At 40.8% G+C, this 144,179-nt stretch overlaps 5 protein-coding genes and 1 long non-coding RNA gene across 17 annotated transcripts; 2 read left to right on the plus strand and 4 right to left on the minus strand.

The window, feature by feature from the left end:
- Nucleotides 1-22,015: 22,015 nt before the first annotated feature.
- On the minus strand, nt 22,016-34,444 carry LOC134859715 (progesterone receptor-like). 4 transcript variants are annotated; one of them, XM_063876376.1, is made up of 9 exons: nt 33,884-34,444; nt 32,370-32,506; nt 32,022-32,138; nt 31,551-31,667; nt 31,254-31,457; nt 30,644-30,788; nt 29,514-29,644; nt 29,211-29,362; nt 22,016-23,325 (listed from the first exon to the last, which is right to left on the minus strand). In XM_063876376.1, exons 1-9 carry the CDS (start codon nt 34,264-34,266, stop codon nt 23,161-23,163), a joined length of 1,551 nt encoding a protein of 516 aa, XP_063732446.1. In that variant the 5' UTR covers nt 34,267-34,444; the 3' UTR covers nt 22,016-23,160. The 4 variants fall into 4 exon arrangements, with proteins under 4 accessions (XP_063732446.1, XP_063732443.1, XP_063732442.1 ...); XM_063876373.1 differs by having other exon boundaries at nt 31,254-31,454; nt 33,458-34,444; XM_063876372.1 differs by having other exon boundaries at nt 33,458-34,444.
- A 398-nt stretch (nt 34,445-34,842) lies between these two features.
- Nucleotides 34,843-45,341, minus strand: LOC134859916 (moesin-like). Of its 4 annotated transcripts, none has more exons than XM_063876704.1 (15): nt 44,772-45,341; nt 44,041-44,088; nt 43,741-43,824; nt 43,573-43,668; nt 43,276-43,398; nt 42,610-42,761; nt 42,434-42,517; nt 42,208-42,354; nt 40,682-40,778; nt 39,894-40,057; nt 39,630-39,760; nt 39,303-39,463; nt 38,756-38,848; nt 37,443-37,601; nt 34,843-36,116 (listed from the first exon to the last, which is right to left on the minus strand). In XM_063876704.1, exons 1-15 carry the CDS (start codon nt 44,778-44,780, stop codon nt 35,952-35,954), a joined length of 1,713 nt encoding a protein of 570 aa, XP_063732774.1. In that variant the 5' UTR covers nt 44,781-45,341; the 3' UTR covers nt 34,843-35,951. The 4 variants fall into 4 exon arrangements, with proteins under 4 accessions (XP_063732774.1, XP_063732772.1, XP_063732773.1 ...); XM_063876702.1 differs by having other exon boundaries at nt 34,845-36,116; nt 37,443-37,676; nt 44,772-45,336; XM_063876703.1 differs by lacking the exon at nt 44,041-44,088 and having other exon boundaries at nt 34,845-36,116; nt 37,443-37,676; nt 44,772-44,838; nt 45,121-45,156.
- Nucleotides 45,342-45,555: 214 nt separating this feature from the next.
- On the plus strand, nt 45,556-54,464 carry zc4h2 (zinc finger, C4H2 domain containing). Its single transcript, XM_063876709.1, has 5 exons — nt 45,556-45,811; nt 46,526-46,697; nt 46,928-47,100; nt 52,798-52,960; nt 53,720-54,464. The coding sequence occupies exons 1-5, from the start codon at nt 45,759-45,761 to the stop codon at nt 53,831-53,833; spliced, it is 675 nt and encodes a 224-aa protein (XP_063732779.1). The 5' UTR covers nt 45,556-45,758; the 3' UTR covers nt 53,834-54,464.
- LOC134859919 (uncharacterized) lies at nt 54,303-55,857 on the minus strand. The gene is made up of 3 exons (XR_010165168.1): nt 55,300-55,857; nt 55,044-55,196; nt 54,303-54,937 (listed from the first exon to the last, which is right to left on the minus strand). It is a non-coding gene; the product is annotated as an uncharacterized LOC134859919 (long non-coding RNA).
- Nucleotides 55,858-57,584: 1,727 nt separating this feature from the next.
- LOC134859917 (ankyrin repeat and SOCS box protein 12-like) lies at nt 57,585-61,832 on the plus strand. 2 transcript variants are annotated; one of them, XM_063876707.1, is made up of 4 exons: nt 57,585-57,771; nt 58,104-58,433; nt 60,458-60,986; nt 61,069-61,832. In XM_063876707.1, exons 2-4 carry the CDS (start codon nt 58,149-58,151, stop codon nt 61,212-61,214), a joined length of 960 nt encoding a protein of 319 aa, XP_063732777.1. In that variant the 5' UTR covers nt 57,585-57,771; nt 58,104-58,148; the 3' UTR covers nt 61,215-61,832. The 2 variants fall into 2 exon arrangements, with proteins under 2 accessions (XP_063732777.1, XP_063732778.1); XM_063876708.1 differs by having other exon boundaries at nt 57,620-57,771; nt 58,109-58,433.
- A 144-nt stretch (nt 61,833-61,976) lies between these two features.
- LOC134859914 (rho guanine nucleotide exchange factor 9) lies at nt 61,977-119,427 on the minus strand. Of its 5 annotated transcripts, none has more exons than XM_063876697.1 (14): nt 119,154-119,427; nt 116,241-117,904; nt 112,953-113,079; nt 112,758-112,864; nt 88,025-88,204; nt 86,650-86,739; nt 85,381-85,581; nt 77,364-77,543; nt 75,890-76,122; nt 73,682-73,811; nt 72,296-72,427; nt 70,192-70,435; nt 69,214-69,282; nt 61,977-66,208 (listed from the first exon to the last, which is right to left on the minus strand). In XM_063876697.1, the coding sequence occupies exons 2-14, from the start codon at nt 117,825-117,827 to the stop codon at nt 66,033-66,035; spliced, it is 3,456 nt and encodes a 1,151-aa protein (XP_063732767.1). In that variant the 5' UTR covers nt 117,828-117,904; nt 119,154-119,427; the 3' UTR covers nt 61,977-66,032. The 5 variants fall into 5 exon arrangements, with proteins under 5 accessions (XP_063732767.1, XP_063732769.1, XP_063732768.1 ...); XM_063876699.1 differs by having other exon boundaries at nt 69,191-69,282; XM_063876698.1 differs by lacking the exon at nt 86,650-86,739.
- Between the last annotated feature and the right edge of the window lie 24,752 nt (nt 119,428-144,179).

Raw genomic sequence — 144,179 nt, forward strand, 5'->3', positions numbered from 1 at the left:
AAAAACCCACCAGTCTAATCTGTCATGGGATAACTGACTAATGATAACACTTCAGAAAGCAATTGCACCCCGCTACCTACACAGATGCTCTTTCCCGAGGTGATCTATAGATATTTTTTTTTATATGAATACAACCAACACAATACCTGTGCAGCTTTTGGAGAGCTTTTGGACTAATCAGCTCTGACAAGTGGAACAAAACAATTTAATACAGGGCTGATTTCACATCTGAGCGGCTCGTCATTTACATAAGCTTTTCACAGTCTGCTCAGTGAGCTGCGACAGGCATGTGGTGTGCCCAGAGAGACCGGAAGGCTGCTCCAAATATTCTGCCCCCTCTCTGTCTGACCTCACTAAGGAGAAGGCTACACATGCACCAGTACATGCAAGGACTCATTAGGATACACATGTGTGTGGATCTTAACCCACAGTCACCCTGTTTCCATCGCACACACACATGCGTGCACACACACACACTTTCAGTGTCCTGTGGTTAGCAGTGAGAGGAGGCAGTGGCGCGTCTCTGTGCTGACTTAATGTCTTTTAACAGTTTGGCTCCAGGACCAGGGGTTGGTCAGAGCTGAGCTAAAGCCAAAACTGGGCCTGATCATCTGTGACGACAAGAAAAACCCGAGGCAAAGTGTGTGTGTGTGTGTGTGTGTGTGTGTGTGTGTGTGTGTGTGTGTGTGTGTGTGTGTGTGTGTGTGTGTGTGTGTGTGTGTGTGTGTGTGTGTGTGTGTGTGTGTGTGTTTGTGTGTGAGTCCTAGCCATCTTCCTCTCCACTCTTCTCTCATTTTCTCTGTTTCAGTCACCCTGTGTCTGTGTGTGTGCTCATGAAGTGTGTGCAGATGTGTGTGGGACTCTTCACTGGTAGAAGCTACGGGGGACAGGAACACCAGCGGACTGAATTACCCTGGCCTGGACAAAGCCATTGACAGAGGCATTAAAGTGACAATAGAATATTTACTGCACACAGAGCTGATTCACTCTGCTGCCTAATATGCAGCACATCAATATCCTGGAGAACGCTCATAGCACACTGCAGTGCATCGCGTGGAAATTAGCCTGGCATACAGTCTTACAGACACACAGTCATACGCACACACACACACACACACACAGAAGAAACTAACTGGTGCAGATTTGAAGGCAAACCGGGTTGCGGGGTTGCAGGGTTGGGTAGATGCGGGGTTGGGGGGTAGCAGTGTGGAGCAGAGCCGAGTGGGGAAATAACTGCGGCTCTGCTTGAATAAGTTTATCTCAGCACTGAGGAGAATAGATTGCTGTGTCCCTTTGCGGAGGTCTACCTCTCAGGTGGCCTACAGGACACCAAGTCACCTTGTTACTAAATATCAGACACACTGGAACAGCCTACAGTAAAAAAAACTTTGACTTTAATTAAATATATTATGTCAACAAATTTCACAAAACTGTTTTAGGTTAGTTACAATCAATAATATTAAGTTGAATCTAATATAACCCCTAACCCTATTTTAATTCGATAGTATGCTTTCAACTAACCTAATATAGTGATGTGAAATCTGGTGACATAAAACATTTAATTAAAGTCAAAATTTCAGTTTTGACAGTGTACCAATGTATATACTGGTGCGGGTTGGTGCCATGATTACCTTTGGTTCTGTGTGTGTGTGTGTGTGTGTGTGTGTGTGTGTGTGTGTGTGTGTGTGTGTGTGTGTGTGTGTGTGTGTGTGTGTGTGTGTGTGTGTGTGTGTGTGTGTGTGTGTGTGTGTGCTCAAGCATGTTTGGAAATGATTTCAAGTTCATAGATCAATGGCCTCGGGTTATTTCTTCAGAGCGGCTCAGAGAAATCTGCATCAGATCACACAAACATGTCATCCAGTTTGCTGACTTTTCCTCCCCAACCACTAACCGCTGGTCCTCACTCCGTATTCACAGCCAGTTAGATCATGCTCACATGCTCAACAGACCCCTCTCCTCCTGTCTCAGTTTCACAGTCCAGAGCTGCTGAAATAGCCAACATATGTTTGGAAAATGAATGTCCCACGTTGAGGTCAAACAGTTACCCAGTATACGGAGCACCACGTACTTATCCTGATTATGAAACCCTCTCTGCTGTTGCTCCATGCCGCTTTTTAAATATTTTATATCATTCATAATTCACCAGCTCTGGAAAATTAAGAGCACTTACAATGGTTGTAATTTGAGAAAAGGAAGTTGTCGGTGGTGTGCTGCACGTCGACAGTGATGTATTTAAGTAGTACTGATTAGAAATGTACAGATTGCTGTTGTACAGGCATTAGAGGAGAAATAGAGACAGATATATTGCAGGTTGGCATGCAGCGCAGAGTAGCGGGGTGTTGAAATACATTGAAATGTGATTCGGGAGTGTGGCCTCCATCAAGTAAGCCAGTTTCTGCAGTGTTTGGCACTAAACACACTGGATAAGAAGATCTGCAGTCCTGCAAAGGTGGGTACATTACTATTATGTTTTAAATATTGATTTCCAATACACAATCTCTTTCTGTAAGACCCCTGGTCTAAAATGTCTTACAAACATACTTAGAACGAATTTAATTTGCTTATAGCCCCTTAAAAATACAGTTGTAGACATTCATAAATATTCACAAGGTTTTATTACAATTATCGTTACACATTAAAATGATTTTATTGTAACTAAAAGTACAAATATCATAATGCTTCATGATGGCAACTCATTGACTGACCAATGATCACACTACATTATAATTACCATAGTTGTAATATATTGAAATGCATTTTTTTTTTCAAATGTAATAATTCATTTTGATAATTTTGTTTTGTTGTGAAGTACTTTGGTACTTACATGTCCTTCATTATAAGTCACTGTAAGAAGCAATAATTCTTTATCATGCATTACAAATATTGTTACGATGTGTGGGCCTATACAGCCCTCAGGCAGATAATAATTTAATCATAGGTGTGTTTGTGTTGCATTATACACATTAGAGTCAAAGAAAGTGCTACTGAATCACCTTCTTCAAACACGCTAGACATTGCATAATCTGGAGCACGGCTAACATAAAAAACAGATTTGCTTTGGGGCATAAAATGTGACTCAGTTTCTTGAAGTTACTTGCATATTACATAAAGATTGACCCAATTAGAGACTTTCTAACAACTCTTTCTGACTTCCTGCTGGACTTTCCAATTGTTGAACAAAAACTCAGAAAAACCACCATGTTGGCATTTACAACACATTTACATTTTCCTGACATGTTTCCCTTGCACATGAATACTGATTCTCACCCAAAGAAAACTGCAGAAATAAAGTGATTCCGCAAAATCTTCCTTGCCCTAGAGGATGCAATCTCCTGTGCAGTACGAGCAGTAAATGTTGGGGTATTTTGACGATAAACACGACCTCTCAAACATAATCTTTTCATTTTATGCCGAAACCTAATTAAATTCTAACCGTGGAGGTGACAAATCAGAAAAAACTCGTTTCGGTAATGGCCATTTGTAACGGTTTGAAGCCACTGACAGACAATGTCAATGAGGTTTAATAATCAAAAACAATCAAGACAAGCACATGAAAAGTCAAAACCCCACAAAATCTGCACAATCCATACCAACAACAAACCATGTAAACAAATAACAAAAACTTAGGTTATAGAACATAATGATAACGTATGCTTTGTAATCACAGTGAATATGTTGAGTTTTAAAAAATTACCAAAAATAATACCTCAAATGTAAAAAACACTTTTCTAAATACTGAAAAATGCATTAAAACAATTAATAAAACCAACAAAACACAACTAGAAGAGAAAGTATTATCTATATATATGTGTGTGTGTTTATAAAAACTCTGTCTTATGTTGCTTTGTTGGGATACCGACCCGACAAAAAATTATACCTAACTTACTTTTCCATTCATCTTTTCTTTAAATGAGACACATATTCCTGCATGAGACTGCCTAGGGAATATAATTAATGGGGGCACATATCGTTAAAAAAATGTGGATTTAATAGGCTAAATGAGGCAAAGCCATGTAGTTTTTCTTACAGTAACAGATGTGTGCAATATATTCGTTTTTTCAGACTCATTTCTTGACAGCTCTAGCCCAAAAAATAGATTGAAGATCTTACCAAGACAAATTAAGACCGGTTGTGTTACAGCATGTTAATAATTCATTGCAAATGGTGCCTGACAAGATTATTCATCTTGGGATAGGGAAGAAAAATAAAGGTTTAATCATGCTAAAACACTGTAACTTTCTAGCAGAGGGAAAGTTTTTCATTCGGATTCATACCGTCCTGAGGCAAAGTTGTTCCCACAAATTAAACGGTGGGAGTAGAAAGTGGGATTGCTCTCGCCACATAAGGAATAACACCACAACGTGTGAAATACTTCCAGCCAGTTTGGAGCAGAAGCAGAACCATAGCAGCCGTCCGGAGGTGTGGATATTGACCAACAACAGACGACAGATGAAAGAGTCCAGCCTGTCTTCTGTCCTTCATTAGGACTTGTCCCGGGATGCAGCTGGATGTACTTACCTTTAATAGTGCTGATAATTAGCCCTGCCATTCTACATTCACCCGACGTAAACACACCGCCACTCACTCACACACACACACACACACACACACACACACACACACACACACACACACACACACACACACACACACACACACACACACACACACACACCGCAGAGTTTATTACTTGGAAGGGAATCATTATCAGGGATAATTTGAAAGCAATTTTGAGGCTCACCTATTACCTCTGTTTTGGTTCCTCCTGGTCATTAGCGGAGCTGTCAGGAAGATTGAATATTACACATTTAGAGGGGGGTCCCTGACTCCAGGTGTCAGGAAAGGTTAGGTAGAGCAAACGCAATGACAGACAATCACACAAAAAGCCACGGCCTGTCCCCCTGAACTGCACCTACATTTGTGTTTCTTGTTGAGAAATGAGTTTGTTTAGTAATTGTGCGTATTTATCACCAGGGGGGATGATTCTGTCTGAGTTGGGCCAGAGGTACAGGAGGGAGTTAAGCACCCTTTTCCTTCTTATTCTTCTTCTTTTTTTACTGTGATAGATTAATCGCTGTTTCAGGAGATGCGCTGGAGAGGCTGTGGAATATCAATAAAGGGTCCAATTATGATCTTGAGGTGTGGCCATTGTCTGAGGAAGCCTTTCCTCTTTGCAGGATTAATTATGAGGCTGCCTTTTACCTGCTGATTTTATTAAACCTTTTCATGTCTCAACTTCCATCTATTCTTTGGCTATTAATATGCAGATCAAAAAGGAGACAGATTTTCCCTGGCAAACAGCGAGGTCACGCTTCAAATTAGCATATTACTAATCTGCATAAAATTGTTTCAAAGACAGTCTTGTTAGAGTCTCAGCTCTGGGTGCAGTTCTACGTCAGCTAAACCGTGACAAGGTTGAGCTGGCTTGTTATTCTAAATGTAACGCTATTAACTTTACACTGGTACATTCCATGGTATATGCTTGCATATATTTCGTTTAAATGAGGCTGCGTTCACGGTCTGCGTGTTACGACTCTTTGTATTGGATATCAGTCCTTTTTAAACTTCACTCACTCGACTGTTTCCGCTCAAAGTATGAAGTGAAATTGGAAGAGAGGTGTCCCTGGCAGTGTCTAACGGTTTTTTGAGAGACAGTAGAAGCATGGGCAAGCCAAGACCTATGAATAATCTGCCTGAGTGTTGTTGATATTTACAAGCTGAATGCAAATGTCATCCTCTCGTAGATCATCTTTTTCCTCCCCCGTGACTCATGGTGCTTGGGATCTGTTTTGTATTCGTTCAGCACTTTAAGGTAAAGCCGGAGAAAATTAAATCATGAAATCATTACTGCGAAAGGTCAGAACATAAATATTTAATAATCTGATATTTTCAGTGTAAGATTGAGTTTATGCACGCTGGCATTAGGGCTAAGAGAGTATGGAAATACCAGGCTGCTGTGTCTTTATCTTACCTAAGCAAGATCACTCTCTGATGGCAAAAAAGGGAAAATCGGTGGCACATTTTTTGCTGAATGTCTGACCTCGGACCAGAGTTTGGACAATGTGGGATTAAAAATGGGAACCGCTGCACTTCTTTGTACTTTTTTCTCCAGCTGTCTTGCATAAGTTAACCCTTTTTACCACTTCAGGCAGATCAATAAGGTTCTCTACCTACTGGTCCAACTAATAAAACGGTCTGGTAACCCAAGTCTCTGCAGCGTGTCCCGGGGTGCTGAGGCCCACAAGTCTGTCCCCACACCCTTCCCTTTCTTAATGATCAGGATTAGAGGGGCTGGGGCCCTCTACTGTAGGAGGAAGCAGCTGCTTCCATGCTCATTATAACCTCACAACTCCATAGAGTGGTAACAGCTGGAACACACGTTTCTGGAGGAGAGAGCTGGGATCCTACGAAGATCTCATGTGGCAATAAGCATTCCACGTTGAGCGGTGAGCTGCGGCGCCGTGGCATCGCATGACAAGCAGATGACAGGCAGAACAGGAGTGAGCTGAATGATGCATTAGCGCAATCGTTTGTTTTGCTGTTTTTGTAATTTGATGTTATAAACTTGTGTCCGTGAATGAATAATCTGCTCAACTTTCATGTCGTTTCATCAAACTTCTGTGAGGCGATGGAGTCACAACAGGGTGTCATTTAATAGAGCACTTTAATCAAGGGGGCTGCCGTGGTGTAGTAAAATGACAACTGTTATCTGCACCAGACTATATCTGCAGCAGATGATGATAACAAGACGAGGTGGGCTAATGAAAGGGACGGTGGAGTACGATGATAAGGCTGCACCGTCAAGACTCAAATATTGCTTTAATGACTTCATCATCCCTTGCATGTATAATGGGACGGGGGCTGTCTGCGGTGGGTTGATAAACCGGTTACACTGTGCGGCGGTGACAAGCTATTTGACGAACCCGAGATCTCATGGCTGTACCTGCATCAAAAACGAAGACGTGCTACAAATAGATCGGCGACAGAGGCAGACGTCAGACTGACACGAAGACACTCAGCAATAACATTTATAAATTGAATGGCCTGAGCCGCCTCACTCGACATCCCCCCCTAAATACCTGAAGAAATTGAGTTTGCTCCCATTTAAGTTCCCTTAGAGCATCCATTTTCTTTCCCCTTGCCAGCGGCATCAAACCCCCCCTGCTGTGAGAATGTGAAATATCCCTTCTCGCTGGCAAGGCCAAGGCTATGGGGCTGAAGGGAGAAGGACTCTGGAAATTACCCAAACGCCTCGCCTTCTATAATTCTCCACTAATTGTCTGGAAGGCTCTGCATTCAGGTGTGGAATAATACTGACCCGGGTGGCGTATTGAAATTCCACTGCCTAGCTCCCTGGGGTCACATTCACAATATCCTGCTTCCACAGAGCTGTGAATTTAGAGTTTAGCCTTCTGCATGAGGTAATGAAGAGCCGTACGCATTGAGAAAAGCTCCTCCTCTGCCGTGATGAGCCAGTGGCACCTTTGGGCCTATTATCCCAGCACTGCTATGACAGGTACAGACGCTTCACACCATGAAGACCGTGAACTTTCATCACAGAGCACCTTTGCGGAGGTGAGGGAATCATAACAAGGATTTTTATGTTCCCACATCTATCCTATCAAGCCTAGGATACAGCTCTCATAATGAAGTGAAGAGAGAAGAAAAAAGAAGTAGGAGAACAAATGAAACTCAAACACAACAAGAGATGATAATGGGAAATAAGCAAGACAATCAGAAAGGGGAGGAAAAAAAGAAAGCGGATTTTGCATGAGAAAGTGGTGCATTACAAAAGCTCCACAGCAGGCCAAAAGCAACTGCATAGCAAGGCTCCTTTCCATTGTAACCTCCCTATTGAGCGTATGTGCACCATGTGGGTATGCATACATCCTGAACCACAAAACACTCCCATGATGACTAATGAAGTTGACATAGGGCTTTCAACTATTCATGAGTTGAGGCCTGAATTATTGGTTGGGTTGATGTAAGCAGGCAAACTCTATTTCCAGTGATCAGACCCATACAAAAAAAAAGCTGTCCCCCTCTGTGGGAATCTTCTGACTAGGCGTGCCTTTGATTTCAGAAACACTGTCTCTGGTTCCTACATCAGCTCCTCGCAGTTTACAGCAACTCCTTGGGGTGGACGCTCCGTGCAGCTGTGGGCATGTGAGAGATGAAGAGATGGAGGAAAAGGAAGAAGCTGAAGCTCATTATGCGTCTTGCTTACAGGCATTGTGTGGATATTCTATTAGCCATATCTAAAGTGTAATTGTACCATTGGGGTGTGTGTGATAGGTTGGGGGGGGGGCAGTGTTGTCGGGGTGCCAAGCTTTCTCTCAGCGACTAGCGAAGTGTGGTAATCTCACACACCATCTCATTACAGTTTAAACCCCCAGCAGCTGCTCACATTAGACTTTTATTACACGCTGCCGCTCACAGCTGTGCTGGCATAGGCCCGGACAGGATGGTGAGAGACGGGAACAAAGACAGACAGACACGGGGATTCCAGCACAACATTTGGCTCCCATCAAAAAAGTGGAAATTTTGGAGCAGAGGGTTGTAATGACCCTAACAGCCTCTCAGTGTGATAACTCGGCGGCCCCCTCTACCCCAGACCCTAAAGCGGGGCCAAGGACAGTCGCACAGATGGACTGAGTCATACCCAGTCAGATTGGGATTCAATCAAAAGTGCCAGAGCAGTGGTCATGCAAAAGCTTCACGCAGGGACAGCTTTCATGAGCATTTGTCTCGTCCCAAAAAAAGCAGTATGGGATCGTGATGCTCTATTATTTCAACCGTCACATCTGTTTTAGGCGGCTGTAAATGTGTGTGTGTGTGTGGCGCATGTGTGTATCCCCATGCATGATGTATACAGGCGATGAGCACACATGCACAACATATGGTCTATATTTCTGCCTCATATCTCGTCTCTCGTTTAAGTATAGTAACTACAGTAAACAAACCAGTAAGTACTTAACCTCAAGATTTCCCTAATGGACGCACTGATGTTGGTACAACTGGTTTCAGGTGCAGCGTTTAAGTGGAACGAGCTGCAAACTGCCTTTAAATATAGCTCTGCGTTCCACTGGGACATTTTAGTGTTTTATTATGTGATGTTTTTTTTATTGTTTTTGTAACTGTTTTTGAATTATGTGTGTTTTGCTGTTTGCGTTCCGGTCAGTTTTCCAAAGTCTCAGGTCTCTTTAAAGATATTGGAAAGTAAAAAAGTATATAAAATATCTAGAAATATATTTATATTTTTTAAGTAAATAAATAAATAAAATGAAAAATAAAATGAAAAAATAATAAATACAAACATAGAAGTAAATAAATAAATGACAAAAACAAAATAATCTCTTCTGGTATGTTGATTTAAAAAATATATTTTGAGTATTTATTCAAAATGTCAACCGTCTAGAATATCATTTCAAATTAATTTTATATTTTGAGCTCAGTTAGTCAATCCTATATCTTTGAGCTTAATTATTCAGAGAGTTTGTTTTCCTCTATTTTTAGATGCAATCTTTCACCAGATTACTTAAACCTGCAGAGAATATATCAGCATTGGATCAGTGCCCTTAAGAGTTCAGGTTTATAGTCTTTAATGTAATGCAAGAAATTAATGAACATTGTTTTTAAACAAGACAATTTATTTTTTAGGAATGGGAATAGATTTCTTTAAAGTCATTTTCTTAGAAACATGTCTGTGTGGACAGATCTAAATCAAAGGTTTCAGCAAAGAAAACCCTCTGATTAAGCTTGTATGAATATACATTCACGAGGAAACACAATTTTATTACAATCCAATAAAACAATGCTGAAATTGAAAGCATAAAAACACACATTTGAATTAACAGCTCTGTGACAGTCAGCTCAAAAAAATGCTGAATAAGCTTCAAAATGCTAATACTGTTTTGCAGGGTGATTAAATGAAACTGCTGTATAGTACAGGTGTTCTTATTATTGTTTCCATCGCCTTTCTTTATCTATACCTGCACATTCTCTGTGTGTTTGAAGCTGCAAGTCAGTGTGTGCAGCCTCAGTGTGTGTCTCACCTTGACTTCAGTGTTAATGCGGTGTACTTGCAGAGGACACTGGGACACGGAGCCCAGCTGGGGAGGGAGATGAAGCACAGCTGGGGATAATTAAACCCAGCACTGTCCCTGTGAATGTGGCCGGGCAGCCAGGCTGGTCTCGGTGTCCCCCAGACAGAGCAGCTTGGATCGGGACTGCCTGCACCACGGTCTCCCTTCACTGTGATCCCGGATCAGAGGGAAAGCTTGACAGCGACTCAGCAGAGGAAATGTGGGAAACCAAAGACACAGCTTGAATTTGTTGTAATTTCCCTCGCACATGCACAATACTTTGGGAACCCTCTTTTCCTGTGTGATAGACAATGCGTCCATCAACTGAAAATATATTTGGCAGAGCACACAGGTGAGCCGGTACTCTTTATCAGCTCTAAATTTGCCTTGGCTTGGTATGAGACATGGAAGCCGGCCATATCACAGCCAGGGCTCGCCTGCACCAAGCTGGGGCTGGGGTTTGTCTAATTCGAGGAATGCTATTTTCCTGTTTCTCCTCCACAAGGCTGATTAATTTACAATGGCACTGCTTTCTGTCTCTGCCGACCTGCTAATGTATCATTGGAATTGAAACGGTTTTCTTTGGATGTTGTGATAGAAAGTGAAACCCTCTCCAGATCGACCCCAAAATATCTTTTTAAAAAACCCACGCGGCCTGCCAACTCAAACAGCTTTAGATTGAATGAAGTGACCTGTCCTGCGTTTTAAATGCCTGTACTCGGTGCAATGATAAAACACCTCTTTCCAAGAACCATCAAACTCTTTGCAGTTTCCAAAAGCTGCCGAGGTGGATGACCTAGCGTGCAAAAATTGCGGTGTGATTAATCAGGAGAGGCTCGAGAGGAGTGTACTGCCGGCTGTGCTTTCACCACTGTTTTCACTTCACACTGTTTTTAGAATAAGTAACACTGCTGAAAGGAGCCATTTGATCACAAAGGCATCGCAATGGCTCATTAATGATGCCTTTAATGGTGCCCTCCATCATTCTGGAATCACTATGTTGTTGCACAAGCAGTCAATACAGTGGGCCTTCCTCGCCTTTATTAAGTTACACTTTACTGGTGTGTAAAATTCTACTGCAGACATTTTATTTGCCACTTCTCGATAGCTATGCTTGAAATAGGGGCCGAATAGGTGCAGTTATCTTCCTGGTCTACGTTATCTTAGTTGTAAATAACGCTTCTCTCTCTGTTTTACCCAGTGTTTGGTTACTTCATTGCAGCCTTCACCCTGAGTAACTTTGTTGTCCACTAATCGAACAAGGCCAGTGGGAAATCATTAGCTGCGGTTAGGTCAGTTATCCTTCTGATCACAGCCTGGATGCTTAGTCTTAGTATGTGCAATATGTCTTCATTACAGAAATCATTATAATGTATTCCTCAGTAGTAGGGAGCCGGATTGCACCAGTTGTAAGTGAACAGCTACAGGATTTCTTGATTAAATCCCAAGGTGCGGACTTAGATGAAATGAGCTCCATTGGCGGTGATATTACCATTTATTGCCTGAGCTTTCACAAGAAATGTTCGTCGAACAAAGCAAAGCTCGTTATGCCGTCGCTGTCAATTTCCGTGACAGTTAGTAGCTGTACTGTAAACACACCTAAAGACACACAAACATGATCAGTCAGGCATTGGTTGCAAAACAGACTCCGGGTGCATTATCAAGCGGATTAGGAGCATAACTGATAAACGCTGTGAGGAGAGCAGCTCACAAACAACTTGTCTGTTTGTTCATTTGGCCTTCGTATTTGCTCCCGTCTCTGTAACCCACAGAGAACAAGAATGACACTCATTTCATATCAGGTAACTATAGAGATTAGCAAACATACCCTCCCGCTTCGGTTGCCATCACGGCACTGATAACGATGCTCCCCAGCCGCACTCCTACGCAAACACGGTACCAACCAAACATTTCAATTTTAGTACATCTTCATGTCTGTGCGGGGATCATTAAACAGAGGCCTAATGAATGCAGCTAAACATAATGGACGGCTGAACAACTTCATAGCCCTCTTCTTACCTCGTTGGAGATTTGCTGTTGCTGCGGTGCTTCATGCATTGTGACGTCTCCGCCGGGTTCCTGCAGCGGGGTGGAACTTACTCCACCCCTCAAATCCATCAGGCTTTATAAGGGGGCTCTGTGCTGCTTGTTAGAGTAACACGTATGACCATGTTGGAGCCCTAATGAGCGGGGGAGCTAGCCGGGAGAACCGTGTCTGGACGACAGAGAACATAAATCTCCTGTCCTGCTCTGAGCCCCGGGGACTGCACAAACACCGAAATTGTGCGAGTCTGAGTGAATCTACAGGAAATGTGTGCGTGTGTGCGTGCGTGCATGAACACACACTTAATGCAGACTATAGCAGCATCCTCCTGGGAAGACTCATCTACCATAGTTGAAAGAAGCAGGTTGTTTGAATTATGATCTAACAATAGAGTTCCACTCCCACTCTATAAATGAATCCAATACCGGCATATCTATCATTACCACAGGACTTGCTCTCAGCATGTTTCTTTTTTTAAATTTGGAGTTTGAAAATCCATCCAGGCATATTTTGCTCTGCACAAACCACCCTGCAGGTTATGATAATTTCTCTGTTTTCAGATTCCCTTTGCATAAACTGCAGTCTGTGGCATTGATCACGTCTAGTGTGTCTCACTTGCATCCTTCCTGCTTCCTGTCTGCTTATCTGCTGTACCTGGATGAGATAGAGTAACATAGACGGCGGAAGTCATTTAACTCACCTTGCAGTGCAACTGACTGCGGCGTGAGGGGTGTAATGAAGGTTTGAAACTCCATTAAAGTATTGATTTGTGAGTGAAATTTACTGTGGGATATGAGCTTTAAATAAAACTGTATGTTCGTGTCTGGGCGTCTGAATTAAAGAGGCACAGAGAGAGAGAGAGAGACAGAGAGAGAGAGAGAGAGGAGTGGACAGTGTGCATGCATGTGTGCCACAGGAATGTGCGCCAGAGTGTGTGTGCGTGAGAGGGAGAGACAGTGTATGTGTGAGTTATATAGCCCCAGGGAGCTGCTATGGTCATATTTTAATAACTCACAGTATGTTGGATTATGTACTGTGGGCTTGTAATATCACACCATCAGGGCAAAGCCCTAACAGATCCTCCCTTAGCTGGCCCTTACCAAAAAAAAAAACACATATCAGGGGACTCGCCAAAACATTGTTTTCAGTTCTGCAGCACTTGTGAAAATGTGAGCTCCCACATGATTCCAGTTCAAAGGTATGCCTTCGCCGTTTTGTCTGCCTCAGCACGCAGCGATCTCTCTCCCGGCCACAATGAACAGAGCTCCAGGTTTAATAGGCCTTAAGTAGCGCACCCCCTTTTGCTGCCTTTGAAGAGCAAACACTCTCTCTCACACACACACACACACACACACACACACACACACACACACACACACACACACACGCACACACACACGCACACACACACACACACATACATACACACACACACACACACACACACACACACACACACACACACACACACACACACACACACACACACACACACACACACCGATATACTTGCACATTGCTGTGTGAGCAATAAAAAACAGAGTGGAACAGTGGCTAGTTCTCTCTCTGACACATCAAAAGGAGAGCTAAGGGGAGTAATGTGTGGAATGATGTGTGTGTAGACCAAGGCCGGGATGCCATTCATGGTTGTAGTGTTGTGGTTTTAACTGCCGGAGGAGGCTTTAAGGCTGCGGCTGGCAAGTTCTAGGCCAGCGGTGTTAACACACTGCAAACCTTAAGTGTTGTTTGTTCATTTAAAAAAAAGATTTGCTTTAGTGTTTCTTACCTGAACAAAGTACAGAGGAGATTACTATATGGCAGTCACGAGCTTGAGAGAATAGCAGCAATAACCATTCACGTATCTCTATAAAGCAATAAAGAGCATTCAGAAACACTCTATTTTTAAGAGAAAAGAAAGCAAAAGTGATTTCACACACACACACACACACACACACACACACACACACACACACACACACACACACACACACACACACACACACACACACACACACACACACACAGTATGAGTGCATATGCGTGGGTGTGTGCTTGCATGTAGGCACATATGCATGTTCACGTGTCTGACTGTGAGCTATCGTATAACTCAGGCACTGAAGGAGAAGGGGAGAGTTACAATTAGCCTTCCGCCTTGAGCGTAGCCCCGTCCTATAAGGCATGTTTACGCTTTAGTCATGCAGTAATTACACATGTCGTCTTTTGTTTTCTATGTCCCATAAATCATGGAGCATAACGAGGGAAAAGGCAAATTAGAAGGAAAAAAAGGAATACTACACTGCTCTTTTTGTCTTCAAGCTCATTTAGGCCTGGTGGAACGTCCATGGGGTTTGAAATGGGAGGAGAAGAGGGGAAGCGTGGAGCGTTAAGAAGGACTCTGCTTCTCCAGATGGGAAACTTCTGTTAAGCTGTAATGAGAATGCACAATGACGCAAACAAGCTTGATGAAGCTAGACATGGCAGCGTTTAGAAATACGAAACCTAAAAAAAACCTCACTTTACAACACTTTTTTTGTGCCTTTCTTGTTTTATTCTCTATGATATCCATCCCAAGCTATAAGTGGAAGAGAAACGTCTTCATTAAATGTTCAAGAGAACATGTTTCGTTTTTCTGTTTTTTTTCCCAGCATGCCCAACAGGGAGGGACGATGAAAAGGCAAGTACAAATGATAGGAAAACAAAGGATAGGATTGACTGCTCCTAATGGGATGGTTTTCAGCAGCTGCATTAACAAGCCTGTTTGATATCCTTCTCCTAAGTGAAGTTGTCAGCCCCATGTGTGCAGCATGCTATGTTTAGGATGTCTAAAAGAGTTGGGTTTTCTGGCACCGGCCGATAATAAAATGCTGAAAGCGGTGACCTACCGTGTCTTTCCCCCCGCCGTGTTGCTCCACGGTCATTCTCAAAACAGACCGAGAAATTCTCAGGTCAAGAATCCATCACCGGGGTTCTACAATAACACGCATTTCCATACTGGCTGTGAGAAACAGGTCCAGAGGGAACAAAGTGCCTCTGGTTAGTGGTGAACTCCTCTTAAAACATCATAAAGCAACGTATTACTTTCAACTGAATCTCTTATGTGCTAAATAAGGTTAAAATACTTGTGCCTCTCTGAGTGTGGCTCTTTACATATGCAAATGTGAGCTTACAGTAGCGGCTGCATTCATTTCCATAACGTGAATCATGATGGCGCTTCAGATTTGCTCGGTCGATTTCCAGTTATGCTTGCAAACAAAATCCATATTTGGCAGGGTAAAAAAGGAACTAAGATTAGAGGTTTGTCGGGAAGAAACACCCACTCTTTTCATAGACCAGTGTATTGCGAAACAGTCTATGATTGTGAGTTACTTTACCATGACTGTTTTGATGAAAATGCATCGCCTTGTCCTTGGAAATGTGGCACGTCAATCAATACGGTTGTACAGATTGGGTAATACTCTCCAGTGTGAAGGCTACAGACTAAAGACGCTGTTCGACTGATGAAACAATAGTAGGGGAAGAGGGGGAGAAGGCATAGTTTTTGCAGAGTCTGCATTATTGGATTTGGATTGTAACATGGTAGTATCAAGTTAGGTGGAGAAGGGCCTGTGAATATCGCGTTGGAATCACAATAGACAAGGGAAGATTGTTATTGCGCCGCACTTCCATTAATAATTCAATCATTTGACCCGTGACATGATTTCCCGTAAAACAATCTCTGAAGGCCGATAGACATATTTGAAATCTATGTGAATGTGGGTGTGTGTGATGTATCTGTGTGTGTGTTTTGACCTTCCCAGTATGACACAGAACCGATGCCTGAGGCTACAACTGCAAGTATAATATTTAGAGGAGACAAGATATCAGGAAGTGTGTGTGTGTAGCGTAGCCAAAGTGTGCTGCATCACTTCCCTGAACCTTAACATGCCCCCCCTCCACACCCCCGAAGGGTTGCTCCAATATGTAGAAATGGAAGGCCTTACACGATCACTTAAAAACCGAGACGCAGCACTCTAACAGAGCAAAGAATGCCTCAAATTCAAAACATAGTATGTGAGAGAGTGGAAACAAAGTCAGTATAATATCATAACACATTGTTTGGAGAATCACTACTGACAGGTTCCAACATTGGCCTGCTCCAACACACAGACAAATGCATGCAGACCAAAACCAAGGGAATGAACAGAGTTGCTCACACAAAATAACAACCCGCTCACGTGCACGAGAAAAATACAGGGGTGACATCTATCAGGCTGCAGACGGGTGCCTTGGAAGGGGAAATCTGTCCTGTGATGGCTGTAAATGAGGGCTGTGGCGGCGCTGTCACATTGCGTTTGGCTGGGAACAGGAGCTGCGAGGGGCTGCGAGGGGCTGCGAGGGGCGGAGGGCATGCACACTGTGTACTGATATAATGAACTTGGGGGATGGCGGGAGCATGGGCAGACACTGTCACAGCTAGTGGTGCTGCAAAAAAAAAAGGATGGAGGCAGAGGAAGTAAATTGAGTGCACAGAAGAGAGGAAGAGGCAAATAATGAAGGCAAACACACGAGAGACAGAGAAGGGGGCTGGCAATACCTGCGTTATGCCAGAAGAATATTTACTCTAATTAGAACCGGCTAATGTGTCTCCAGGTATAAAGGCTGTCGACATTTTCCTGAGAATAATTAGAAGCATGTATTGTCCAGGAGAGCAGCGCGGAGCCCCCTTTGTACATCATTAACAGTTCACTGACAACAAAAGAGGAGTTAATAGAATGTAATGTGGTCTCCTCACCCATCCGTTTGCTCAAATGGTCATTAGGGTAATGCAGAATAATTCCTTCCTTCTGTGCTTCACCCCCGAAATGTCTCCTCCCACCTCCCATGTGCCCCCTTTTTTTTGTTGCTCGCGTTGACTTCCCTCTATTTCCAACTCCTCGACCGACTGAAATTTTTTCTCTCCAGTCTCTATCCTTCTAGATGATAAATATGATTTCATGGCGCGTTGCAATCATCAGTCTTCGTAAAATACACGGAATCCTCCATAAAGGAATTAATTCTGCATCGAAGAGACACAGCCAAATGTATAGATTTACAATTCCACACTCGAGTTCCCCACCATGTTTTAATGCACCATAAACACTTGGTGTTTTTTGGTCTCTGTTCCAATAAAAACAGGGAGCGCGGGGGTGTAATATCTGGAGCTGGGGGAAATTAAAGCTGAAGTTCCTCTCCTCCTCGGTGCACTCCCTGCTCTCTCTCTCTCTCGCGCGCGCGCACACACACACACACACACACACACACACACACACACACACACACACACACACACACACACACACACACACACACACACACGTACACACACACGCACAGTTAATCAGCAGCCCGGAGAGAAATCTAAGACCACATCTACACCCAGTGGAGGGAACCTGATGCAACCACATCTTTCTCCCCCCACCACCCCTTCCCACATTCCCCTCTTTCACTTAATCATCAACACACACACTCACACACACACACACACACACACACACACACACACACACACACACACACACACACACACACACACACACACACACACACACACACACACACACACACACATTCTCCTTCTGATAAATTAGAGGGAAGGTTCAGTATGATTAACTAAAGTTAATAAGGAGTGAAAGTGATCTAAAACAAGGTAACCATAGAAGGGAAGTCTTTGAAACGAGTGCATTAGACGTTTTCCTTTCTTTCTTTCTTTCCATTTCTGCTTCTGCTGCTATTTCCAAAAGTCCTTTCAGTGTGCGGTGACAAACATAACCCTTCTGACTGGTGGAAAAATAAATCATACTTTCAAGTGAAGACAAATGCCTTATCCGTTGGGAGTAGCCTCAGGCTATAGTCATAATGGCCTCTCTCTCTCTTACTTTCTGCCTCCCCCTACCTCCCTCTCTCCCTCTCGCGCTTTCTTTTTGTCTCGAGGCAGGGAGTTTCCCTGAACTCGTTTAAAATGTCCACCCAAACCAGCCTTACACAGCACAAAACTCAGGGCAGAGCAGGAGCAAGGTGGATATTCCTGTTTTAACACTTACTTTATGTTGAAGCCCCAAGGCAACACTGCTGTTCTGTGGCAATCTGGAAGAGAACAAAAAACGCTCATCAGGCACACATTGGACTTTAAAAAACAAAGTTACACTCAAAGCTTGGATAGGGCTGCAAGTACAGGTTTTTCTGTAACGATTAATCCGGTGAAACATTTCTCAATTTGTTGATTTATTGTTAGGTTCATGATTTCAAAGGTTCTTGTCATATAAGTTAGTTCAGTTGTTGGCAATGGATAATGTTTAGTTTCAGGGCCTGTTAACAGTGCAATAAACTAATATATGAGTAATAAAGTGATACGGAAGTAAAACAGTGCCATCAAAGATTGTTTCCAGAAATAAGTAAACTATGTCCATAGATTAGACAGAAAGTAAAGATGAATTGATGCAATATTCACATCATGACAGATACAGACAAGGATTAAGGTTAGGGTCATGGCCCTTTATATACCACTGATATATTACACAGATATATATCAGGGCCTGGTATAAGTGCAATATATTTGAGTAATAAAGTAATAGGGAAGTAAATCAGTGCCATAAAAAATAGTGATACAATTATGCAACTAAAAACCAGATGTAAGTAAACTATGTACATAGAATTAGATAAAGGAAGTCAAATTGAATGATGTACAGTAGAATAATTACTGTATACTGTCATGATATGTATGACAGATACTGAATATGATTAGGGTTAGGGTTACATGGGAAGATGGCCGTACATAGTGTATATACGACAGATATTTATTTTTCAATGTCAATGTATTAATTTTTTGACTGATGATGCAAAGTGATTGATGTAAATATATTTGACTATTATTGTTTTATTTTCTAATTCTGTGATGTTTGTATTAGCTGTTTATCTTTGTTTTAAATTTTACATTTTGTGCAATGATTTGTTGACATGTTGCTGCGAAAATTCCCTAATTCTCTTATCTTAAATGTCCAAAAATAGTCCAAGATGTTGTCATTAGGTGTCTTGTCACTCCAACACCCAAGGATTACTCTTCACAAACCCAGAAAAGCAGGAAATGTCCTTGATAATGACTGGAATCAGCATTTTTAGCCAATTAGCCATCAAAAAACGTATCAACACTCAAAGTAGTTGGTGATATTTGTTCTGTTGATACAATAATCAATTGGTCCTGGCTCTACAAAATGTAATCACTCATTGCTGATGTCGTGTCATGGCCTTATAATTCTACATTTCTTATCCCTGCTGTGTGTGTTCGGATCCTGGCTCGGCTCGGGACCCGGCCTGGTGGCAAGCCAGCTGCAGAAGTCTGTCTCCTCTCCTCTCTCCCCTCTCTCCCCTTCTCTCCCTTCCTCATGCTCTCAGTGCTATCAGGTTGCCTGTCCTCCTCCTTCAGCCCATTACACAGGCCTCTTTATGCTGCGCTAAAAGCTGCTCATGTTCAAACACTCCTGGGAAAAGCTCCTTAAAACACGTCAAGAAGAGGGGCCCTGTCTGGTAAAATATTAATAGGAAGTTAATTGGTTGTTAATGGACTAGTGCTTGAGTAGGAATCGCCCTCCATTAGACAGGCCACAGAAACAACCCATTCAGGGGTGTCATCTTACCACCTCCACAATCTAATTGTTTTCCGGTCACTGTAGCCATGAGTAACCTGGTGTTAAAGACATTATTGCTGGACTTTTAGGTGAGGTTGCAAGTAGTATTGTTCACACTTCAATTCCATTTCAGCTTGGATAATGTGGGTTTCTGAAGTCTTCATTCCTCTTTTAGTTGTTTTCTGTTGTCATACTCTCACATTCAAAGGCACATTGCGATTTCTTCCATTTCCTTAACTTCCACATCAGGAAATCATTTCAACTTTTTGTTGTTTGTGGCCAGTTTGTTTGTGCTATCTGCGGTTTGCCATTACCCAGCAGGAGAAAAAACCCTTGTTCTGCAAGAGATGGCATGTAATATTGATGCAGAGCAGACCGGGAGAAAACACCGAAATCAAATGGAATCTGAACTGAGTTCAAATGTCGACATCAACACATACATTTTTGATCATTGCAAAAAAAACTACAAGACGCTGTTCCTTTTAAGGTCAGAGTCAAAGGGGCATGTGCGGCGGGGAATATATTTAGAATTAAGTGATATTTCAGCGTGTCTTTCAATCCCAAACTTCGTTCAGCTCCAATTCATTTATGAGAGGGACAAATAACTTGTTGAAAGAGGTTGTTCAGGAAATGGGAGGTAAAATGGCGGTGGAGGTTACCCAGACAGACTGCTTTTTACAGTACAGGGCTATTTTAATGCATTGTAAAAATAAACCAGCTCCCAGACATATGTCATCGTCTCTTTAGCCCTACAGACATTTGTTAATGTTGTTAAAAAAACATGATTTTCTGAGTGTTTTAATTTATTATAAGTAATTTAAAAAAGAAACATTCTGATATTTATACATTTAATTGTAATGTTGCAATTACTATTTCATATTCTAATACAATTCAACTTTAGCTTGCAGATTATCTATTAGTACAAGACACCCAAGGCAGAAACATCGTTTTTCCTCCACAGTTCAAATTGAAATGTTATTTGCAACCATAGCACTTGTTCTTTGTTTGTGTCTTTAGGTATCTCTTGAATTCACTCCAAAAACATATATATTTAAATATGCAATATAAGCATACATTATTGTTTTCAGAAAACTTGTGATACAAAATAATTAATCCTAATGCATATTAACTGTGGAAATGAGGAAATGTCATGGTGATATCCATTATTTTAATTCAGTTTTGCAAAATATAAGACATTTAACAATATTTATTAATATCTAAAAAAAAAAGAAAATTCTCATACTTTGACTCAGGAATCTCCACATAGGAACATAGGGCTTTGTTTATGTAAAGTCGGATTTATGCAACATGTTATTCCTAAAAACATAGAGGAAATAGTTTGTTATGTCTGTATTTCTATGATTTATGCAGTGATGAAAACAGATATCCAAAACTCCCTAAGCAACTTTATAAGCTGGCTCTCATATTTCAACAAAATAAAATAACACATTTTGAACATATGTAGCAAGAGAATCATTCATTTGCTTAAACCACACATAAACCACAACCAGACAATTTGTGATTTAAAATGATAATTGCCTTTATAATTATGAATAATAAACATGAGTAGTTTCATGTTGATGTTTGTTTGTTTTTACTCCATTCCCCTGTAGAGCCCCATCAAGTTTTTTCTATTTAGCCCCGACTTACGCCTCTAATTGAAACACATTCTTTATTTACTCCCCCCCTTTACTGCTATGACCTCCCATCTCGTGACTCTGACCATTTAATGGTAACCCTGTTCAAACATTGAGCAAATCCGTGTCCAATTACATTACCGAGCTAATGCGAATGGATCCAGCAGATGTTGCCTCTGCTGGGTTTCAGTTTGCTGCTGCATATTCCACAGCAGCCACTAGATGGTATTGAAACACAGGCTGCCACTACTGATGCCAGATCAGCAGACATGGCTGTTTCCTCTACAGGATAAATGGGGGAAATAAATCTGCCAGGCTTTCTTGTTTGAGTATGATATGTTCTGGTTTCCTGCTGAAATCTATTACCTGACTGGGTGGAGAATGCCATAACACACAGGGTGTGTAATGCACTGGCAGAACATATGTCTGTCTGATGTTTTTCTAAAAGCCTGTCAGTTCACTTTACTGCTTATCAGAGTGAAATGAAAAATATCAGACAGGGAATATGTGTATTACCATTAGCATGCACTCAGAGATTTGTGCTGTAATGCTAACCGTGTGCATTTCCTCCCACTCTGTGCTCGTTATTAATAACTCACAGATACACAGTCATGCTTCAGTTGTTTATTATTCCATATTTAGCTGTAAGTGCTGCAACAAATGAGCAGATTCTTGGCTTGACCTTTTTTGTGTTTCGCAGCAAAAAGCAACAATGGATACTGGATGATGATTCATAACAGAGCACTTTGCAAAGAACACTTTTTAAGAAAACTGTAGAAAAGTTACAACATTATGAAATGTCCATCTTGGAAAAAACGGGATAATGTTTGACATTCAAAAACAAGCAAAAAAAAAGTCCCCCATAATTAGTTGACTGATGAGTCATTCGCGACTATTTGGTCCAATCATCTTCTTCATTGCGACCTTTTTTTAAATCACAAAATTCATAAATATACAATTTAAATTTTGAAGTCACTCACGGTGTAAAAAGAGTGTATGTGTGTCCTCCGCCTAAACCATTAGTCGACTATTATGTCTAGGGATGGGAACAGCTTTCAGACATGTTTTTATACTCAGACGAGACAGCGTTGCCTCTTAGCATGCATGCCACTACGGTTTATTACCTGTCAATCAAATATGTTCATCTCAGGTGCACACAATAACATTCATTGTTAAAAAGCTAGTCCAAATGTCATACCACTGCACACAGACAGGCTACGATGATGTGAACTCTGCCAACATGGTTTTTCCGTCCTAGAATTTAACATAACCTGTTGTCGGTTATAAATATGAGGAGGAGGAGGAGGAGGAGGAGGAGGAGGAGAAAGAGGAAGAAGAAGAAGAAGAAGAAGAAGAAGAAGAAGAAGAAGAAGAAGAAGAAGAAGAAGAAGAAGAAGAAGAAGAAGAAGAAGAAGAAGAAGAAGAAGAAGAAGAAGAAGAGGAGAAGTCTCACATGCCAGGTGTTTAGCCTGCAGGAAGTCATGCTAAAAAACGTGTTCAGAGACATTTCATACAGATAACAGGCAGTAGGAGAACAGAGTAGATGCAATAAGATTGGAAGAATGTGCTGTATGCCCTTCATTTAGCTTCACTGTGCTCCACTGTCACCCTGTAGGTAGAAAAAAAAGCTTACACCTCATGAAATTATATCCCTCTCTAGCCGTTTAAGCTTTTCCCAGAAGTGGTTGAAGCTCAAGTGACATATAGGACAATCACGAGCCCACCCCTCAGCCCCCTCCCCCCACCACACCGCTCTAGGCTGTGTTGTGGAAAAGGATGGGCTTGACCATGCCCGAGAGGATTTTGGGGACATGGACGCTCACAATCTCGGAGATCATCTCTGGGAAGTTGACACGCGTCTGGAGGGACTGAGCTTGGATGAAGAGATCGTAGGTGAACTGGTGTAACTTCCTCACAATCTGAGAAGAAGATGAGAGGTTATTTGCACTAGTGGAATGTAATCAAGTACATTTAGTACTTGCACTATACGTATTTTCATTTATACTACTTTATATTCAACTAAGGGCTGCATGTTTTGCTTAATTGCGATTATTCTTGACTGAAATTACAACAGCAATGTGATTCATAGTGGGAATAATCAATTTTGAAAGATTATTCACATTATCAGGAAAATATAAGTAAACTGATCATAGTGTAATTTTTTTTCGAGTGTGAAGACGTACCAAACAATGATTTTTTATTTAATAAAGTCTGTAGAATACCTTCTGTAGGCTGTGTTTTCTCTGCAGAAACATCAGTTCAATACAACAATATATTCAAAGTATTTGAAATGAGCTCCACCTTTAACAGCTGTAATGAATATATCAATTGAGTATAATCATGTTATTAAATAGAGTTTCTAGTGAGATAGGGAACAGTTTTTTTACAAGTGACAGAAGGAGGCAATTACTAGGCGCTGTTTACAACGTTCTAACCACAGCTGCACTGAAAAATGGAAAGGTTGACTTTAATTAAATGTATTATGCCACCACATTTCACACCACTGTATTAGGTTAGTTTGAAGCAATGATATTAAGTTGAACCTAATATACCTAATAAACCTAATATTATTGCTTTCAGCTAACCTGTTTGACTTATGTGAAATCTGTTGACATAATACATTCAATTAAAGTCAACGTTTCAGTTTTTTCAGTGTGAGAACAAAGAATAATTGCTACAAAATGTGAGAAAAATTGAATAACGATCTGGAATGTTCACAACTCATGTGTTAAGTTACCAACAATTCATATTTGGTAATATTTTTAAATTCACTTTGTTTCATTTATCGTATACATGAATTAGTTAGACAGCACATCCTTAAATAATGTTTATAATGTTGCACTCAGAGTGACTCTCACACATAGATGCATTATTATAAAATTAAAAGAACCTTTGGAGGGCATTGACTAATGGATTTAAAGAACTGTCAAGAAGATTTAAAGAAAGAAATCCTCCAACAATCAGCCTCTTTCAAAAATACTGGGCCAATTAATAGTATAAAGTAAATAATAAAATTATACCAAAAAATGGGTATACGTATAGAGTACTCATACTTTTGGTATTTTAATACTCTTTTGATTCCAGTGCTTTTGTAACTTTACTCAAGAAAGATTTTAAATTGATCACTTTTACAGTCCAGTATTGTTACTTTCACTTAAGTAAAGTACTTCTTCCACTGGTAGTTATTAGTGACAAAGACGTGACGTGTGGATGTGTACAGCATTGAAAGAGAATAAAGCCCTCAGATAAAGGGAGAAAGGGAAAGTGACATGGAAGCCCGTCTTCTGCCATGAGCTTTGAGAGGTGGTTTAAAGAGATGACACTCATTGTGGCGCTGTAAGCCCCGCAGGCAGGGGAAAGCCGAAGGGGTCTGAGCTGCAGGGTCTTGATCAACCACGGTTTTTCTGCCTTAAGGGCCCTGCCAGACAATCCCTGGCTGCCCTCCAACTCATAAGGCATTAGGAGATCTGAGATGTGAGTGGGACACTGACAAACCTGAGCCTTTAAGAGTAAATCCACAGTGAAAGATTTGAGGTTCAAACTGCCGCAGCGAGGCTCTCTTCGGGGGGAAACTTTCCAGCGTTTCTGGGCTCTCCTCAACCACCAAAGGTTTATTGTTCTTAGATTGCTATTACCAAATAGTTTTACAAGTTATGACGATATTACTAAGGAGGAAAGCAGTCAATGTGCACCCTCTAGTGGTTTCATCACGAACAACAAACTGTATTCATATCTCTCATTAACAGTTGTTTGAAGGCCATGTTAGCACAGTTTTGGGAATAATAACATCAAATAAGCTTTCTTTCAGGTTGAAATTACTTACGATATGCTTATCGTTGCCTCTTCTTTACATTAAGCGGAGGAATGTGTAAATTAATGTAAAAAATAAAACAATAAAAGGGTTATAATGCATCCATTTATATTTATTTTGAAACATAAAACATGTTTTATGTTGTAAGGTTTTGGAAGGTAACTGTTTATTTAGTTCTTCTTAATATTATTATTATTATTATTATTATTATTATTATGTTAAGGCTGTGGAACTCTCTCACCTTGGATTGTAGGACAAAACACCCCTTGAGAATTTATTAAAAACAAGTAAGTAAACTACAACCTTTAAATATGGCTTTAATATGGGCTAACCTGACTTGTAACATTGCTTTTTGTTGTTGTTGTTGTTGTTGTTGTATTGTTCAACTGTTGTTATTTCTCTCAATATTGCTATTTATTGTTTGGTTTTCATCTGATCTTGTTTTGTTAAGCACTTTAAGCTGCATCTGAGCATTAAATACATACTATGTCTGGATATAGATATTCACTATGGTGAATAGTGTATGTATAATGTACATAGACACATCCATGCAAAGATACATGTTGTTTTGTAATCCATTCTTTCCTCTGATAGCTACTTTTTTTTCTTTAAAGCTTTCGTTTTCACATTTAATACAACTTTAATCAAATGGCACATCATCCATTCAGTCACACTATCTTTATACGAACTTATGAAATAGAAATCCGAAACAGCAGACTGTTCTTCATGACTGAAGCTTTTCAAGACACTTGCCTATTAGAAACTCGAGTCTGTTAAAGGTTTATTGTGTCGTGATAAAGGCGTCTACCCAGAGCAATGCTGGTGTGCTAGTAAAGACAGATGTAAAACTATTTATATTGTCATAACTGGTGCAAGTTTCCTTGGTTGCTTTAATATGCTCTGGGTTTTATTTGGAGAAATAAAATTCCCTCCTTCCCTCTCACGTTGTTGGCGCTATGAGAAATGTGTATCGGAGGTTTTACAATATCACACTAATCGCCTACAGGTGTGACAAATATCAAAACAGGTTTATTTTTCCATGAGGGTTTTTGTTTCCATCTGCAGACCTGATCAGCTGATGCTGCTGTTTCCTGTTGATTCTGTATGTAAGTTAGCCTGATAGTGTGGTCTGCAGCTACAGCATTACATAGAGGAGTGCAGAGATTATGTATTTTTGTAGGAAGACCTGGAAATTATCATAGCAAGAATTCCCTACACAAAAGCCAATGGGATTTTTCCATTAGATTTTGAAATATTGCAGAAAATTAGCTCTGTGGCAAACACACGTTTATGATACTCTCCACATATTAACACCACCTTTATAATAGTTAAAGCGTAAAAGCTAATGTCAGGCTATGAACAAACTGCATCACGGTCGCATGGCTGTTCAGAATCAGAATCAGTTTTATTTACCAAGTAGGATTACACATACGAGGAATTTGCCTTGGTAAGTGGTGCATACAGAGACACAGAAAGAAGAATACACAACCAAAAATGTTTTCTTTAAAAATAGTACAATTGTAAAAGCTATTAAACAAAAAGTTACAATACACAAAATATAATTATCTAGAAAACTGCAGTGCAGTAAAATATAATGTGTGCTGGTTTGAAAAAAGAGGTAGCATGGAGCAAAAATGTGCAAAATGTGCAGTATTTACAATAAAAATAACAAGATATTGTTCGCATGATGTGATGTGCATTAATGTAATGCATACCGTTTTTTCTGGGGTGGATAATAGTCAGTGTCAGTGGGGGTCCCGGCCCTTGTAAATGAGGCCTGTATCAGAGGGGAACACTGCTAAGCTAAAGGTGGCTAATGTTCTGCAAGATGCTATTTATAAATCTTTTTTAGGTTACATTTTATCAACTGCAGTTTTTTAAAAATGAGAAAGCTTCAGGAACTATGAGTGATGCCTTCACTGGCGAATTTTATATCATGGAACAAAATCTTATGAGCTTGAATTAACCACAGACCTTATTTAAACCTCTTTGTTAACTAAAACCAAATTTATATTTCTTATTTTATATTTTATTCTCACTTCTTTTATTATATAATACATTATATTCAACATAATAATTGCGTATTTTATTCATTCCATAATGGAACAACTGTAACAAAAACCAGTTTACCCTGATTATTCAAGTATTTATTATTCTGATTCATTAAAAAATAACATTGACTATGACGAACCCTGGAAGTGCTAAAATGCTAACTCATTTCCTGGTTTAAGGACTCATTCCTGCACCACTTTATTGGTTGAGATTGAGGGCGCTTTGCATGATGGACAATGTGAGTTCAATCCTCACAGTTATTTAAAATTAGTCACTGCTACCACCAGAGGGTGACTCAGTATTTTCCATGTGATTATGCAACCGTTGTTCAGAAGCTGAAACAGGAGGTGCGTGTCACTTAGTTACGTGCATGCTGGGGATTTGTTCCCAAAGTGTACTGTACCCTGGATTCACCCTTGGGAGAAAAAAAACCTTTCATCAGAATGACATTACTGTCTGTCTGCGACTACAATGAAATAGACCACTGCTTGAATTTGAAACGTAATAGCTGATAGCCTCGATTAAAGTAAGTGAGGAATTAAAGGATTAACAAACCTGAGTGTTAGTTGACTTAGAGACACACTGAATCTGGTTCATGGAGTTCATTGACACTATCTTGAGTTACATTTAGGTTAAAGTTTAAAGTCACAGCATTTAACCAGATCCCACTCTGATGTTTCCTTTTTAATAACACTAATTCACTCATTTGTATATTTTGTTATCAGGTTCTCTCAGGAGGATTTAGATTTAATTTAAAAACTGTAGCTACTCTGCTAAATGAAATGTAAATTGTATGTTGTATATGACATTTTGTGGGTTTGTGTTAGGCTGACCTATCATAATGTACACCGCCTTACATTTTCTATATTAACACAGTGTGTTCAATAGAAATATATATATTTAAGTTTCTATTTTATCTTACTCAAATCATTATCATATCATAATCATATCTTTATCAAATTTCCCAAATTGAGATCAATATAAAGAACATTTAAACTGATCTAATGTAATTTGGGTTTTTTAATGTATTGAGTAGTTTAGTTCAGTTTGTTCATTTTTAACACGCAAATCAAACACCCATATAAAAATAAGAAATAAACAATTGTCAAGTCACATTAATATTAAACTCTGAAAATGAAAAAATAATACATACAGTATATTGTGTATAATCCCAAAAAGTCCAAACTAAAAAATCGTATCTTCGACACAATTGTAGAATTTCCGCTTTGTTTATCCTCTTGTTATTATTTTTATATTGTTTTAAATCATTCAAGTTTATCCCAAATTTGAATTTCAAGACGTTGCTTGTTGAACGTCACTGTTTTGCCTTGCTTTTAATCTTTAATTTTATAAATATGCAAATTCACCTCAGTCACTGGGGACTCACTCTAAGTTGGAACAACACTTGGATGGAGTCAGGAAGCGTGTTGCAGTTGCTTTATACATTAATTGCACACGTTTTAAAGTCCAGAAAAAACCTCTAAAGTTAGAGCAGATAAGTTCATAATTTACAGTGTTGGGTAGTTTGTGATCATTAACTCTCTTAACACATTTTATAACTTTCTTCTGAAGTACAAGAACTACATTTGTGATACTTTTATATGTATTTGCTCAGACCTCGACAGGTATAGAACTATAAAAGAACCGTAATAATACATTTAAAAGCAAATATTTCATTTTTCTTAGTAATTTGTGTCATTGTTGTTCTACTTCCTTTTGCATTTGTAGATTCGTATTAACATTTCTTTTTATTTCAGAGTCGTTTTTTTTTATAGTTCTATTTTCTTTTTTAATACAACTCTTTTCTCACGCTGTGTTTATGATGGCAATAAACCTGACTCAAATTCTGGGACTGGAACAGTTTTTCAGTTTGTTAGATTTCGCAAAGGCTGTTGACTTTTTTCTCATTAAGTGATATAAATGTAGAAATGCGTGTATTACCGATTGAAGGTAGTCCAGCAGCTGAGTGAGCTGGAACAGCCTCTGTGTGCGGGTGGTCTCTCCGCGGTGGCTCGCCAAGCGGTCCAGCTCCTTTATGTAGGAGGTCCGCAGTTCATCAAAACAACGCTGGTTCTTCAGGCCCTCCACTGGCACTGTGACCACAAACCCAGAACACAACAATAAATCTCACGGACGTTATCCATCCCATCAATTCCCAGAAGAATGGCTGAACTCTATTATACTCTTATTTCACTTGCTCGACTTGACATTCAACGTATTATTTCCTTTTCCCAGCGGACTCACTGATGCTGAAGAGGACCAGGGCCTTCATGCATAGGAACTCCTCCTGGGTGACCTTCAGCATGCAGAACCTTTGGGAGAGCACCTTCATCCTCACACAGTGTTCATACATGCTGGACACTTGCATCCGCTGGCTGCAGGGGGAATAAAAAGAGGGGACGATGTAAGACGAAGAAGAAGAAGGAGCACCGGGTGCGACATAAGGAGGAGGCAAAGGGAGGGTCAGGCGAAGAAGAAAGAAGAATGACAATTAATGGATGCCGAGGTGTAAAAAGCAGCAGAGGTGAGACTAAAATGAGTGAGTTAGGTAATGGAAAAAGACGGAGAGGCTGAGAAGAATGAGGGTCAGCAACAAGGGCAGGCGTATCCATTTCCATGGAGGTCAGAGGCAGACCTAGAGAGAGACAGAGGTCTAATGCAGGAGGAATGAGTGTTTTGCTAATGTCGCGCAAATTGACAGCTGCTCCGAGGGCCCGAGGCTGGTTTTACCATTCTGAGCGACACCCTCGTTCAAAAACTGAAAGCTATTTACTGATAAGAAAATGGCTGAATTGTTATTAACTTCTGTTTTATCACGTCTGCTTTCAAAACTCTGCGTAAAGTTTATTAAAAGTACAAAGTAAAGACAAAAGGCAGGAGTTGAGGTGTCAGGAACATTTTTTGATAAAGGCTGGAGGAGTTGCAGCGCGAATCAGAACTTGTCAAATTTAAATAGAAAAAAAAAAACTTGACACCGCAGCAGTTGTTGGGGACGGATGGTTTCGTGGAGATGAAACGGAATAATTCATCTGAGGTGATCCCTCTGCGGCCAAGTAAATCAGACGCAAAGGGAACACAACAGACTTGTTTACTGTCTCGCTTAGAAAAAGACGCCGTTCATCGTGTTATTTCTTATAAATCTTTCTCTGAAGCTCGTATTCCTAAGTGGCTTTTTCTTTCCGATCACGGTGACAGGTGAAAACTCTTCGTATTCCAACAAAGCCAAATGTCACAGTGATTATAACAGCAGTTAAGGGCCACCACAAACTTTCTTTGTCTACTAAAGAAACTGACAAACTTCTTTTAACTTTCTTACGTTGAAAACAATATCAGAACTTTGGTGTTCATGGTAAAGTGTTTTTTTCACTACTTACTCATTGAACACCAGGTCTGGAGCAAAGTAGAGGAGGGAGCTGTTGGTGAGTGTGTAGGACCTCCATCCCAACGCGAACACCATCACCCCCATCCAGGACAACTGAATCACTGACATCTGATCATCCACGTGCATGTCACGGAAACCTGTAAAAAACACATTTTCTATCAACTGCACATCAGGAAGGAGCACACTCCCCAGATCAGTTGATGAATGTAAACACTTCTTACTAATAAAAGTAAAATCGCAGCGGTGGGGACACAATGTTTGCCAAAGATATGATCGTATCCCCCTCTAGTGGTTTTTATATGAATAGGTTTGGAAGGGATTGGCTTATCAAAATGACGGGCATACAATCCAAGTGAGGCTTGTTATCTGGTGATGTCGTGGCCTTTCCCCAAGATTACAAATATAAGATCAGACATCCTGATGATGTAAATTACAGGGAAATTGAATCTGCCTCTCAGTGTTATCTTGCTCAGAAAGCGTGACCTCGCTGGGTTTTTCTAAGTTTGAAACAATACAATCGGTTCGTCCGGACCCACAAACTAAAAACACCTAGATGTTGTGTGGCCCCGTCTACAAGTCAACCTTGGCCCAGACTGGTTTACCTGGTATTGCCTTGGCCCAGCGCACCACAGTTACCAGCTGTCTCTCCCCCAGCTCATTGAGGCTGGTGAGCAAGGACGCAGGGCTGTCTGGCTGCGCGTGATCGTGTCCGGCATTGACCACAGCCGGCTCGATGGCCTGCAAGACGCTGAGCAGGGAGCGGCAGGAGCGCACGCTTGGAGGAATCCCTGAAGTCAGACAAGCTACTAAAGACATGCAGAAGAGGAGTATTAAAGTACAAGTTCAAAGTAAAACAATGTAAAGTATAGAGTGGAGCTTTATGAGACACTAATCCTCACTTTGAGCCTCGATAGCTGCACTTCCCGGCTCCATGATTGCATCTCTGTTCCCCCAGGGAGCCGGAGGTAGCTCCTCCTCTCCACTCCTCGACTGTCCGGCTCCCTTCAGCCTACGACCTAGAAGCCACCACAGACAAGGAGAAGACAAGAGGACGGAAAGGAGATAACAAGCCTCCATTTATAAGTTGTTTTGTCTGATTTATTACACAATACATAAAAAACAAATCAGGGAAAAAACCTAAATGGATATCAGCCAGAAGAGCTGTTTCTTATCACTGTAAAGGGGCAAGGCCAGGAAAAAGATCTTCTAAAACAAATTTGTTACACTGTATTTAAGCAGGGACATTTGATTAGTCAGCTCTGATCCAATGCATGTAAGCTATCTAACCACCCTGACCCCTTTTCAAAAGAAACCTCCAAATACTTTCCATGCTCAGGCTCTCTTTTTTTGTTTTATATTTAATCCCTTACCTTTGAGGCTCATTCCTGACATGAAGCACCTCTTTAAACGGCACGAGGCGCAGTTTTTCCTCCGAAGCTTGTCGATGGTGCAGTCATTCCGGCTAGCACACAGGTGGTTCTGCTTACCTGGTGGTACAGAAAGGTTCCGGGGGGATGAGGGAGCGAGTTCAACAATACTTCTGCTTTCACTCATAGCGCTGATATGTGGGTGTTTGCTGATAACAAGAAATAACTCGGCCTCATAATGTCAGGTCACTGTGCCCTGCCTGCATGCAGCAACGAGTGGGCGTAAAAAAATTAAATCAGCGGTGGAGTGATTGTGTGTGTTTTTGTTGTGCACTCGTGTGTCGCACCCACCTGCTGCGGCCCTCTTGAAGAATACTTTGCAGCTGCCGCAGGTGACGGCTCCATAGTGACAACCTGAGGCATCGTCGCCGCAGACCTGACACACTCTCCTGTCCGACAGATACACACCTGGAAACAAATTGTCATGCCTGGACACACAAATAAATTTAAAAAACATATGAAAGAAAAAGGATTCAATAGTGGGCACAGATTCTGTATTTTTGAAACAGTTTTATCTTTAACAAATACCTTGGTAAAACAAAGGCAGACTAGGCGTATTAAACACAGATTTAGGTCACTATGTTTTGTCCCACAGATGACTCCCTGTTATGACATTCAGGGCACTAATTCCCTAAATATAATCCAGTTATAAAACATTTCCTTATTCCATGATTGATTATATAAGAGGCACATCTGTGATTAACCAGCAAAGTTAGATTTTTGTTTTACGAGAAGTAAAAACAGGATATTGTCTTCTATTCAAAGCCAGATGCAGCAACAGGTGCGGTATCTCTTGTTTACAGTGACAGTGATATATTAAGTGGTATTTTATGTAGTTAGTCACAGCACAGTTTAGGACGGTCCAAGTTAGGGATAAGGGGTACTTTGATTCAGTCTAGCTAAACACTAAAACACAACTTGGCCAAGGCCGAGATGAGCACATGTGGCTGTTAGAGCCCAAATAATGTAATGCTGATTACACATCTGTCTCTGCAGCACACCTGGGCACTGGTTCTACACTATATCAGCATAAGGCATAGCAGATTAAAATGCTAAATAACCATGTTGGATTCATTTGTGCAGCCTTATCCAAAAATCCTCTGCAGCTCTTAATATAAATTATATCAAGAAGAACAGAAGGGGATTGCAGCTACAATGGATTTAACAAAGCATCCGGTTCCTAACCACTATTAAAAAATCCAACAAAGCAAAACACTGGGCAGATTAATGCACAATGTTCACGGTGCATTTGTTTTTTTTAAATTTCTGACTAAAGAAAGATTAACTTGGGTGTACAGAATGAAACCCTCAACATAATTGCCCTCCCCATATTATGCCAACAAAAACCAGGTCAAAGCAAATCATTAAAATCTGTTTACCTAAAAGTGCGATCAGAGCAATCCAGCCAAACGGAGGGTTCAGTCTTGATAGTGGAAAGAGTGCCGTGTCCTTGAGGAATTGCACTTTGGTAACTTTCCATCTGGCCTAACCCGTGTGCCATCGCTGCTCGCATCCCACCTTTCCCATCCTTGTTGTACCAGAGACAATGGCATTCCTGCATAGATCCGAGAGATGCTGGCCCACAGTTACAGTATTTGGACAACAAATTACGTCCGCTAAAACCGCCCCTCTCCGGCTCGGATCGGTTGCTTCGGGCGCACCACCCTCCCGGAGTGTCCCTGTGTAGGTTCGGGTTTGCAGAGTACGAAGTGTATGGTGTCAAAGGCAACATCTCTTCCACCTGAGAGAGCGCGGGCAGCTCTTCCTGCGGGCTCATAAACAAGTTAGATTCCCTGCAGACATACCTAGATATCACAGGGTCACGCCCGCTGTCCATGTCCCCTGATGTGAGCAGATCCATGCAGCTCACTTGCTGAATGCCGTGGCACACTTCTCCAAAGTCGTCTTTTACGGAAATGTCACGTAGTATAATCCGGTCTGAGTTCACATTAGGAGCCTGCACTGCCCGGGAACTAATCTCCACAGTGTGGTGGAAGCCTGCAAATACGCTGGCGCTGTTTACGGAGCACTGGTTCATGTTGTTAAGCGGAAAGGACACAGGGTCTAAACCCAATGACACTGACACTGCGTTACTTAGCTCAGCCGTAGTTGGGCAAGAAGCGCAGGTGTCCGCCCGCTCGTTTATTAAAGACTTTGATGTTTCTTCTAAGCTCGAGCGAAAGTCCATCTTCCGCTTGGGTCGAGACAGTATGAGCAGTGATCTGGTTACAGGGGAAACAAATTAAACAACGCACTTCAGGGGAGAAAACGCCTACCTTGCGAGACTCCGGTCATATGTCTCCGAGTAGGGGGATATACAGAGCAGCGGTCTGTCGACGTAGGATGTTAAAGGGAAGGGACGTCCCGCCGAGCTGTTCCGCGAATGAACGCAGGGCTGGCTTACTTGTGTAATATCTCCTTTTTAAGCTCAGTTTTATTTCCTCGGGGGCAGAGCAGAAATTTGCTCCATAAGTAGCGATTTAAACTTTGTAACTTCTCTTTGAACTCTGGCATGTTTATAGGTCTTGCGAGAAAACAAGGATAAAATATATTGCCTCCTTATGCTTATTTAGAAACATAATCACTTTAAGCTGCCATGTTTATTAAGAATTGGATTTATTATATTCTGTTTCTCACAATGTTTTGGGAATTAAACACAAACTTGGCGGTTTCCTATTGCCTTACGGGGAATGGTGTGCGATATCATACAACTTGTCCTGCACAATCACTGACTTTTCTGAAAGACTCAACAAGATAACATGTTATACGAATGTTGAAGGGTCCAATAGTCTGCATGTGATGTCAGGAACATGAGATGGATAAATATAAGCCTTCAAAGTACAAAATACAGCTAGAGAAAGATTATTTTAACGGAATCAATCATATTTTTTATTTTATATTTATTAGATAGACCAATTCAATTTGGTTATTTTTGAGAAGGGGAGTTAAGCGTTGGTAGTCAGATTAATTACATCTCACTCCCTAGCGAGGGATGTGAAAACATGTTGGTACTAAAAGGTCAGAAAAGGGTCAGAAGTCACCTACAGGAACATATCAGGAGTAAGACACTATAGGCATTGAGATTAGAGGACTTTTCTAGGCTTATGCACAATGGGTTTATAATACAATAATAATCCTCATTGGATGGTTACGACATTGCTGCTCAAAATCAAAACCTTTTATTCAGAATGTAAATTGGATTTCCACTTATGGTACCTCACTGTTTAGCTCTATAGTAGAAATGGTCTTAGTTAAGCTACAGCATGTGGTTGTTAGCTTAGTTACTATCAAAAAGTACAGATTCAGGATGCATATCACATTCTCTCATAAGGTTTTGAAAAGATCGCCTCATTCAGCTCAGCAAAGTGATTCATCATGTAATTACGTTTTGCACAAACAACACACTGAAATTGTTTCTGTGCATTTCACTTACGTGATAAAGAATACATAATTTAACATGTAGATGGACGTGGCTTATATGCCATTGTTTTTTAAAATAATCAATTTGATTAAAGATTTCATTAGTTGGCATTTACCAATGTGTGTAGTAAAACTGACAAGGACAACAGCAGAGCTTTTCATAAATGATAGCATAGATAATGTTAGTTTTGCAACGCTGAAATGGACCATGAATTTGATTTTTATTACCATGTCATCAAGAATGCATTTTCAACAGTTGTCACTTCTGATTTATTTCTAGAGGAAATAGCATTGGAATCGTGGAGAATATAATCTGCTGTTATGTTTAACCTGTTATGTCAGGTTAATATTCTACCTATGCAATATTTTGGACCTACTTCTAAAATCTGTCAATGTGTCCAATTTCTTAATCTATCCTTATCTTGTCCTCAATCTGAGGGGCAGCAGCCCCTATCACATGCACTCAAATTCATCAATGCGTTGTTTGGTGTTGCCCTGACGTATCTGACGTAGGGTCTTGTATTTGTCACGGCCCGCCTTCACATTCTCAGCATGAATCAGGTCATTGGGGGTCTTTTTGCTCTCGTCTACAGCTCCAGCCAGCTCGATGCTCAGGCACTGAAAGAAAACAAAAAAACAGAGTGAATGATTCTCTTTCCTGAAACTCTTTCGGAGACTATTCAGGAGCCTTGCCCCTTTCCCTCAACCCTGTGCCCCCCTCAATCCCCATCTGAAAACACCCTTTTGTCCACAGTTATTAAGTCCAGTTTTGTGTTGAGTCCTTTATGCAACATCATATCTTGTTTTGGCTGAGAGAAGCAGACCAATTTTATTTCATTTGTTATAAGCCTCTGTCTGGGTGACGTTTAAATGAAACCGAAGGAATAATAATGTAACTGCAACAGGGTTGTATTATGCAGAGTGCACTTAGTTTTAGTTGAAACCTAATTTTTGGTGGCAATTAAGCTGCCATTGTACAGCAGCGTCTAACCTCTATAGTACAGGGTCAACAGGCAACACAGCAAACGTACCAAAACACTTAAAAAATCTCATAACCAAAATGTATTTCAAACCACAAAATTGTAAGAGGTGGGTCAAGAAAGAGGCTGCTAGTGTGATAGACTGAGGAACATGTTACTCCATACATCTTAATAAGCCTTATATACCTACGTTCTTATTAAGGCAATTACTTAAAAAATTACAGCATGTTGAAATCTTTTGGTCAATGGAAATCAGTGATTGAGAGCCAGAGGTATAAGGAGCAGAACTAAGTACCAAGCCATCAGATCTGTGAGGCTGTATTTAGGAACAGCACGGCTCAATGACAGTTTTAGCATACTGATACACTCACAGGGACAATTATATCATACTTATGTTTGGCTGTTTACATTTAGCATGCTGACATTTTGTAATGAGGACTTAACACATGATGATGATGAAACTTTAGTAGTTTTACAAGCTAGATGAAAATTGAGGATTAAAAGCAATCCACGAAATATTTCTGATATTTTTGTCAAATTGTCAACCTCATGATGGCACAAGAGAATATTTTCTTTTGGTCAGGGGATCACAAAAGTGATATTTTGGGGATTCTGAACGTCAGTACACACATTTTGTGCCTATACACATTGTAGGTTTTTCTTTCACAATAAAAACCTAAAATCTGTAAACCTTGAATCTGCTGGTGGCGCTAGGAGAAAACATCACCAAAGTCAGAGGGGATCATCCTCTTGGGAAACATGAATGCCTGCATAAAATGTCATGGCAATCCATTCTATAGGCCCAACAGGCAGAAAGACACTGCCAGAGAGCGCAGGTTTAAAAGCTTCAAGATGGCCCAGGGACGGCTAATCTCTATCTGAACATGACCTCTGCCCTGAAGGAAAGTAAGAGAACAGCAAATCCATGAAATAGGAAATTTGATTTGAATTCGCTTAACGTTACCTTGAGGTTTTTCTGCAGCCTCTCATTCTTCTGGGCCTCTGTTACTCGTTCCTCTTCGCTGCGATCTCGAACCGTGCCCGGAGAGGTCAGCTCAGCGCTTGCCTCTGCGCTGCTCTCATCCGTCTCGTCGTGCTCGTGCATAGGAGGCTGGACAGAATCCTGGATTTGGACACCCATGAGTTTAGTCTTCAGCTCCTCTTTGGTTCGCTCCAAATCAGCTTCTACCACCATCGCCTGTCAAAACAGACGCCTTGCAGTGAAGTGATGTGTTTGGATGTTAAAGTGCACTAGATTTGTTCCAAAATGTGATATTCACCTAGGCATGTATTCTAGGAAATTTGATTTGTACTACAACCAGGGGCAGTATTTCCATTAAGGTAGGAAACTGACTCAGACCACAAGAAGCATCTATCTATTTTCTAGATATAAGAAATAACTTACAAAAGGCAACTAAACTACACTCCTCTCTATGTTCGCCTTCTTCAGCTTTAAATGAAAACATTGTATTACTATAGTTATCTGACTATGACTATGGTGATATGTAATGTTATGGGTTACAAAGCAGAATCAAATTTACCCACCAGATATAACAATCGAAAATAATGCATTATTATTAATTGAAATCTCCACCTTGAAAAGACATTAAGAAAGTTTTATTTCAGAGAAAAAAGTTTGGAGTTCTTCTTCTTCCACTGCCAATACCAACATTTCCAGTTGGAAAAAGGGGGAAGAGGAAAATGGCATTTGCCTCGGGCCCTTAAATCCCTAAATCTGCCCCTGACTACAACACTGAAATAAATTAAGCTGTGTACGGGGAACAAAAAGACAACTGGATAGTTTTTGGTGACATCTGACTTTTGCTTTTACCTTTAAGCACTGTTGAAAGAAGAATCCATTCCAAAATAAACCTTTTTTTTCTCTGAATAAGCATCCAAACGGGGTTTTTCAGCATTGCACAGGTGAAAAAAGCTAGGTAAAACTGTAGTATAACCATATAATGTGGCAAACGTAACTTCAATATAGTTCTACATATTTGTATTACTTTAATTGTATACACTTAAATCGTTGATGCAAGTAAATTGAATGATTTACTTTAGCCAACTATGGCGTCACAGATCTGATGTTTGCTTATGATGACATGCAGTGACACCCATAAAAAGAATCACAATTAACAAGTTTACTGTTATATTTGTCGAAGTCAACGCCTTGCTTCTTCTTCACCCTGGCCTAACACTCAGAAGTGTCAGACATCCCACTTTGCCCTTGTTTAATTCAGCCTTTATCTCTCTCATGGTTCTTTGATTAATTCTCACCCTTTTCTGCCAACTATTCGCCTCCTCGTCCTTTTTCTTCTTGGCGTCTTCCAGCTGGGAGATCTTAGAGGTAAGCTCTGCCAGCTCAGTGGCCTATACGCACACGCACACAAATGGGAAGAGAGTTAAGAGTGTTCCTGATCTCAGGTCATTGTGCTCTGTCTGCGAATGCACACGTGTGTCGGAGAGAATGTGTGTGTGTCTGAACGTGCAAAATCATGTTATGCAGCATCACGGCTCTGCTTAATTTCCTTTCTGTTCAATCAGCTAAAAATGGAAATAATTTGAAATACACTCTCAAGTTAGATTGGCAAATCCCTTGAGGAAATCAATAAACTACCAGTTTCTATCTTAAAGGTGATTAATATATGTAAATATCACTTAATTAGTCCTTGATCGTGGGAATAATGTAAATAGGAGTTAATTACTTTACAGCTACCAGTTTTATTGTTTTTGCAGATTTGGAGTGAAGCCACCTTTTAATGACCCGATTAAATTGGAATCGATTTACACCCAGCATGCAGGTGTGTTTTGTGTTTATGATTACCAGGCTTTCCTGGCTCTTGATCTGGTTTTCAGACTGATATAACAGGGCTGCTTTCGCTTCCACTGCAGCCCTGCGGTCCTTGTCCAGTCGCTCGGCCTCCTCCTGAGCAATTGTCCTCTCTTTCTCTAATTCAAGAGCCCTACGAGTCTGCTCCTCAAGCTCTGAAAAAAACGTCCACAGAAAAATTGTTAAACCCAGACATGCTCCCATAGCATAAGCTTTGTAGACATCCTAACATCACAAAGCTTACATTATACTGAGTCATTTGTTACTTGTTTTTAAACAGTAAAAAGTTGAGAAACATTTGTATTTAGAAAGTAGTCAGACCATCTTGAGCTCTCTTTGTCTGCTCTTCAATCTGTCTCAATCTCTCCATCAGTTCCATGGTCTCACGAGCAATCTTCTCTGTTTCCTTCTCAGCATTTTCTCGCTTTTTTTTCTCACTCTCGAGCAGAGCCCTGACAGGAGAATTGTGCATAAATACACATCTGAAAAAAAGACCCTCCTGACAGTTCTTTCTTAAAGCAGAGAGAACACACTGTAAACTGTTAGAGGAAAATAAGCCTTCATTATTATGTCTTCCCTCCTTACCTCTCCTTCTGCCTCTTGTTCTTCTCCTCCCTGGCCTGGGCCTTCATCTGCTGCACCTCAATTGTGTCGGGTTTACGTCTACGCATGTACAGGTCATGATTACCCATACATAATGCCAGGATACGTTTGTTGATGCGAAGACGAGGTACGTAGAACACAAAGTCCTTAAAAGCAAACACCAGGGATTTATTCCATTTCATCACCATCACACATCTGTTTTACAGTTAAGAATGGGTTCAAAACCTGAAGGGATAGTTTTGGCAGAATATTGATATATTATTTCCTAAACTCTTGGAGGATTGCTTCAAGTCTGTGCATGCAATCAGATTGTAATGTGATGCAAATATCATGTTTGTGAATAAGACCAAGTCGCAGCTGCATTTGCAAAATTGGTTATTTTGTCAGTAAGTAGAAGAAATTCTCTCACATCTCGTGATTTTAGCCACAGTGAATAGATACGAATGGGCATATGTCTGATGTAGATGTGAAAATGTTGTAGGAAGAAATGCTAAGATAAAGAATAAATATTTAACCCTAAGCACTGGAGAAGGAGCTTACATCAAATACTTTCCTTAAACATAAATAAATTGAGTTTAACTATGTTAACTTGCAAATAACATACTATCAAGTTGCACAAGAACGCTGACTTTAGGCATCTTGGAAAAATTGAAATTTCCACAAAATAGTCTCCCTGCCTATGTACGCTGTGTTGAATTCCATGTAATATCATGCTTCGTATAATTTATAGCTGCTGTGGATAAATCACTAATAACAATGTTCTTGCATACCGGAGATTTCTTGTCCATTGGCTTGATGACAAACTTCTTGTCGTTGAAGGAAATATTTCTGATCTCACTCCAGGGGAAGCCAATCTTTGGGGTCATCCTGTAAAATATTGTCAGGGTTTATCACTGTGGTTTATTAAACAGAGGTTATCATGTTCTTTACACAGTTTAAACACATTTAGGAAAATGTAGAAGGGCCAAGCTAGCAACTCTGTACAGCACTACTGTGAGCTGAATTCTAACATATTCACAGTGACATTGCATTTACTGTATGCTGGTTCAATGCTGGTTTACCATCGAAGTTTATTATGTAAGCAGTATAAATGTAGATGAGCTTTTCATTCTGTGGGCACCATGACTTTGTCTAGTTGTCAACCTTATTGTGCTACCAGAGGATAAGGATCATGTGATTTCCAAAGTCGTTAAGATTCATCCCCTGGGGATCATGAACAACTGTAACGCATTTTGTGACCTACATTTGTTAACATGTCAACCTCCTTGTAATCTCTCTCAATTGATATTTAGTAGAATATGTCATATGTAGTCAACTAGACAGAATAAAAAATGTTTGAGCGTACTTTTGTGGAATTAGAATTTATTTAATGAATTAATCTACATTTATTTACTCATATTTCTTTAAAGAGACGAGCCTTAGGCATTGTCTCTGAAATCCATTCTCGCTTCTCTAATTGCAAATCAGACTGTATAGCAACCAGCGCACTGAAGAGGAAGAGTCTGCCTGGCTATCTGTGATATGAATCAGTCATGTGCCGGATACACGGGAAACATGTTCAAGTATAAATCTCTTTTTTTTCATCATTCCCCCTCAAAATATTGCCCCTAGAGGCTGAATCTTTGCCTAAGAGGCAATGTATTCCCAGATTAACGTTGTTGTAATGATAGATGTAAGGTCAGGAGATCACATAACTCAGTCGTTTATCCACTGGGGATCATGAATGTCACATGTAACAATTGTAAATATGCAGTAGTGTTTGAGTCTTTTATTTCTTTGTAATTTATTTGATTATAATCACACAACTTTTGTGTTCTGAACATACCAAAAGTAAATACCTGACTTGTTAGGCCTCAAATCAGTGGGCGGAACATCCACATTTTAGTCCCTGTACCCTAACGATTATTTTTGTGGGGATTTCCCCCCTTTATATTGTGTCCCTCACGTTTTCCTCTTCCCTTTTTGTTGATTTGTTTCACTGGAGAGGTAAGCTGCCCTGTTTTTGGACATTTCTGCATTAAGCTGCGAAAATGTGTGTATGCTTAATTATTTCTTTCTTATTTAATCTCTGCAGGAGCTGAAGCATGAGGGCATATAATATACTGATTTGTGCATCTGTTGTCAGTTGTCCGAATTAACGGAGATTGGCTCCAACAACATGCTGACTCGAGTCTCATCCGTCCACAACACAATGCAGACACTGCTACTCGACACCATTTACACATACATACGTGACATCCAAGGGATGCATACATTCATTTACAACAAGACATTTCAGAGACATTTTTTAACATACTTATCCTTTTTGTCATAGATGTTCAGCCCAAGGGCATCTACTCCCAACCACAGCTCTGACCCTTTTTTGTTCTTGATGTTAAAGTAGTTGACCCCGTACATCTCCAGATCTTGGGCTATCTTGAGGTACTCCACCATGGCGTCTTCTCTGTGGTGTAGAGCAGTTTAATGAGCAACAGTCATCATGACTGAATTAGAAGTTTTTTTTAGCAGTATGACTGCAGTACCTCAGCAATCCCTTGTGCTCTTCATGCCACACCTGGATTCTCTCCTCCCACTGATTCTTATTCAGCTTGTGCTGCTCCAAAACCCTGGTTTTATCAGTAAAGAGGACACAGCAGTTAGAATTCAAATGACTGAAACTGGAATTAAGTTGAACCTTGGCTAACACAACCATAGGCACCTCTGTGGCAGCAGCTTCTCTCTTGCAAGGTATCCTGGTACGTGATAGTCTTTCCTGTAGTCTCCTTGTTTGACCTGAACCGCATACGAGGCCAAGAGCACGGCAGTCTCAGGTGGACAGTATATGTCATCATTTAGGATGCATTCTTTTACCTAAAACAGAAAAAAAGACTGAAAGATTGGCTTTAACACGTGGATCCCTTATATGTTATGAGGGTTTGTGTAAAGATGTACACATCGGTGTGATTGTTGGTGTGACTCACAGAGAAAAGAAACCCTATGTGTTCTGTTGTACATTGAGTGCACCTGGATTCATTTTTTTGTTGGCAAAGACTCCCTCATGGAAGATCCACGAGGGAAAACAAGAAACTGCGAGAGTCATCATGGAACCCCCACTGGTCGTTAAGACGTGTTCAGACTTTGTTTTGACTGATTTTGTATCACTGCATCTGTATATAACCTTAATTGCATAAGACATGGCATAAATAATATATATATATTTTTCTTTTGATTCCTATTGTTATGATTTCTATAGTTGTTGAGTTGAGTATTGAATATGAATTTGACTTTCCTTTGATCTGTAGCTGGATCTTTCATATTGCATACAAATATTGTTTGGGGTTCTATTTTATAGCAGGATCCCGTTTAAAAACAATGTCCTTCTAACCTGCAGAAAGAAAAGCCGCTGAGTTGCTTCCTGGATCAGTTCCTCTGTGACATCCTCAGGGTAAAACTTTGCTCTGAACTTGATCAACAAAGGGTTGTCCCTCTTCACATCTTGAGCTATCACCTGGGAACGAAACCACACAACAGAGGGATGCCGGAATGAAGAAATACGTGCTAATTAGCGTCAATGGGGTGACAAAGTAACATTAAAATCCCAAAGCATGGTTGCAACTCCATCTAAAATCTGGGAAGTCTGGGAACCTATGCCGTCAGGGGATAACACAAACATTGCCCTTACCCTCTTGTTCAGCTTGAGCCAAGTGGAGAAGCCTTTGCTGTCCTGATACTGGAGGCCAAAGAACCATGTTTCCCTCAGCCCAATGGTCTTCACTATCTAAACACATAAGTAACACCATCACACATATGTACGTCAAAGCTCCTGTTTCAATTGTAATGCACAGGGTACCTGGTCAAAGAGCTGTTTGCCGGTCGTGCTAGGCAGGATGGCAAACTCCAGCTCAGCATCCATGGTTGTAACTCGAACATTTATCTGCCAGAGAAAACACTCACACTGAGCTACAGGAGGAAGAAATTGACCCCTGCTGCTCATTCATCTGTGTCACTGGAAAAGCATCAAGGAGCATGCAAAGCAACAGCTGGGAGTAAAGAAGCACTACGAATGCTGTGATCATTTGTTGTGTTCTTTGAAACAATGCTACATTTCTTGGCTCTTTGACAGAAAAATGACCAAAAAGAGTGTTCTTACATTCTTCTGTTCAACCAGGAGCATCCAATCACAAGAGGTTGGTGGGGACTATAATCAAAAAATGAAGCCCACAGTATGTTTTAGACTTAACTGAGAACATGGGGTGCATTCCATGATGCATGAAGTATATACGACTGGGTCAAAACACTGACACCCATTTCGTGATCATTTTTGATTATTAATATCAAAACACATACGCATAACTAGTATATAATGACACAATATTAAAGAAAAAGCAGCATAGAAGAGAAATGGATGGCTCCATACCTCTTGAACATTGCTTGGATTAATAGAGCAGGCTTTCATTGGTGCCTTTTATAATAATCACTATAAATGATTATAATAGGAATAATAACAATAATGTACTACACTTGTAAGCCTCACTGAACATCCTCTGGGGACTGACTACTTCAATAAATATGTATTATTTTATAAACAGGAAGGAGAAAGATTCACTTTGCTACTGTTTTGTTTATCTATAATGTGACAAAAAACATTAATACAAGAACACAAATGCAACAAATAAGAAACATCTGGCAGCTGGGCCTTATACCCTGATTGGGTTTGCTATAAAAAATATATCCTATGGTTAAAAACTTCAGACAAATGCCTTGTTGTAGCCTTTAAATAACAGAGCAGGTTCCCATATTTCCATCGAAGCACTAAAATTCAAGTAACACATGAAACACAAGGGAAATAAAGATATAAAACAATTAAGGGTAGCTACTTACAGTTGACATTTGTGTTTTTTTGTAGCCGAAACACTTCTTCGGAGAGGTGCTTGTAGTAGCCTTTTCTCTGCGAAGTCATATGAAACTGCTTGCAATACCAACAAGGATTATACTGGGTGAGAATGGACCATTGTATTGCTCCCAAGTACTTCTCTCTTTGTTAATCCAACAGCAGCCAGGGGGGCAACGTGTTAAAGAGAGGCATACCTCATTTACTGAGGACACTTTTCTACTTTATTTGATCAGGTTTGGACTGATTATCTCTTATAAAACACCTGGACATTTTTCTTTTTCCCAAATGTTTTTGTAGAGTAACACAAATTAGGAGTCGGCATAACTCAGTCAGTACCTGGTGTTCCAGTGGCGGCAAGGGCGCAAACAAACTAATCCAATAATCCTCCTAGGTAATGTTTAAAGCATAAGTAATGGCATACAGTTATTTAAGTGTGGCAGATGTGTTTGTTTTGTAAGCTTGTTGCCACCTTCTTTTCAAAAGAATGTTTCTGGTAACTTTCGCATTCATTAACAGCTGTACAATTATTTTATTGATGGGTTTCGTAACATTTGTTCATATATTTCTAAAGTAAATAGGATTAGATTCAACTTTACTATCATTGCACAAGGGGGGGGGGGGGGGTTGGATGTTGAATACTTCCTTACTACATAATGATAACTGCTTATTGTCCCTTAATATGACAATATTTCAGTTTCAGTTTCCTTTCCCTTTTTATGAGTCTCCATTGAGTGTTACATTTTACCCTTAATATTAATGTTGATGTTGAGTGAAGTTGTTTTAATCGTTGTGTAAATTTGGGATTCAAAGGGTTGTTCGTGGTGCCACTCATCACACGCAACCACTGTTTCACACTGCGGGCACGTCCTCGTGTGCGCGCTCACGCCGGCTATTGTGTTTTTATCAACAAGCAGACCACCGTGGCCTTACGGGTAACTGAGCTGACCAGCTGAACGAAAAGACGCTGTAACACCATGGGGGACGAACAAGAAATAATGTGCAAGTTAGAAAACATCTTGGAAATACGGTAAGACTTGGCTGCGGAAGAAAGGGAATTGTTGCCAAGTGTTTGACACGTCTTAAAAAACGTTATCTGAGCTAATGTTAGCCGGCCAAGAATGAGCCTCTTGGCTGCGCTTTTGTTACCGAGCTAGCTAATATTAGCCTGTCTGATGAGACGCCTGTGTTTAATGTGTTTGTGCTATTCTACTTTTAGCTCGTTTCCAAAAGGTTGGGAAGTTAGACCTGTCACACGGGCATATAAGGCATAGATACAAAGAAGCTGTACGTTAAGGTGCATTTTCGAACGACACATGTATACATATTCCAGATGTGTACCAGCCAAATGCCAGATGCGCGATGCTAATGATTTCTGTCGGTAAGCTAGCTACTTAGCTAGCAAGCTTACCTGCCTGTCATTATCTCACTGAACACCAGTCTGTTTGTTTGCACTGATTTCTTCATTGCAGACACGCGTAGTAGCAGCGTAACAGACGTGCATCAAATGAATTCATGCATTTAGTTCATTAATTTATCGCTGCAGTATTTGATGATTTTGCTTAACAACAATGCATTGCGTCTGTGAAATTATGTATTATTTTACACATTGATATACATTCATGACAGATGGAAATACATTCGTAGTGTTTTAGATTGTACTGAATTAAAATCTCTCTTTATTTTGTCTGTAATGGAAATAACCTGAACAGCTGGTGTCTTTTGTCTGTGCCACTGTTTGCAGGAACAAGACTGTGCAGATGCAGAAGATCAAGTCTCGTCTTAAGGTCGAGTTTGAATCTCTGGAGTCTGAGGAGAAGCACCTGAAAGAGTACAAACAAGAGATGGATCTGCTTCTACAAGAGAAAATGGCACATGTGGAGGAGCTGCGGCTTATCCATGCAGATATCAATGTGGTGAGTCCTTGATTCAGAGAGGAAGAGCTTTTGAAATCTCAGTTTAGAGTTAGCATCAGCAATGAGAATAGTGGTATTTGATGAGCGTCACATGATAATAACATAGTGAATTTCATCTTAGTGCCTGTATTATTTCCAGTATTAAATATATCTTATGAGTAGGTACAAGCTTCTATAAAGCATATACATGTTTTTTTCTTCTTTTGAAATACCCAATCCTGTCCTCTCAGATGGAAAGCACCATCAAGCAGTCGGAGAATGACCTGAATAAACTGCTAGAAACAACACGCCGCCTGCATGATGAGTACAAACCCCTGAAGGAGCATGTTGATGCCCTCAGGATGACTTTAGGTCTGCACAGACTGCCAAACCTGAACGAAGAGGAGGAGAAGCTCTCTCTGGAGTTAGTATACAAGCACAAACACACTCACAAACAGTCTCACACACACTAACATGCATGCAAGGAAGTTCACTAAAACTATTTTGTACGGATGTTGCATATTGACACATACTTTGAATCAGAGAACATCTCCAAATACTTGTGAACACATCAAAGATTTGCATTTTGATAGGATTCTCCAGGGACATGGAAGGGGCATGTTTACAAAGTGATTACAGCAACTGGAGATATTTCAGTGTTCCGCAACATATTGTTAGAAAACAACTATGATGCTATGTAAAAGCATTAGAAAACAAGAATACACAAGTTGTTTATGTGTTATGTTAAAACAATTGAACATGTTAGGATGTAGTGATTTAAATAAGTAAATACAAAATATAGGTAATTTTAAAAAAGTAGTATAACTTTGTGAAACTATTGTGAAATACACAAAAATAGTGCTCTGAAAATTACGCCTTGTAGTACACCACATGTAATTGATGACTTTGAAAAATAAAAACATTTACCGAATGTCTTAGAGAGACACTATAGTGCAGTCCTTTCAATGTGCACACATTGATCAAATCTATTATTAATGGTGTTTTTGTAGGCAGTACTTAACAATATTTACGACTCAATGTATATCTTGTAGCTATCAAGTAGGGCTCTTGGCGCCAGCGCAGTTTGTGGCCGGAGGCAATATGTCTTTCAGTCTGTCCCATTTATCGTGTATACAATATCCCAAGAACGCTTTGAGGGATTTTCTTCAAATCTGACACTTTTTTGTCGATTTGCAGTCATTAAGACAATTTCACACAATCAATCGGATAAAATGTGGGAAGTGATGACATTTTGGACAGACATGAATGTAAACTGCAACTAGTTGGCAGGGGGATATATCTGCAAAGCCGTTATTCTCTGTTCTTTGCAGGAGTTTTGTGGTAGTACACAAGCCTTAAAATATTCAGACACAACCAGAGGACAGGGAGCTAACTAGGTTGGTAATTCATTTGAAAAGTCCAAGGGGAATTTGGTTGATGTGATGTCCACAGGCGGAAAACAGACATTAGAGATAAATCATTTCACAGAGCAAAATAACCCTTATGTTACTTACTGCAGTATAAGAAGGACATTTACTATTATCTAGAAAAAGAAGGAGAGGAATACCTAGAATGAATGCCATTAGATTTATCCAAGAACGTAAGCAGTGTTTGGCTGTCAATACATTAGAATTGAAGGTCTCGACTACTATACTATTTGATAATTAGTAAAAATGTTCTAGTGTTTTGTGAATAGACCATATTAAGACAGTCAAATGACATGAAACAAGAGTAAAATCTCAAAAACAATTACATTCAGCCAATACACAATTCAGTAGCAAAACCATTTGACTCATTATCTTTATAAAAAATACTTTTGATTAATCAAAATTTCCAGCCTGTATTACTTAAAAAGCAAATCATTTAGCTTATTTATGCACTACGGTTCAAAAGCTCTTTGACCACAGCATTGCAACGCTCTGCTATAGACAAGTAATGGCAAACATGATTATAAATAGAAACATTTATAGTTTTACTAATAGTTTTTTTAGTGGGTTCTATTGGATATGATTCAGATTATGGCAGTGAGGTTGTTTATTACTGTGACCAAAGACTTTGAGGACATCTGATGCCGTTGAGTTGTAGGTCGTGGAGGTGGCTATTCTAGAAGACAATTTCTGGATCAGATGTTAAGATCTGATTTCTCAGAGGTCAAATACAAATGGCCGTTCCCTTCTTTTCGCCAACATAGTGATATATGGTTTTTGGTCACGATGAGAAGCCTATTCATAGGACACTGGGAGTTAGAGGAAAACATTTTTTTCCACGTTTCCTTTAGAGACAATTCTTTGAGTGGGAATTGATCTTCTGGTCATCAGTTGTCTGAAGAACTTGCACGATTTGACTGATATTTATATTATTATTTATTCTGGAAAGTTGAGTGGGCTTTCATGGCCCCAATGTAAGCTGTTCAAAGCGAAATATTTAGATAATCTCAAATTACTGGGACATTGCTGCGTCTCCATTTGCTTACTTACTATTTGAAGTGCAATCCAATGGCTAAATGCAGTTTTGCTATTTATTAAATGTACCAATGTCTTAGTTTAAAAAAGAAGCTGTCACTACCGGTGAGGGCCTGTCACTACCCGATCCGTACCGGACACCCGATCCGTACCGGATACCCGATCCGTACCGGATACCCGATCCGTACCGGATACCCGATCGGTTCGGCGCATGATGCTCACTGAAGTATGTCGAAACAATTTACGGCAGTTTTCTGGGATTTAAATTAATGTTGTCTTTGGTTTTATTAGTTATACAATATAATACCTACTTTCTCTCTTGTTTTGGTAAAGAATGTCTAAAATACGGAGCTAATTTAGTCATTTATTGACATAGAAAAGCTAGTTAAATGCTAGCATGCCTTTTAATAAAGTAATTTATAAAGTCATTCAACTACAAACAATGAAATATAAATCAAGGTATACTATATTTATTCAGCTTTGGAAGAAGTAATCAGATCCTTTACTTAAGTAAAAGTACACATTAGCACAATGTTTAGGTAAGTGTCAAGGAAGTACTCTTTTCACAATATTATATTTAGGAAATTATATAATCCTGTTTTTATAAATGTAATAGAATTTAAGTATTGTAGTTTGACAACGTAGACAAAATGCAGATACTAAAAAATACTGTGTAGATAACTGGTGTAGTACTGCAATATACCATCTCAGCATATCAGGTATTTTATATGTGCAAAGTAACTGTGGGTGTTAAAATAAATGTAGTGAAAAGCAAAAGTATTGGCCTCTGAAATGGAGTAGAAGTATAGGGAAGCAATCAAAGGAAAATACTCAATTCAAGTACAAATATATCAAAATGCACTTTGATACAATACTTGATTACGTATACTGAGTTACTTTACGCCACTTTACTATACTTCAATGTTTTTTAAGTGAAGCACTGGATTTTGTCAGTGTTGTAAAATGCACACCAAACATTTAATCAATGTATTGAACGTACAGTAAATCAATATTTGCGCACTTCTGGTACAGATCGGGTAGTGACAGGGCCTCTTTTACTATTTAATAAAACTTCAAACAAGAACTTCTATTAACTTTACTTTTATTTGGAGCGACTGTAGTCTCAACAGCAGATATCTACAAACCTCGGCACATAGCCTTAAAAACTAACTTTTTACTGGTATCACAGAGGGAATTTGAATCATTTAAGGCTTAAAGAGAAGTATCTGATAGTTGTGTTCCTCTGATTGACAGGTCTTGTGGCCTTTTCAGAAATTCAAGTCCAACATAGTCTTCCCTCCATTTGTGATGTTTCCGTTTCCCAGAAACTGGTAGCAATAAATCCATCGTGAAGCTTCCAAAATTCCCCCAAAAACACTGCACGCATATCAAGGGGGGCTGACACCAAACGGCAGTCTGACGTCCTTAAACAGCAGACGATGGTAAGACTGAAGGGTCTATTACCGAGCAAACAGGAAATGATGCTGGCTAGTACATTCACTAATTGGGCTACTTATAATGGGACCAACAATCACGTCTGTGTTTTCTGGTATACGTGAGAACAGATTTAGAAGATTACTTTTTATTTGAAACTGTGTTTACTCAACGTGCAGACTAAAATGGGTACCCTGTTTCCCCACACCATGTTGGCCAGATGTGAGTTCAGTATAATTTCGTAATGTGGTTAGTGAGGATTTTTTATGCACTGCAAATCCTTATTTTCCTTCCAAATGAAGAGCATAAGTTGTGAGGAAGTGTGAGCGGGCTCTCGCCGCTGCTCTGCTCGCTGGGAGCATTGTTGGCAGGCCGGCTTCTCAGTTGGCCGTGTTTCCTGTGTGAAAGCTCGGGCGATGATTTCATGCAGCCAGGTGGTGGTCTTATATCTTCGCCTTCTCAGTAGTTTGCTTTTTACGTCCTCCTGTATTCACAAGTTTCTTAGAAAGCTCTGTCTTATCGCTATTCTTCTTTTGTGCTGACAGAACTCATCACAGAGAGGGATATTGGTGCCAGAGAAGTAGGGATGTCCCGGTTCAATCTCAAAGATCAGTATCAAATCCATCAAGGCGTTCTAACTGATCGGCGTCGGCTTTATTCAGCCATCGAGCCTGATGCAATCCTTTGTTTTACGTAGGCTGTCGCACAGGTGTTTTCACTTTCGAAGCTGTGAACTAAGTCCTGCCCACGGCTCAACATCGTACACCATAAAAAAAACTCCAAGCATAATGAGACTGTTAATTACATTTATTTACCTCATATACAGCTCTGGAAAAAATCAAGAGACCTCGGCAGCGTTATCAGTTTCTCTGGGTTCAATATTGTTTGAGTAAAATGAACATTTATTCTATAAACTACTGACAACATTTCTCTGTGTTAGAATTCAACAGACACTGAAATGTAATGGCTGCCATACATGTAGTAAAATGTGGAGTGGTCTCTTATTTTTAACAGAGCTGTACATGCACGCATTTATTTTTAACCCAGTGTAAAAGTCTGCTGTTGCTTTCATTTCTGTGACATAAGAAAGGCAAAGCCAATGTGAACAATGACATCATTAATGTAATCCGGCCCAAAACACTCAACATCACACAGTTCATTCAGGTGACTAAGGCCTGAGCACCAAAACTGTGGGGCACTATTTGGAGAGAGAAAAGCTGAAAAGGTTACAGAGAAGGTTTGTTATTCGGTTTTGTACTTCAATTGTAATACAACTGAACACTTTGGATGCAGGAATTGTTTTTCTTGAAGCAATATACAGCTATGCAAATGTCAAGCTGGATTAATTTGAATGAGTTAATGTACTAAAAGTGTGCCCTGTGCAGCAGCAGTGTTATAGGGGAATAGAACTATTGGATACTCAATGTAAAACAGACATGGATCCTGGGCTGAGAAACTTAATCAGCAAATCCCTGTAAATACTAGTTATAGTGCCATCTTTAATTAAACAAAATTAGAAAGTGTCACCTTCCTGCGGGGTGTTAAACACATTTTTAGATACTCTCTGATGACGAACATTTACTCACAAGTCTACTGAAAATGGCTAATGAGTGATTACATTTCACCTGCCACTCAAACGATTACTATTGGTTTTTAGTGGTTGGTTAGTGATGTCAATCTACCACTGCTGGTGCTAGTGTTTCAACATGTCAGCACAAAAACATTAGAAGTTGAAGCTGTTTAAATGCTCATTTGAACTTAAATGAAATGAGGAATGAGAGAATGAAGTGCACTTGTATTCGCTTTGAAACGTGTGTTATCATGTGCTGTTTTAAATGTAAGTTTACTTGGACATTTGGTGGACCTGTGTTTACAGTAAATGCTGTGTTAATGCTCTACTCTATCACAAAGCTTTTTGGAGAGAAACCAGAGAGGGTAAAGAAATGGGATATCACTCTTTTTATTTTTGAAAAGGGGCCAGTCAGGCATAAAGTTCAAGGCCAGATTTCTTTCCCAGCACTTGGCACTCAGACACACACATGCTAGCAGATTTTTTTTCCTAGGGTTGAACATATATTGAGGATGTGCGAGATTGAGCCCAATGTTCTCACTCCTCATCTTTTGAGACATAGCGCAAATGGGATAATCTCAACTGCGATGTGATTCAGAGGCTCTGAATAAGAATCACAGCTAGCCCGGTTTCTCTCTCTCTTTGCTTTGAACAGTTACTTTGAGAAACAGAAAGCAGAGTGGCAGAAGGAGCCGCATGAGCCCGCCATCCCAGAATCCCTCGCCGCCGCTGCAGCTGCAGCACAGCAGCTTCAGGTCTCCAGGAAGCAAGACGCACGCCAGACGGCCACCTTCAGACAGCAACCCCCCCCCATGAAGGTAACACTTTTTTCTCATGAAGCAAAATTGTGAAAAAAGTCTCTTTTTCAAGTTTGAATAGTAGGTTGGAACTGATAATACAGCAGTTATAATAAGGTTGTGTTTAAAAAAAGTATACCAAACATACTTCATGTTCATACTGCTTACTTAATAAACAAGTGTGTGCAATTACCAACATACTAAAATATGACCCATCCAGACATACCACACGACTAAGGGTGGGTTCGGCCAGTTGCTCCATAACATCTCCAAAAAAACATCGGAAGATACTTAAACAGGCGTTATTTTGATATATTGATCATGTATTGGGTATTTTAAATCTTTCTCACAAACACTTAATAAAGTGAAATATTTACAGCTTTGAAATGGTGCAGTTAGCTCATGGCTAGCTTTAGCTATTTCTTAAGTCGGACACATCGTGGCATTTCTTGCATACAAAATCCACAGACACTATTAAGAGTCAACCCACTAGATACATTATCCTTCTTATCTGTTGTACGTTTATATTCCATTTCAAACAGTCATAGTTTACGATCTAAAATTGCTAATAAAGTTAGCTTTTGACAACGAACAGTGTCCGCACTATGCTCTGCGCTCTACCCCGTAATGAGTGAAGCGCACATTTGTTATCATCTGAAGACAGCGTCAGTCAGACGCCCCGACCAAACCACCTGACGAAGTACTTTATCTCTTCAACACTGCCAGAACGACATAATATGAATTGATATCTCTTAATGTCTGTCCCCCCCCCCTCTCCAGGCTTGTTTGTCCTGCCACCAGCAGATTCATCGTAATGCTCCCATCTGTCCATTGTGCAAGGCCAAGAGCCGCTCCCGCAACCCAAAGAAGCCTAAGAGGAAGCCCGACGAGTAGATCCTACTCTACCTTCAGCCTCAGTTTAAAGGGACCTGGTGCGAAACACTGATCCAAAATCAGCCATGTACTTCACAATATATGACTGAAATAACAAATCTGTGCTTCAGGGCAACTTCCACAAACAGTCCTCTCTATAACAAGTCGTCTTAGTACCTTTTTCATAAACTGTCAACTGAAATTGATGGAGGATCTGGTGATGTCATTCTGTTTGTTTTTATCCGTGCTTTGGATGTGTTTATATGTAATTGTATGACTTCTATAGTAGGTTAAATAACCCCTAACCATGTAGCTGCAATAATGCAAAAAAGGAACTTGATAAAATGCAGACCTTTTTTTCCCATGTTGCCCTTGTTTTTTGCCTTAGATATTGTACTGTACTTTCAAATTTGTTTTTTAATGCATGTGTGCTTCTACGGCTGTCTGTCTTGTATTTGTTTGTGCCAATGAAACTATTGAGTAGGCTTGATTAAAGTTAGATGAAACACAATGTTGTTTTAATGTTTACAGTGTTCAAGTGACAACCGACAGGATAGGAAGAAAAAAAAAAACAGACTCATCTGCTCTGAAAAGTGTTGTGTGTTTAACTTTAATACAGTGATAAAGAAAATAAATGGCTGTTTTGTATTAACCTTGTTATGATGTCCTATTTCTTTTACACTCAAAACAAAGGCTAGACATTAGCTTCTGGTATTTAGCAGTGTGAACGTAAACACAGCTGTAGCCGAGCAGTGAAGCGGAGGATCAGCATATGCATTACTGTGTATCAGGCAAATGGGCGTGTTTATGCATTGTGTCTAAATAGAGATAGGAATATGCTTGACTCCACCACAACATCGTCCCTTTCATTGTATTAACACTGTGCCCATCATACTGAAGCTATCTGTCTGAAAAGGGACAGTGAGGTCCTGCTAAATGAGTTCCTGTAGCGTTTTTGTCAGGGTAACCCCTCATTTCATCTGTTGCCAGGGCAACGCCACGTTCCTTAGCCGTTGCTACGGCAACCCCAGGTTGCTGTGACCCAGACCGGCACATCTCCACTGAGTAGTTCCTTCCCAAATCCAGGGATGGGCATTGCAGGGCTTTGGGAGACATTGCACACCCCTGTAACATAAACAATTTGTTTTAAGGCTGTGCATAATTCATACGACCTGTCAAAGTGACATATAAGTCGGCAGTTTTTACTTCCAAGAGTTTGAGCTACACTTACTCCATAGCTCAAGTGTGTGTTTAGTCTGCCCTTCAGTGTTTGGAGCTGCAGTTGTGTCTTCTTCCTCCTGATAAAACTTCTCAAGGCCAGAGAAGCCCGTTCCTGCTCACACACTCTGCAGACAGCGGGATCATGGAGTTCCAACTCTGCAGCCTGACACACAAGATAAACACTCTAAGAGGACATAGGAGCTCTTTACTATCGCGATAATACCGCCAAAGCAAAAGTGAGTCACGGAACAGGAGTGTCACCTGACCTGTCTCATGTCCTCCTTGAAAGTTTTGAGCCTCAGCATTGAGAGGAGTTGAGGAGGGACGGCGTGGACTTCGGGACCTTGATTTATGAGATATTTCGGGGAGGTTAGGTTTCTCCCTCGACTGCCTGGGAGAGGGAGGTTACATTCCCCATCATCTTTATACTCGTCCGCGGATACAACCTGTCTCCAACAGGCTCCTTTGTCTCTCCCCCTCTGCTCCGCAGAGAGCTGGGGGTGCTGCTGCTTGTTTCGGACACGAGAAACCATTCTTCTGCACAGCGCTTCCCCCGCCTGCTCCTCCTCCTCCATTTTGTGGATAACACAGAGCGCGGGAACAGTTTAGTGTCCGTTTCAGATTGTCAGCCCATGACTTATTCTAATGTTATTTTAGTCACGTAACCTGCACATTAAGCGTGTTTGTATGGGCCTATTACAAAATCAAGTTTACCAACACCAGACATTTTGGGTAAAACATTTACCCACTTAAACCAAAGGTCACTGCCGACATAGCTCTCCCCTTTCACCAAGCGCTTGTTTACACGCCCTCTTCTTTTACTGTTAACTACAGCTGCACTTCCTGCCAACAGTGAACTACCAGCGCCACCTGCTGGCTGACAGACGCATGTTTAAATACATTAAATAGAATAAATATAGAAGTACTTTATTGATGCCAATTTGGGACCTTTTTTCGTTGCAGCAGCATAAAAACAAGCAAACAATTGCAATAAAATAAAATAGCATTTAAAAATAAAGTAAAAAATATACATTTGGGACAAAAAATGTACACAAACTATAAACAAAAACTGTGAAATGTGGAATATTTATAGAATAAATATGGAATGTACAGTATGGTATGGTATAAGTACTTATCACAGCGATGCTATGGAGCAGAGAGTTATCTGTCAGCCAGAGGTGATTTATTGTACACGGTTATGGCAGTAGGCAGTAGGCAGAAATGTTCTCCTGTATCTGTCCATGTTACAACGGAGCTGGAGCAGTCTGTTGGAGAAAGAGCTCCGCTGTCTGTCCAGCTGCAGGTGGAGAGGGTGGGTGGGGTTATCCTTGATGGATAATAGTCTGTTGAGTTTCCTCCTCTCCATCAAAGCCTCAAAATTGTCCAGTTTCATGCAGATGACAGAGCCAGCTTTCTTGATCAGTTTATGGATTCTGCTGGTGTCACCGGCAATGATATATATATATATATATATATATATATATATATATATATATATATATATATCCGCATAGTCATCATAGTCAAAGTTTATTTGACGTAATACATTTGATGTTTCAGTTGAGGACAGAAAAAGTTGTACAGTTTTTTTCCGCTGAAACAAAGATAGAATAAGAATGGTTATAGGTGTAAATGCAATGGTAATTATATTTTATACCTTTTTGATACAATATGATGTGTTAGATGACACATTAAGCCTGAGGTCATACATTTCACATTCAGTGCTGCAGTGCTTTGAATGATAATATATTCATAAGTATGTTTGTCAAAAAAGAATGTTGGTTTAGTATTATAAAAAAGGTGAAAGCAGGTGATGCCTTTTAATTTTTCTTTTTAAATCAGTGTTGCGATTTAAATAGGCATTTACAAAACAGGGCGTAATAAATTCATAAGTAACAATCTTATTGTGTTGCCATGGCTGCATGGTGTCAGGATTCATGAAATGGACATTAAAAGCAATTTTTCTATGCCTTAGTGCTCAAATATAAAAATACATAAAGTGTCCTTGTGTATTTGTACAATGCTAGGAATCTGGACTCTTGTGCCAACTGCTGAAAGAATGTGTTGTCTCTCCCTTCTAGACATCTGACATTATAAAGACATAGAGTGGGGTGGGGGGTTTGGTGGGGTAACAGCTGACTGACTGGCTGGCTGCTCCTCTGAAGCTCCTGACAGTCACATTACTGACACTGAAAATGGCTGCTTTGGTTTGAATCAGGGGAGTAGGGTGAGAGCAGGGCACACACTGGCAAACCATCCTATAGTATTGGTTATTAGACCTTTTTATGACACTGATTAACCCAACAATGCATTTCTGGGCTGTTGTGTCTTTAATACCTATGGAGAATTAGCTTTCTCCATGCACCGTAGCGCAGACGTCTCCATTTCATTTTTGTTTTTACTCAGGACACACTCCCCAATCACTGTCTGAGTGTCACTCTTGTTTCTAATTATAAACCTGAGCAGGGACTCTCCAAGAATGGAAGTTTGGCCAGGCCCCATCTGTGGCCTAAAATTAGCCCCCCACCCCCCAGAAAGGAGCTGTGGTCCCCCTCTGTCAGTTGACACATACACACAAATGCCAAACTGCACTTTTCACAGCTCCTGTGGAAGCATCACACACTCCTCAGAGGACCTTTCTTCCCTTCTCTTATCCACGTGACCTACTATGAAGTTCTGAAAGTCTTTAAATTCTCGAGTTCTCTCACGTCGTTGGAAAAAATCAGAAACTAATTAAGGTAAGGGTCTCGTTGCTGCTCTTGACACTTTATGTTAACTGTTCGACTTAACACATTTTGTCAACCTTAGAGGTGAAATAATCAATAATGACATTGTTGTCTAAAATGCTCATGTATGGGCTAGATTTAGATTGTACTACTGTCATTTGAGTTATATAAAGTAGCTGGGTCTTGCAAACAATTGTCTTGTTGTACTGTGTGTTCATGAGAGACAGATGTCAAAATGTGTTATATATTAGAATGAGAATCAAGCCTAACAAAAATAACTCTAAATGTCAAAAGCTGTGTGTGTTTTCGGGTGCATTACCATCTTCTTGTGCCATTTCTGCCAGTGCAGATGGAAGGGCTCTGACTTGCACCGGCCTCGGGGTAACATTATGGTTCTGGGCCAAGCTGTCAACATGAGTTTGATGGACATTTCCAAGATCTTCTCCCTGCTGCAGCCTAAGGAGTCGGATGAAGACAACGAGCAGTGTCAGGCCCTGAACAACGCCGTGAGCAGCGACGACGTGCCTCTGCTCTCTGAGCTCCTCTCTCAGGAGTCCTACAGGAAGTCTATCAATGCTCGGAGTGGGTGGGGGGTCCCTGTCACCCCCCTGCGTACTGCTGCTGCTCTGGGACACCTGAGGTGCTTGGAGCTGCTGCTGGAGCACGGTGCAGAGGTGAGGGGGAGCATTCTGTTGTTTTGAGCATGGTGAGATGGATCTTTGAGAGTGGGTTCTGCTGGTGGGAGTAATGTGCATTAATATCCTGATTAATAACCCAACTCATGCTCTGCACTCAGTCATCACACATTTCATTTAAAAGCCTAATAATGTTCGAGACCTTTTTCACCTATAAAAAATGAAGAATTACAAACTGGATTTTTTTACCTTAAGGCATTAAAATAAAATATTTGAATAGAACAACAGATCAAAGATTTCACATGACTGTATTACGTTAGTTGAAAGCAATAATATTAAGTTAAACCTCATATTTTTTTATTTAAACTTATTATTATTTCTTTCCACTAACGTTGACATAATACATTTAATTCAAGTAAATATTTCAGTTTTTTCAATGTATAATATGAAAGGAGCTATGCGGTTTATCTAAATCCTACGAACCCTTAAAATAAACCCATTTCTCGCATCTGCTGACCAGTAACCGACAGTCGATGTTAAACGTAAGTAATCAGTTGCACCCTCTTCAGATGATATCATGCCATTAAATGGTCCTTATCAGGGGTTATCAGCATTCTAGATATGGGTTAAGGGGGGGGGGATTTTTATTTTCTGAAAGCCTGTTTCTCCTAAAATACACACTATGATACTACGGTTAAGTCATGAATGGTGTTAGTTAGGGTCGGATAGGTTAAGGATTGATAATAGCAGAGGTGGGAAGTAACTACGTACGTACAATGTTGAGATACTTGTTCTTTACTTGAGTATTTCCGTTTGATACTTTGTACTTCTACTGCACTACAATTCAGAGGTAAATGGTACTTTCTTAGTCCACTACATTTATTTTGTACCTTAATTTACTTTGCAGATTTGGATTTATGATGTGAAATATAAACATCAGTTAAATCAGACTTTAGTTACACCTGGAGTAAATTCAGCAGCTACCCTGCAGTATACAAATTCATTAAAACTATCCGCACCTTTACCAACTTTGAGAACACTTTGATGATCAATAATTATAAAACATATCAGATATAGTATTCTGAAATGGACCAATCAAACAACTTTTACATTTGGTACTTTAAGTATATTTTATATTTTTACTTGAGTAACAATTTGAATGCAGGACTTTACTTGTAACATAGTATTCCAACACTCTGGATCAATGGCCTTTTCTTAACGGGATACCAGGCTGTTGGACAAATGGGCTTTCGGTCCTATATGGGACATTTCTCAGACTATTGGGGTTTGGAAATGTGGCATTGCAGCAACTATAAGTAGGTCACAAGGCTTTTGTAAGCAATCGGACAACATATACAGCCCCGGAAAAAAAGAGACCACTTCAGCATTATCATTTTTTCTCGTTTTAATATTTATAAACAAATATGTATTATTTGTAATTTATTTGAGTTAATCATTATTTTTTGTATTTTTTTGTACTCTGCTGACACATTTTCTCTGTGTTGAAATTCAACAAACACTGGAATGGCTTCAATACATGTAGAGATAAAGATTAAAGGAACATTTGGAGTGGTCTCTCGTTTTTTTCCGTGGCTGTATACAATTTAAGTAACGCTACTTGTTTTCAAGCAAATTGAGCTTACCTAACTAAAAGTGGATCCTGAGAAAGCTGTGACCCTATCACAACATCAGACATGCACCTTCTTGTCTCCTGGTGGGGGTAGTCTGCCCCTTCTATAGAATTAAAGGGGTAGTGAAAAACTGATAACATCTAATGGAATGATTGCATTCAAATGGGTGATCATTAGGGAAGTTGTGGAGTTTTTAGTGAAACCAAAATAGAGTTAAATAGGAGATTACTGGATTTTAGAAATAAGGTGAATAATTAAATGATACTTTATCTCAGTGTCTTCAGGTAGTGTAAACAATGCGCCTCATTAATCAATGTTTTGTTTGCATCCGCAAAACAAAGATGCAGCCTTAATGATGCAGTGTGTCTAAATTTGTCAGGCCAGTGTTTGTACTGTTACAACATACTGATGTCCTGCTGTGTTCGAATCCAGATCGACAGCCTGGACGTGAAGGCGCAGACGCCTCTGTTCACAGCTGTCAGCGGGAAACATCTGGACTGTGTGGTGGCGCTGCTGAAGGCCGGGGCCGATCCCAATGGCAGCCAGTACAACAACTGCTCCCCGGCGCTGACTGCAGCCCGGGAGGGAGACTTAGACGTGCTCCGGGAGCTGCTGCGCTTTGGGGCCGAGGTGGACGTCAAGCCCAAAGTCCCTGAGTGGGCCTCCAATGCCACAACCTGCAGGGGGCCCCTTTATATCTGCGCTGTTTACGGACACCTGGACTGCTTCAAACTGCTCCTTCTCCACGGGGCCAACCCCAACTACAATTGCACGGATGAGAAGATGCTGGCCAGGATAAAGCAGCCGAAGACGGTGCTGGAGGTGTGTCTGCGCTACGGCTGCGGGGGGGAGTACATCCAGCTGCTCATAGACTTTGGGGCCGACGTGTATCTGCCCACGCTCATCATCGACAAGACCACGAAGCAGAATGAGGCTCTGAATCTGCTGCTCAGAGAGAGAGGTGAGAAGCTAGTTCCAGTTTGGTTCTCTACATTGTACAAGTGTCAAAATGTTGATCCAGCTTCTTTCTGTTTCTGCTCCAGTTTGTCCCAAAACACTGATGTCGCAGACTCGGATAGAGATACGAGGATACCTTCCCTTTGGCAACAAGGAGCGTGCCATTGACAGTTTGGACGTTCCTCTGATCCTGAAGAACTACCTGAAGCACCTCACCTCTGAACTCCTATGATGCTCCACTTAGCGTCGAGATAAATGGCCAGTTTTTCTTTTACCTGATGGTTTCAAATTCACCACTGGATGACTGATTTCTAGCTTTTCTTACTTGTAGGACATCATACTCACAGAAGATATATTGTCCCAGTTCTGTAAATTCTTTGTTTTTATTATTTAAATATGAATTTTTAAAGCTACGTAAGCTACATTTTTGATATATAGTTCTCTACAAATCTCATTGAAGTGAAGAAAAAGATCATGCCAAAGGGCTCCATGTTGGAACCATGTCCTTGGGAAGTGTAACACTGGGGTAGACCACTAGAGACCACAGTCATACCGCTCATAGCTCGCGGAGGCTTCTCATTTGTTCCCATACTGTACAGTCTCGCTTGAGTTATTTAGACATCAAGACACACATACACACAGAGACAGTGTCTGCATAGCAGCAGGACGTCTTACATCTTGCCTGAAAAACACTCTCGCATCTGCTGACTTCAAAACATAAGGAAACGGAGCGATCAGCACAGCCAACCGGGAGAATATGTTTGCACAAGTCATTATTATTGATGACAGCATTTGCAGGCTTTTTTCTTTTGTGACTTGTGAGTATTCTTCTGATAAAGTTTTTATCTTCCGTTTGTATCCCTTTTTTGTAATAAAAATCCAGGAGTTTATGTGTCAGCTGTTGGTGATGGGGACTTAGAAACAGGAAGTGATGTCACTAGCAGGAAACCCAGCACAATGCCCCCCACTCGCACATTGACGCCTAGACATGGAGTTCTGTAGAGGTTTTATTTTCAACAAAAGTACAGCTATATCAGATATGGATTTATTTTTACAGCGAAGTACAACATATTCCCAGTGCTTCTGATTACATCAAAACATATAATGTACATACAGTTGACATCTCCACTCTCCCATTCACAGTTTCTGGATTGAATAGGCATTATTTTTCATTTCTACAACAAATAATCAAAACTAAAAAGGCCAGCGAGAAAGAAAATGACAAATGTTTGCATATGGTGACGAAGGATGTGGGTAGAGAGTACGTTTTTCTGTGATAGGCAAAAATCCAGACCTCAAACTAGATGTTAATTTACAATGAGGAGATTTCCAAAAAGTGGGATGTCAGTCTTCGGTTTAACCTTGTTGTCATTGAACACCACATCAATAATATGGCTCATTGAAGACTGTTGTACCCTGACTATTGTGAAACAACACAGGACTGCATAACCAACTGCGAGGATTTCCTACTGAAGATATGCTAAATGTGAGTGTGCTGAAAGGAACGACATAAATCTGAGCAAACCTCTGATGCATCAAATTGACAGTCTGCTAAATTGGCTGTCTCGGTTTTTACTACCGGAAATAGAAAGAAAAAAAAAGGCTGTCCTCTCAGCTCTCAGCACAAGGTCAGATGATAATCATATAAGAGAAATAAAACCAATATATACACCCTTTTAACAGCATGGCTAAAACGGTACTATTTAATACTGCATTCAATAAATACAAGTGAAGAATTTAATTTGTTACTGTCAAGTCAAAAGAATAATTTCTTAAATAGAAACAAGAGCATGATATGAATTGTAATGAAGTACTGTGTGTGTGTGTGTGTGTGTGTGTGTGTGTGTGTGTGTGTGTGTGTGTGTGTGTGTGTGTGTCTACAGGATTATGTTTATTTTTAGCTCATCCCGGGAGGTTTTCATTTATTCAGCTCTTCTGCTTGACTACAAATCTATACACAAATACCCATGATCAGTGCTAACTCCTATTTGGTTCGCCGTTGTCATAGAAAAATGATACCCGTTTTGCCTCAGCGGTTAATGGTATTCAAATCAAAATAAAACAAATGAAAAACCAGCAGTTTGGAATATGACAGTGCATGTTGGAGTCAAAGAAATACTTTTTAGAATTACAGTTTATAGTACCCAATATATATGGGCAAAGAGAGCATTAGTGCCTTTCATTTCACCTATCAACAGTTCAGGAAAGATGTCCCACTCTGCTTAATAAATAAAAACCAGAAGCTACAAAGCGGTGATGTGAGCAGGAGACAGGTGGACAGAGAAAAGAACTCCCTTCAGTGAGATGGTATGGGCTTCACAAAATGAATGGTTCCGCGGTGTGTGGTACAAATAAAAAAAATCCCCCATTGGAAGTAAAATGAAACTAAACAATCTGTTAAGATTTGTCTAAAGTCTCATGCAAAATATCGGATGCCACGAGCATGCATTTACCTGGTACTGAGGTCTACCGCACGCAAGAACTGGAACAACATTCGTCTCCAACGCAAAATACCGATATCCAAATATATGATCTGTTCTTTTTACATTATTTACAGTGTGTAAGCTGATAAAGGTAAAATAGATGATTCTTCTTTTGATTCTTAATAATATACTTTGAAAACTAATAGACTATAATATATTTGAAATGAAACCAACGTTCAGCATGTTAAATAGATGACTCTAAATTCTTTGTGAGCAATACAATTACGTGAGATAATATAATAAGGTGTGTTTCAGTCAGTCAGACGGCACAGTATCGACTCATATGGGGGGGAATAAAAAAAAAAAAAAAAGGCCTGACCTCTTAGGTTTCTGGATCTCCTGCCACTGGGGAACGAGGAATTCCCAGTGTGTGTGAGAGAAAGTACGAGAGAGAGATGCGAGTCCCACACTGAAGGGAAAATACATGACTAATTCAAATCTGCCTGTGAAACTGAATAGATAATCACTAGTGGAATGCTGGAAGGCACTGGTAGATAGCATCTCTCTTCTCCGCAGCAGAACGGGCCAGCAAGTGTGCATGATTATGTGTGTGTTGGTGGCGTGACGTAGGGGGGATGTGGGGTTGGGGAGGGGGGCGTAGCACGGGACCTGAGGTTATCATGGCCTGGGAACCATATCTTTTTTTTTTTTTTGCAGTGCCAGACCAGGGAATAATCTTCCAAAACAATCTCACCGGGAGCCATCTCTCTACAGACACCAGCAGCCGACTCACCCGTTTCTCAACGTTTTCCTTTTTACTGAAACAAAACATAAATTACACAACATACAAAGCAATTCTAAAAAGGTCTTTTTTTTTTTACTTCTCCAGTAGGTTATAAGGCCTATAAGAAGGCAAACGAATGACATAGAACAATATATAAACTCTTTGATATCACGTGGTAGTGAGTAGTGAAGATATATAATGATATATCACATTGCACAAGTTGTCATATATGTACTGTCCATCAGGTGGTAATAAGTCAACACAAAAGTATCTGAGGTTTAAAGCATGATCACGAACCGTGTGTCACTTACATTCCCGACTGTAGAAAAGAATATACCTTCATGATGTGTGGAAATTGTTTATCCCTCAATAGATCTTTTCTAAAACCTCATGTGGCGTGAGGATCGCAGCTTCGGGGACATTGTTTTGATCTAACAAATAATCTGATCATGACAGTAAATCACTTAAGCTGAAGGCTAGCACATGGATCAGATAGGGGGAAAACAACGGGGGACGGGGGGGTGGAGAGCTGAGATTTTAAAGCTGCAGTCTTCAGAGAGGAATCTGTCAGAGGACGTCTGCATGCTACACATTAAATTCACTTTTCTGCATCGTCCTTTCTTTCAATTTGTGACCATTTCTCCTTGTGCTGGTTAAGGGATTGTTCTAATTCATCACACTGGGGGCCCCGTTTTCACACAAGAGGAAATAAGGTGTTCCTCTGACTGGATATGTGCTTTTTACAATGTGAGAGATATAAAACAATGAACAGAAGGAGTCTCTTCTCTAAACATCGCCCAGTGCCTTCACTTTTAGAGCTCGTTCCGGAGGTAGGCTATACTCTATCCAAACGCCCAGTGAGCTGCCAGCACAGTGCTACAGGGGTGGTCTCTGGGGAGAGAGTGTGTGGGGGGGAGGGTGTCAAAGGGGGTTTTAACACAAGGCAGGTGGAGCGTATAGTCTGCCTATCTCCTGCGCCCAGCTGTTTCATCTCTCGTCAAAACCCCCCCGGGGTGTGATGGGTTATGAATACCCTGTCAGAAGTGTTTGGTGAAAGGATGTAAATATTCTATTGATGTTCCCAACTATCGATTTGTTCTGTGACCCGTCGTATCGTGGCCGGTGGCAGCCTTCCAAGAGGATGAAGCTCTTTCCTCTGAGAGGCCGTGACTCACAGAGGATGGACCAGGTGTGCGGGAGATCGAGAGGAAAGAGCGAGGGAAACACTGAGAACGTCATACGGGGTGAAGAGAGGGCTACTATAATGCGGATAGCTAGAGAGGGGAGTGAAGGAGGGGGGGGGGCAGACACAGAAATGGCATGGCTGGTCTGTGATCAGTGGTAGAATGGGTCAGAGATGACGCCGAGCGTTTGCAGGTCCTTCGTCAGCTGTCAATTATTCAATCTCACATTCAGAAGAATGCAAACAAGCACTCTCACATAGCAGCAACATCTCAGCTTTTTAAAATCACCGTCTCACTACGAGGAAATGCCCCGGCTCGGCCTTCTCTCTCCAGACGATGGATTAAAAATGAATTAATATAACAATGTAAATAACTCCAGGACATTCAGATGGCGCGAGGATGCAGAATCTGAGGGGGGGAGTTCAGCTGGAGAAGCGTGATAACTTATGAAGTCGCTAACATATATGAATCGTAACGTTTTTAAATGTTTGAATCCAAAGTCTTCAGTCCTCTTGCTGATTCCGATCACAATAGTCCTTCATTTGTCAAAAGTCTCTCGTGTGGGGTTTTTTTTTCTCGTATTTTTCTTCATGATGGGTCATCCAGTGTTTAGTGCTTCTAAGAAAAATATCTGGTCCTTCAGAAGAGTCCGCGTGTCTCTATTTCTTAAATGGAGCTAATCTACTAAAATTCTGCCAGAAAGGAGCCTGGCCTCTTTTGGATTGACTGAATTCAAAAACCTCTCCTTGTGCCATGTCCTCCGATACCTCATACTGCCCCGCGCTGAGGGGGTCCTGCGGGGGCGGGTATGAGGGGGGCGTGCACCTGTTTACACCTGAGAAGGCAGGTGCAAAAAGAAGCAAGAGAGGAGTGGGAGGGGGGGTGGGTGGGCGAGGGTTGGACAAGGAGGCAGCGCGGGGGCACAAAGCGAGAGAAGAAAAAAAAAAAAGGTGGACAGCAAAAAGAGGAAACATAGTCAGTAAATGGATCAGGAAACGGACACAACAACACAACACCGAGTCATGCTAACGGAGAGGACAGGCACACGGACGCACATTAACATTCCTGCATATTAACCCTGAGATATGACACGGTATGATCGTATGGTGACGACTGAATCGGGGGAATTCAGCTCTAGCGATGACACAAGGGAGACTGAAGATGCTATTCAATCAAACTGTGGCGGGCAAACACCAGGACAGACGGCTGTCCGTTGGATGAAACAAGGCATTTGGACGTGATGCGTTGTTTCTCCGTGTTTGTCGACAGCGTGTTTGTTTGAATAGCACCCCCTCGACACTTGAGAAACACATGAGTGGCGAAAATAGAGCCAACAGAAAAGCTGTTAATATGCGCTTGACTACAGTCTACGACGTCATTTCGCTACAGCCTACAAGCATCACAACTAGTGCTAGTGCAGTAAAAATTAGATCAATACTCGAGGATGAAATATTCAAAAGTTGCCATGGCATCTTAGGAGGGAATAAAAATGAGGACCGTGTCTGTATAGGGGAGTGATTTGCCTAAAATACTGAGCCGTTAGAAGGGTTTTTTGGTTTATATTTTATTAGATTAAATTGTGCTTCAGTGTTAATCACAACACCTCCCAATGCCGCTTTAGCAGTTGCCATGGCATCTTATTGTGCTAGCTCTAAAGGAGAACTCTAATGCATATACCTTGATCATTCTCAAACCATGTCCATACAACATGGCCCTCTTTCTCAAGATGAAATCTATAAATGAATCTGAAATTCAAGAGAGTACTTCACCTTGTGCCAGCCATGTACACATACAGCACTTAGAAAACACACAACACGTCTACAGGGGTCCTAACGTCAGAGAGAACATTCCAGCAAGGGGTTAATTCATACTTTAATGGATGGTCATGCTCATTGTGAAACTGGCAATAGTAAAATGTACAAACATCTAGCCTAGCGCTCAAATGGCTAAATCTTAAAGGGGGATACCAGCAGTGGGGGACATGAGGGTCCTCCATCTGATGCTCTGGGAGGGGCTAGCATCCGGAGACACTCGCTTGACATGTTTTCCTGTTACAGAGATAGGTGGTGGCTGTCGGAGTTCAAGGTGGAGTCGGTGATTCTGGATAAGGATTGTTGATATTTGAAAACCCAAAATAACCGGCCCACATACTTTTATCTCCCTGTCTTTTAAAAACATGAATGCCCGCTTGTTGATGGCAAAAATGTTGTGTTGCTTGTACCAGTCCACTGTTTACCATGCACAGCATCAGGGGTATTTTTTCAGTACTAATACAAAGCGGACCGCTTTAAGACCAAGCTTCTACGGCAAATGTATTCCCCATTTTATTTAGTGATCATATTGGCAGGAGTATAATGGAAACCTAGTTTGAATGAAAATAAGCCCTGGCATATTGCCATATTAATTGACATGTTTAAATACAATAGTAGTCTAATATATAAGGCAACTAGGGTAGACTTGTCACTTGTTCCAGTTATACCGCGATACAAAACCGTAGACTTCTACGGAACTGCATTGAGAGATCCCCGGGGATATTTTGACAACTTTCAATCGCGGTTTAATGAAATGTGATTCTAGGGCTTTGATTCCTACTGTCAAAAATGTTTAAGTGTTCATAGAAAAGCAGCATCAGGCTTTAAACATGTTCCTTTAGCTTTAACTGTGGATTCAAAATGATATACTCCCCCTCGCAGCAAAGTAGAGCAACATTTCACATTTGATCTAACTAATGCAGAAAATGTCCCAGTTTGGGATTAATAAAGTACCTCTTATCTTATCTTAAATGTATATCTAGATTAATCTAAAATCAAAGTATTAAGGAGATATTAGCGTAGCATTAATGGCGATCTTAGAATGTGAACGAGGCAGGGACATCTGACCGGGTTGGAAAAACGTTATGTAAAATTTGGTTCTGTTCCGACTCGGAGCAAAAAGAAAATTTGGACAACCCTCTTTTTTTATTTGCATTCAACACACAAGTAGGGCATTCATTTTAAGACCTATTAAATCATATTAAGGACACATTTTAGTACTACATTTCAGACCAGTAAATTAAGACTTTTAAGGACTTATTAAGGATGTGCTAAACTCTGCAGGGGTAAATATGTTTGACTTTAAAATACATTGTATCGTGTAAGAATTGCTTACTCCACCTTTAACATTATTTTTGACATATTTGGCTATTAAACAAAACTTGTTAAATTCCAAAATAAGTCAAAATAATGTGATTGCCTCTTCTATCTTCAAGGCGTGATGTTGTATTATTATTAGATAACATTAAGTAAAGTAATTGCTGTTGTAATAAAAGACAGTAACTATAAAACCAACAAAAAGAAGGAATTCATTTTTTTAAAATCTGGATTTTAGCAATAAGCCCCGACAGCCACCCTCACTCAGTGAGAGAAAAAATGCAAACAGTCTGAAGTGTGAAATGAGTTTGGAGACAAGCGTGACACAGGACCCACATGTCACGGACGCGGGTATCGCCCTTTAAACTCAATACTTCATGCAAACAGCCCTCTGTCTTTTCATTGATGCTTAACGTCTGCTTTACTACTCATATCGATTCTTCCTCGTGTACGGGCGACACACATTTAACTCAAAGCGATACAAAAAAAAGCGATATAGCAAAAAGACATGAATCCACGTGACTTTTCTAGCTTACTCAGTACACAGATAGTCCATTCATAAACAAAGTAGGCGTGTTTTGAAAAAGGTGTAGACAGTTAAAAAAAAAAAGAGAGCAGGTTAAGGAGTAAAGAGTAAACAGCGATGAGAAGACAGAGCACAGCAGCGAGGAAAAGAAAAGGAAAATCACCTGATATCTTCTTGTTGCCTCACCTTTCTGTTTGGTCACCTTTCTCACTGTCATGGCCGCCTGCCGCTTCTGGTACTCAGAGATCTCGAAACCTTAACCAGAAACAATTATTACATTACCATTCATTTTAATTCAGACTTAATAAAGACATTTCAATGCTTTCAAATCTCTATAAGGCTTTCATTTCTATTTAGATTTATTGTTTGGATATTTTTAGCATTTCTTCACATTTAATATTTCCTTTTCTGATGTAATGCTTCTTTCATTGTAATATAATAAGATGTATGATTTTAAACAATGAGTAATGGTTTTCTATACAGTTTTATTTTGATTCAGATATATTGTTTATGTATAGCATTTTTCAGAATTGTTTTGCTGCTTTTATATAATCATCTTTTATAATTGTTTTTCCATATTTACATTTGAGTTAATACTTTCATTGTAATGTAAATACATCATATTGGTATTTTTTCAGATTGTTTAGATATTTTCTTCCTATACAGTTTTACATTTATTATATTGCATATCATTTTATATTATCATATACTTATTTCTTTGTTGTATTTTTTCTACTCTATTTTTGGACCTCAATCTTTAATTTGTATTCATTTATCTTATTTCATATTTATGCTGTGCACTAATACACCAGGGAAAGATTATTTATATATACAATATATTTTATTAATGAGAATAAAAGGGACGCCTTTAACTGTAACTCATAAAAACTGCTATGAGACATTATTTACTTTTTCACAATTAATTCACAATAAAGTACAAAAACCACCTTCAAGATTCAAGGTCACTAGCTCCTCTCCTGCCACCTTAACCTTAATGATCGCACATGTTGTATGTTGAGCATACGGCATGGCTTTGATATTATGTACATTCCATGTGTCTGGCTCTGCTGTAGCAAAGTCAATATGTGCCTGAAACTCCATTTCCCCTTGTGAATGAAGCCGCTGCTTTCCGAACGGGGCGGTGCAGGGAGGTGTGTGACTAACCGATTTTCTCGTCCTCCTGCACCATCTTCCTCTCCTCGTGGAAGGCCCTGAGCCAGCGGATCTTCTCCTCCGGCTTCTTGGCCAGGAAGATGTGGATCTCCTCGCTGTCTTTGTTACACAATTTGAAGGCGTTCTTCACGCTGACGTTGAAGTCGTCGTCGCGCCCGTCTATGGCGTCCCGCACATCGTAGCGATCCATATCGATGCGGCCCTTATAGTACAGGATGTCCCGGCGTATCAGATCCTGGGGAAGAGAGAGAGAGAAAGGCGTCTGTTAATGTGTGTGTGTGTGCGCTGAACCTTAGAGGTGTCAACAAGCATCCTTCCCCTTGGTGTCCTGAGTCTGCCTTATGTAACCCTTTCCATCTGCTGCAAAAACACACACACGCACACCTTCCACACATACAACCTTGAACGCCAAACTTCTCTATTCCAATTCCGCTGCGATATATGGTATCACACAATCTAAGAAGCACTGTTTAAACAACGGCATATGCACTCACTATTTACCAGGTACAGCAGAGGAATGTGAGTCACAACAACATGTGTGTTTGTTTTTTCATTTTCAACACAAACACATGCTATTTTATTGATTGTTTGCATATGTTGTTCTTAAATGGTGCCATTATTATTGAATTCAAGCTTTTGCTGGTATACTGATCTTGTGTTTTTATTGAAATTGTGATTTTTAACGTTATTTAGTTGGAGGCTCAACATAAGGCAGAGGGGTTTTCTGCCTCTTCCTGCACCTTTTAATTTGTTATGTTTGTTCATTTTCAGCTTGTGCATAACAATAAAATAAATACATTTAAAAATCAAATGTGAATGTTGCTGTTATTTTAAGACCCTTGTTTGCAACCAATAGTTATTTGACTTCTTTGATTAAGCTCTTGGTCAGTAAACGTGCCCAAGGTCATATCCAGATTGTTTGTACTTTTCAGGGCAGTTACTTTATAATAGATAAACATCCACACTCAGACTGAAAATATAATATACTACAAACGAGTAATAAGCACCCTAGTGGTAGGATAGATTAAAAGTTCAGAAAAGTCCCAGTAAATGACCAAAATAATCACCTTTATCCTCTAGATAAAATAAAATAGTGAAAAATGATAAATTCAATCAAAATTTCAAGTTAATATTTCCAAACTCCTTGCAAATTATTTTTAAACCAAAGTAGATATCTTTTGATTAATATTAATATTATTACTAGACGAAGACAAAGAAAAGCAGATCCTCACAGTACTGTTGATTAATCCAGCTTTACCGCAGCGCATCGTTCTATAAGTAACCTAAGCTACAGTACGTAGCTCTCCAGGAATTAGATATGGCCTGAGGACCAAATCACACCCCATCACACTATAGGGGGTCGAGGAAGGTAAGGAAAAAACAAACACAGGTGTCTTTTAATAAGCGTACAGAGACACATCTGCAGCCGTGTGCTGATAAGGAACAGCTGGGCAGAAAAGATGGAAGGCTACATGTAACCCCCCCCCCCCCCCCCTGAGGGCTGCCAATACACACGTGTTTCTGAGGATGCTGGGGAGGGCTGTGTGACTACAAATATAATTCACAGCAGACGGTACACACGTGGTGATCTGCAGGAAACTCTGGAGTTCATCTGCGGTGTCAGAGATGTTCGACAGTGATAGAAGGGGGAGTGGGGAGGGGGGGTAAAGAGGTTTGTGTGTCTGTGAAATGATTGCTCCTCTGTGACGCACTTCTCGAGCCTCTGTGTGTGTGTGTGTGTGTCTGTGCAGCTGTGTTGGTCTGCGTTTGTGTCTCCGTGTGCATGTATTGTTGGGTGTAGCCGAGCGTGAGCATCAGTCTGACAGGAGGAGCCTCGCCGCATTAGAACCCAAACTAACACAGCTCCATTTTGTAAAAAGGTGCGGAGGACTTTGAACGCATTTCACTTAGGGCTGGTGCGTCTCATAGCACAGCTGAGTCTCGAGTAAGTTGGGAAAAGTCTTTAAGCGTCCTCGCCAACAGCAGAGTGATATACCAGCTTTTAAGAAGATAAGATGAGCGTTTTAGCTCATCAGCTTGTTTTTATTCATCAAGGTCTCTATAAAAAGGAGGAAAAAGCACAAAGAGAGCCTACCTTCTTACAGAGGACCAGCTGGTGATCAAAGAGGAAGAAGACTCGCTGCTGGCTGCGCCCGTACGGCTGATAGATCCATGACAACTCCCCAGTGTAGATGAGCTCCGAGCTCCTGTCCAAGATGTCGTCCCCCTACACACACACACACACACACACACACACACACACACACAATGTGTAAATGAAAGAAATACGGTTCTTTTAATGAATGATCTAACCAATGTTCAACAGAAAGACAGGTTAATATGATGGAGTTCTAGTGTCCTTTTAGGTAAAAATACTAAGTGCTACAGTTGGAGGGCAAATATATGCTTTTATATAACATAACATTTCAAAGGATAACTTGGTTAGGACTACAATAAGAGTGCCACATTTACAAGAAAAGAAAGAAATGACACATTTACATACCGGTAAATTAAACTCTAATTTTCAGTGATTATTAAATCATACATTTTGCAAAGATATTCTGGGGGACATTTTCTGAGATTCAAGTCACAAATGACCACATTTGTTCTTATAGCAAAGTCCACTTCAGTAGCTCATTATATCAAGTATCTACTTCTCAGCTTGTGAACAACGTTTAGTTAGTGTCTTCAGTGGATTTTTTCGAGCCTGAGAATTACATTTTGAGGATGTCATATTTATATCATGAAGTTTAAATTAGATGTATTTTTCCTCTCAGGGGTAATTTGGACTGCTGCAGTGGCAGGAAAAGAGAGGAAGACACACAAGATAAAAAGTCATGCATAACAACAAGAGGTGAACACACCAAGTAAACAAATGTTAATAGTAGTTAAAGAAAAAAGGAAGGAAGTAAAGACGAATAAAAACAAAGATAGAAAGAAGGAAGTAAAGAAGGGTGGAAAACAGAACTAAATAAAGGAAGGAAGGAAGGAAGGAAGGAAGGAAGGAAGGAAGGAAGGAAGGAAGGAAGGAAGGAAGGAAGGAAGGAAGGAAGGAAGGAAGGAAGGAAGGAAGAAGAAAGGAAGAAAGACAAATAAATCATCTTAGACTTGAAAACATTTTAGAGGGAGTTGAACAAAAAATATTACATTTTTTAAATAAAGTTTGAACATTTTATGGACTAATCATTTCTGTCTGATAGTGAAAGTTGAGAGGACGTCAACATCTAAAGGAGGATAAAAAGGAATGACTTTGGAAATCTTAAAGGCATATAAATGAGATGAGTACTGACTCCAGTTCCCCCTCAGTAACCTTGAGACTGTGAGCACATTTACTGAGAGATATGGAGCTTTTATGTCAATTTCTTCCAATTCTGGGGCAATATCTGTAACCAAACAGATGGACCGAACAGGCCAGAGCGTTTTTTTGCCAATAAACAACCTCAGTGGACATTGGATGCACAAACAGAACACACAAACAAACCTCCCAGTCCAGAACGGAGGCTTGCCACTGGGCGATCTTGTCGATGTTCTCCAGTCTCCTCTTCCTCTCGTTGATCTGCTGGGTGACGTTCCGCATTACTGCCAGCGCCGCCGCCACGTATCGATAATCACTACGGACACAGTGCACACGTAATTAGTCCTGGGGTGCTAGAGGGGAGAAGTTATAGCTCTTGGAGTTTTGCCATCCTTTAAATAAAATAAAAACAAGGCGGCCTATTAAAGGAGCGGGGGTTATAAAGTCAGAGCAGTAAGTCTATAAAAAACACACACTGCTGTTTGCTTCCAATCAGCACTCTCTCCATCCACAGCTAACTATGCTAACTGAGCCGGATTTATCCCTCTGGCTTAGATGTGAAACAGATCCAATCCTCACTTTGGAAGATAATGTGTGTGTGTTGTGTGTGTTTGTGTGTGTGTGTGTGTGTGTGTGTGTGTGTGATGGTGTTGTGTGTGTGTGCATGACAGAGCAGGCCTATATCTGGCAGATTGTCTCCAGCTCCTAACAGTGGAACGCTGTGATCTGGCAGGGGGGAGCTGGCGGAGCTGGCACCTGTCCCTCTCTGGCTGAGAAACGGAATCGTGAATGACCCGGAGCTGGCTGAGACGCTGAATCACTCACGCCGTGTGCTGGTGGCTCCGCACGCATGAGTTTGCACATCTGGATGCCCCGCGTCTTCTGCAAATGTTTGCGTTGTGCACCGTGCTTGTGTGCAGTGCAGCAAGGGGGGGAGTGAGTGTTGATGCTTGTGTACCAGCAAAGGCCCAAATTCATATTTAATCGGCCCTCTATTTATATCAGGAGTCCTACACATCGCCATGTAGTGAAATAAGATGGATTGCTGTTCAGTATTTTTGTAAAGCTTTTTTTTTTTTTTTTTTTAAGATATTTTTTGGGGGCTTTTTCCCTTTAATCGGATAGGACAGTTGAGAGTGACAGGAAAGTGGGAGAGAGAGTCGGGGTGGGATCCGGAAAGGACCACGGGTCGGGAATCGAACCCGGGTCACCGGCGTACGGTGCAGGTGCCCCAGCCAGTTGCACCACGGCCGGGGCCTGTTGTAAAGCTTTTAGATGAATCTGAGTTACGTGATTATATTTCCTCAAACACATTTACAGAAAGCTGTTTAATAATCCTAACACCTGCAAAAGCTGCAACTAGTGCTCATTTCGTCAGTTTACTCATTCTTCAGGATGCCCTGTTTTGCTTTTGGGGCTGTTCCCTTTCCAATAGTGTGTGATATAGGTTTTTGTGCATGTGAATGGTCTGCAAAGGCTGATATCCCAACGTCCCCTCCAGAGGGAGTTTCTCTCAGCCTGAAATGCCTCCATTAGACTTGTTTGTTTACTTCCAGAATATAGTGACATCACTATGTAACACTTGCACTCCTATTGGAAAGTCTTTAAACACATTGTATGTGTTTAGCTAAGGGGCGGGACATCACTAATCGGTTGTCCAATAATAACAGGGCCGGCCAGCAGACCAATCAGAGTTGGCTCTGGTTTCAGACAGAGGGTGAAGAGGTGCTGCAGCACAGGCAGTGTGAGAAAAATAAAGAGCTTTTTGAACATTGAAGCATGGAGACATGTCCCAGTAGAGACACGAAATACAAATGTGAACCTGAAGTTTAGTATTTAATCATGTCTAAAAGGGCAGGTATGTCTTGGACTCTGGGGATTTTCTCTGTATTAGTCAAAGAAAAACGTAACTATTTTAGCTTTATTAATTAACAGTTTTAGTCATCAGATTATATTCAACATGTCAATAAAGTCTGGCCCGAAATGTCCGACGGTTTCTTTCTCTCAAGCATTCTTGTCATAATATTAACTTTAACATAAGTCAATTATTAGTAAGTTATAAGAAACGGAACTGCTTCATGAAAAGATAAATAGTGCAGAATTATTTATCTTGACATTTTGTCAACAATAATAAAAAATGTTTATTTTAGGTGTATTTAATCAGTTTTTATCATCAATATTGAATGTTTATAAAGGTCAAATGTGAGCTCTATTGACATCTATGCCTTCCCATCGTCTCACAATGTAAAACAAAAAGGTTGATTCAGATCAGGTCATATTATTCGTTGGCGAAACAGCACCCAATGCAGCTGTTAGGGCCACCACTAATTATTCCCATTGAAAAAGCAACACGTTCAGCAGATTCAAAGTGACCATGGCCAGAGCGTTCTGTACCTGTGCTCCTGCGCAGTGTATTTGAGCAGCTCAGCCAGCTGGAGTGGATATTTGCAGATCTTCTGGACAGGGGTGAGCAGAAAGCCATCAATGGCGATGTCGATCATCTGCTGGAGGAGGCGACAGGCCTCGAAGAAGTGCTGATACCTCCCATCCCTCATCAGTTTGCTCAGCTCCATACAGGCGTCCAGGTGGTTGTTACAGTACTCTGAATAGATCCAGAAACCGTCTTGCTGTAGAGAAAAAAGGGGCGAGAGACACGTGATGAGAGAGGGAGAGATGTACTGAATTCTCCACCCAGTAAAACATGCTACAGCGTCAACACGGACAGCAAAGAAGCTCTGGCTGCTCAGATGTTTTTTATTATAGCCATTTTCTTAGGATCATGACTTAATTGTCTCATTACCTTAAAATAAACTGTTTGCTGGCGACTTAATTATCAGCACAGCTGCTATCTCCAGATAATGGGATAATTAAGTTCTGATCGTGAGATAACAGGCCAAACTAAATTATTAGCAACTGAAGCTTCTCTCAGTTGGACGGTGAGTGTGAGGTAAACACACTTTCAAAGTGTGCTAAAGAAGTAAAGACTCGTACGTCTAATATGTCATTTCTACACTGCCAGGTGTCTCAATAATCTCTCTCATAACAATTACAAAGTTTGGTGGTGTCATGTATCAGTGTGGAATCATGGGGGTTGTTGTCTGAATCACCTTTACCTTCTACTTGGATTCAAACGACATTACTTCTCTCAAAAATGAGCCCGTCGAATGAAATCGGTTAAAAAAAGAATCCCTAAATAAAGCTGTTTTGTACAGTTTTATGATTCAGGTCCCTCGGTTGCTTTATCGCATTTTCTTAGCTAATTTCTTAGATAACTTAAGTTCCAGATGTATTCATTGAGTGTCATCCTTCATGCAATTAAAAAATATAGTTTAAAAACAACCATGATTATATTGGACTGTATTTTTGTAATATGTAGGATGGCCTTATATGGAACCCATCTTTTATTTTATTTTTGTTATACCTGTGTTATATACTTTCTCAGTGTTATTATTGATTTCATTTCTATACATTTTCTTTTTCATATTCTCATGTTGAATTTTGGGGATTTGAGACCTTATACATGTTTTGACCCCTTGTTAAAGAAACCGTTCATCTAAATTGGAGTACTATTGGATGTAAAGGGGAAAGTGAGAAAATAACTAATAAATAATAAGGTGAAAAAAACAGAAACAACCATGATCATCGTAGAGATGCTGATTAAATCTCGACAAAACGTCAATTTCTGATAGATTCTGCAACTCGGTGGCAGACAGACTGTCACCTTCATTTAATTTAGATTTCTATGGATTCAAAATCCTGTTTGGAATAATGTCAAATACACAACCTCAAAAAACGATAACACTCGTTTAATTGGTTTTAGACATTTCAATTTGGAAATCATACTTTTTCACAAACTATTTCAACTCACATGTTCTAAAAAGCACGGTCCGATTTCAGAGAGGTGGGGGTCGTCTGTGTTGTACTGTTTCTCCAGGTCTCTGACGAAGCCCATCTGGAAGCGGTAGATGTCCTCGATGTTCCCGAAGATGACCTTCAGCTGGTCGTCATTGAACATGTCCACGCGCTTCCTGCACTGGCGCAAGTAGCCCTGCAACAAAACACGTTCCAAATACTATGAGAACCCAAAGAAAAACAGTAAAGTAGATTGTTGCATCTCATCAGTATTTATGCTAATTCTTTGGAATAAACAGGTGAAGGCGTCAAAGCTTGAGAGTCTAAATGAACTTTGACTCTGAAGCTTCCGCGGAGGGAGGAACAATCTTGAGTAGGTCGAACTGTGGCCTCAATTTCAGTCGGTCCAATTCTTGTGGTTAATTAAATGCCCTGAAGCTTCGGCACTTTGGGAAAAGATTTACTGTGAGAGAAAGCTTTTTGCTATTTTCACTCCACCACCGAGTATTCTCTGTGTCTGAAAAACAAATGTAAAGTCCTTTGTGTATTGCTTACTCAATGGAAATAATCAAAACTAAAGCAGTCAACATGTCGATGTATCCTTGGGAAAGATACTTAACCCCGATTTGCTCCCGATGGCAGGGCCAACGGTGTATGAATGTGTGAAAGTTAGTTACCTACAGCAAAAGTGTACTGCTCTGTATGAATGGGGTGAATGACATGTAGTATGTAAAGCGCTTTGAGGGGTCGAAGAGACTGGATTAAGCACTATATAAGTACAAGTCCACTTTCAAAATCAGTGCATCTGCTACTTAAAAAAAAAAGTAATTGATGCGCCTTTTTATTTCATAATAGTTTATAAATAACAGGCACAATTTGATGTTCATTTTGGTGTCACAGTACAATCTGCGTCTGCTATTTGAGACTCAGAGTCAGTCCTTTATTCGTCCCTGAGAGGGGAAATTTACATTTGCTACAGCAACAACAGAGCCAAAGACAGCTTTAAAAAAAAGCATGCATAAGAGATATAGCAGCCTGGTATATAATGCACAGTTATTGATGGCATATGTAAGTATATATAAAGCACATAATTGGTATTGCACAACAAGGGATGTTATAGTCGGTGTTGTTATATATGTGGGGGTCTACCAGGGACCATGATGGTTATATAGTCTGACAGCTGCAGGAAGGAAGGACCTGCAGTATCTCTCCGTGAGACACCAGAAAAGCATTATTTGTATTTCCAAAATAATCAACGTCTGGAGACAAAAATAAAATAATGTGTCTGTATCACGCCCCAAAAAGTGCGCTGGATTTTGATGCAAATTTGTTGTGGCAAAACAGCAGAGGTGGGACCAAGTCATTGTTTTGCAAGTCACAAGTTAGTCTCAAGTCTTTGCTTTCAAGTCCCGAGTCAAGTCATGAGTCAAGACAAGCAAGTCCCGAGTCAAGTCCCAAGTCAAGACCGACAAGTCTCAAGTCAAGTCCCAAGTCCTACCGTTTGAGTTTCAAGTCCTTTTACAACGGAGAAATAATATTTACACAAATCATGTCTGCTTTTAAGATCTGTATATATTTATCAAACCAAGAACATTGTTCAAACACATTTGAAATAAACAAAGGCACATGTAATTTCCACAGAAAGTGCTGACATTGTATTTCCATTGCTTATTGCACTATAACGGTCTACAAAGATCCTCATTTTTGCTAAACACTCTTCACCTTAAAACTTAAATCTAGCCTTGAACTAAAAAACATGTCTTCACCCTCAAACAGGTATTTGGAGGATCACAAAAACAGTTGAATGTAACTTTTCCAAATGTCTTACCACTTTATAAAACATATTTTCAGTCTTTCTAACTCATTTCAAAACCTAAATGTAACCTTAACGTTTTCAAACATGTCACCACTTTATACAAGATATCCTCACTCCCAAAAAAGTGTGTGTGTGTGTGTGTGTGTGTGTGTGTTTTTGGAAGGGGACTAGATGAGAAGTGTCATGACAATGAACAGAGTTGTGTTTTTCTATGTCAGGGCCCTATTCTGCATTGCATTTGCAAAAGATCAAATTGGCCAAAAGTCTGACAGTCATTTGTGCACGATGGGGACGTAGTATGATGCCACCATGGCTGAAAACTCGCTCCACTGGAGCACTAAAGGCAAGCACTGCCAAGACTCTGGCCGCCACTCGGAAGAGTGAAGGAAGGAGACTTCATGTTCAGTGCCCAGAACAAAACGGCGTTCTGTCCTTCGGCTGTGTCTAGGTAGTGACTTAGCTGTAGTGCTGGAGTGGTCCCAACATCCTTCTTCTGCCTCTTATGGTATGCAGCAAACAGCCCTTCTCCTTGTCCAAGGTCCTCTTGCTCTTCTTCATCAACCAGAGGCACAGGTTGCTCAGTCTCTGCAGCATCTTGCAGGATAAATTCTGGAAAAACATTTAACAACAGCAGAAACAAAAGAGCCCTTATTACCATTGGTGTTGGTGAGACAGTGTTAGACTGAAAAATGCAATTATTCATGCTGTCAATAAGATCAGACTACGAGAAAAAAAGTTGCATTGAAGTCAATAATATTTACCTTTAACCTGTTGTGCCACCTCTGCCTTGATGTCACGAATGACCAGTACATGGTGCTCCACCCACAGCAGAGAAAAGGCTGGATCCAAGGCGGCTGCTTTGAGGTAGACTGGGTCTGAAGAGGGGGCAGTGATCCCATCTTGAGTCCCGGCCATTTTCACGTTAATGAAGATCCCAAGAAATCTTTTGTTCAGGGATGCCTGGAGACTTCCGACCCGGCCGCTCAGGAAACAAACTTGAGGCTTCAGCTTCTCACGGTGATGATTGAGGGACAAGACGCATGGAACAACTGCACTGATTGTGACGACCTTCTCTCCCTGTGTCAAATCAGTTGCTTCTCCAAACGGCTTCAAGATGTCCACCAACTCCTTCAACAGATTCCACTCTCGTGGTGTGAATGACAACTCCTTATGCCCAGCCTTTTCTAGAATGGCACACAGCTTTAGATGATCACACTGGAGAACTGCCTTTACTTGCCTCAGTGTTGAGTTCCATCTTGTGTTGACTGCAGCAGGGACGCCTTTCTGTTCCCCAAATTCACTATCAAACACATCTTTGAATGTTGTGCTTGTGTGCAGCAATGAGCTAAGTTTTGATAACTTGGAAAGAGAAGGACAAACCGTCTCCCACCACCAGCTGAAGAGTATGCGCAAAACACTGCTGTTCTTCCAGGGTTAAGTCACACCAGAGATCAGGGTCATCAAGATGATCTCCGTCATCATCCTGTTGTTCACTGGGGAAGCACACAGTGAATGCCTTTCGCATGTTAGCAGTATTGTCACTAATAATGTAGTCCAATCCAATTTATCTTTGATGTTGTATTCATCGCATATTGACTCAAATTGGTCACAGATTCGTTCAGCTGTGTGTGAGCCTTTGAAGCGATTGCAGGCCAAGAGATTTGTATTTAGCTGTATCCTCTCTTTAGCTGTCTCTTTCTCTATCCAGTGGACAGTGACACCAAGGAATCCCCTCATCTTTCGGTCAGACCAAATGTCCACAGTGACTGAAACATGCTCAGTGTTGCTCAATTGAGTTTTTAATCTTGAACGCCTCTCTCCCTACGAGGCTCTCTGTTTTTGATGTCAACGTTCTGCGACACACTGGGCTGTACTTACTGTCAATTACTTTCAGAAAGTGCCGAAAACTCTTGTGTTCCACAATAGACAGGGGAAGGTTGCAATCAATAATCAAGTCGGACAGTATTGCGTTACTGATAGCCTTCTGCTGTAGATGACTCATGCTGTAATTCGCTTCACGACTGTCCAAGAATTGTGAGATTGAAGGCTGTTGTGGTTCATCTATGATGCTTCTACTCATCTGGTATTCTTCAAATCTGTAACAGGTAAGCATATAAAACAGATGTCAGAAAGTCCCTGATAGCCACACATAAATTGCATTTGAAACTCCTCATATATCAATGCTAACATTGTGTTAATATTTATTTTTGTATTATTATGAATTGTATTGTATACTGTAAGATTGTGTTTGTTTTAACATTACATTGATAAAATACATTTCCATTTTCAGTGTACACTTACTATATTAATTTATATTTTTCCTGCTTTACCTTGCCATCACGCAGCCCTTTCCGACAGGAAACTGAAGTACGCTTGTTAATTCATTCTCTCCAGCAAACATGATTCCATTGGCAAAAACAGCCATTTTACCTGCATCACAGAGACATTGCTGGTCTACTGCTGGCTCAATGATTAAGTGTAATTGTGCTATTCTATGTCTTTGTTGATAGTTCAGCTTTGTTGTGATTTACCTAAATTACATAAGCGATCTGAATGAGGCAGCAGTAGACTAGCAACTCCTTTGTGCTGCAAAGTAAAATAGCAATTTTTGTCAATGGAATCTGGTGTGCTGGAGAGAGTGAGATATACTTAGTTTTCCTATCGAAAAAATCGTCTGGCAGCAAGCTCAAATGGTACACATATTTATAATATAAAGTACATTCAACTGACCTTGATTTTGTCAGGCTTGCTTTAGTTTTGCTGCTGGTAGCAGTCTACTGTGTATGATCCACTGACTAGCTGCTAAGTAAATACAATCTCGCTTCAAAAATCCTAAACTATCCTTTTACAATATGAGTATGGATAAGTTCACTATTTTGCACTTTGAGCCCCATTTCTGGATTGTCTAGGATGAAAAAGTGTGTTTGACACCGATATTTTAACGATTGGTCCACCATGCTTCATGTAAGCGCATTCATAAAGCGGTCCTTAAATCAACCTTAAACGTTCGTTTTCAAAGATGTGCAACTCACCGAGTGGTCACTGGTTAGTAGTGATGCTCCAAAACGAGTGTCTTAGCGAAATACAGTTTCTGTCGTATTTAATTTGCCATTTCGTATTCCAAATATCAAGCGGAAGTTAATAGCCTACTCAGTGAGGTATCTGAAAACATAGCTAGTTCCACAATAGCAAATAACACGGATGGAAACCAAATATTTCGCCGATATATTTTTTTAGGGATGCACCGATGCTGAGACATCGGCCGATGTTAGTCCTATTTACCACCATCGGCACATCGGTAAAACAAGGTGACATCACCGATGGCAGTCGCCGATGTTTATGTTTCGCTACGTGACCGGGAGAAGTCGCATTAGCGTCATTGTTTTTAAATCTGACGGACCAAATCTGAAGTCAGGGCATCATTTTAAAGGATTAGAACACTGACTGTAGGTCTGCCATAACCTTTAAAGTCATTCGGGGGGGCGTCTCCTCTCCTCTGAGGAGCTGCTGCTGCACGCTGCGCATGCTGCAGGACTTCTGCGCCGTGTAAATCCATTCTTCAGTGTTCTTAGGAGGCCGTCCTAATATATTTGTGACTTTGTTATACTTGCTGCTACTCCCGTTAACTTCCAGAAACTTACTATGGCTCGCTCAACCTCTCTCTCGCGCTTACACATGCACATACGTATCCGCCACTCTATCTTTTAAAAGGGATAGGCTGCCTTAGTCTGCATTGTGCTACCATTACAGGTTACATAGTAAAACACCGGCCATCCGCATCGGCAACAATGTTATTCTTAACCTCGGTATCGGCCGACATTTTTGCAATCGGTGCATCCCTATATTTTACTTAAAACAACTACGAACACCACTCGGTGAGTTGCTCATCTTTGAAAACGAATCTTTAGGGTTGTTTTAAGGACAATGTTATGAATGCCTGTAGCCAACCATTCTGAAGCAGGGGGTGATTCCAAATGAGCCAAAAGCTGGAGACTGGATCAATCGTCAACATTTCTATTTCATCCAAGACGACCCAGAAAGGGGGCTCAAAGTGCAAAATAGTGAACTTATCCATTAATGAACCCACAGGAGATACCGTTTAGCGTGTTAGTAAGCCAAGGTGACGTTTACAGTTTCATTGATATGTAGCTAGCTAGCAATTAGCCGATAAGCTAGTGTTGGCTTTCATTCAAAACTTACCGTTCTTTGTGCAACTTCAAATGTCGAACGAAGTTGGAAGTTGTCGCGTCTCCGTCTGTTATCTTCGTCCCGCATGTTTTACAGACTGCAGTTTTGTTGACCACCTCAACGTTTTAAATCCAAATGAAACTACCCTTGGTATCATTTTTGCCTACTTGGCGCCTCATTTGTTGTCCAGTACTTTGATTGGTTTGATGCTGTCAGATCAAAACAACGTGGATCTAATTTGATTGGATGTCGTGCCACACACACGTTACGCACACAGATGCACACAGGTGCAAAGAGAGATAGCGCTGTCCATGTCAACATACTTTTTAATATTTGGGTTTGGGGAAAGTAGCAAGTCTTTTCGAGTCAAAAGGGGCAAGTCCAAGTCCAAGTCCAAATGCGAGTCACTGATGTTAAAGTCCAAGTCAAAGTGCAAGTCCTTTTAGATTTTGTCAAGTCAAGTCTCAAGTCATCAAATTCATGACTCAGTTGACTCGAGTCCAAGTCATGTGACTCGAGTCCACAACTCTGCAAAACGGTGATACTACAACTTCTGTCAGTCCTAATTGTATCTAAAACAACTACCCAGCACTCACAGCTAAAAGGTTCTTATTGAAATTATTAGAAATGTAAAGCCAAATCTGAAGTTATTAACCATTTCCAATCATTTGACTAAGCCAAGAGCAGGAGATCGGAGGCGGGGCTTAAATCAAACTCAAGTGCGCATTTTCTATTGGCCCAGATACGGGGACTTCTGCTCTTATAGGAATAGGAATGAACGGGTCCGCCTCCAATGCTGAATCCAGTTCTATTTATCAATTCTTGTTATGTTGTGTTTTTAGTGGTTTACGTTAAGATATGTAGCTTCTTCTATGATAGCGTAGTTACAGTGCAACACAAAAAATGTCAACTTAGTGGCATTTTTACTAAATGTGCACTACAGCTTGTTTAACTAATAATCTGCCTTTAATTCTAAAACCCTTAATTTTACATACACAATTCACATCATCTTAAACTAGAAGTGCAGAGGTGAAAAGGTGAAATTTATGCTTCACTGCAACTATTTCTTAAATATTACGCTTCACCCGAAACAGAGACAAAGGGCATATAGAGGATTATGGAAAGATGATTAGATAAGCACAAAATATTTGCAGCAGAAATTCCTGCCCACCAAAAGTCCTGATGCAGGTGTTTAGTTCTGTATTACAATACGACCTTTACGTAACTGACGCGCTGGCGGCAACATTTCAGAAATAACTGCTTCACATGCAAAACAGAAGTGTGCAGGTTTACTAAAACTCCCTTTTTGTGATTTTTAAAGATTTTTTAGTAGTATCAGCAGGAAGGCCTGGTGGAATTGGGCTACTGTCCTTAACCGTGTGTTATATTGTTATTGATAGCAGCAGAACAAGCATTAAGGTATGGAAAGAACTGATCATAACAATGGTGTATTTCACATTAAAGTACATGCATTTATGTTCATTATTAGGCTACACAGTGCAGTAATTATATGCCACAGACAACCAGGCCCATGTACACTCACAACTGGAGATAAAATGCATTTTAAAATAATTACAAAATTGTACGAGTGCACAGAAATGATGATGGATAAATATATTTCAATATAAAAGTATAAATAATATGTGTTGTTTCATTTAAAATTTGGATGTGTCATGTTTTGAGTTTTTGCTTCCACTGAAATGAATGGCAAGCCTCTCGTCTAAATTTATAACGTGTGAAATCTAGCCTGTCACTTGGGCATGAATCATAAAATAATGACAAATTTAATCTGGGCTGAACGTCTCCAAGTGCGGCTGCTGCCATCACTGTTTACAATTGACAAATTGTGTCTTAATATCTCGAAAACAAGAGAAAAAAATATGCCGTGAATAGAAGTGTGAATGTGGGAGTGTGACGAATTCATACTGGAGTGTTGTGTAGCATGAAACGGGCCGCTCCTTCTCTCGCACACATTTCAGTTGATTCAGTTTATTGTGTGCATGTGTGCGTGCATGCATGGGTTTAGTACCTCGCAGATGTCCTTGAGGTGTTTGATGTAGTGTCTCTCTGTGCTCATGATCTCGTTGATGACGTTGGCTCTCATCTGATCCCGGTTCTGGAGGGGCGAGCCCAGACACAGGCAGTCATTGGTCGGGTCCAGGTGCCCGTTCTGCACCTCGCTGGTCCCCTCGGCCGGCTCCCCTCCCCCATCCTCCTGGTTCACCCACAGCTGAGTTAAAACACACACACACACACACACACACACACACACACACACACACACACACACACACACACACACACACACACACACACACACACACACACACACACACACACACACACACACACACACACACACACACACACACACACACACACACACACACACACACACACACACACACACACACGAATAAGCACAGTAAAGTCTCTTACGTGTATAAATCTGGCAAAAAAATGAACTAGTAAACACGTTTAGGTATTTATATGAGAAGATCTTTGCCGTATAAGTGGTATCACTCACTCCTCATGAGCATGAATGCACACACACACACATGAACACATATCTCACACACACAGAGCTTCATTTAGACAGTCTCTGGTAGTTGGATCAGAGAGTCAGAGCATAAAAATGAGGGACAAACTGCAGAGTTTAAAATAAATATCTCTTTCTGCGCCCAGAGATTATTTAATGCCCAACTCCGGCCCTGTGTGTGACTCAAAAAAAATCTCCCTTCCCACCACATGCATGTATACTCTCACTCAATTTCCTCACACATGCATGCACCCGACACACACGGTACCCGACACACACGGTGTACTCCACTACCGCTCATTTAAAGGGGCCAAATGTGCCTGGTTTCAAATGTCCAGCAGCCAACACCTGATGACACACAGTTTGCCAAGAGTACATCAAAGAACCGACGGGTAGAATGCCAAACACAGGATGAGAAATGCAGCGCCACAGACAAGCAGAGTGACGGGTGGAGCACGGACTGCAGATGGAGAACGAGTAGCGCGGCGTTAAGACTGAGTAAAATGTCAGAGTCAATAGTAAAAGGAGATTTAATGTTTTAAAAATAGAAATTTACAGGAATAATGATTCCAAAATGTGATAATGCTTTAAAACTTTACTTTTGACTCTTCAGTTCTGCCTCTGTGTCGACCCCGTGGAGGATGGTGTGAACACGATCATGTTAATGTTTGGTAATGTCGAGGGTACGCTGCGTAGACAGACTGGAGCGGGCGGTTGGGCGGGCAGGCTGGATGGGTGGATGAAGCTGGGAGAACGCACCTTTGACGTGGTGTTTTGGAACCGTGGAGTTGCTATGGGGTTGATATAGAAAACCTGTTTTGTTTGGGGCTGAGGAGGGTGGGGTTCCACCTTGGAGAGAGAGAATGACAGAACAGAAAGATACTTTTTTTTTTTCGGTCGACAGTCAGTCAGCCTGTCTGCCCTGCCCCCTCAGGAGTGAGTATGGAAGGGTGGAGAGGTGGGAATGACCATGAGGTGTATCAGTGTGGGAAAAGAAGAGGGGGGGGGGGTGCTCTGCTGTGGGAAACCTCGACCTACTAACAAGGATGCTAGTTCTTCCTTCCCGGTGAGTAACAGAGGTAGGGAATAACATGCAGGAGCTGCTTCATCACTGTTTAGTCCAGCTCCAATATGGCTGGGATTATATAATCACCATGTAGAGTGAGGAAGTGGATTTCAAGGGTAGGAAGTTGATGCCAAACTTTAAAAAGGTGCCCATCAGCAGCTTTGTTTTCGCTGTCCCTGAACGCCTGATAAAGGCACTTATTGTAGCTATTCTGTCATATCTTCAATGTTTGAAAAGCAATATTTTATGTGTGGAGCAAGCACATCAATGGGCCTCATGCAGGAAGCAATAAAAGAACATATCTCCTCAAGTTTTGTACAATTTGTTCCTATTTTGTTAGTACCCATTGATTTCTGGGATTAATCAATGTCCTTTGACATCTCAAAGTCCAGGACACGATTCTTCAACACAAGGAATCATTATGTTCGAAAAATTGGGAGGGACATTTTAAAAAAGCATCTCGTAAATTTGAATATAATGATTGGATAATTCAATTGATCCTAATTAACACTATAAAATCCCTGGAGGATGATAGAGCATGTGTCCAGCTCAAAGGAAGCCTTTAACTCTTTTTTAAAAATATATTTAATTTTCATCTACTGACGCGTTGAAAAACCTGTTGACTTTGTTAAAGTTTATTTATAAGTGTTTTAATGTCAACTGCTGAAATTCCTCTTTTTCTTACATACAGTAGATTTGTTTTTTGTAAACATTTCTCCAATTCTAGGGCCAGAGTGTTTGCACACGGCACCTGCCCTTATTTAGAGTTCAGTGGGCGTTACCAAGGCTAATTATAAACACTTGGCCACACGGCTCCAAATGATGCTGACGTGTTATTTATCACTCGGCACACCTGGGTATGAGTAGGATGTTAACAATCTAAGGCTTACTTTTTATATATTTTTCTCCATGAAATCAATAGAATTTTGCTGCATAAGGCCTGATGCTTGCGATCCGTGTGTGTGTTATTGTGTGTATGACCTCAGCTTGTGTGCATATGTTCATTCCAGTGTGTGTGTGGGCGTGTGTTTTGTCTACGGTGTCCAGCCATGGCAGCAGCGAACTCACCCGTACAAAGCTGGCAGGGAACCATCCTTCCTCCTCGTCAATCTGGCCCCACCACCAGTCCTTGTTGGAGGCGTCCAGCACCTTGATGACGTCACCGGCCTTAAACGCCAACTCCCGGTCCGCCATAGTCACATGGTCCCATACCGCCTCAGCGTTGACGATTGAACCTCCACTTATCAACTGGAGATATGGGAAGGAAAGACAGACAATCTTATGCTTCATTCTCAGAAGGCGAAGCGCTGTGGGAACACTACTGCTACAGGACCAGTACAGATCCACGTGACCTAAAACAGCATCCAAATCAAATTTAAAAGTGATTGTAATTCAGCACTCAGCCTCCTTTTGGCCTCAATTTATGTGAATCCTTGTTGTTAAGCCCACTCGGATTACTAATGGATGCAAATACACACCCTCAAAGCCAGGGGCCCACTGGCAGCTTAGGGATTGCAAAATAGGACGACACAATAGCCGAGACACAGACCACAGTACGACACAACAAGATACGACGACACACAAAAAAGAGCAGGGCCATTAGTGGAGGCACAACACAGCGTTCAGAAGCACAGCACCAGTCTCCACACAGGGATGGTAATTGGCCCATTATGACATTAGAATAATTACATGTGTTAATGTAATATAAATGCAGAGGCGCAAACAAATGTGAAGGGATAATCTCCTTTCCTTCATGCTGTCACCGGGGCTGGTTATTTTATCAGCGGCACAGTCTTTGACAAAACATGGACGGGTGACTCATCAAATCTGTTCTATTGATTTTAGCCTCATGAATAAATAATGTGGACATGGAAATAAATGTTTTCAACTGTGCGCATGTACTGTTATTTTTTGCGAGCTTGCATTGGGAACAGTGTGTGATGTTTCCTGTCAGGTGATCAGTATTCTTCGGGGGATTTGGAGAGGCTAAAGGTTGTTCTCATTAAAGGACAAGAGACGTCGGACAATGTTCCCCGAGAAGAACCCGAGCCTGACATCATCCATCTACCAAACGGCCGGTTCATCCATCACACCGAGGCTTTGTGGCCTTTGAGGCGTGCAAAAAAACACTATATGCGCACACGTGCAGCCACGCTTCCCATACATTAAAGCCCTGCATGCAGCTGTGGCACGGCTCCAACAGTTTGTTCCAATTGTTCTCTCTCCGACGTAGTGTTCATCAGCATTCTCCGGTCCGGAGCTAACCATGTGTCTAGTCCCTGGGGCTGTGGGCAGAGCAGCCAGTGTTAACCGAGCCTGACAGGAGCTGCTTAGTCTCTAGTTAAGGAGTTATCAAAGGCCTGGAGACACGGGATGTCACATGGACGGACATTAAGGGAGTTCTTCACTTGTAATAAGGTCTTCTGCATATTAATATTGAGCTAGTGTTATGTTAGAATGGTTGCTTCCCTTTTATCCTCTGCCTCTAATAAAATGAAATCCCTGGATGGTATAACCTCTTTAAAATGCACCTCATCACTCCAGCACAAATATGCTATCCTACCTATGTGCTGATGCGGTGTGTTTTTTAAGGAGGTCCACAGGAAACCGCATACTGTGTGTGTGTGTGTGTGTGTGTGTGTGTTTGTATTCAGCCCCCCCGCAAGGATGTAAGCTCTCCGACTCAGCAGCTACATTGCCCCTTCAACCTGTAGACAAGCCCACTTCCCCCGATGGCTTTACTGAGACGCCTGCGGGCATATGAGCCAATCAGGGGCAGAGGAGGGGGGGGGACATAGGGAGGGACCTCCATGCCTGGAAGGAAAAGAGCGACCGTCGTCATGGCGACATATGAGAATGCTTCACTGGTATTGACAATATGACGGGAAGGACGCTTCAGCAGGCACCAGAATCTGTCCAAACTTAAGTGTGTGTGTTTGAAGCAGCAGACACACACAGAGTGACCGCTTAATAACTGCAACATCACTCTGTTAATTAAATATTCAGATAAAAACCCAAGCCCTGTGGTCAATCCAGTAATACAATTGTTTCTCTGTGAATGCTGCAGAAAGGTACACAGGGAGGCCTCTCTAGCGGACTCCAGATCACAGCTGTCATTGAGAAGGTTGATCCAATCCCGTATGGGAGCCGGGGCAACAATAGATCTTATAACCTATATATCAAAGCTCCCCACTCTAGAAAGAGAGGAGGATTACCACAAAAACATGTCTCACGCTGCCATGGAAACAGCACCGATGAATAGTACTCAAAAAGATTTTTAAAATCATTGGCGATTCAAGAAAAAAGGAATTATATTGGAATAGTTCCTCAAAGCCACGGGAACAGCACCCATAGAGATGAGCCTTTGCAATCAGGTCAGATTTACTTTTTGCTTCTTTACTCTGATGCCTGCTTTCCCTAATCTAGCCCCCCCCCCCCTACACCCTTTACAGGACAACTCAATTTTCAGCCCCATTCACTCAAAGCACAATCTCTTCACTCCCCATCAATCTGCGGTAATATAGCCAGCAGACGGGCAGAGTGAAGGGGAGAGATAGAGATCCATTCACAGCCAATGTTCCTCCCCTCACCCCTCCATCTCCCTAATGAGATCAGCATTGCCCTCTGATACGTAGCATCCCTTTTTCCCCTATACATGACTGAATAAATTAAAAATTACATTAGATAATCAATCTCCCCAATCCCTGCCTTAACACTTCTTCACACCTAGCTTGATCAATGTGCAAGACACACACACACACACACACACACAGAAGTCTCATTACCTGTGTGTCTAACAGCTGTAATGACCTATGTCATGATTATGGTTATGCTGCAGCTACAATATCAAAGATCAGAGGGCCAAACGGGCGCCTTTAAACCACAAAACCTGTATTTGGGTCAATGCAAATGAATGCAGAGAAATGTCTCCCTATATATGGACATATGGGACAATGCTCTCTGTTCCATGGAGGCCGAAATGTGAGAGCAGAAAGCCTATTGACGCGATTATATCATCTTTGCAGTGCAACACATCAGCATTCACTGCACTGGCAGCTCCACTGCATTCCAACATCCTCCTCTATCTCTAGCCATAGCACATCTGCACCAAAGCACCTACATCACACACACACGCACACACACACACACACACACACACGCCTTACCATGTTTGTGGCAAACTGTTCAGAGAGTGTATGCATGGAGAAGTCCGGTTCATACAATCATGATAATAAAATCTCTTTAGAGAAGCGTTCGAGGGGATGGGTCCTCCGCGAGAGCTGAGCGTGTGATGTCGAGCAGCAAGGTGCCGTACTCCAGAAAAGAGGCTCCTCTTTCCGACGCACTGAGTGAGTCTCGCGCTCCGTCCTCCCTGTGTCTGCCAACCCTGTTATGTAATACACTTATACCCCGAGTCTGGGAGCCAATCAAAGACGCTCTGCCTAAAACCGGTGAGAAATACACTTGCATCCTCACACACGTTGTTGTCTCGCTCTGCACACACCATGCGCACATTGACACTTCTGCCTGCAAAGCATTTACTCTATTAGGAGGCACCTGCCCTGGAGGGGATTACAAATGTGTGCACGCTCGGGATGTGTGCACCGCTCAGATGCAAAGAGGAGCTCCAGATAAAACCTACCCAGGCACAAACACACATATGCAACTTAACATATGAACTCACATATGCACTATGTAATCAATGCAGGCCACCTGAACCATAACCACTGCAGGGTGGAATATGAAAATGCTATGTTATGACATGCAGGGGTCCTGCGTTGTTCAGAAGTGATTAAAACACAAATCCACATGCCTAACAATGCGATAAAAGTATATTTTTTATACTTGGCTGAAAATCATTTCTTTCCTTTACCTAAAGTACAACATTTGCCACTCAACTAGACACACGAAAACACACATGGCACTTGGCCTCGAGTGTGTGAGAGCACATACGGTGTCTTTAAAAATCCCAGCCGGCCTGCCATCCCTATTTATAGGACCGTCATGAGAGGCTTTTAGCATATCTATTTCTGACATTCATTCAACATTCATGACACCTGGCTTCAATCCTTTATTATGGTATGGCACAGGAAGAAAAAAGGAAATGGGGTTTTTTTTTTCATCTCCATCTGACATGTCTTTTCACTTTCTTATGTAAGAAATATGCGGTTGTAATAACGTGCAGGCTTCAGGTGCCACCTTGAAATGAAGTGAAAAAGTGAGTATAGTGGGCTATGAAATGGGAGCTGAGTTTAGCTGCATCTAAAATGGGGGAAACCTGGAGTGATGGAGGCCCTCCTTTATTAGGCCTAGCCCTGGCTGCTATTGGTTACTTCTCAGCTGAGATTACAATGATCCTCTGGAGTCTACCATCAGCAGCAGCCTCTCACTTGCACCGCTATTTGCTACAAATATCACATTTACTTCAGAGGAGAGCTCACTGCTCAGCTGCCATATTGTGGATGTGGTGAATCACAAGAGCAAAACAAGTCCTGACGCAGCAGTAGGCTGTGATTACAAAAAAGACCACAGATTCATTTTTTCATCTCAAATGATTATAGAATTAGATCAATCCATGCGCATTATCCACAAAATACAACATGGAGGAGAGAGGGAGATCGACGTAGAGGAGGGGGGGGGACATGTTTATATGCGGGGGGATATGCATTTCCAGTCACCACAGAGAAGGATCTGTATCCGCACATCTACGACCACCACCAGACAACACTAGCTATCACAAACGGTGAGAGGACACAAGACATAACGAAGGATTGGGTAAGGGGGTAACAGAAATACATTATGTTGTACCAACGTCATTCATTTCAACGCGTAGCCGTGATGGAGCGCCGGGTGTCCCCGCTCTCGACCAACGCGCACCGCCTTTCTCTCCTCTCCTGTGTGAAAGTGTGGTGCGCTGCGAACCGGGCCCCAAGCGCAGATCCATTAACGAGTACCGAGGATGAACATCAACAGCACGTTCACAAGCACCAGAACCGCGATCACCGTAAACACCGCGCAAGTCTGGACATCCAAGGCCATGGCGCAGCGCTGCGGGCCGATGCTGAGATGCGCTCTCAGGTTCGGTCGGAATTCAGCTCTCCCGGCGTCTAGACACGTAGCCTCAAAGCCACGGAGAAATCCACCATTACAGTGAGGCGAGAAATCAGAAAGAAAGATGCCCCTACGCCTCCTCACAACACGCGATGTAATTCATAAAGGCACGGGAAGAGATGCATCATTCCTCACCATCATCATCGTCATCAGTCTGCACCGCGATTTCTCCCCGCTAGTCAACACCTGCCGGTGCTTCGCCTCTTGCCCCTTAAACCGAGAGACTCTCAGGCCAATAGGTTCTCAAAGCAAACAAGAGAGAGGCTGTGCGCAGGCTGATCGCAGCTGCCGAGCTGCCTTCCGGTGAGTGGGGACCAGCAGAGAGACGGGCTGTGCGGCTGAGAGGCGGTCCTGTATTAATACTGAGGCTGCCGGCTTCAGCCATCACCTACAGTCGGGGGAGGGGCACAGCCAGCCCCTCACTCACTCCCCACATCGACCACTGAGGCCAGAATCATAACCTCATCCATCTCCCACCCCGTCTAAAAATATCCCCGTGGCGTGGTGATTTATCATTTATCATTAACGGGCCGTGATGAGGGAGAATAAATGTCACAATAATGGATGCACGTTCCCCAAAGTGATCACCGTCTTATAATTTTATTGGCGTAATGTCAGCCTTTTCTGACAATTTGTCTGTGGACACGCATCAATCAGTTACGTGTGCCCGGTTGATCAGATAATCAGCCACATTCACACCCTGTGGAAACACAGGTGCAGGCAGCACTCAGATGTGCCATCTACGGGAATTAAAAAAACCTGCATAACGAACAACTTACTTTATAAAATGCAAATTTAAGGCAAACAAATACAATGTTATCCTTTGGGGGGACAACAGACATAGGAAATAACATATGTCTATTAAGGTTTAATTCATGTGACTTTTTAATTTATTTTGTATTCATTATTGTTATTGTATTCATTATTAAGACTTTTTTTGTATCATTATCTGTGTCTAAGGTGGGGGTATTGGGTACCGTTTTTGTGTGTTTTGTTCCTTGTTAAGATTATCTTAGTCAATATCTTAGAAGCTAACCGTAGAACTCATTCTGATTCTGTTTCAGAACGTAATGCTGATGAAACTCAGGGAGTGACATCATCATTTCATATGGCTGCACTTATGGTAGTACTGGTTGTTTTTTTAACCCCTTATAATCCACATACTCAAGAGTTTAACTCGCAATGACTTGACCTTGATGGTTGGTAAATCAGTTAATCTCCCATTTAATGTAATAGAGAGACACTCAGATACTGAAATGGGACTAGGATCAAGTGCATTAGGCTTTTTGTGGATATATTTTAATACAAATGTTAATGGTGAATGCTAATGCGAGCATCCCGACCCCTTTATCATAGTTGGGGTGCCCTTGACCAATATGTTCAACCTTAAGAGATGGAGCGGCTCAGTGTCCCACAGAGGACATTGTAGGTTAAACCTACCCTGGATACAAATAAAATAAGTACAAAATACACACCACCAAACCTCAACTAGAGTGTGTCTATCTTAAGTCCTCTAAACTAAACAAACACTAATTTACGAAACAGAAATATATATTCAGGAGGACTGAGGTTTGCCCAGTGGTGAATTTCATTACCAAGCCCCCAGGAAAACTGTGGTAATCATGTGACACCCTTAACTTTGAAAGACAATATGACATACTGAACAAGACAACTGTAAAAGATTAACAATTTCCTGAGCGTCATACACATTAAAAAACAATAAAATTACCACAACCAATATCATTTTCCCACAATTTAAATGTAAAAGTCACAAATAAGCTGTATAAGAATGAACCTGGTGATATGTCCTTGTAGCGTAGCCAAGTTGCAGGTTGTTGTTGACAGTTTAGTCAGAGAGGACAGAGGCTGGAGACAGCTTGAAATTTGAGCAATTACAATTCCTTTTAAAAGCATCCCAGCTTCATTGCAAGAAAGACATATCACGTCAATTACAACTGCTAAAACCATTCCTACAGCTGCTATTCCATATGATCAATATGTTAGCTCTAATTTGCACTAAAGTACGGCTAAATGAACACATGCAGTTGCTGCTAGCGTGGTTAGCTTTCCTTTCACACACAGGGCCAACATAAACTATGATATTTGGATGTTGAGTATATAGAGGGAAACATAATTTGTATAAAAGAACGTTGTAACAGGGACTTATCCCATTGGTGTGTGGACTACGATTTGGAGCTTTGAGTTTGGTGTTACGCCATCTTGTTTGTTTGTTTGTTTTTTTTTTTTTGGGGGGGGGGGGGGGGCTTCACGTGACACATGTGGATGGAGCCAAATCCTGAATTTTGCCAATGTTATAACTAACTCTCCTGAACTGAAAACATACTGTAAACACTTAAACGGAACACTACTGTGATTACGTTGTTGCTTTTTTGTCTGTTTTACTCTAAATGGGAACCAAGGTTTCAAAATGAACATCAAGGTGTGTAGAAACTTGTATCTAGCATCTGATGATGATTATTGATGATCAAAAACTTCCAAAGATTCTTCAAGAGAATTCCCTCAGACTTCTACACAAACAGCCTTCTAATAACAACGAGTTGATTTGCCCCCTGCTGGCTATTAGAGAGAGTACAGGTTTAAGGCACTGGATGGACGCCACATTAGTGGGTTAAGTGTCAGAATTGTTTAAAGAAGCTTCTGATGATCGGACACATTGTTTTCCCGCCATGAATCTGCTGTTGGTAATAATAATAATAATAATACATTTTATTTGTAAGCGCTTTTCAATCACTCAAAGACACTTTACAGATGAAAAATAAGTAATTAAAATACATTTAAAAACACAGAAACACAAGAAAACGCAGAGAAGTAGATACATTGTAAATAGAACAGCACAATACAACAGTCAGACAGAACAAAAACAGAATTAGGAAAAGTGGTGGTTAAGAATTATAGGCAGAGTGGAACAGGTGTGTTTTGAGTAGTGATTTGAAAAGTGTGAGGTCATTGCAGTCACGGATGTGGTTGGGGAGGGAATTCCAGAGGGTAGGGGCAGCAACGGAGAAGGCTCTGTCTCCCCAGGTTCTGTGCTTGGTTTTAGGGACAGTGAGGAGGTTGGCATCAGAGGAGCGGAGGTGACGGGGAGGGGTGTAGTGGTGGAGCAGGTCAGTGAGGTAGGAGGGGGCCTGGTTGTGGAGGGCTTTGTGGGTGAGAAGGAGGAGTTTGAATTGAATACGCTGAGGGACGGGGAGCCAGTGGAGGTTCTGGAGGACAGGGGTGATATGATCGCGTGAACGGGTGTGGGTGAGAAGACGGGCGGCGGAGTTTTGAATGTATTGGAGTTTATGGAGGAGTTTGGAGGTTGTACCATAGAAAATGCTGTTGCAGTAGTCGAGGCGGGATGTAATGAAGGCGTGGATCAGGGTTTCGGCGGCAGTGAAAGATAGTGACGGGCGGAGGCGGGAGATGTTTTTGAGGTGAAAGAAGGCTGTTTTGGTGACTTGTTTGATGTGATGGTTGAAGCTGAGGTTATTGTCGAAGATGATACCAAGGTTGCGGCAGAGGGGGGAGGGGGACAGTGTGGAGTTGTTGACAGTGAGGTGGAAATCTTGAGCTGTTTGGGTGAGGGAATTTGGACCAATGAGGATCATATCAGATTTGTCGTAGTTTAGTTGTAAAAAGTTTTCTTGCATCCAGGTTTTAATTTCCGAAAGGCAGTTTGACAGGATGGAGTGGGTCACAGGGGTGATGGATTTTGTTGAAATGTATAGTTGGATGTCGTCAGCGTAGCAGTGGAAATGGATACCAGGGCGACGGATGATTTGGCCAAGGGGAAGGAGGTAGACGATGAAGAGGAGAGGACCAAGCACAGAACCCTGGGGGACGCCTTGGGACAGGGGAGCAGTTGTGGAGGAGCAGTTGTTGACATAGATGAACTGTTTTCTGTCAGTGAGGTAGGAGTGTAACCAGGTGAGGGCAGTGTCGGTGATGTTGAGAAGGGATTTCAGGCGGGAGAGTAGGATAGAATGGTTGATGGTGTCGAAGGCGGCGGAGAGATCAAGGAGGATGAGAATGGAGAGTAGGCCGGAGTCGGAGGAGAGAAGGAGGTCATTTGTGATTTTGAGGAGGGCGGTTTCGGTGCTGTGTTGGGTGCGGAATCCAGATTGAAATTGTTCAAAGAGGTCATTATTGTTGAGGTGGGATTTGATTTGAGAGGCAACGACGCGTTCCAGTATTTTTGACAGAAATGGGAGGTTGGAAATGGGCCGGAAATTGTTCATGATGTCAGGGTTTAGACCGGGTTTTTTGATGATGGGGGTGACAGCAGCTAGTTTGAGTGAAGGGGGAACGGAGGGAAAGCTGAGGGAGGAGTTGATGATTTTGCAAATCACTCAAACCACTGTATATCAATACAGACAAATTACCTTTTCAAGCTTTATTTCAACTTTTAAACCCAAAGTAGTATTCCTTTAAGACTCTGATTTGATTGACAGGACCAAATGGCTCCGGCTTCCATCTGATGCACGTGTTTGCCATTGGCGTGCACGTTATTATTTTGGCCTCCATGTTTACTGTTATACTTGAAAGTTCTTTCATAAACGAGTGCATCCCGGCCTGCAGCTATTGTCCTGGCATCTGTGCCTCTCATTGTCAGCAGATTATGAAGAGAGCACAACAGCACCATGAATGAATTCATAAAGGGGAATCGGTTCAGTTCAGTCCCAGCCACCACCTCGCTACCATCCAACACACGCACAGACACAAAAACCCTCTCCATACTACATTCCATCTTCCGCTGAGAGCTTCGGGATGGATCAAAAAACCTGAGAATAAGTTTAAAAGAATAACACCAAAGGAGTGCACTATATCAGTATTTTTAAAGCCATAAATTATTTCGAAGGCACTTTCTGCACATACATGCTGATAAAAGCAGCAGCTCCTGAAAGCCAGGCTTTCAGTGGGTTGCTGTACGAGGCATCACAGAGATATGACAACCGTCCTCAAACAAGATCCTTTTTTTTCTTGCTCTGTGCTTGGTGGTGTGTGTATGAAACGCAGAGTGAGCAGATTACATAAGCCTGCCCTACCTCTGTGGGCTCCCTCTCCAATCTCCCTGACATTTAGACAACAAAGGTCACATCTGAAAGTCTAAATCTGCACAGACACCAGGGCTAATATACTCATACATATACAAAAGATGGGCAGAGAGAGGGGGTTTGTAAAAAAAGTAAGCAAATTATATCCCACCAGCGGAGGATAACATGTTTAATAAGATTACATGTAAACTTACTGTCTGTGAATAACATGCAAAACAAACAAAGATGCAGTTAATCAATATGACAGCTACTATTGTGAGGGATTTGTGCAAATCATTTGTACCGCCATCAGCCTTTTTTCTTTATTCTTTTTTCAATCTTCAAACAGGTAGTACTTATAGCAGGGGCATGGTATTACTATCTTTGCAATGTGTTGTCTTTTTGTTTCGCAGCAATGTATTTACAGCAATGTTTGAATTTGCAAATAATAAAAAAGCTTCCAGCAAACGCTTCCATTTACCCAATATACCATGCCAACCAGTTAAGAAGCAGTTTACATCCATGTCTGTTCAAAATGTCATCACCTGATAATTCTAACCTTTTCGAAGTGTGAAATTGTCACAATTAGAGTATAAAGTCTGGCTGAAAATGTGTTTTGTAAGGTCACAGCAACTTAGACATTTGTCCAGCAAATGCTAATCAGATTTTACTCGAGTCCATCTTAAATTGTATTTACAACAAAAGACATTCTGTGATATATAGAGAGAATTATGTATGTCTGTATGTATGTATGTATGAACAGATGGACAACTCACGATGCTTGGTCTTGCTATTGCCATCAAAATGTGGTACGTATCCTACATTTATCTGGGAGAAACTTTACTTTTACTAGGCTCCTTGTATTTGAATGTTCAGTCTTAGCCCCCATAACCAATTAATAGTCAGAGAAAGTGAACTTTGCTTTGTAGCTGTGCACTCCACTTTATCACGAGGGTCTGATATAAAGTCCGTTACAGCAGCCACTGCACCAAACTGACAGTCCATCTCATGATCTCCCCCTTCACTCTATTTGGGATAATGACCTTGAACCCCTTCCACAGGACCAGCTGCGTTCTACCTACTTGATTGGGGCGTTTTTCCCCCGTTAGAGAACCAGTCTTGGAAACCATGGTCCAATTACACCAAAGGGAGAACATCATCTGCAAATATCAGAGGCCGATGTAATGTCACCAAGCTGGACTCTTTCCAGACCTCGAGTGTGCCACAATATCTGGTCCGTGAATATTACAAACACATGTGAGCACAAAGCACACATTCCTTAAATGAAGGTGGATTTAATGCTGCCAAAAAAAAACAATGTAATTATAGTCACAGAGCACTACCTTCAAATTCCTCAGGGCAATATGTACTCGTAATAATTAGTATCCTGTTAGGATATAGCCAGGAAGTTATGCTACCTTAGTCTGCGGTCGCTTGCTACAATATTGGCTTCATCAATCATTGCCACAGTGACAACCCTATGAGGAACAATGTTTGCACCTCTCACCTTTCGATGAAGGACGGTAAAATATATCCAGCCCCTCCCTAGTTTTGGAGTATTACATTAAGTCAAGAACTGCTGCTGAGGCTGAGTCTCTTTAAGTTTATTTTCATGACATTGGAACTGCAACTCTGTTTGAACACTGCTGGACATCCTCTCATTACACAACCAGAGAGTAGATAATGAATTCACCATTCTCCTTCATGTTTATTTACTGGTCTGAGATCAGCCCTTTGGTTCTGACTGTGGATCCACTCTGAGGTCATTCCTTCTGGACTGAAGCCAGCTAACGACATCCTCAGATAGTCTCTCCCTGAAGAAGACTACACATTTCAGTGCTGGCAAATGAATCTGTTTGTGGTCAGTAGGTATTCGGCTAATGGGAGGCAAACCCCACCACACCCATTTCCCCTCCAGTCTGCTCCAATTCTTTTGTTCCCCTCCCGTCCCCACGACAACCACACTGACTTCCTGCTTCCTCCCAGGCCTTAAAGCCACAAAGCAACCTAAAAATAAATTGTCGGACTTTTCCTGAACGCAGTTTTGTCACCATTGTTCAGACGTCAGCTGTTTTTCCATTCGGCTCAATTTGGCTATTGATGTAAAGGCTAGTGAGTGGGTCAGAGCGTCGAGGATTTTTTTAAAAAGTTGCAAAACAGATGAGATAAGAGCAGTAGGTCATGCCAAGTGGGGTGGAGAAATTAGGGTTAAAGACTAAACAAGTGATATCACAACATTACTAGACAGAACAGCTTTGTGTGGAAAATTCCAATTCAGTCATGACATAGCCAAGGGACGAAAACAAATGAATTATTTAACAACGACCGGTGCAATATCTACGCGTTCTGAAGAAAAAAAAAGATCTGCCCTGCGACTGTGTTTTTGATGGCAGCCCCCAGTGAGTCTGCAAAACATTGTGAAGTTCTTGGCAAGGAAGACAGAGGCTAAGTTTTTGTGTAAACACTGACAGAACTAAGAGAGTGTATAAAGTCTCCTGTGGAATAAGGACAGGCTTTGGAGGACAAGCTTGAAGAGGAGAATCATAAAGTATGAAGCTACGTCTCACCTGTTTTCCACACTACTGGGACGGAAACTTGGTCAATACCTCTTTGATAATTTACATTTTAAATTTCATTTGCTAATGGATAGTTGATATTGTGAAACACAGAGAAATCCAACTGAACACAATGCTGCTTGACCTTAATTTTAAATCCAAATAGTATTGGACAACTTAAGTGCACACTTGACTTAATGTTTCTTAGAAAATATTATGGCAAAAAGGCATAAAGGAATACTGCAACATTTTGGGAAATACTGCCTTCTTGCAGGTAAATATTTTTTGTTTAATCTGTACAAAAGTGTAAAATTGACACATTGTAATTTTATGAGTACTGTTTAGGAATATTACTTGACTATACCGACGCTGTCACTACTTAAAACCTACACTGATGCCTGGCAGACACAGTGAAGCTTAAAAGCACTGTCAAATCACTGCGCCTGGCCGACAAATAAGAAATGCAACAGATTTTTCCTATTTAGACAGAAAAATGCTAATTATTATTTGTAGCTAAGCTACATGTAAACCCAACAAATATTAGAGGTGTATCAATCTTCCTATATGACTCAAACAAAATGTAATTATAAAATAATGTATACTTCTACTGTCATAAATGTATTGTATTGTACATTTATTTTTCCCTCTTTTTTAGATTAGTGGACTTAACTTCATTGGGGCATGTTGAGTCTTTAACATATCCTTCAAGACCGACAGACTGAAATCCCTACCGCCTCTTGCTTCTCAGTGAAAGGTGTACTAAGTCTCAAACGTCTCTAAAACTTCCCATGGAGGTGAAACCTCACTGAACAAAACACACTATAACAAGCTCCCCAAAGACAGCATTGTAGCTTTTCACAAACCGCAACAAAAAGGAAGCATTAAGGAACACTGTTGAGACTGTTATTTATTTATGTTTCTGTTCAGCATCAGTGCCAGTGTGTACTTAATTAAAGCCCAAAGATTGTTCGTTTCAGAGCCCAGCTGTGGGCTGAGCGATAAAATTGCGTGACCTATGCTAAGATGTGGTTGGTTGCCTCAGCCAGCACTGGTGTGAGTGTACTGAGCGTGCTGGCTGGTGTCATCATTCATCAGAGCACTGTCAGACACCTGCGGCCCCAAACACTGGGAGGTAAGAGCAGGAGTGTGTTCCCACCCTCGCCGAGTTTACTGGATGCTAATTTGCATGCAGAATCTGTTGGATTTTTGTCTCTTTGGAAACATATTTAGATTTATTTTTTAACAGTTTTGGTGGTAGTCACATCATCTGAGACAGCCTACGCCCCTGCTCTCATAAAGGTGGTTTGGGTTGAAAAACATACAGCTCCACCTGTCCTCTGCACTGAAATGATTTTACATTCTGACTGCCTCCACGCCACGAGAGTTCAAAAGCAGAACATCGGATTGAAATGCAAAACTCTGCAGTGAAACGCTGTTTGGGTGCAGGGTTGTTTGGCATTCTGTTTCTCAGCACCTTACTCTGTGTTGGGTCAATTCCTACCATCAAAAACGTTTCACTCGTCATCCGAGATCCTGGGAAATCTTCACAACATCTGCACACAGGCACGGACGCAAATGGCAGGTGTTTTCACATGCATGAAATGTGATGGAGAGAAGAGTGAGAAGATGAGGTAAGGAACTAAAAGAGTAAACTATATCTGAGAGAGAGGGGGAGAGAGACATGGGGGTGATGGAGGGAGTGATGACGTGCACTGAGGTCAGGAAGAGAGGATGGAGAGGGGGAATGAGGAAGAAGAACAAGGAGAGTGGGGGTTGCATAATAAGTGTATGTGATGGAGGGTTTTTTCTGACGCCGCATGTGGTGTGCCAGGGAGGTCAGAGGCAGAAAGTTAAGCTAAATAATGTACACAAGAAGTGGCAGCTGCCAGAAAAATCCGGCCCATCTTTCACAGAGGCCTGCAGGATACATTCTAACTAGCAGCGCACTATACAGGCAGTTAGCTTCTGTCTCATTATTTTAAGGCAGGGACAAAGTGACCAGAGCTGGAGCTGCGGATGCTGTTCCCGGTACTACAACTCACCTATATTTACATCACAGCTGTTGTCTAGTTTTAGATTCAAATAGAGTCTCATAAAAAAAAGCACCAATTGCTATAAAAATGCATTACTTGAAGGATCTTTATTAAAATGGCTCATAAAAGGGGTAAGGAGGACTGGATTACAGTTGATGTTACAGCTTGTAACCCAGTTCTAAAAATGAAATCTATTTAAATAGGGAAAGGTACTTAGTCAAGCATTAAGTCAAAGAACTGTTACCTTGATGATTACAACCATTTTTTTAACATCTGGTAATGTTGAAATGATTTGTTATCAGGAAGCTGCTTCTAAAACTGAGGGCAGAATTGTTTTGGTATGTGCTGAAATGGTTATTTTCAACAGGTGGTTTGTGGGAAATGTACAAGTAGTCCGAGAACTGATTTGAACCTAGTTGATGGCTAAATTGTGAAGACTTGAAATGTTTTTTATACAGGGTTCGAGACTTACTCCGTCCCATCCTCCTGAGACGATAGAAAAGATGTTTGGGATGCAGTAAAGTCACAATCAACATGCTCAGGGAAGGCAACATATTTTCCCTGACAAAGCAATGTTAACGTGTCCAAATCGGCAGATGGGAGAGCCATTTTTTGGTTTTAATCTTGACAATTGTGCAACGACAGATTAAATGTTATAATGATGTTTTCAAATGTTATCATGTAAAATAACATTTTGGGACAGAATAGATCAATTCAGCTGTTTAAAGGTGATGTTATCAGAGGAAAACATTAAATAGATATTAGCAATGGGGTTATGATGAGTTTAACTAGCAAAAACCAATATGCAAACAATAAAATGTTTTGATTTTGAATAGAATAAAAATGTGGTATCTAGTATCACATTTTGTGTATGGTCACACAGCAATTATACCTAATAGACAATAACTAAGAGAAGAGCCAGCAGACACTAATATGTCAGAAAAAGCTGCAAGAAGATAACACCTGATCAGGTCTGAATAATGGAGTGCTATGTTAACACTCACCTAGTCCGTTCTTCCCATCAATGCCACGGTTGGTTACATTTGTAGAACATTGTTAAGCTATGAGTGCTAACCATGAATGAAATAGCAATGTGCATGGCACTGCAGGATACAAAATGCTAAATAGAATATTCATTCTGACTGAAGGACAACCAAACAATGTTTTCTATATTTCATGAACTGTTTCTTAGCGTATTGATTAAAGTATGATGGCAATCTGCCGATCAGGTTGTAGTAGTATTACTTTGAAAATGGAAAAACATTCAACTTTCTATTTCCAATGATCTCCTCTCTACAAAGCAATTGATGCAAAGAGTCACAGAAAATGATCAAATCCTATGCTATTATTTTAGTCCGGTGAAGACAAAAGCTACAATGAAACTTATCCGAGGAATTACCACATAAAAAGTCCACAATCGCTCTGTTAGAGACATCTGTAACATGTTTTAGCCTGTGGGCTGTCTGCTCCAAGATGGTGCTGTCAGATAATAAGAGATCCTCATCCAACCCAACACAAGGTGACATTCTTCTGCGTTGACTTAATACCAGAACAAGTCTCTATCCTTAATATAATACTTTGAAGTAGCCATGAAAAGAAACAGCAGAACACAAACAACGGAACCTGATGACGGTAACATCGGCTAAGCAGCCTGGGAAAACATATACAAACGATACAACTGATGCAGGATAACAAGCAGCGGAGTGCCTGAGGCCTGAAATAGTCCCACCCAAAACATCACTGCATGTTGTGACATTGCTGCAACCATCCACCGATAACTACACCGTCCTACAGAGGCAGTGGCGTTAGTGAGGCAGTGATGAATAGAAGGGTTGAAATACCGGCACTGATGAGGTATAAAACAGAATGTGCTCTGAGAAAGAACAAACCCAAATGTGGGCATGCACAGACATGCATGATCTGACAAATGGTGTAACGCAGAGAAACTGTAAAACAGGATACACCAGTGAGGACGAGAATTAGCGCACAGCACTGTTCCTCCAGTCCTCGGGAACATGCAGCCATCTAAGATGAAAGGGGAGATGGCTTTTGCAGGGAGCAAAGGAAACCCTCTCAAGCGTTATATAAGTGAAAAGGCCCTGAGCCTATCCGTCTCTCTCTCGCTCTGACACACACTAAAGCACATCACATAGGCATGGAGTCGCACGCCCATGCATACAACAACAACAACAACAACACCACAAACACCTGACAGGCAGAAACCCACTCTTCGGAAGAAAACAGCCTTGGGAGGCTCTGACACAACCACCTGCTCAGATTCAGTCATCGGCACTACTATTTATTGGAGCCCGATGCATCCTGCAAAACAGTAATAGCTGGTGGCTGCAGCAAGTCACAGCGGATACCTGCCTGTGCTTTGGCAGGGGAACAATGTTGAATGAACACTGATAAAAGATTTCAAGTCGCCTTGGGCTCAGAGCACAGACTGAACATGCATGCAGTTATTTTTAAGGAAGACCTATCCCCATGGTTTGTGTCTGGCTCTAAAAAAAAAAAAAGCCCGGGGTGAAATAAATGCCACACAATCAAAGCGTGTTGGACAGAGATATCACTGGCCGGTGCGAGTCATTCCTCACCAAATAATGAGGTTGTCAATGCAATGACTCATGCAGCCTGACAGATGAGTTCTGAATACATCAGCATGTGAAGTGTGTGTACGTGTGTGTGTGTGTGTGTGTGTCAGAGTGAAGAGGGTGTATCATATGTGCTGAGGCCAAGTCTTTGTCCATTTGGGCAAACCTGTAACACTTTATAACATCTGTGTCTAAAATGCATTATGAACATACAATAAAATGTGTCAATAGCACTTTAAATATTCATTCATGTTTGTCAGAATACTTATAACCCTTCAAATAAATGGAAAAGAAAATAATCATAATTGTTATAATTTCTAGTCACTTCCTGACATTTTATATTTATATTTTTACCTTTACGTTAAGTAGACAATGAACACTTATAGTGACATTTTAACCAGCTTGTCATATTATTATATTTGCCAGTAACGCATGCCAGAGGTTAGCTCAGTTAAATCCCAATCCACAGAGCAGGTATATATAAATACATTTAAAAAAGGGAGCTTAAAAATGAAGAGCCGGTTTTAAAAACAGGTAAACACAAGACAGAGGGAGCAGGCTAATATAGTACAAAAGGAATGAAAAGCAGCAGACACTGAATGAGGAACAAACCAGGATGGCACCAGGAACTAGGACAGCAAATCCACGAGGGAGCAAGAGGAGTCATCCAGGGACAAACACAGACAGGAAACAACTAACAAGAGCAGTGGGAACAGCACAGGTATTTATACACAGGGAACTAATCACTTCACAGCCACAGTGATTGGACACAGGTGGGTCTAATCAGGGGCGGGGCCAGCAATCAGAAAGGGCGGGAAAACACAAAGACAGGAAGTAAAGCCAGACATGACTCAAGGAGAGGGTTCTTACAAAGTAAAACAAGGCCAAGTCATCTCCAGAATGTATTTCATTTGTGATTGTTATTTATATTCACAGCGTAGTGCATTACAACAGTGATTAAAATGCTAATAGAACAAACAAAGGTTCAATAGTGACAAGCAACAATGAGATATTTTGGTATTCGCCATATGAGAGACACACTTCTGTAAGCCGATTATAATGCATTATAGACCTGTATGGGGTCAGATCAGTCTCATAATACACAAACGCACACAGAAGGATTCACACTTGTATTTCAGGATCAACACAAATGTTTTTCAATGCACACACAAACGTGTTCCGTTTCACATACAAGTAAATCAAATCCAAATAAACAAAAAAGTTTTACATGTGTATTTTTGATCCACACATATTTGTTTTCCGTGTCAAACCGCTGAACCTACATACGCAAACCGCTCTCTGTGCATGGATCGCTGTGCATTCGTGTGTTGGTTTTTTGAGACTCCCCTGATGGTCAACCGATTCGTACTTGTAATGTTTTCTATCTATAGCCAATCAGATGTCTCCTCCATTCTAAGCCAATCACATGAGCGCGCCCACACGAGGGTATGATTTCTTGCGTTCGTGACGTAGCCCTTCATATACGCATTTTGCGCTGTCCGGAGCTGACAGGCCAATTTCAACACGGCGTCTAGCACAAGTGATGCTTTAGGTATGAATTGTGACGTTAGTGATGTGTTTCTGTTAGCATGGAAGTAATATAGGTGGCAAGTTAGCTATATAATGCTAATAGACTACCTAGGACCTTAAACGCTTAATCCAGTTTAACGTCAGCTCTAAATGTTCAATTCCACTCCATCATTAAACCCAATGCAATATATTTTGAATAACAATTTCAGCAGAAAACTTTGGATTCTTCCTTGCTAAGCTGTCCCTAAAAAAGAAAACAAGAGAATGAAAGAAGTTAAAGACATGTATGGCTAATGTTAGCTATTTAAGGTAATAATCCTAGGTAGTCTATTAGCATTATATAGCTAACTTGCCAGCAAACGCTAGCATCTCATGCCACCCATATTACTTCCATGCTAACAGTAACACATCACTAACGTCACAAGAATTCATACTTAAAGCATATTGAATCATTAACGCAGAGACACTTATCACTTACACTTGGGCTAGAAGCCGTAAGGAAGTTGACCTGTCGGCTCCGGACAGCGCAAAATGCTTATATGAAGCGCTGCGTCATGAACGCAAGAAATCGTACCTTCGTGGGGGCGCGCTCATGTGATTGGCTTAGAATGGAGGAGACATCTGATTGGCTATACATGGAAAACATTACAAGTACGAATTGGGTGACCGTCAGGGGACTCTCAAAAAAACCCACACACGAATGAACAGCGATCCATGCACAGAGAGCGGTTTGCGTATGCAGGTTCAGCGGTTTGACACGGAAAACAAATATGTGTGGATCAAAAATACACATGTAAAATCTTTTTTTGGTATTTTGATTTGATTTACTTGTATGTGAAACGGAACACATTTGTGTGGATCCTGAAATACAAGTGTGAATCCTTCTGTGTGCATTTGTGTATTATGAGACTGATCTGACCCCATAGACATGGGCCTGATAGAAAGGGTTATAACATCTAATTATCATATGAGCACATGTACATAGGAGTGTGAGTATAAGGAGTTTTTTTCAGCACTGCCCTACTATCTGCCCAAATAGCCACTTCCTGCTGACTCATGCATTCATAATAAATAGATGGCATTGCATAATATGAGTATGACCAGCAGACAGTCCGAGGTTAGCCCACACTTAATCATATAAGAGTTCTCTTGAAACTCTTAATCTGCGTGAAGCACTTAATAAGACAGTCCCCCTCTCTGACAAGTTGACAGCGCAGCTTCGGGCACAGCATTAGTAACACGCAGGAAACTGTCCTCTCATCTGCATAGGAATTAACAAAGACCTGCCACTGCTTGGTGTTTGTTGTACAAGGAGAGGAGAGGGGAGTAGAGAGGAGGAGGGGAGGGGAGAGGAGAGGAGGAGAAGGAGAGGAGGAGAGGAGGAGAAAGAGAGGAGGAGAGGAGAGGAGAAAGAGGGCAGTGACTGGGGGAGAAATCTATTTAAATGAAAGGGAGAAGAGAGGCGTCAGCATTAGCAGTTAATCCACTGCAGTGAGAATGCTTTCTCTCTGCCGTGCGGCCTCCAGGCTCCAGCAGTCATCCGAACAGGCAGACTGTACCACAACCAACAGATCCAATCCTCACATGAGATCCATTCCGTATAAACAATGCATGACTTACCAGAAATAAGACACAGAGATTTAACGTGAAAGCATCTTCCATCCGAGAGACTACAGCTGCGTTACCGTGTTATGTCATATTGTGCATTTACAGTATATATATATATATATATATATATATATATATATTTAGATATATATATGCTACCTCTGTGCTCAAGTCATGAATCCCAGCATTTGAGCCCGCTGCAAATGAACTTCCCTCTCCATTCAAACACACACGAGACATTCCCAGTGTTATGAGTCCACGTTCAATACCCCAGGGGAGGGCCACCACGACACAAAAGTGCACACACAAAGGGAGCATCTCTCTCTCTCTCTCTCCCACCCCTTTTTCTCTCTCTCACCCACACACTTTCTCTATTTAGCTCACACTTAAAAAGGCTGCCTAAAGATAGAAGCAAGGAGATGAACAGGAGCCAGCGAGTGTCATGGCAACAACGTGCAGTGGCGCACAAACACTATTTAGACCACCAATAAAAAATAAAAAAGTTTTAATCAAAGCCTAACTGTATCAGCTCCTCAAAGACAGTTTACTACACTTCAAAGCCAGGACGGAAAGCCCGGGGCTCAGTATTCAGCAATGTGTTACTTACTGTACTACAAATGCTCTGGTTAATCCTCACTGACTCCTTGAACTTGGAAAAGTGAGCATTACCAACAAAGCTTAAGCTCTTTCTTAAGTTGATCTTATACTCTTTATATATTTGAATAGGAAAACACTAAATGCTAAATAAAAAGAGCTGCACAATTTGGAAGAAATAACTTGTGATTATTTAAAATGAAATTGCAATTGGGGTATGATTTGCATTTTTAGAGGGAATAATGAAAACATTATTCACATTATCATTAAAATAATATATTAAAGGGGCCCTTTAATGCTAATGTACAGGTTCATATCTGTGTTTTGTGCTTCTACTGGGACATATCTCCATGCTTTAATGTTCAAAAAGCTCTTTATTTTTCTCATACTGCCTGTGCTGCAGCACCTCTTTTCACCCTCTGACTGAAACCAGAGCCCAGTCTGCTCTGATTGGTTAGCTGGCCGGATCTGTTGTGATAGTTCAACCTCTTAGAGAAGTCCCGCCCCTTAGCCTTCACGTAAAATGTGTTGGAGCGCTAGCTAAAAGAAGTGGGAATGTTACATAGTGATGTCACGACGTCTTGGAAGTAAACAAGGAACTACAATCAAATCGTTTCAGGCAGGGTGGGGGGAGTGTGTGGGAGAGAAACTCCCTCTGGAGGGAACTTTGGGATTTTAGCTGTGCAGACCATTTATATGCACCAATACCTATAACACACTACAGGAAAATTATCAGGATGAAAAAAATGGTTTTCAGTCTGAAGGTTGGGACCTCTCTGCAGCACCACAATACATTCTGAATTGATATTTGATAACATTTCAATAATGCAGCCGTACTAACGGATTTGCATGATGTTCTTCACTCTATGATAAAAAAAAAAAAACGGGAGTCGATACAACTTTGCATACTGGAATCAATAAAAATGTAATTTAGTACGGCTAAACAATAACATCAATAGTGTTAAGGTCTGTGTATTGCAGATTTTGATGTTTGACAAAGCCCCACAAATGTTCACTACTCCGTCAGGATGTTTTAGAAAACTCTGCGTCTCCTTCCAGTGAAATCCCCCTGGGGCAACTCGCACATCAAAGCCCTGAAATGCCTGGTCTCACTTCCTGAGTTGTATTACTCCGACGCACTCTGAAGCCAATTTCACACAACTGACAAAGACACGTTGCACTACTGGAAGATTCCAGCACAACGAGTATATGGAAAACGATTACATGTCCTACCCTTTTTTTCTGCATTTGTCTGCACAAGCTCCTGTCAGACTTAAAGACAAACCATCTGAAATGTTGGGTGCCCAACTCAGGATGAGTAATGGCCCGAATGTTCGGGACGACATTAATCCACACGGCCAACATCCTCACGCATCAGCTCCTTCATTATCTGATGAAACTTTGACCAGTGCTCAGTCATCTGCCTATTATCACTGAGGGGGGGTGTATCAGTAATTATTATACATCCGCTTAACACATCTACATCTGCTCATACAGTGTCTGTGACAAGGGGACCGACTCACTTAGCAACATGTACAGCAGGCTGTAGGCAGGGTGGGAAAGTACATTTACGAGTATAATATGGAGGTACTTGTACTTTTAATTCTTCCTTTTTTATGCTATTTAACATTCCTCCATTCAATTTTAGAAGCAAATATTATACATTTTACTACTTTACATTTATTTAAAATAAATAGTTTAAATGTAATGAATTATTTAAAGTCCATAAAATGTCCTGTTATGGATTAACACAACCAGCACTTTAAAAAGTAATTAAAGTTAGCTCCATCTTTACCATCTGGCACATTGAAATGATGAACATATTAATACATAATTCATTATAATCCTGTCATATAATATATATTTTACTCCGAAAATAGCTATTACTACTTTAGTACTTTTAGTACTTTTACACCTTTTTTGATTTTCCCTTTCCTATAGTGTGTTATATATGTTTTGGTGCATGTAAATGGTGTGCAAAGGCTAATATCCCAAAGTTCCCTGCAGAGGAGCTTCTCCCCCCCCCCACACACACCTGAAACACCTCCATTGGACTCCTTTGTAGGCTTCTGTGACATAATGGCATGATTATGGACAATATAATGATAACATGAGCTAATTTACCAAAATTGTTCACTGATTTTAGCTCAACACTTTTATTTAGTGCCGTTTCATTTTCAATTTAATGAACAGAGCTCTGCTGTCACTTCCATCCAGTGCAGCATTCCTACTGATGTAAAAATCTTTACATCAAAGTAAGAGTCCTTATTCGCAGTGCATCTCATTAGCACCACATATATAGGAAGATGAACGATATTCGTGGGTGAAATGCTTTTTGGTGTCTAAAAACATTTTGGCATATGATAAGAAGTGTAAGATGAGCTACAGCTCAGCAAGTGGGCGTTTGTGCTGTGAAGCTGAGTTTGGCTTAATTAGGGGTTGCTTGTGTAAGAGTGCCGCTGTCCATAGTACTGAAACGACGGGCGGAGGAGATCGATGGAGGTAGTCAGAACATGTCAAGTCTCAGTTTATTATTTAGCCTGCTTGTTTTTCAGGGCTGGAAATACAACTTCTGGCCCTACTGTAGTAGCTGATTTCAAGTTGGCAGATGGTTGAAAGGACAGTCAATGAGAGTGGGCAAAACACACATAAACAGCTGATTGATTTGCCCTGATTGTGAAAAGTTGTTGTGAAGTTTAGATGCTTTCTTTTTTATTTTTCTCTCCCTTGAATCAACTCAATAAATCTATTTAAAGGCACATTATATTACAGGGAATATAGTGTAAAAGTGATTCCTCAGTCTAAAATATTTATTTATTTAAAATAAATGTTCATTTTTTGCCTGCTGGCCTGCAGTCAGGACGTGCAGATTTTCCTGTACTAGACAGCAACATTTCATTTAAATTAGCTAAGTTCTTCATGTTTGAAAATTATTTTGGGACTTTTTTTCAATATAAAAACAGCTGAATAAAGACAGGAAAGTGAGGAAGGAGAGAGGGGAAGGCATGCAGCAAAGGCCTGCTGCCAATAACTCAGCCTTAGCAAATTGAAAGCTCGCTCTACCAGGTGAGTTATCGAGGCGTACCAAAACCTTTTACTCCAAATATTATTTTTCTACTATGGAATGCAGCAGCAAAGAAGTGTTTTGAATGCTGGTGCTGCAGGGGAACAACAGTTACCCAAAAATGAAGTCTTACATATATATCACCCCCAAAGCACTCTAGAAAGTCTAGAAAGCACTAGATTTGATAGGCAGCAGTGTTTTCTATCAGTGAAGCACACAGTTAAAACATCAAGTATCTCATTTGGAAAGCCAAATTCTTCTAATTGGTTAGCTGGTTGTGCTCTGTTGTGATTGGTCAACCAGTTATAGATGTCCCACACCTTAGCCTATCATGTACAATGTGTTGGAGCGCTAGCCAATAGAAGCTTGAGTGTTACAAAGTGATGTCAATACGTTACAGATGTAAACAAAGGACTACAGGGAAGGGAAACCCTAAAAAGATGTATTTTATCATCAGCACTGATCATGTTTTTAAAAATGATCAGTCCATTTAATATCACATCTCACATCACAATGGCTATATCAGTCATGATATTTGCATTTTTTATTTCTAAATAGTGCAGTCCTACAGGATAGTTTTCTTCTTCTCACTCTAAAGGCCTTAAAAGTCATACAGAAAGAATGTAAAAGCAGTGGATCGATCAATCTGCATTTATGATGTGTGTGTTTGACTCACGATGTTGACCTGCAGTGGTTCTGATCCGGGTCTCAGCAGCCTCCTCCTCCTGCAGCTGCCGGAGCCTCCGGACCGCAGACGCACCGACGACGACGATTGACCCATGTCTGGAGGACAGACGGATGATCGATTCAACAAACACCCACCAACCGACAGTCTCCATATTAATGTGAAATACAAATATGCAAATGTTACCTGACTTGGGGAGGAGCAGCGCCAAGGCAGAGAGAGTGCTGGGGGGGAGCGGCAGGGAGCGGCATCGCTGGAGAGACACCCTCAGTGGGGGCTCTAATGGTGATACACCCGGAGGGCGGGACAAGGCCTAGAGGGCACTGAGTCGTTAGGGCATCTCCTATATATTCCATACAGAGTCACTTCCATGCACACACTCACACATGCAGGGGTGAATGCACACATTCCCCTGCCCTTCACCTTGGAAAAAAATCTTCCCTTGTCCCATTTTTTTTTTTTTTGTAGCAGGGAATTAAAGCATTTCACATCCAGCAAGGATCTATTCTGGTGCATTGGTCGATGTGTATGCCCTGCAGCGATACCGAGAGAGACTATACATCATGCCAGGCGGGAGGTCTCTCGGGTTAAAATGAACTGACTCGGAGTTAGGGCAATGAGAGGTAGAGCTTATGGGAGCGATGAGGCAGAAAATTGGCGACAGAGAGACTGAGAAGCCACAAAGAAAGAAGGGAGGAAGAAGAGGAAGGAGAAAAGAGAGGGAGAAGGGGAGGTGAGCTGAGGGAAAAGCAGGAATACTGGCCTCTATAAATGGGGCAGAGCGTGCATGCATTGTTGCAACTAACACTGAGCGGGTATAAATACTGGGTGAGTCCTGGGCTGCCCTTCAAAGTGTGTATGTTGGATTCATTATGGGCTATATTTATCAGCAAATTGGTGGAGTTACCCTCCAACTTACATTTTTCCTAAGGGTTAGCATCATGTTTATGTCTGTCCAGTGGTTGAAAGTTACTAAGTACATTTACTCAAGTATTGTAATTAAGTACTTTTTTGGGGATATATTTTTACTCTAATCCATTTGGTTCTACTTTATACTTCTCTTCCACTACATTTCAGAGGTCAATATCGTACTTTTCCCCCCACTACATTTATTTAACACTTACAGTTACTAGTCACACAACACATAACATCTGATATGGTACTATTAATCTGCACAATACCTTAGTTGGATATAAATTGACCAACTACAATACTAAAATGCTCTTGCATGTCTAAAAACTGGATAATATTATAGCCATAATAATAAAATACTGCTGAAAGATCCATTTGGAAGTACTTTCACTGTTCAAACTTGAAGTACACTTAGCTGATAATACTGTACTTATATTATTCTGAAACGAGTTACTATGCAGAATAAGTGCTTTTACTTTTTGTACATTATGATGCTATTACTGTTTCACTTTCACTTAAGTAGAATTTTCAAATCACAACCTTTACTTGTAGTGGAGTATTTTAGGACGATAGTATTTGTACTTTTACTTAAGTAAATGATCTGAGTACTCCTTCCAGCACTGTGTCGGTCTACTGCATATAAATACATGTGAGTTTCACAGTACTGCAATACATCATGGTACCAGTGTTTGTTCAATGCTGGAAAGTCAAAATGTCTTCATCAAATGAAAATCTGCTCAAAGATTGTAGATCAGCCCTTTAAGAAATAAAATGAATAAAAAAACTAGAATAACATATTCAGGTTTGCCAACGACAAAATCATGTCCTGAACCGCGAATAGGAATTATTACAATCAAATGGAGATAAAGGGGCCCACAGTTGAAGTAAACTGAAGCGCTCTTTTGTGCACCAGTTGATCCTAAGAATACATATGGCTCTCACCCAGGATCAGATGCATGTTGAAGTGTTATGTTGTTATGTTAATATTTGTTTATGTTGCAAATGGAGCTGCAAGGATGCAAGGTAAATGTCAGAACTGCCCTGCAATAAAGTATTATGCTATCATACTAACACAGTATAAACAGCAGTACAGGACTGCTTGTTTGTTATTCCATCTCCATGTTTGTATATTTACTTTGAGTGATATTATGCATGAATGCCTGTGTTTGTTTATTTGGCTTCTTACTCTGTGGTGCAGCTCCGTGGACTGCATCTCCCTAGTAACACCGGTCTCTATGACGGAGCAAGGCCTGGGGCGAGCAGCCGTCCGTCTCCGCCCCGGAGAGAGTTGCATGGTGGGAACCGGCCTGCGTCTCCGCCTGGCAGAGCGAGCCGACCTCACTGTAGTGGCTGTAGAGGTCTCGGTCCAGGTTGTCGGGCCCCCGCAGGTCCAGTACAGCAGAGGCGGGGCGAGGACGAGGGCGCGGGGGCTGGTGGGGTACAGAGGTCTTCTCTGTGCTCGGGCGGGTCGAGGTCTGCCTCACACCGCAGCCTGTCTGGCTGGCAATCTGCTCACACAGCTGTGATCGGCACACACACTCAGCAATTTGGCTCCGATAAAAGGTGCAACAAAGCATTTTTTGTGTGGGGAATTGGGAGCAACATCTCTATAGATTCATCAAAATATCGTTTCTACTCGCCGTGATGATCCTAATTGCTACGCTTCAGTAGCTATACACAAGTGCCAAGGAAGTCCCCGAATGGCAATTAAACTTCAGAGAAGACAGGTGGATATTACGTGTAAACAGTTGCTGAATAGGGAGGATTTTCCCGGTGCCATCATTACTCTGAAATGATTGTAGGGCTGCACATTAACACCCTTCCCCAAACACTGATTCCCACAGCCCCCTTGCATAATAACCCCCGGTGAAAGTGTGCTGAGTAGAGAGATGTCACATCTCGTTCTGTCATCAGGAGTTAGGGCTAACACGTCCTGACTCGTTGGTGTGACTGGAAGGGGGGTGACTAATGCCTCCAGTGGAGTGAGAAGGGAAGGGTGCCGTCATGAAGTGCAGACGTCACTGGGTCTGAGGCCGCTGCACACACACACAGACAGCTTTATGGGAATTAGGGTTTTCCTGGTTTGGGAAAAAGAACCAACTCTTCTACTGTGATTTTGTCCACCATTGACTCTTTCCTGCTTTCTCCAACAGATGGGGCAAAAGGACAACTGTAGAGTCGGTGCCCAACTCAGTGCCTCACAGGCTGCTGGTGTCTCAATTTAAAAAAAACCCATTTCTGACAGTTATTAAACCACACCTAGCTCTGAGTAACACCTCTGTTATTATTTCCACTCGGAGTGTTGATGATTTTTAAGAAGCAAAAGAATGAACGTAGTTAAAACTGTTACATAAATGATATTTAGAGCATTTATGCAGTAATTATATGTTGCATGCTTGTGGCGATGTTAATGATGTGGAAAAAGGCTGCAATGGAATGTGGTTATGGCATGATTGTGAGACACATTATACATGAAAATGCTGATTAGCAACTCAAATGAATTATAACAAATGCCTTTATTCAAATTCTGGTGATTAACATTTTGTATTTTAAGACACATACCTTAAATATCTCCTCTGTGGAATCTGATGCTGGCACGCTATTGGTGGAGCTTTCTTTATCACCTTGTTGTGATTGGACACTCACTTCCTGTACCGGGTGGGAGTCAGGTGGAGCATCCCTGGAATCTGGCTCATTTCCTGTCTGTCCCTCTACCTTTTCCTCTGGACAGAGACAGTTTAATGGACCCTCTTCCACCTCTTGCTCTTTGTTGGTATCTGTAGTTGGACCTGCTTTTGGGAAATGATTCTCTACTATGGCTATGGACCTGTGGTTTGTCTCTAAATGTTTCTCTGCACCCTCTGACCTCTGAAGGCCATTAACAGCTCGAGATCCTGAGCATGCCCGAAAAGCTCTCAGGACAACTTGAGGGGACCGTCCGTGTGCCACAGATCCTGGATCCTCCCTCTCAAGGCTACATGTGTGCAAGGGTTTAGCGGGCTCTGGTGATGCTGGTTGGGATTTTGGAAGCCCATCACTGTGGAGCGTCAGGGACACACTGTGAATGTTGTCCACTGTGGGCTGTGGTGAGCTCATCGGCATCCTCTCTCCCTCTTGAGGAGCGAAGGAGTGTGATGTGGTCCGCCACTTCCTGGCTGTCTCTGCTACACTGTTAAAAAACTTGAACAGACCCCCAAAGTGCCCCTTGGTGTCAGAGTGTCTCGGGGGGGGCGGTTGAAAGTCTTTGACGTTCTCAAAGTCCACAGAACCGCAGTCTGAGTCCATGGTCTTGTCCCAGGAGTGAAGGTCTGAGTCAAAGCTCCTCTCTGAGAAGACGGGATTGGCCTTCCCCAACAGGGAGATCCTCCTCAGGTAACTCCACACGTCTTTGTTCTTCCTTCCCCTACCCTGGTGGGTGCTCGGGCTACCTTTAATGCTGGGCTCCTCGCATCCTGCAGCAGTTTTATTACAGTTGGTAGAGTTGTTGTGGTTTCTTTTAGAATAGCAGACTCTTTCTGGTGGTTTACAACCATTCTGAGTCACAGTCTCCCCTGTTTCACTGGGTTGGTGTCTGTCTAAAGTAGCTGTGAGGTCGATGTCTTCAAACGAGCATTCAAATTCTGCTGTGTAGCCTGCATAGGAGTGCCTCTTGCCACGGTTTCTGAGAGTGCCCCTGCTGGACTGCTGGGGAGTGCCAATGTCGTGGCAGAAAGAGTCCTCATCGATTAAAGAGCTGCCGAACTTGGCAGTGGACAGTTTCCCTGTCTTCCCTCGAAACACATTAGGGGATTTAAGCTTCTTAAAGGAGCGAACTTTGTCAGCAAATGAGAGTTTAGGGATAGAAGCCTCCCCGGGCAGGATCATGGAGTGGGGTCTGCGCTCCAGCTCTGAAGCAGCTCTCTTTCGGTTCAACATCTTCCAGATGCCCCCTGTAGCACGGGGCCTCCGGTTGACCTCCTGTCTGTCCTTGACAGGGGTCTGAGAAGAGGCAGCCTGGGGGTCACCCTGCCCCTCTGCAGGCCCTGGCCCATCCTCCTCAATATAAACACTGCTGCTCTCATTCTCCACATCCAGAGAGACATTAAACACTCGGTTGACAAACCCATTAGGGTTGTTGCTCACGGGGGCAGGGTTGTCTGTCTGTTCCATCCTCTCTCATTCTACAGCGTCAGCTATCAGCTCCAATGGACATTGTGTCTCTCTCATGGCCCCTCTCTCTAAAACACCTGGAGGAACAAAACCACATTTTTCATTCAAGTTTGACCTCATTTTTTCATATCATGCTAATTCCGTCTGTCTGTCAAAGTATGCTATAAATGCTAAATACAGCTTATTATAATAAATCCTCTCAGTGGAGGGTCATCTATATTTTACCCCTGCAGGAGGTCAACAATAATAGATAGGTAGTGGTGCTTAAACACTAAAACACAGTGAGAGCATCAGAGGTCTCATTTAGTGATTCTCAGACAAGGGCTTTTGTACCATGAGTCAACAGTCACAAACCGCCCCCCATATTCGGTCCACAGTAATTATTTGAGACGCAGTCCCCCGTCCACCATTTAAACCAGGAGGCTGTGTTGTCATGGAAACCCTCACTAGAGATGTGTGGTTATTTCAGGCCTGCTCCGACTGTGACATCATCAGAGCTCAGATAAGCTCCTTCTGAGGAGGAAGATGCTCAGCAAGTGCTCAACATGTTAATTACCCCCATTTCATAATCCCTTTAATGTATGGAAGCATCTTGTGTAATTGGGGCCTCCAGCATGTGTCTTTGTTGTTACATGAGATCATCACAAAAGATGTGTTTCATTTTAAATGGCCTTTTCGCAGAATGGCACAATTTAATTAAGACAGTTTTTTACTGATAAGCTTTTAATGAATACACTCGGAAGCTGCTCAATCATTCCAAAAAATGTTTTAAATGTATAAACAACAATAAAGTCAAATAATATAAGACACTAATGATAAAGTAGATATATTAGCATTTAAATATATGATGTGACGTTTCTACAAGTCTTAAGTTTACCATCAGCCTGATATCCAGTTATTCCGATACTAATATGATGTGTTCGTAAAGCCTACAGGGTAGTTTGAATAACACAAACGGACATTTTTGGATTCCACACTATCACAAAACTTACGGTAAACCACCTCCGTCTCCACCTAAAATTGACAGTTCATAGCTGACAGTGACAGGTTAACACTGGGTTGGGCGTCTGAAAGTCGTACTTCTTTTAATATGGCGTCAATAAAAGTGGCATTAAGTCGCAGCTGGTTTTTTAATTAAGTTTAATTACATTAATTTGTGAAGTTATCACTTAGTTTACCATTAGTTCGCTGGACTAAACGTCCGTAGTAACACTTTTCAAAACTTCAAAGACTTGTTTTTCAAGTAAAACCCGCGAAAATACCCGTCTCTAATTTCTCTGTATCTCTTTCGCCACATACTTTAAGACGTCAAAGCTGTTGACTTACCCCCAGAAAACTCTCGCCGTTTACAAGGGCATCTTGGCAAAACACCGCCTTCCACACCGACTCAAAGTATCCGCTGTATTTCACGGGTTTAATTTATATCCATGAGTAAGGCTGGAGGTATTTTGCGGACAGCGACTCCTTCGTAGTTGTCATGAGTTCCAGTGTTTGCCTGTAAACTTCGCCAGCTATCATGAAACTGAGAGGAACTCCCGGAGTTAGCGACAGAGCAGTGAACTCTTGCCCTGTAAGCTCCTGCAGACGCCGACACTCTGATTTGTGATAAAGCTCTCACGCAGACAGAGCAACACACACACCAACACAAACACACCCTCTACACACACACATAGACAGACAGACAATAGGATACACACACAAATCTCTACACTCAGAGAGACGTTTCAAAATGTTAATATTTCATCAGAGCTAAGTTAATTGTTATGTATACAAAGTTACAAATAAATGTATATACATATATATTGTAATATATTATACAAGAATGTTTATTGTGCCCTTGCTCCTATTTTAATCGTTTTATCCAAAACATTAAATATCATATTAAAAGTTTCATATTTTTTAATAGTTATACAACTACACATGGCTATACACTGAAGTCCAAAATAAATTGTAATTATTTTAATTGGGAGTCTGTTTAATAGACAGGAACATATATAAACATTTATATAAAACACTTATGTATATTTTATGATTCTATTAATTTGGGATGTTACTGTGTTTTTACACCAATTGTATCCTTCATTACATGAATGATCCTATTAAAATTATTATCTATAGTCATTATTATATTTTAATGACGATAAAGCTATTTCCTTATCCTATTTGTTGGAATTGAACACAGCACTTTTTTAAGTACTATCAGTGAAAACAAGTGATTGACTGAACTCTGGTCTCAGTAGCTGATCCTCCTTTGGGATTTGTGTTGAATGTGAAAATCCTTCTATTGAAAAGGCACAATGGGGAGAGGGAGCTCAGGGAGGGAAACTGAAGGAATTCACAAAAACTAAACAGCTCCAGAGCTCCATAGCTGTGAAAGAGGAGATGGTGGAAGAAGGGACCTAAATTTAAACATTTCCTCTTTGTCCTGTTTTGAGCCCATTGTCATCTCATGGCGTTCTCCCTTCTGCACAGGAAGGAGTGGATCTGACATCAACGCTCTCAGGCTGACAATGACAGGAAGTCTGTCTGACTGTATGTAAATATCTCTATGTGTCCATGTTTCCCTTTGCTTGCCCGTGGAGCCTCTCTCCTCTCTGTGGCCCTCTCCCTGGAGCGGTTTTGACCACTTAAGGGTGTAGTAGTAGTAGCAACACAGTGACTTACCATCCGCAACTGTCACTTTGAATTATAGCAACCTCATCTTCAAATGACCTTTCCTCAGATTTAGCATCTTTAGCATATGGCTTTATTTGTTGACCTAATAGGCCATTTTGTTTATATGCTGAACATACATAGTAACCTATATTTGTATATTTTGTCATTTTTCCTCATAGTTTTGCGTTGACTTTCTGTTTGTTCCCTCACTTCTTCCTTCCCTCCCTCCCTCCCCTTACTCACTCACTTCCTTAGAACCCCAAGCCGTCTTCCTGTTGTCCCCTCCCGTCACAAAAGACATCCTGGCTTGAACAGGTCAAATGTTTCAGCTCAGTCCTCACTTATATAGAGACATAACACTAACTAACTCTCATCTTTAGGAAATAAGTAAATTCAAACAGCATTTTTTATGCTGGAAAGCAAGAGGTAAAAGAGAAAAACAGCGATGATTGGAGGGAGACAGATTGGAGATTTTTTTACTCTACCAGCTGTGCACATGTCTGAAATGATACGCTTTGTTGAGGTTTTGTGAACTGTGTACACTGCAAGTTTACTTTGTTGCCTTTTTACCCAGAGTGTTGAACATTTCCAAGCGAGTTCTTTGAAATGATGTCATCAGCTCCTAGTTTTTAGAACAATCGCCCTCTTCCTCCTCTTCCTATGACAAGGTCCCCACTGCTGGGCTCACTAGAGATTACAGGAGACAAACACTTTCTGAGTTTAGGCCCAGCTGTAATTATTTCACCAGTCTTTGTCAAAGCAGCTGAGTGAAAACAGGCTGCCGTGAAAAAGCCGGGCCAGACAGGGAGGGAGAGCGGGGGGGTTAGATATGTTGTGATATCAAACGAAAGGCTTACTAAAAGCCTGGGAACTGGATTCAGGAGGTGCAGCTTGTGTGAGAACAGCTGGGAGTTCAGTCACATTCTGTTTCCAGTGCAGGTGTTGGGGAAATTGAGGCCAACACACTATGTAGCTGTGTAATATTACTGGATGTACACGTACATAGGGAGTTGTTGATGACGCTGTGATTATGTAAACAAAAACATTGGAAGAAGCTATCATGTATTTTACTCAAGTAAAGATAAATAACAGCGTATAAATATTTCATTCTGAACTTAAAGTAAAAACATATTATAATATATTTCTATTATGCTTTTTGTGGTTTTCACTTTCCTGTAGTGTGTTAGATTGCATTTGAAGGGTCTGCAATGGCTAAAATCCCAAAGTTCCCTCCTGAGGGAGTTTCTTTACACAATGAAAATAAAAGAATTAAATAGAAAAGTACAATATTTGTGAATAGGAAGTACAAAGTGAAAGTACAAGAGCCCAAAACTGTCAATTTACCAATTTACATGTCACCAACGGTATACACAGAGGCTCCTTATACACTGGCGTTTTGAAGTGCCACACATACACACTCATGCAAATTAACATTTCTGCCCACTTCTGGTACAAGATATGCCCAGGTAGCAGTTTGCCTTCAGTGGTCGAAGAGAGAGTTTGAATTACACTGACATTCCTGAAATTCCCTCAGCTCTGTCCTGCATACTTCCTTGGCCTGGCTGCACATGGCACCATCCCTGAAACCAACACACACACACACACACACACACACACACACACACACACACACACACACACACACACACACACACACACACACACACACACACACACACACACACACACACACACACACACACACACACACACACACATTTTAGCCCATCCTAGCAGTTCACAGATACTTTGATCTTTACAATCAGTCTGGGATAATCAATCAGTTTGGGCGCTGAACACACACACACACACGCACGCACACACACACTTGTACCAGCTCACATGGCACACACATGGGACGCTGGAATGTCAGCATTAGGAAAGGTCTGGCTGTTGTTGGTGATGGGAAGGTCTCACTAAACGACTTTATCTAACATCCATCTGTGAGGTGGGGGGGGGGACGTAGAGAGGTAGAAAGAATGAGAGGGACAGGACAGGGGGAGTATGTGTGTGTGTGTGTGTGTGTGTGTGTGTGTGTGTGTGTGTGTGTGTGTGTGTGTGTGTGTGTGTGTGTTTTCGGCTGGGGACTTTCAGCCATTATCAGGATGAATCTGAAAACAGGAAGGCGGGTTCCATTAAACAAGACGAGCGGAAGACAACCACAGTTCTATTTCCTGTTTTAAAACAAGGGAGGAAATCACAGATTTTTTAGGAATTCAAATCAGAATCAACACTCCGGAACGTTTTTAAAATACATCTTTATAGCACATAAAATACTTTGGTTTTGACAGAATATGAATATTTTTGGGTGTTTTAAAATATTTGCCGTTTTTCAAACCTGTTGTTTTTCTATTGCTTTTCTTTGTGTAAATACTGCTGTAAACAGTGTGATCAGACAGATAGTCATCCCAGTTCTGACAAAAGTGATGGTTTCTCTGGCTCTGTGTCTGGTCATGTACAGGCTGTGGGCTGAGCTGGACTTGGCTGTGTTTGTAGGTCAAAGCAGTGGAGAAAAAAAGCAGCCTAGCATACAAAACACCATTTCCGCTCATCTGGGTGCTTCCACTTCTTTGGGCAGGGAAGTTTTCTGATTGGGGAAAGCCCGGGGGACGGGCTGATTAAAGGGAGGGATTGCAGGCGGGCAGAGAAGGGATATATAAAAGGAGATGAAACATTGCAGATCATGCTGCGTCTTCTCAACACAGAAGTGAAATAAAAGGGAGAGATCTAAGGCCAGATAGTACACAATTAGTATTGTGATTGATAGGAAAATGGCATTCCTCAAACTGATTCGTCATTAGGAAAACATTTTTTATCTCCTTGATAAATGCTGACCTATGACCACATGGCCGTCCCTGGTCAGTATCCTCTGATCGGGTAAGGTTGTAAAAAGTGTGATTTTGTCAGCCCAGATTTTAACGGAGATGGAGCGATAGGCACATTATTAGGGCTATCAATAATAACTGGATATAATCCCACCCCTGCGTCCCTCTCTATCTCTCTGTCCTCGCTGTAGCTGCTTCACCGTGTCCTAGTTAGAGGAGGGAGAGAAATGCACTGCGAGCTTCCCATTCCTTTCCTGCACATCCTGTCTTATCACCAAGAGAGGGGGCAAAAAAAGGAGTGGGACTGACATGTTTTACGTTTACATTGGGCTAGTGGCATAACCAAATTGTTAATTTGCTTATAATACCAAGATTTTAAACAGTCGTTGTTGAAAACATCCAAAATACTAAGTAACCCTATGGTTAAAAATCCCAAACTAAAACTTAGTAAATAGAGACAAAACATTAATGTGAGTTGGGATTAAAATGTTATGTATGGCTTCTAAATCTGGTCTTTTTTGAATCTTTCATTACCATTTTAAATCATTAACATGGTTTTGCATTGAGCTGAGATTGTTTAAAGAAGAAAGGGAAAGAAGACAGGCGTTATTGTAGTAAAAAACACTATTTGTATAATAAGTGTAATTATCTTTGTTGTTATCATTGAAGACAACGGAAATATGTTTCTTTCTTTAAACCATTTGGTGTTTTTATGCTATGTCATACTTCGGTTCCAGGCAACAACTTGCTATTTGGAGTTTTAATTTGCGTCATAGCAAATCATGTTTCTGCATGTCCATGTTTCATTCACTAAGTATATAAGTAGTTCAAGTGCTTATTAAATATACTTCCTTTTTTTTCTACCTGATTTTCTGTCCTTCTTTCCTTCTTTCTTTTATGACTATCTGGGCAAGCGTGTTATGTATGGCTAGTTTGATGACAGAATAAAACCAAACCCCTCCCTGCCATCCTAACAACCCTCCTCCCCTTTAAACACACACACACACACACACACATGCACCCACTTAGATCTTCTCTGTTAGGGTGATGTAACTGCATGTAGAGGTTGTTAGTCATGCCAAAGAGCCAAAAGCAGAGATACACTTGAGTGAAGAGAGACATCTAGAGGAACCAATCGAAACTGTCCTCCACATTTATTTACCAACAGGTTGTGAATGGCAAATAATAAAATACAAAAAGACACTATGAAATCAACATTTTTGAAGAAAATGCTGCCTCTCACTTAAAAGGCTGTCACTCCACATGTAATAAATACTTGAAAGCTATGTATGAGACTTTCTATTCACCTCTTTGCAGTAACATACCTCTTCCACATGATGGCACTCTGGCTCTTTATAGCACATCACATGCCAGTGAAACAGGGAATTACAGGACAATCCTTTATTATTAAAAATCAGATGCGCCGTACATTTGAGAATATTGTCTATTTCAGGAGTAATACCACACAGGCAAATCCAAGTTTCAGGGGAATTTAAACTGATAGAGTGGAACCGAAGGAGTTGATCTAAAATGATGAAATGAAATTGACCAAATTTGCTGCGAGGATTTTAATTAACTACTAGGGTTCTGAGGTGCAGCTCATTCTCCCGTTGAACTATTGGTGTCTGTTAGAGAGGTTCAATAAGAAACTGCTACTAAACCTGATAAAGAGCTGTGACTATGCTCTGCAACTGGATTTAGGCAGAATTAATGGCAAAGGTACCCTGAGGCTCCGGGCTCCTCTCTCTGTAATGAAGGTGTAGGTACATGTGCAGTAACTCCATAGAAACAGGCAGCAATATGTGTTATCAGGTATCCTCTCCAATGGAATTCAGCCTTTAGCCGTGTGTCAATCAATGGACCATGGCTGAAGCTGTGACCGCTGATACACTTTTTTGAGAGAATGTGCCTCTGGCTAAAAAGTAATTTGGTGTGAAAGTAAAGAATTAGACCTCGAAGATGTGGCTAGCATTAAAGTTAGATGTGATTAAGGCTAGAGGCATCGATTGGATCTCTGTTACAAGGTACCAAGCCTTGGGATTTTCTGCAGAATGGCGGAATCACTCTATTGAATTTCTTGATTTTCCACTGTAACACTGTCGGATGATTTCATTTGCTTTACGCATTTGCAAAGAGGTTAAAAAATAAAGGGAAAAAAAGGCATGATCTTACACCAGCCAATTCCATAGAATCCTATGATGCCTAATTGATACATGTTAGGTAATAGCTTAGTTTAAATTAAAAAGCTTTGAGTCAAGTGGAACTTTCTCATTTATTATTCAGTGAAGCACATTATCCTTGCTTAAAGGCCTTAAGAGGCTAACAGTTGTTTTCAATCTGTATCTGTATATGGGAGACATACGTCAGTCTCTCGCACTTCCCATCACTGAAGACGAGGTGAAATTAGAAATAATTGTGTATTTGTGTCCAATACTTGTTTTACCCATTTACCTGGGTACACATTCATTTATTCAGTCGTGTCTAATGAGAGTACACAATATGTGAAAGGGAAAAGAGGTATTCTGGTTATTAGGAGGGAACCTGTTGAAGAGGTTAGAGCCCAGCACTCCAAGCTGAAGCCACTTTCGCTTTCATGTTAGCAGCTGTCCAAGCCCAAAATGGCCAATTACCATCATTTCTCTACTGGTGGTGGTAATGTAAGTGAGATAGTCAGAAAGAGAGAGAAAAAAGAGGGAGGGAGCGTAATGCGGAGGAAACCGAGAGCAGATGAGGTAGAGGCAGCAGAGATAAGCCCGAAAATAAAATCATATTTCTACAGCATGGAAATCAGACAACATCCACCATGACAGAAGGTGAATCCATCATCTGCAAAGGAAATAGATTGAATTAGACGGGTCCTTCTGGTGTGTGAATACACACAGAGATTGTTTTTATGGAAATAATGAATGTAATTGCAATGTCCCCTGCTCTTTTCACATTGATTATGCAGTGTAAATAAGCAGGGAAACAAGTAGTGACAATGTATACAACACACACGGACATAAAAACACTAAGCACAAAGAATGAGAGATGAATAAAATGGAAAGAGGATTGTGGTATATTTACTTCTATAAGCATGCATGTGTTGTTATTATTAAGAGGGAGATGAAGCCTGAGTTTTCCCTGGAGGAGCCTCCACTGATCTGTGTCTCAGTGTCTACGTCTGGTCTTAGCCAGGAGGTAAATGCTATTAGTGCTTGAAAGATTACGTGCATTATTTCTTATGGGAAATATCAGATATTCACTAAGAAACAGCTTGATGTTTTTATCACGCTTGCTCACCGCCCTAAAAAAAGCTGATCAATCTGAGTTAATCTAAGTCACACACCTAGCACGAATGCTCAAACAAGTCATATTATAGTCACCTCCTAATACCTCAGGAACACAACCAACCAGGGTCAGAGAGAATGCAAACACAAAAGGCTTCAACCGCTGGCAAAGTCCAAGTGAAAAGAGATGACATTTCTCAGTTAGGTTAGATGAAAGATTGGCTCGTGTCTTTTCATCAGGATTGATAATGCAGCGCCCAGTATTACATGTGGCTGACTCTGGCTGCTACTGAAAAGGAATATAGAGTCTGTTTTCTGACCTTTCATTCGACTGGCTGGACCTTACCAACGGATTGACATCAATATCAGACAGCCTTGTCTGCCTGGAAAAAAAGAGAAGCACACCATTTTGTTGACAGAGTATAATCGGGGAGTAAAAGGGAACGTTGGCAGAGGGGTTTCAGAAACACCTGTGCAAGAAGAGTGATGATGCTGGGAGTAAATGGTAAAGGCACTGCACACACAAATGATAATATTTCCCCAATTAAAAACAAAAAAATCGTTTTTCTTTTGCAATGGATTTCAGAATGCAGACGTTAAATGATCACACTCAATGTTCCAGCCTCAAGATGAAGCACTGGTTAATCCTCATTTTACGATAAGTAATGAAGCACTCCTCACGCAGAGTTTATTTTCATTTGATTAATTCTAATGCGCCTTTGCCCAGTCTGTGTTGAGAACAATGAGGGTTGCATGTCTCACTGACTCCATCTGTGCTACTAGAACATGTCTGGGAACAAAACATCACCGCAACACCAGAACGGTTAATCTGCCTTATTTACTTCTCCCAATATGGCTGCTTTGTCACACACATCGTTTGTCCTCCAGGATAAATATTTCCCCAGCGTCGGTGCACACTAAATGTTGATTTACTCTCAGCCTGTTAAACTGGCCAATCTGCATATGGCGTGTTTGTGTTTTGTCAGGATGCATCCACTGTGACAATATATACTATAATTATCATCAAAGTGTGACAGCAGAGCTGGAAATCGTTCGTCGGTCTGCCGAGACCTGGGTGTGTGAACCGAGTTGTCATTGTTGCTGTGTATTGAATACGTCTAGTCTGACGAAGGGCTGATTTAACAGAACAATTTAGTGCTGTCTGATTTCCTTGTAATGAGCAGGATCTCGACTCATTTTGCCCTCCTCAAAGGGAGAAAATTAAGGGGGAGTCGGAGGGGGAGAGAATTAGAAAGAGATGGAGATCGGATTCGTCGTCTGGCTATTTATGTTGCTGAAAGAAAGAGAATTTAAAGCAGGCCATTTAACTTAATGCTCTCTCTTCTTTGCTAACGGTCTGAGGATAATTAGTATTACTAATCAAAACACTTGTGTCACTTCCCCCCCGCTGTGTCATCTTCCCTTGAGGCTGTTGTAAACTGTCTATTGCTCTGAAGGGCACTCGATCCTTCCTTTTATGTTACCATTGGATATACGTACATGAGCCCGATGTAATGTAATTCCCATCTGCAGTGTTTATTGTTGTTGTCGTAATGTCTCAAGTTCATTGGTTTTGTATGAGCCACCAAACATCACATAAAAATCCTATAAATCATCACATTTTCCTGGTTTGGATTCAGATACATCAACCTATCTTAATTGGATGGACGCAAATTGGACGTAACCAATGTATCTAGCATTAGCAGGACAGCCATGCATTAAAGTAAGTGATTAAGTTGTCATTTGCTCAACAATTCAGTTCATTGCTGCAACAGTTAGTCAACAAGTTGTTGAGCAATTGATTACATGAATATAAGTCTCTTATTTTGATAGTAGGTCATGATCTAAATAAAGTAGCATAGATTTGTTTGCTTGTCTGTATTTCATATCAGTTCAAATTAAGGCAGAAGCTTTTTAATTAAGAATTAATCAATATATTTTTTTACTCGTCCATCAACAGTTCCTACAGAGTTCACAATAAAGTCTCCTTTTTTTTTTTTTACCGACCAACAGCCTAAACTATAAATATATTAAATGTGTTATTATATAAAACAGATAAAAGCATCAGATCCTCACATTCTCAAGGCCTCACATTCTCAAGGCCTCACATTCTCAAGACAGCTGGAACCAGAAAATGTCAGTCATTGTTTCTTCATGAATGATTTGAATGAGTAATAGAGCATCAAGATATTGGTGAAGCATTTTTTACATGAGCTGAATGAAGCAAAAATTACTTATCGTTTCAGCTCTATTCATAAATGGTTTTCAATTGCTGGTCAGTCGTAGTGCATCACGATAATAATTTGGTTAAAGGGGCTCGACAATGTTTCTTCTTTTGTGAATAATTAGAGAGTCTTCAGCCATTTTCGCAGCTCTGACCCTGTACAGTCCAGAGTGCAGTCTTTTGAACAATGTAGTCACGCCCTACTTCATCTACTTAACTCTATATGGGACCATAATTTACCGAATGAACATCAAACCGTATTGAAAAAGCCCTACAACTAGTGATCGAGGCCATAAACTCATGAGGCAAATGTTTACTGAGGTAATAAAACAAGGGAAAGTAGGGTAATTTCCTCATAGTCTTCTATACAATCTGACTTTTTGCAACAACTCCAAGTGATGGTCATTAGAAACTTCCCATTGGCTCAAATTTCAGTCCTGAATTGTTCTGCTTGTAGTTACTATCTTAGTGTTGCATCATAGCTTGCTAACATTTGCTTATTTTAATACAAAAATCAGCCTAGAAGACACCCTAGAGACGTCATGTGTCTTCCATGGCATTAACCAACATTTTATGCCGATATTTCCTAAACATAATATTCAAGTCAACATTTAGTTAAATACATTAAAACTTATCCCAAGTATGATTACATTACAATCATACTTGGTTGTTAGGTTGTGAAAGCAGTAGGAAGAAAAGGGTACTCTTCCTTCTGTATCCTTTGCAGTGTTTCTATTTATTTTAGTCTTAACTCTGGATGGTGAATATTGGCAGAGAGGAGGGGAATGGTTGTGTGACTTCATCTCAATAAATTACAGACTGTCACGGGTTATAGATTAATTAGTGTGTCCTTACCTGAGAGCGAGGAGTGGAATCCAGTAGTGAAAAGACCAATTTTACACATCTCTGATTAAATAGTGTCAAATTACTTTTAGAAATATGAGCCTGGAGGAAAATGTGGAATTTGACTTTTATTTCAAATTCTAATAAGGTTATAGCAGCTCTTCTAGTCTACTTGGCTGTGCAGCACAAGTTGTAAAGCTGCATTTCTTTATTATTTGACTGAGACCAACTTGAAATTAAAAGAAAAACTGTTTCTGCGTCAGGTCTTGAATTTGTGGCAAATACCAGTGCAGAATGGCCATCAATAAAACAAGATTTTAAGTACACGTAAATACTGAACTCGGCTTTAGGGTTAAGGATAATTTCACTTTAAAGGTGCCATAGAATGGAAAGCTGTATTTACCTTGGCATAGTTGAATAAGGAGAGTTCGGTACATTGAACTGACATACCGTGAACCTCAAACAACATTGTTTCCTCCTTTACGTGCAAATCATGAATATGCATATCACAGCGGTAAAACGGGCGAATTACAACAATCGAAGTCCAGCCCCAACATTTGTATACACCAGCTGCTGGAAACACTAACGCTAACACTTACCACTCTGTAACGTTGCTCTCCAATCTCCGACCAACTGGCTGTTCTTCAAATTCATCGGTTTCCTCCTCCGATAAAGGCTCAAACATGTAAGGTTGGAGGCCCATAGGCTCCATGGTTCATCTCTCAGTTTCGTGAACTTCACTTACTTCTGTGGGCTCTAAGGCAGCCATGTATGGCTCCTTGTAAACCAGCCAATCAGAGCAGAGCTCGTCATAATTATTTAAATGAGCCCCCAAATAAGGCAATTCAGCTTGTTTCATTCTAGGACCAAATCATAGGGTTATAAATGGGCCTGTAAAACCACATCTGGAGATTTTTTGGATCAATCAAAGTTATATACCTTCTTTGTAGACATCAGAGAACAATTTAAAATACCTGATAGATGCTTTCTTTGGCACCTTTAAATAGCTTACATAGTGAAACTTGCAGTGAAATAAATACATTAACAAAGATGTTTATTTCATAAAATCATGTATTCGTATTAAAAATAACCAATATTTGAGTTAACATCATTAACATTAAGAAATACATTCAAATAAATCTACAAATAATGCTATATGTGAAGGTTAATTATATCTGTGGTGCTTAGGTAATTCTTAATTGTGCAATACTACTGATATGCAGTTTTATTTTCCTTTATCCTTATTTTATTATATCTTTTATTTGATTTAATCATGTACTGTTAAGGTGATATCAGGATTTCTTCATATGTCCTCATTCATTCTGCTTTTTTTATATTGTGGATTTTAAAGAATGTAATGTTTGTGTTTGTGTTTTCTTTTGTGTTGACTCAAAGAAGAGTTTGAAAATATGCATATATGAAGGCTTCAAGTGCGGAAGACAAATGAAAACGGGGAGCAGCTGGAACAGGACGGCAGGTAGAAACAGGCATTTGTGTCAAACTGTCATCATAAATACCACAGTATTCCAGCATTTGATACCAGGCTGAAGGCGGGGTATCAAGGCCACTGTGAAACATATCTTTCTTGGTGTGCTTGGATGTAAATTATGGCTTATATAATATGTATACAGTGTAGCCTAGAACCTGCTTTGTCTTAACTGTAAGGCAAGAAATTGAGTTGAATTTTTTCCTGCAGTGTTGAGACAAAGTTTTGTGAAGCTTTATTTCCACCACAATGCAAGGCTTTTTTCGCATTCATAAATCAATGCCTGTTCAGGGAGAGATGTCCTTGCTAAGCCTTTATTGTGGGTGTTATGTTAGTAAATGTTGAATATTACAAATGAAAATGAACCTGTCAAGGACCAGCGAAACCAGTGGAAGGACACAAAGACAGAAACAACTAGTATAACAATGCTTACAGGTGTCAAAAGTCCAAGTAGCAGTCTGATAAGAAAGAAGCAGGTAGGTACTAGAGGTACTAGACTTGACTGTACAAAATCCACATATAACAAGCCATTATCTAAAAATAAACAAAAGGTGGTGAACTGTTGTAGCTGAAGAGTAAATGAGATGCAGGGTAAGAGGTAGATGAGGAACTCATTGTTTAAGATCACATTTCACAATAACTATTTTCAAGTTTATATTACTTTTTTTTTAAAGGGGCCCCATTACGCTTTTCGGAGTTTTCCCTTACATGAATTGTCTTATATAGTGATGCGTGCATATAAATGGTCTGCAAAGGCTTAAATTGGCCTGAAACTCCTCCATTCCGTCCATTGTTTACTTCCGTGACATAGTGACATCACTATGTAGCATTTGCTCTTCCATTTGCCAGCGCTCCGACACATTGTTCGTGCTAAGGGGCGGGACATCACTAAGCGGTTGACCAATCACAAAATAGCAGGCCTGTTCCCTGGTGAACAGGGTTGGTGATGGTGCCCAATCTCTTTCTGAAATGAACAGGAACTTGAGACAAGGACCTTCAACATTCATATTCAATGTCTAACCCCAACTATCTTGGGAGAGTTCACAAATACAAAGTTGTCTCAGTAGGTAAAGTGGTCGTCTACCAATGTCTATGGCAAGCCGTTTGAGTATTTATTCCATATCCTTGATATCAGACGGCAGTTGCCTACACTAGTTAACTCTTTGGCAGCACTTGTTAGCTATTTGGTCACACTAGTTTGGCACTTTGTTTTACTAATTGAACAAAACATTACACTAGTCATTATTTTCCAGCAACCAGTGGCACTTTTGTCCGACTAGTTCCTACATAAGCCTAAAAAGTGACACCAGGAGCTGCACTAGTAGCACTAAAGTCCCAACGTGTAATCCTTTTGACGAACTAGTGGCCCTCTGACCGTACTAGTGATGCTTAAAGTCTTACTAGTTAAGTAGTGTGCTGCAAAAACTCCGACATGTTAAAAACAGAAGCCGAAAATTGGCGAACTAGTTAACTAGTGGCATACATTTCTTTGCCGTAGTTAACTAGTAACACCCAAAATCACTCACTAGTTAACTAGTAAAGGTAAAATGTTAACTAGTTAACTAATTGGCGGCTCTTTTGACCTTGCTAGTTAACTAATGAGTGATTTTGGGTGTTACTAGTTAACTACTGCAGAAAAATGTATGCCACTAGTTAACTAGTTCGCCAATTTTCTGCTTCTTTTTTGTAACTAGTTAACATGTCAGAGTTTTTGCAGCACACTACTTAACTAGTAAGACTTTTAGCGTCACTAGTACGGTCAGAGGGCCACTAGTTCTTCAAAAGGCTTACACATTGGGACTTTAGTGCTACTAGTGCAGCTCCTGGCATCACTTGTAAGGCTTATGGAGGAACCAGTCGGACAAAAGTGCCACTAGTTGCTGAAAAATAATGACTAGTATAATGTTTTGTTCAACTAGTAAAACAAAGTGCCAAACTAGTGTGACCAAATATCGAATAAAGTTCTGTCAAAGAGCTAACTAGTGTAGGCAACTGCCGACTGATATCAAGGATATGGATATAATACTCAAATGGCTTGCCATAAATGCCCCTGCAGTCAACATGCCGACGTGTCCTTCGGCAAGATATTTAACCCCAAATTGCTCAAGATGGCCAACGGTGTGTGAGTGTGTTTGAATGTTATATCTCAGAAAAATAGCTCCCTCTGCCTCTGTATGAATGTGTTTCAATGGGTTGACGCTTGTATGTGTAAAAAAAAGCTTTTAGGGGTCGCAAGGATTGCTAGACCTCATTTCTATGAGAAGGCTTCCATTGTTAACAAACAAGCTCTTATAAACTATTACTGTACACTACCTTACCAAACACTAGAGAGGAATTGAAATGTTAAAAACCTGAGGCCAATATGTTTTTCCCAAAAAAGTGTTCCTACGCTTTCACATGGCCAGCAACACCACTGCAATGCCTACTGAATGTGTGGGTCGGCACTTGTTACTTCCAAACTTAAAGAAAAGCTTTAAAGTTGTTCATACATTTATTTTATGTAAATGTCATTTCTGTGGTGAGTCGTGGTCATGTCAGTATCAGTAGGAGTGGCAATCATTTTCAACAGCAACAGCAGTTCCATCTATGCTAATTTCACCCAAAATTGGAGGCATGTCAATGTAGTGGTTATTCCAAGTGTGTGTATTGACTTGGCGCCAGAGAATTAATTTACCCAAGTTGAAAACATTATTATTCATGAGTCACCTTTTGCAGCAAATTCACTGATCATCCAAAAAGCTGTTGAAGGCTAAGCCTGGATCAAAACAGAACAAGACAGTGAGAGTGGCTGCGACTAACAATCCCTGGAGAGAAAGCAACCTTGATGGGTTTCAGAAACTGCTGGTGTCTGACAGGGTTGTTTGGCCCCTCCCTGGTGCCCTTGTTCATGAAACTTTCTCAAAAAACCCAGATCAAACCATAATGCTCCTTATGCCCGATGATAAAAAAAAAACATCGGTATTAAATATGTGAAAACTGACTGAGCTTGGAAGCTTTTGTAAGCAGTTCATTGTCAGTTACGATGACAGTATGTGACAACTGAAGAGGCAGCAGAGTATTTGAAATGCAAAAAAATGTAATGAAAGAAATGATGTTTGCTAATTTGAAAACTCATGCATATTCAGGCGTAAAGGTAGGGCAGCCTGACTATTGAAGATGTTTCAGAACGTTCCAGCTTTACTCATCTGTCACACTTTGTACTGCGCGAAAACTCTTCTGGGACAAGGTTCATATGTTTTGCAAAAGACTCCTTTCAACATGTGCTTTTGGCGAGCGATCAACCCCGCAGCCAACTCAGCTGTGATATGCTTGTTGAAACTAGTGCATAATAAGAAAATGGTCTAAAGTGTGAAAAATATCATTATTTTTCATTTAGCTCGTCTTCTAAACTCATCAGTGCACGTCTTACCACAGAGGACGCTTCCTGCAGCTGCTGTGATTATGTGCAATATTCACTCATTGTGTGTGTAAATGCATAATTCAGCCGCACGTGTGTTTGTGTGCTTACATTTGAATGTGCATGTGTGGGTGTGGGTCCCCAAGAGACAGGATTAAGTGTAGATAGAGTTTTCAGAGTAGAACCGATCTCTCGGAGAGATGGGGGTCTCTGGGCTCTTAACGCTGAGCCCCGCTTCTCCTCTCCCTCCCACTCCTCTCAGCACCATGCTTAAACACTGTGGGGCCTTGGGATGAGGCCTGGATACATCACTGTGGTTTCAGGGTTGTGGTTCCCATTTAAATTCAGCTTGATTCTTCTTTTTTTCAAAGTAGTGAGAAATCGGATAGATGGATAGATACCACTGGTTATTCTCCCGACCACACGCTCTGTGTGGGTGTCTGCATAGAAACCGCATAGAAAAACATAAAGTTTTGTTCACAGCACTCTCTGATGATGAGTATGTGAAGGGTAAACACAGAGAGAGTGCAGAGTCTCTGTCATGTTGGAGGCCAGAAAACAACAATGAATCTGGCGGACTTTCTGTTTTTCATCAGACAATGTCCGTGAGAGAGTGCAGGAACAGTTTTTTTCTCCCTCCGTTTGCGCGCAGAGCAAAATTGCAGAGACAAGCAGACATTACCTTGCAAAGTCAAGACCCAACATTTGCGATGTGTATTGACATATTGATTTTCCTTGGCAGCTATTGGCGGAAGGAGTAAAGAGGATGGGGCCATCTGTGCGGATCCACGGGAGCTCGCTGAGATCCAGGCAGCATTATGCACACCAAGAGAATGAGGCTTAGCATATATTGAGTGTTTATGCTGCAGAATAGAAAGTGAGGAGCACCTTTGCTTAAACTTACTGACTGTTAAATTGGGCTTAACTAAAAATCCCTCTTACACAAACGGAAAGTGATCTGGGTCTCTCTCCTTCTCCCTCCTTTTTTTCCGCATAAAATATTTTTTATGCGGAAAAAAACGTTTTTTTTCTGTGCTCTACATTAAAATATACACATAAATGTGTGTGTGAAAGAGCTGAGGAAAGGACTATAGCCAATAGATGAAGGATAATGTGTTGAAAGAGGTGATCTGGAGGGGAGTGAAGGATATCCATTGTTTGTCTTCTTAAGGGCAGGGCACACATGGGGGACAGAGCTGGAGTGTATGTGGATTAGAGTGAAGCTCCGTCCTGAATATATAACCAACCCAAGGTCTGCTCATCCTCTCCTCTCTTCCAGCACAATGGCCATTACACGAGTCGAAAGACTGTGAAATATTAACGTCCTTAAAGTATTCTTACTGGACACTTCTTTGAAGTGAACGGATAACGAGAATAACATATGGCAGGCGAATAGCTAGTGCAGTCCGATCATGTTTCTTGCCCGCTGTAAAATGGGTCAGAAGTAGAAATAATGGTTTAGGATGCATTTTTTATGGTTAAGTTATGAGCAGGGATGGGAAGGAGTAGTGGATGTACTTATATTGATAACATACATAAAATGCTTTCAAATGTATGAAACAAACTGCAACAAACTGCAACCATAACCTGGAACAAAACAAATAAAGTATTCTTGTGTCCATAAGCTCCCTTTGGAAAAATGGAACTAAACTAAAGTAGAAGTATCAAACAGACTAAATGATCAAACTAAAAATATTTAATGCACCATCATTCATGTTTCTACAGTACAGTATTGCCTCAGCTCACAAGGTAAGGTTGTATAATTGTCTTTAGTTTTTACAATTTATACAGTCTCTTTGTAGCAACATATACAGTCTCTTTATCACCTGAAGTGTTTCTGTGCCATGCAATTTCATCTGCGCACTTTCTCTCCAAGGTTTGCTGGCATTTAGCAGCTTAAATACAGTTCATCGTTGCTTCTGCCGTTGGTCGCAAGATGCCATGTGTGCAAGGAACATGACCAATTATGTACAATTTTATGATTATCTTTTGTGCCAGTCCAAATGCTTAAGTGAATGCATTACTTTCTTATTATAACAAGGGTTAATTACCATGTTTCCACTATATACATTCCCTGCCTGACCTTGTGCAGATAAGAGTCTGAGTGAATGATTGTGTTCGATTTGCAGCTCAGGGTATGCTGCTTAGGAGTGCTTTAAGCTCAATGACGCATGTTACTGCACACAGATAAAATGTGTTTCTGGATTGGTGTACAGGTTTGTACAAGTGGTGTTGCTAAGGCTGCTAATCGAATGCACACGAACAAGGGTTAGAGGGAGAGTAGTTCTGATATCATGTTTTTTCCCATGTATACCATCGAATACAAAGAAACTATAATGGCACCTGGAGAGAGAGCGCACCTCCTCCAAGGATGTTTCCTTAAGTGAAAAATAATGCGTGTATCTGCCACATGATTCGGTTCTAGCTCCAATACTTTATGGACTCTTTTTTGACCCATATGTATGAAAAAAATCTAGCCAGTAGTTGTTCTGAACCCAAGTCCACAAACAAACTTACGAACTGGAGGTAATAACTATGCATTTCTAAAAAATATTTAACAAAAAACAGTTTGACATTTGGGGAAATGTGCTTTCTTGTCAAGAGTTAGACTAAAGCTATTGATAACACTTGTATATCTGTCTCCTGGCAAAATATGAAGCTACAGCCTAGCTTAACTTAGCTTAGCTCGGCCTAGCACTAGCAAGCCTAACACTGTCTCCTTAACTCCTAAAACAACAAAATACACCCAATAGCACTTACAAAGCTCTCTAATTAGCAAGATGGATTGTTTCCTTGTTTGCTTTCCTGCTAAGCCTAGCTAGCCAACTACTAGCTTTAACTTTATAGTTACCTCAAGAAAGTGGTATTGAAAAGGAGTATTTTCCAAAATGTCCAACCATTTCTTTTAAGGCTAACCGCAGTTCAGCATTGTTTGTAAACTCAAGATCAACAGTGGGATATATATTTGCTTTATGCATGCAAGACTACCACAGTACAGCACTGAGCTTCATCTGAACCCTACTCTACCTCTGTCCCTGTCAAAGAAGATTGCATGTATTTACGCGGGGATGTGGCAGGTGAAGCGTTCGCATATACCCATTCCTATCATCTCAGTGCCTTCCATATTCCCTCGTGAAAATACACACAGTGACACACTCTCAGTAACCCAAACTAACACATGCACATGAGACACAATGCATTTTTGATTCAGCGAAGCTTAAATTAGATTAGCATTAGCGATAGGAAATAGGGGGGAAACAGCAAGGCTGACTCTTTTCCAAAAACATCAAAATAAACCCATTAGCACATTCAGAGCGCTTTAATGAGCAAGACAAATTTTGTTAGCGGTTCCCTGCTAAAATAAGCTAGCAAACTACTTTTGCAAGAATACACTAATATATAACTGAGGCTTCATCTGAAGCCTTCTCCACCTTTTTCCGTGTTAAAGAAGTAATTATGCGGGGATGTGGCAGGTGGAGCATATACCATTCCCATCATTTCAGCGCCTTCCATATTCCCTCGTGGAAATACACACAACGTGACACACTTAAAGTTACCCACACTAACACATGCATATGAGACACAGTGCATTTATGCTTCAGCTGATGCTGGAGGGCTGATGGTAAGACACAGCTTACCCCCAACTGAGCAGGCATGACTGAACTTGAGTTTTACAACCAGCCTTATTGATTTACTCATTATCTTCTTCACAGGCGCTCCCCCTGTAGGGGAATCGAAGGCCATCACTCTATTCTATTCTGCTCAATTCTATGCTGTATATGTATATATAAAACTTAAAGGGTCCTTTCACTAAATATCTGTGAGCATTTTCCTATTTACCCCCTGTAGTACGCAGATTATTTTTATTTGAGAAGTTTTTAGTTTTTTTTACCCCTTCAGATTCATTTTCTAGTACAATTGTTTCAGAAAGCTTTTGCTCATTTTCGAACAATCTTTACATTCTCTTAACTGTCAAGGCAATTCTGACAACGGTTACATTGGACATCAAAACTTTATTTGCTGTCTCCAAAATGTAGTTACTCACCCAAAACATTTCATTAATGCTTCAAAAATTAATTATTGTGTCAGTAAATTGGCCAATGCCACTAAAATGAGAAGTTGTTTTGGCATTGCAGGAGCCGTGCCGTCACATTTGTAGGATGTTTTTATTCACCATGCCCGTCAAATCCTAGAAATGATTTTTTTTAATGGACACATTTCTGTTTTGTTGACAGTGACTGCTTACTGCGCTGTATAAAAAAGGCAGTTAAGTCATTAACTGACATTAGTAATAAATTTGAATAGAAAGTAAAAAAATACTTGGAACAGTAAATACAAAACAATACTGTATACAGAACAAAAGGTTACGAACATTTGTATGCAAACAGCATGTTTTGTGTAGCAATGAGTTACATGTACTGTAAATGGAAACACACTTTACTCTCATGTGTAGTCATTTACAAAGATAAACAAATGTGTCACAAAATTACAAAAAAAACACATCACAACAAAGTAAGAACCTGCGGTTACTCAGCAGATATATTGTGCTTTCTTCACTGTCAATAACGCCGTGTAATATATATTCATGTTATCTGCATGTATGTCTGACATAAATAACTGAAAGGATCATTTTTTTACGTGATGGCTCAAACACTGACAGATTGTTTCCAAGTTGTGAATAGAATAACAATTTCACTGAGAATCAAGTCATTAGTATTGTGAAAGTGATCATTGTGAAGATTGCAGAAAATTGCAGTCTTTCCCTCAAAATACATGCAATTTGTTTGAATAAATTAGAAATCCAAATCAGTTGTGAAAAACAAACTAAATGTTCGTGGAATAAAATTTCCATCTTACGAAAAATAATTCTCAGTCAAGGATTAAGCCAAAAAAAGTCAGTGAGATGAATCGTGTGTATGCTGTATTGATGTATTTTCTAAACTTTGAGCATCCACTGTCGAAGCAGCACATGTTTCAGTTAAGGTATCTCAAAATCTTGTTCATGATTTTGGCACTCTTAAAGGGGCCCTATTGTGCTAATTTGAGGTTCATACTTGGTTTTTGTTCCTCTACTGTGACATTGTTACATTTTTTAATGCTCAGAAAAGTCTTTATTTCTCATACTGCCAGTGCTGCAGCACCTTTATTCACTCAGTCTTCTCTGATTGGTTAGCAGGCCGGCTCTGTTGTGATCGTTGTCCCGCCCCCTTAGCCTATCAAAAATAATGTGTTGAATGGCTAGCAAATAGAAATGCAAGTGCTACGTAGTGATGTCGATTTACATGCACAAAAATCTACATTACACTACAGGAGAAAAAACCCATTAAGGCATAATAGGGCTTCTTTAATCAATACAAAAACCTACTGTAGCTGCTATTCTATTCTTCAGTAAGAGTTCAGCTAACTTTATAAAAGCAGCTGGTGAAATAATACAAGCTCAATTTCATATCTGTTCTGGAGCTTTTAACCATATCATATTTGAAGCTCATGATGAGAAGTTCCAAAATATGTAATACATGGACCTTGTGGTTAGATGTATTTTATCTTCAATTCTAGTTGTTAAAGTTAACTCTTTGAAATAATGAAAACAATCTCCCTACAAGTTATCTTTGGTTATTCTTTCAACTTTATATCACATCACATTTATCATTAGATTGGGTTAGCACCGCTTTTTTTTCCTCAACACTTTCAAGACTTCTATGTTTGCTTAAAGGTTCTGGGTCTAATATTATACTTAAAAAAACAAAAAACGGCTTCAAACACATTCCCACCGTCACATGGATGTCATAGTTATGATAACATGATACAGAACAACTACACCAAACTTGAGGTGAAATCTATTCTAATATATTCTATCATTTTAAAGAGCAAACATCAAACTGTCTTACACACTCATGTTTTTTTTAACATAATGTGGATCCTGATGCATATATTGACAGACTCGGCTTGAGACTCAATGTGAGATTTCTTTGTTTGTGCTGATGGTATTAACAGTCAGCACAAATCACATCAGGAAGGAACTGTGTCATTGTGCAATAATTGGAATTATGCAAATATTCACAAGGCAGCACTTTGTAAAAACAACACTTATTCTTACACTTCCCTTTCTATTATTAGTTCAGCCTAAGGTATGGGCTTGCTTATTTTATCATTTACGTGGTGTTCATTATAGTCTGTCGCCACCTTATGTTGCTTACATTGTGTCGACTTGTTGGCAGAAGGACACGAACAACCAAGTGCATCCTATTGAACAATGAGCAGGGAAACAAAGTTAACAGTCAAAGAAGCTTTTCATGCATAAGTGTTGATTTCTCTGGGGAGGATCAGCAGGCACTTTTTCTCTCCCTCCCAATTCGATCCACTCCTGCGCCCGCTGTAAAGTTGGGCTCTGAAGAGACGGAAGAGAAATCCATACGTGTCTCCGTCTGGCCATTGATATTCTCCTTACTCCCTTCTTTTCGCCACACCTCCATCACCCCATTCTTTCCCTCTCTCTTGTTCTTGCTTTTTCACAGGGTCCGTAGTGGCCAATCCATCCTCACGCCCTCCACCGGCCAGGTCAGGACATCTAATATCCCATGGATTCACACTTTCTCTGCCTCCTCAGCCGCCTGCACCCAAGCAGCACCCCGCCAACCCTCCACTCCTCCAACTGCACATTAATCTCACAATCTTCTCCTTCTCTCTTTTCACCTTCTCCACCCTCCCTCTCTCCCTCTCTAGTGTGAGATGTTTGGTTTATTACTCTTGCTGCTCCTATTTAACCTCGAAACGCATGAAGAATACTCAGCTAAAGACAGAGGATCCCATAATAGTCCTTACGCCTACTTCTACTTTTGACCTTAGCTTAGTTGGAATAATTAGAATTATTAGTGTAAATAATGCTCCTGTAAAAAGAAAAAGCTTTTTATTAAAAAAGAAAATTACAAACATTCTCAGAGGGAAATAAAATAAAACATGTTCCACCCTTACAACTTTTGATATATCCCTTACATTTAGACAATATATCCTTCATCAATAAATAAATACAGGCCCATATCAAACTGGTTTTAGAGAAGATAATTAAAACAGTTGCTTTTAATAAAGAATACTTTGTAGTGCTAAATTTCTTCACTGCTTATGGCTCTGGATATTTTATGCCACCACAGCACTGACACTGCATGAAAAATGTGAACAGTGTTCATCTGAGTAGCGACACATCAACATTTTAAGGGTTACCATAAAATAATCTTTGATGGACTAGAAAATTGGATGAGCATTTTGTCAAATTCGTTAAAATCATCATCATGTTTACAAAATTGGGAATACTGTGTGTTAATTGGTTATTATGAATCAAAGTAAACACAATAACATGTGGAGTTCCTCAGGGATCTATTATTATCTAGCCTCTGATATTCAATACAAACATTCTTCCCCTTGCTACCATATTTTTGCAGATGACACACAACTCTAATACACAGTGTCACCACATGACTACATTCCCTTACATTCGCTGATTTAGTTCATTAAACAATCAATAAGCAATGTCCCAGAATGTTCAACAACTTAACGACATTTGGCCCAAAGAAAATACAAATTAAAAGCCACTATTCAACTTTATTGCATGGCTTAGTTGAATAGAGTTAGTACAGACACCCTCCGCTCCACGTCTGGCTCCCTGATCAGCCTGTCGGGTGTTCCTTTCCCCATATGACCACCTCGCTGCACATTATCCCTTACTTAATCTATGACATCAAAATCCAGATTCCAGAGAGAAGTCTTAGTGAAGATCTGACCTTAATTTCAACAGCCATGTGAAAACGATCACAAAGTCAGACAACCACCACTTTAAAAACATAGCAAGATTTAAAGGATTTCTGTCCAAACCAAACACAGAAGGCTTGACTATTGTCATGGTGTTTTCACAGGTCTTAGAGAAAAATCAATGAGAATGCTGCTGCCAGAGTCCTCACTAGCTCCAGGAGAGTGGAAAACATTACACTCCTCCTTGAATCACTGCATTGGCTTCCTGTGTCAAAGGATAGATTTTAAATCCTATTAGGCTACTTGTCCATTAAGCACTAAATGGTCTCAGGCCTAAAATTATCTCTGATTTACGTGTTTGCTACTTAGCAGCAAGAACCCTCAGGTCATCTGGGACAGGTCTATTGAGTGTTCCCAGGATCAGAACCAATCGAGGTGAGGCAGCTTTTAGTTTCTCCCACACCTGTAGAACAAGCTTCAGAATAACTGAGCTCTGCCGATATTGTGAGTTCATCTAAATCAGGATTTAAAATGGTGTCGTTAAGTGCGGCTTTACAATTGATTTGATTCATAACTTATTCTTGATTTGGAACTATTTATTTGCTTGCTTTCGTTTTTATTGCTTTTAAAATTCAATTTCTTTCTAATCTTCTACTATTTATTTGCTTTGGCTGTTTTTTTTATTGTGTCTTCAATGCAATTTTAACGTTTTCTTAAAGTATTATTATTTCTTATATATTTACAGTAATATATTTCTCTGCCAGTGTAACAATTTGAATTGCCTTGTGTCTCAACGGAGCTCTATAAATGAAATTTCCTTGCCTTTTTCTCTTCATATTGTTCTTCTTATTGTTTTATTCTTTGTTTGATTTAAGGACTTGTACCTAGAAGTTGTAGCTAATGTTAGAAATACTGCCACCTGCTTCATTGGAGGGGAATGTAGCAAACACATCAAATAGGCCAGGAGGATTAGATTGGCGTTTTATTTTTGAAAGGTTTAAAAAACGGGTCATTTACATATTCAAACAGAAGCACTGCAGGAGCGAAGAAATACATAAGAGATTCTGGGAAAACATATCTGAATTGTGAAGACTTGAATGACAATCATTTTCAATGTTCATTCCTCTGAACAATTAGTTTTTTTTCACCTCATAATTTGAGTTTCTCATTCATTCAAGCAAATTGTAAGTGTTTTGGTAGATGCAAAAGAGTAATCACATTTTTCTGCAATTTTCAAAAATGCACACGGCTTATTAAACAAAACTGAAGAGTGGATTTTCGGTGAATTTGTTCACACTTCACAACTCATACACATTGTGTCCTTGTTTGTGCCAGAACATGTAACAGGATCCTTTCAACTATCATACAAACATGTATTTGCCATAAATATCTATAAAACATATGTGCGTGATGTCTGCTAAATTGGCACTACATGTTGTGATACATTGATATATAATCACAATATTACTTAACATGCAAGATTATAGCCTAATATTCATTGCTGCAAAAATGCATTTACTGAATACAAACATGAACATGCTTTTCCCTGAACTTGTGTGTTGTACATTTTCAGTCAAATGTTACCTGCTGTTGAAACGAGAAAACTGAAATATTGTGTTCTCAGTTTTACCAACATTTTTTAGCAAAAAAGAGATTTGAATATAATAATTATTTCACAGACAGACGGACGGGCGGAGGCATGGACGGACAGGAGGACAGACACAGAGACGAAGAGACGTGAGACGGATATATAGATAGACAGATAAATAGATAGATAGATAAATAGATAGATAGATAGACAGACAGACAGACAGACAGACAGACAGACAGACAGACAGACAGACAGACAGACAGACAGACAGACAGACAGACAGAAGACAGACAGACAGACAGACAGACAGACAGACAGA

Source organism: Eleginops maclovinus, chromosome 23, assembly GCF_036324505.1.
Source record: "Eleginops maclovinus isolate JMC-PN-2008 ecotype Puerto Natales chromosome 23, JC_Emac_rtc_rv5, whole genome shotgun sequence".
Taxonomy (NCBI): domain Eukaryota; kingdom Metazoa; phylum Chordata; class Actinopteri; order Perciformes; family Eleginopidae; genus Eleginops; species Eleginops maclovinus.

Coding starts and splice junctions, on each gene's coding strand:
- LOC134859715 (XM_063876372.1), bottom strand. CDS start 34,266: ATGGACTTTCGCTCGAGCTTAGAAGAAACATCAAAGTCTTTAATAAAC. Junction 31,458..31,550: donor TGCAGCTATCGAGGCTCAAA/GTGAGGATTAGT, acceptor GCATGTCTTTAG/TAGCTTGTCTGACTTCAGGG. Junction 29,363..29,513: donor CCTGGTCCTCTTCAGCATCA/GTGAGTCCGCTG, acceptor TTGTGGTCACAG/TGCCAGTGGAGGGCCTGAAG.
- LOC134859916 (XM_063876705.1), bottom strand. CDS start 44,850: ATGACTTCGCAGAGAAAAGGCTACTACAAGCACCTCTCCGAAGAAGTG. Junction 40,779..42,207: donor ATCTATGACAAAAAGGATAA/GTATGTTAAAAA, acceptor AATATTTTACAG/GATGACCCCAAAGATTGGCT. Junction 39,761..39,893: donor AACAAGAGGCAGAAGGAGAG/GTAAGGAGGGAA, acceptor TTCTCCTGTCAG/GGCTCTGCTCGAGAGTGAGA.
- zc4h2 (XM_063876709.1), top strand. CDS start 45,759: ATGGGGGACGAACAAGAAATAATGTGCAAGTTAGAAAACATCTTGGAA. Junction 45,812..46,525: donor GAAAACATCTTGGAAATACG/GTAAGACTTGGC, acceptor CACTGTTTGCAG/GAACAAGACTGTGCAGATGC. Junction 47,101..52,797: donor GAGGAGAAGCTCTCTCTGGA/GTTAGTATACAA, acceptor TGCTTTGAACAG/TTACTTTGAGAAACAGAAAG.
- LOC134859917 (XM_063876707.1), top strand. CDS start 58,149: ATGGTTCTGGGCCAAGCTGTCAACATGAGTTTGATGGACATTTCCAAG. Junction 58,434..60,457: donor TGCTGGAGCACGGTGCAGAG/GTGAGGGGGAGC, acceptor GTTCGAATCCAG/ATCGACAGCCTGGACGTGAA. Junction 60,987..61,068: donor TCTGCTGCTCAGAGAGAGAG/GTGAGAAGCTAG, acceptor TTTCTGCTCCAG/TTTGTCCCAAAACACTGATG.
- LOC134859914 (XM_063876697.1), bottom strand. CDS start 117,827: ATGGAACAGACAGACAACCCTGCCCCCGTGAGCAACAACCCTAATGGG. Junction 86,740..88,024: donor TCCCTGCCAGCTTTGTACGG/GTGAGTTCGCTG, acceptor TCTCTCTCCAAG/GTGGAACCCCACCCTCCTCA. Junction 69,283..70,191: donor GCAGGAGGACGAGAAAATCG/GTTAGTCACACA, acceptor TTTCTGGTTAAG/GTTTCGAGATCTCTGAGTAC.